The sequence below is a fragment of the Passer domesticus genome, chromosome 6, assembly GCF_036417665.1.
Source record: "Passer domesticus isolate bPasDom1 chromosome 6, bPasDom1.hap1, whole genome shotgun sequence".
In the NCBI taxonomy this organism is placed as follows: domain Eukaryota; kingdom Metazoa; phylum Chordata; class Aves; order Passeriformes; family Passeridae; genus Passer; species Passer domesticus.
The window spans coordinates 5958379-6100825 of NC_087479.1; the positions used below are offsets into that span (position 1 = coordinate 5958379).

A 142447-nucleotide genomic window follows, 5' to 3' on the forward strand; every position below is an offset into this window, starting at 1 on the left:
AAGTAACACAGCCTGGATGGAAAGCTGTGTGGGAAAGGAAAAGGTGAGCAGGAATAAGCCAGGAGGGGTTTGGGCTGCTGCCAAGGAAACATCACTAGATAGGCTAGCTAGAGGCACAATGGCCAGCCCAGCCAGCACTTCTCCTGGAAAAAGGGACAGAATCCAATCCCATGATACAAAACTGGCTGCTGCCTCAATGCAGGATCCTGGAAAAGCCCCAGTGGGCTTTTGGAAAAGTTCCCACCAAGGTGGGAACAGGCATCAGCAACAACAAAACAAGGAGAACTGAACAGGTTCACCAACTGGGAGGCATTTCAGAACCCACGTGTGGGTGACAATGAGGATGCTGCAATCTTGGAGGGTGGAAAAACCCAACTGCCTTAAACCCAGCAGGGTGGAAAAACCCCAGCCTCCTAAAACCCAGCACTCAGGGAAAGGGTGAAGGGGTTATCTACCACCTGACCCCAGAAATGCCTGCAAACACACCCAAAAACCAGCAACCCTCAGAGAGCCTCTTTTTCAACACCTGCCTCAATTCCTAATGATCCCATTTTTTCCCCTAAAAATAACTCACGCCTCTGCCGTGTACACTCACTGAAATCGTTTTGCTTTATTGCATATTGCCATCTTAGAAAATGTACAGTCTCATAACATTACACAGCATTTCCCACTAGCTAGAACTACTAACATCCTTGCACCTAACAGACTACCTTAGTCACTACGAAGCTAATAAGGTCCAAGACATAAACTTTCGTTTACAAATTATTATGGATTTTTTTTCGTTGTTTTGTTTTTGGCATTATTAAAAAAAAAAAATCATCTTTAAAATACACACCCAAGAGAAAAGAGTGGCTACTTACACCAGCACCAATCTAAAAGTAGTTTTCGACAATGGCACATGGAATTACCTGCACACAGCCTTTGTATTTATTTATAGAGATATAATATTTTTTTCTTTTTTCTATTTTTTGAAAGAAAACAAAGAAATGGCAAAGTCAGCCTGATAATCAGGCTGTTGTAAAACAATTAAAAAAAACAAACAACCCAAGAGGTTTGGAAGGGCAAGAGGAAATCTGTCAGGAAAGGTCCTGATGTGGCACTGGGGTTGCAGAGGCAGGAGCCGGGGTGGGTGCTGGCACCCAGGGACCCCGGGAGGAGATTGCCCTTTCTGACCCCACCACCTGCCCAATTAAACACGTGTGACCAACCATTCCTTAAACCATCAGAAGCCAAACTTTTTCTTTTTAACCTTTTTTTTTTCCTTCTTATTTTATATATTTTCAATTCCCCCCATAGTCCATTCCCTCAATTGTATCAGCCCCATTTTTTTCAGCCATAAATAAAAAATATAAATAGAGGCACTTTAGTTAAGGAATAGTATTATCATTACCTTTTGTCTTTATTTCCCCCTCCTTCTTAAAGCAAAGTGCTTAACTCCACCTTTGAACATAATCTGCAGGTTTTGCAGCTGCTTGGCTATGAGGTGCTGGACCTTATTTTTGCACTTACCTGCTTTATTTATTACTGCTTTAAATGCTACTCAGAAAGTATTTTTTTCTTTTTTTTCTTTTTTTTTTTTTAAATCTACAGTGCGTTAAACGTTGCAATGAAGAAGAGAACAAAATGGTAAAACCACAGCTCTTGACAACTCTGCTTCGAGAGAGATTTCACAGCTTTCACTCAGCACACAGACCCTGTGGCCTTCAGGTGCTTAGAACCATATTTTTTTATACAAATTAGTTTAAACAGCACTTTTGCTATACAGTACATATAGTTAACTGACATCCCATACCCACCAGTAATACCGATTATCTGACAAAAAAAAAAAAAAAAAAAAAGAACAACCAACCTTATTTCAAATAGTGTTAATATCTAGTGCAACAGGGACAAACTCATCTCTCCACAGGAAAAGGAACAAACAAACAAAAAAAAGATCACAAAAGTATTGGTGGTATAAAAAGGTTTTGTTTTGCTTTCTTATAAAACATACCACAAATAAATAAAAGTAAAAAGTAACAGTCCTCTATATACTCAGCATAATTTAAGAATAGAAATGTTAATATGTTAATGGTGGTTATTTTTTATTCTCCAATTCTTAATTTTCTAAACCCTTAAATTATTACTCCCTGAGAGCTCTGAATTACTTTTATTATTGGTTTTTTTTTGTCTTTTCTTTTTTTTTGGACTGACATTTGACAGGTAGTTCTGCTTACAAATTTGCAATGACAATGAACAGCAAACCAGTCAAAAAAGGACCTGGCTAAGAGACGGGTGTTTCTTGGCATTGCTGCTTCTGTGTGTCCGAGAAAGAAAAAGGAAAAGAAGGCAGGTGAAAGCTGCTGGGTTTTACCCCAACCCCTTTGTATTTCAGAGACCTTTGGTCCTGACCCACCTTGACAGAGGATACAGTTTGTCCCATTGAACAGAAAGCAAGAACAAAAGTTACAACGCAAAAGTTTATGCTCTTCGTCTCCTCCGAGAACCGAACCTTTCCCACCGTCTTGGGCCAGAAAACGCTGCAAAAGTATAAATACATCAGTGTGGCGTTACAGCGAGAAGCACTTTGGGGTAAAGTTTGTCCTTTAGCAAGGTGGCAGCAGGAGGAAAAAGAGCATTTCCCAAGGATGACGGGAAGAGCATCGCCGGGAGCACCCGCGGCGCCGAGCTCGGGAACCAGCGCGAACGCACAGATCTGCGAGTTTCTCAAAATAATCACAACAATGAGAGAAAACAAACAAACAAACAATGGATTAAAGTTCAGTCAACTTTGCTTTTTTTTTTTTCTTTTCTTCTTTAAACCGCTCGGCTTGTGTGCAAGGCGTCCCCTGCAAATGGCCCTGGGGAGGGTTCTGAGCAGGAGAGCAGCAGGAGGCAGCTTCCCCGTTGGCTTTGGGACCGTGGGGACAACCGGCGGCTTGGGGTTGGGTCCTCTCTTGCTCCACGGACGCGGCATTGTGCTTGTGCATGGGGAGAACTACTTTTTGGAGTGGGGAGGAGGCATTGCTGGCACTGAGCTGCCCACGCACCTCCCTTCACACCCCCCGACCCGACTATATACACAGTATCTACACACACACACTCGCCCGCAGGGACAGAGAGCGTGCCACTGTTCCGCTTGGAATCGCAAGGCAGTGTCATGGAAACAAAAAAAAAACCCAGAAAACCACAGCCACTTCAGAAAGACTGACCCACGTGTCTTTTGCTGGGCTTTGCTGTCAGTTTGTTTCTCAGAAGTTGAGCTTGGTGACGGGCCTCTCGCGGCCGCTCTCGGCCAGCTGGTTGGTGATGCGCTTGCGGTTGCGCTTCAGCTTGGTGAGGTCCTTGTCGAACACCTCGCCCGAGCGCAGGGCCGACACCAGGTCGTCGAACTCGCCGCTCTCCTCCCCGCTCTCCTTCGCCTTCCTCGCCTTGCGCTCCCGCTCCCGCTGCTCCTTCAGCTGCACGTCGCGGTGCCGGGGGAAAGAAGGCATCTCAGTCTCACACAGGTGGTTGTGCCCAACACATGCATGGTGATCCCCAAACTCATGGAACAGGGGTTGTTTCCCACCCCAGTGCTTAGCACATGAGAGCTGGTAAGGGTTACTGAAAGACCACATCTCTGGAAGTGCTCCAAGGCCAGGTTGGACAGGGCTTGGAGCAATCTTGTCTAGTGGAAGGTGTCCAAGCCCACAGTGAGGGGGTTGGAACTAGAACTAGGTCACTTCCAGTCCAACCATTCTATGATTCTGAGATTCTGTGATAAAACCCATTGGGTGAGGGTCACAGCCCCGTGGCTGCTGCTCATGGGTCACAGGAGCCAACAGACAGCACCAGCTCTGCTGCACATTTCAGCTGCAAGACCTCCCCAAACCAAGATCATTAACCAAGTAATCAAAAGTGAAAAGCCATTGGGTCTAAGACCACAGAAGTTCCCTTTCTAGTCTTCAGTGCTGCCCCTGCCACACTGACCACCACGGGGACATCATGACACAGCTGCCATTCCCAAATGCCCTGGAGGTGCTGCCAGACTTGCTGGTATCTGCTCACCTGTGCTTCCATGCGTGCCCGGCGCTCCTCCTCCTCCTTCCTCTTCCTCATGTTCTCGTTCTCCTGCTTGGCCTCGGTCACAGCTTGAAGGAATTGGTCAAAGATGCCAAAGAATTCGTCAGGCTGCATTTTGTCTGTGTCTTCTCCAAAGTGCTTCACAGCCTTGGAAAACTGGAAGAGAGAAGACAGGAGTGCATCAGTTTTGGATAAATCCACTGGACTGGTGAAACTTTCAACCTGATGGAGCAGAGTGAAACACTTCCAGCAGCCATAGCACACAGCAGGGCTTTGCCTCATCAAGCCTTGATCTAAAACTGAAATAAATCACCTGATATGTACCTGTTGCCCTGCAAGACCTGTATCACTATCAAGCCCACTCTCCCCATCTTGCCTCTGGCTCTGCTGAGCCTCCCCTTCCTCAGCTCCACTTTATTAACTAAGCAGCAATAAAAACAAGGAAGCAAAATATTGTGGGACTGAAGACATAAAACTAATAGTAAACACGGCAGGGGAAGGGAAACTTGCACTTTTAAGTTTTTCTTTGAAGTATTTTTGGGGTATTATTTATCACTGCCACATGCTCTGCTATTGAAACCAAATGTGTTGGTGAAACTTCTAAAAGAGATTTCTGCCCAGGCTCAGGCACAGCCCTGGGCAGGGAAACAGGGAGTTTTCCTGCCTCTTGTGCTGTTTGCACACCATGAATGTGAGGGAGTCGAATGAGGCCGTAGCAGAGGTCAGCACAGGACATCCACAATCTGCCAACATGTCCCAGTCCCCAAGCAGCCCCCGAGTTGTCCTTGGGACTGACACTCTTTGTTCTCACTTCCACTCTGAAGGAGACTCTTTGTGCAGAGCAAGTTTGTTAAAACTGTGAAGGCACATTCTGGAGATAAGCACGCTTAAAAGGAAAGAAAAACAAAATCAAAGCACCAACAGATTTATTAGTTGCTTTGATATTGCAGGGTAGACCAAGAGGAACATTTTTAAAGCCTGCCTGTATGATTTAGTTTTATTTGCAGGGGTGCCCCCGGCTCTTCAAAAGACATTTAATGCATTTTTATTTCTTTGTTTACTTAAGAGACTTAACACTTCAAGATGCAAGGAGGAATCTGAGAAGTGCCACTATATAAGTCAATATAATTGAGGTTAATCTTGCTGATTTTAATCAAGATATTACAATTCTCTGCCATGTTACGTGAGATTCTGGTGGGGGAGGGAAGGCTGAAAATGCTCTCCTCATGTGATATAAAGTTTATAAAACAGGGATGTTTCTGGTTTCCTAAGAGAAAACAGGAACACAACTTCAATCTGGACATGTGTTTAAAAAGCAAAGAGCTGGAGCACTCCACATAGCCCATCCCTTCCAACAACCATGGAAAATTGCTTCAGAGTGGACTTCCACAGATGCTGGGGACCACAACCAGACCTTCTCCTCCAGACCCAGCCAAGTCAGCAGAAGATGATACAGTTTGCAGAGCATTTGTCACCAGTCCTGACTCACTGCAGAGAATATCTCTGCCAGGTTACCATCAGCAGGCCACAGGGGTGGCCTGGCTAGCCATGGCCTCAGGGAGGTTCCATGATAATGCCCAAGCATGGGTCAGAAGGACAATGCCAGCTGGACAATGGGTACAGCCAGGGAGAAGGAGGTGAGGCTGAAAAGCTGCTCAGATCTCAGGGACATTGGTGGCCTTACCAGCTCTTTTGCTTCCATCAGGAGATCTTCGACATCCGAGAAGCTGAAGCTGGCCAGTGTGATGAACTGGCTGACCACAGACACAAACTTGTCACCTGCCTGCTGAACCTGAGACTTCTGGAAGTCCAACTCCTTTGGGGGGAAAAAAACAGAAATCTGGTCAGGCCCTGGCTGATGAGAGACACAAATACCACTGGCCTCTGGTAGTGTCTGAATCAGTGCCAGGGGTTCTGCTGGCACCACCACTGCTGCTCACCCTGGATTACACTGCCTGGAGTAAGTTTTTAAGCCAAATCCTGCAGGAAATATTATGGAAGCAGGATAATTCAGCAAGACAGTGAGTCCTTTGGGATACCTCCACCATTTCATCACCACTCCAGCTGTGCTGCAGAAGTGCTCCCCAACCCTCAGTGCTTTTACAGCCAAGGGGAGACTCCTCTGCACATCACAGGTCCTCCTTGGGCATCATCACTAGGCTTACTCAGCCTCCCTTGATGTGTTAGACATAAACCATGAGTGTGCCTAATCACACAGGGTAACTTCAGTGCCAAAACAGCCCTGAGAGGACAGGCACACGTGCAGGGCAGGAAGGAAAGGCAAACAGATCTCCAGGATGTGAGATAAAAGCAGCTTCACTGGGAGCTCCCCGGCCTGCCTCCCCAAGGAGGGATGCAGTGCTGCTCAGAGCCAGGCTGGACTATATTTGATTTAAATAATACTTACAGTCTCCACTGCTCTCAGGCCGCTTCTCAGAGTGTTTATTTCTTTCTCCAGCTCAGTCATGCTGTTGGAAATAGCAGGATGTTAATTTTCAGCTTTTCCCAGCAAAATCTACAGCTCTCTGACCAACTTGACCATGGTATTCCCACTGAAAAGACCCCAACCCTGCCCACATTGCCTCCTTTTTGGAGATCAGCGTGTCTCAAGCAGAAAATCAGGCTGACAGCCTCTTTGCTATGACTATCTCAAAGTGGCTGCAGCTGCTTGTTTCAAAGCAAAGTGCTTTTCTGTATTTTTCATCAAGGGGACTGTGCAGGTTTAGCAAGCTCAGCAGCCTCCAGCCCTCTCCAAGTGAAAGGATGGCTCAGGAGAGTGCCTTGCTGGGCATAGATTTCTCTCCAGGTCCAGGAGTAGATGGGATCATTGTCCCAGTGCACAGAGAAGAGTAATTCAGGGTACCACGGTTGGGTGAACACCAGGCAAAGCATCCTTCTGAGGAGCAGTGAGGCTTTCACAAAGGGAGACAGCCCAAATATAGAGAAATAAAAATAAATCACCACGTCTGGCGCTGCCTTTGTTTACACAAGGCTCAAGCCCCTGATGAGCTTCAAATTCAAGTGCTTATGGGTTTCTACCACTACTATGTCAGGGGAAGCTTTCTCACAAAGCCTCGGTGACCACAGGCTTGATGCCTTTCCAGGGGTGTCTGAGCGAGGGCTGGGGTCCCTGGAAATGCTGATGCTGGGTCATGGGGCAAGCATTCCTGGCAGGTTTAGTCTGGGAAAATGCAGTTTTGGGAGCCCTGTGCTCCAGCAGTTCATTACTAGTGGTGGGATTGACAGAGGCAGCAATTTCTGCTTCACAGCTGCAGGACTGGGGGGAATTCAGGGTGTTCCAGAGCTTTAGAAACTTTTTGGTTTCGCCCTAGATTGGACCAAACCCAAATGTTACATATGGTGTCCAGTTTAGAGCGAAATGATAAAAGTTTAGGGGGGTAAAGAAACCCTCTGTGCAGGCGTTTTCTTTCCCATACGTGTGTCTGTGCAACAGCTGCAGGTCAGGAGCATGGGAAAGCCAGAGTCTGCAGCAGCATGGAGCATGTCCTGCTCAGCCATGCCCTGATGCCTACAAACTGAGCACCACACACCCACAGAACCAGGGAATATCCTGAGTAGGAAGGGACTGACAAGGATCTGCAAGTCCAGCTCCTGGCCCTGCACAGGACAGCCCCAAGAATCCCACCTTGTGCCTGAGAGCATTGTGCAAATGCTTCTGCAGCTCTGTCAGGCTTGGGGCTGTCACCACTGCCCTGGGGGAGCCTGTTCCAGTGCCCAACCACCCTCTGGCAGAACACTCTTCCCTGCACCCCAAGATTTGTCCTGTCACTGTGCTCAACCCCAATGGCTGGTGATTATTTTACATTTTATACATGAGGATCCTTGCTTGGTCCAGTACACATCTTCCCTGGGAACCCACCACTGCTGCAAGAGAGCTTTGAAGCTTGGAAGACCCTTAAGCCACTGTAAACTCCATGTATATTTCATAGCATCATGGAATGGTTTGGGTTGGAAGGGACCTCAAAGCCCACCCAGTTCCAACCCTGCTGCCATGGGACACATTCCACTATCCCAGGTTGCTCCAAGCCCCATCCAAGCTGGCCTGGAACACTTCCAGGGAGGGGGCATCCACAGCTTCTCTGGGTAACCTGTTCTAACTGCATCCTCTCTAAAGGGGTGCAGTTTCAGCCTCTTTTCATGTCCACAGCTAACACAAATGGCTGCAGAAATTTGTGATCTTTGCTGCTCACATCCCTGAAGCATCAAAGCCCATAAGTCCAGCTGGAGTTTAAAACCAAAACAGAGCCTCACTGATTTCAGAGGTACTTCAGCACATACTTGAGGGCTTTGCAGGGCAACAGCAGATTCCTCCTGAACATAAAGGTTCAGGTTTGTTTAAGGGCATTGCTGAACTGGGGCAGCCTGCTCCCAACAGGTCACTGGGCAGGGTTAAAAAGCTGGCTGCAAACCCCAAAAACTCCACGTTGGTAGAACAAGAGGCAGGCAGGAGCTGGATGCAGGTGAGTCCCTCCCACAGCTGCCTGGCCCTGCCTGTGCTGCAGGCAGAGCCTCCCTGGCACATGAAGACAAACAGCTGCCCTTTATCTGCAGCCACACCGCAACCGCTTCCTCCCGGATTACTTAATGTTCCATTAGAAATTAATTAAATGCTTTTGCGGTGAGATAACAACAGGAAGCGGCTGCTCCAGGCAGCTCTCCTCCCCCAAGCTCAGAAGTTTAGAGCCTTCACTGCAAGGGCTGTGATTTAAAGCTGCCAGGTGATGTTTGCTTCTGAGTCCTAGGATGCTCTAAGCCAGCGTGGCCATGGCATGGGATACAGCCCAGCAGCCAGGATCTGGCCAGGAGGCTGAGCTGGGGTGAGTGACATGGACAAGCAGGCTGAAATGAGGGGAGAGGTGCTCCCAGGGCTGCCTAAGTGCCACCTCAACCTCTGCTTACTTGACTTTGGCTGCCTGTGGGATGTCTCGCAGCTCCTCGTGCAGGCTGAGGACTTTGGGATATTTCTTTTCCACGACAGTGATGAGATAGTGCAGCAGGGTGATGTTCCTAGGAGAGAGGAGCAGAGAGGTCAGTGTGGCAGCATCTTGGGGAGCTCATTGTTCAGTCAAAACCCCTGGTAAAGCCACAGTAATGACCTATTTGAGGATTTCTGCAAGGATGCTGCCTGATGCCTGTCTGGGGACATGGGGTCTATACCATGCACTGCTACAGGGCAGAGCAGCCTGGTCCCTGCAGGGAAGAGTTCTCCACAGGAGGAACCCAGGAGAGGTGACTTGAGCATCACTGCTCCTCTCCTCCACTGTCTTTACTGATGGATGAGACCAGGCAGGTTTGAGACCTGACCCAGCTCCTCTTGTTCTGTGAACAGAGCTCAGCAGGGCAGAGAAAACCAGGCAATGGCTGCATCAGCATGGGAAAGTGGCAGAGGGAGTTCCTGTGGAGAAAAGCCCCTGGAAATCCTTCCTGTGGCTCTTGGGATCTCCAAAAGGGTTAAAAAGCATTTGGAAGATGATCATCCTAATCAGCCTTGGCTGCAGTTTAGCCAGCCCAGGAAGGAAAGGCCCCATCAATCACTGTGCTGATCTGCAGCTTGGCTTCCCTTGAAAGCTGTCCTGCTCAAAAAAATGCACACTCACATCACTGGGTGTGCCAAAGTGGGCAGCAGGAGGAGGGAACTGCTCCCACCTACCCATGTCCCAGAGGTAATGCTAGTGCATTTTCCCAACACCCCTGGGGCCTGGGCATGCTACCAAGGGTAAGGGGCTGCTCACTTGTCAATGCTGGACTTGGTATCTGCAATCTTGTTGAGGCTGGAGATCTTAAACCCAAAGGCGTTGCCCCTCTGGCCCTTGTTCATGTAGTTCCCAAAGGCCAGGACCACCTCCAGGAGCTGCTGGAGACTGCTGCTCTGCAGCACTGCCTTGGAGCCAGCACGGATGGCTGAAAGCAGAGAGGGGTGGGACATTACCCCCTGCCACAACAGCCCACCAGCAACCTCTTCAGTACCCCCAAAGAGTGACCACCCTTCCCTTCCCTTCCCTTCCCTTCCCTTCCCTTCCCTTCCCTTCCCTTCCCTTCCCTTCCCTTCCCTTCCCTTCCCTTCCCTTCCCTTCCCTTCCCTTCCCTTCCCTTCCCTTCCCTTCCCTTCCCTTCCCTTCCCTTCCCTTCCCTTCCCTTCCCTTCCCTTCCCTTCCCTTCCCTTCCCTTCCCTTCCCACTCCAGGCTCATCCTGGCACAGAGGATGCTCTTCCTGGGAGTGATCCCTGTGCTGGCACAAAGTCCCTTAGCAGGTCACTTGCCTTCCACTTTGGGTTTGACCTCTGCAACTCTCTCTGCAAACTTCTTCTTGAAGTAGAGGGACTGCAGCCTTTGCTGATAATGGTTTATCCTGGAAAACAAAGAGGAGGAGCAGGCTGAGCTTTGCTTGCTCCAGGCAGAGCTCTGTTGCTCCACTGCTCACAGCTGTGCTCACAAAGCACGCTTGAGCCAGGGTGATTAAAAAATAATGACCCCTTTTCTCCCTGAAACTGTGCTGGGATGGGAAAAAATGACAACTGAAGCTACAGCTGTCCTGGGGTGGATCCCCGTGGGTTCTTAAGCACATGCTTAAGCCTATCCCCTTAACTCAGCAGGTTCAACAAGTGGATCTTTACACCCCATTAATATGAACAAACAGTTCTTTCACAACCACTCCTAAGCAAAGGTGCTGATGAGGTCTGGGCTCCCTATGGCTTTGTGATGAGCTGCAGCTGGAGAGAGGCTCACCTATGACCAGAACTAATGAAACTGAACCTTCTGATCATCAGATTGATGGACTGGGCTGGAAAGCCCCTTTCCTGGGCTCATGTCAGTTGTGTTTATGCTAACCAAGATCTCACTTGTATGCACATGGCAGTCTGATTTGAGTCACTAGGACCAAGGACCCACAGGAGACATGTTCACACACAGAGCCATGAGCTACACTGCTGTACTAATCAGAGGTGACAAAGACATCACACTCGGTTACAGACCACAAGGCAAAATTAAAAAGCCGTGCTGGAAATCAAGGAAAACATTTGCATCAGCACATTGTCCTTTCCAAAGGATGAAGGCATGGCAGCAACACTTGGGTGAGAGCCTGTGAAGAGGAAAGGTGACCTGTGACAGGAAAGCTAATTCTGAGCATCACTGAGCCCCGAGGGCTCAGGTCTGAGCTCCACAGCTCCATCCTGCCTGCCTCTGACACTCAGCGAGCACACAGCCCATCACCGTGGTGCTCATCAGTGCATTGCTCAGGGAGGACAGGAGCATTTCTATTTTTGATCTCCCAGTGAATCTCCAATCTCGCTGACCTTGCCAACAAGTGACTGGCTTGAAGTTCAGCTAAGAAATTCAAAGAGCTCAATGCTCAGTGCAATTCAAATAAGGAGCTTCAAGTAAGATTTTAACCCAGCACCTCAAGAGGATGTGCATACAATAGATAAGGTTATTAATCCCTGAAGACTCCTAAGTCTTAAATGATTGCTACCAGGAGCAGAAAGAAATGACATTTCCTTTCAATCTCACACAGTCTCAGGAGCCCTGGAGATGAGTCAGTCCTGAGGTGAGAAGTGGGACTCATCTACACAGCAGGGCAAAATGTACATACATCAGGCTTGAATATTCATTAGGATGAAAGGAAAAGGAGCATTGTGTTATCATTCTAACAGCACTTCCCACCTGGCCCATGAATGAATCCCACCCACCACAATGAATCATGGGATGGTTTGGAAGGGAATGAAAGATCATTTAGTTGCAACCCCTTTGTCCTGTAGGGACACCTTCCACCTGACCAGGTTAGATCACAGAATCTCAGAATCATCAAGGTCAGAAGAGATCTTCAGGATTATCTAGTCCAACCATCAACCCAGAACCACCACAAAATCCATCTCACCATCCCTCTCCCCTGCTGTGTCCAGCTGCTGCTTGTATGGGAGCACACCCTTATTTTAGGACCAGAGCATCACATATGATCCTCATCATTTGGAGCACCTTGCTTGCCCTCCTGTCTGCTTGGCCCACTCGTTTCTTGATGTGAAAAACAGTAAGAAGGGCTTATTTCCCAAGCAGGCTCCATGAAACAGCCACCTCTTGACCAGCCCATGCAGGCAGTGGCCAAAATGTGTCCCCTGAGGCACCAACCTGCTCATTTCGAAGAGGAAGCGGTCAGCCTTGGCCATGCGGTCCAGCTCGTGCTTATGCTCCTCCAGCAGGTCAATGTCTCCCTTTTCAGGAACAAACTTCAGGAGCTGAACAGGAAAAAGCACAGCAGTGGACATGAGATCCATGCACAGTTTTTCAGGAGCTAAAGAGTGATTTATTTCCTTGAGTCTAACATGTTTTCACCACGTACAGACAGTGACCCCGAGGCACCTGTGAAATAAGTGTTATTGCTGTCCCTGTGACCTTCCTCACATTACTCCATCACATCAGTGTCTCCTGCCTCTGCCCTGCCATCACTCAGCTTTTACAACAAATGAATTAAGTCTGCTCCAAGGAGGTTTCAACATCAGCTCTGCCAGAGGAGATGTCAGTCAGGGACTCCCATTTGCTGCAACTCTACTTATTAGCAGATGGAAATTTTGTGAAATGAATCCTCCCACATCTCTGCTCAAAGTGCAATTACCAGCTCAGCTTTAAGGACAGGTGAATAATATGCCTCCAAAAGGATTCAGAGGGGGTGAAAATGGGACTCCCCTTTTGAGGACTGCAAAACCACTGTCAAACCTTTCAAAAATAAACCACTGCTGAGCACAAACTTCAAGCTGCAGCCACAAAAAGGCAAAATGGCCCCACCTCAGGGTCCCAGGGCAGACCCAGGTACAGGAGTGGCACATGGGGGCCATGCTGCTCCCAGCACTGATGCCACAACCAAGCTGCTTTCCTGCTGCTCCAGCCCACCTGGGCTGGTAAATAATTTGGGGCCCAGCACACTCAAAGCTGCACTTTTGGTCCCAAGCACTTTGCACGGCGTTGTCTCAGCATGAGGCAGCCACAAAGGAGCATGACACACGTTGCCCACCTGTTCCAGCATGTCTTTTGGGAGGTCCTCCTGCTCGTCCATCGTCAAAATCGCTCGCTTGATCTCATCATTCGAGAGTTTCAGCCTGGGAGGTGGAGGGAAAGGAGAGTTATTCCCAACCCAGCACTCAGGGGAGGCTCAGGAGAGTTTCTTTACACACATGTGTAACATGAACAGCTGAACCCCCAGGCAGCAGCAGCATCACAAACAGCTCTATCCAGCATGTTATGAAGGAGGATGTGTGAGAAATGTGGTAGGGCTGTGCTCTGCCAAGGCTCAGCACAGCACAGAGCAGCCCTGGCCCTGCTGCAAACAGGGGGTCAAATCCCCCCAAACCAATTCCCTCTCCCCACACCGCAGCTGCCATTCCCTATTTCCCTGTTTAACAGTACTTCATGTAAGGATTGTAAGCAGTACATTAGATATCCAACTTGCAGATGTAACTCTTGCCCATAGCAATGCTGCTCCTGCAGTTCCAGCACCCCCAAAGGCCACAGGGCCAGTGAGGTTACATTCCCACTGGCAACAGAGCCCAGCCCAGGCTCAGGAGTGCAGCTCAGCACTGCTCCTGAACCCGCTGCCACAACCCTTAAGGAAGATCTGGCAAATTTCCACTGCTGTTCTTGGATTCAAACACTGTCTCTCCCACTTTTGCACATCACCTCAGGCTGGAGTCTTCCTCTAGGAAAAAATTAGAAAGAAATATAAAGTTTGGACAAGTGGATGTTCAGCATCCCAGGAAACCCATCAGTTTGGTTTTCTTTGGAGGGGTGGGGATTCAATGCTCTTGGAAGTGTAAGATGCTGGAAACCAGCCTCTCCTCCACCTTTTTCTTCCTCTACTTCACTTAACAGGAATTGAAGATGCAGCCTCAAATTGATGATTTCCAAAACCACAGACCACTGTGTCACAGTGAGCACCACCAGGCTGGGCTTTCCTGGCAGGGATCTTTCTGCCAGCAGCCCACACTGAGCTGAGGCAACAAGAGAGATGGAAAGACGCCCTTGGCTCCTCCTGGGCTACAGCAGCCATTAATTACACTTTAATTTGACTGCAAGGAACCGCTCCCTGCAAGGACTTTGATTGCAAAACCACACGTATTTTTCTTATTCTTTGCATTGTGGTCTATAAAATAATCTAAATTAAGTAAAGGGGAAGCCCAGAAACTCCTGAAACTCCATTCACATCCTCTCTCTCTCCTGGCGTGCAGTCATGGTTAAAGCCATTGCAACAGATCCAGCTTAAAAAATGTAATTCCCTGTACTTGCATGCAGGGAAAAACCACAGAGTTGAAAAGACCTGTTTGAGGAACCCCATGGCCCCAGCATCAATGATCAGTGCTGCCAAGTGATGCTGAAACACTGGATATGGCTCAAAGGAATGAGCTGAAACCAGAAACACACCCTACAGCAGGATGTGAGACCTTGGAAGTCAACCTGATCAGCAGATCAAAAAGAAGATTGGGAGCTGACTTGATCACCCTGAGTAATTAAACAAGGAGGGTGTTTTTCACCCCCACATCTCTTCAGGGAGCAGACTGAGACTGTGGAGTTGGTTTTTGGAAGCTAAAGCTGATACAGGAAGGGTTCTGGTCTCTAAGGCCAGGGTAGCCAGGGCTTAGTTTAGCTTGGAATATTTTGCTCAAGACTGGAAGTGAAGGATTAGCTTTATTGAGACAGGTGCATCTCACAGACATAGTAAGTAAATCTTCATTCCTTATGAGTCCATGTTTCTCATCCTGCACTCAGTCCTCTCTGACCTCCTCCTCAAGAGAGAACCCTAGAGAGAATCTGTTAATTACTGAGTGAATTAAAATCTACCTCAGCCAGGGGAGGAAGCTCAAAGATTGCACTGAGCAGCAGCCAAGACAATTGCTGAGGTCATCATGCAAGGAAAAAATCCAGAATCCTTAAAAAACATCCCCTCTGCTGCCTCCAGTAACAAGCAGTCACATCCTGGGGTCACCCTACCTGTCCCTTACAATGGCAGTGGCCAGGATGGGACAGGATCCGAGGTGGGATATGAGAACTCCTTTTACACCCAAGCAGGAACAGGAATGCTCAGACCACCAACACCAGTCTACATCCTGATGAAAAGCAGACATTGGCTAGATCTGGGTATTTGGGGATCCCTGGGAGGCAAAAATGTTCCTGGGAGAAGAGGGTGGGGCAGGCAGCTACTCCTCATCCACAGCAAACACCTAAAGCACAGAAAAGTACCACGATCATCTCCAGGAGGGTGGGGGAAGATGAGGGTGACTTTTGAAAGCCCTTACTCACTGAAAGCACAGTCAACAATAAAAATGCATTTAAAAAGAAAGAGGTTGAAAAAAAAAACCAACTTTTCTCAGGAATCATCACAAGCCAGCGCCAAGAACAAGAGCCTGCCCCTGCATCAGCAGAGAGCAAGCGCGGGGCGCCAGAAGAAAACAGCTTCTCAGACAATTTGATGGGAAAGGGGCCAGTGAAAGCTAGAAGCTTATCTATAACCACAATAATTATCATTGTTGGCAGCAGCTGTCGAACGCGAGCTGTCTGAGAGGAACGGGGTCACAGGACTTGCTGTCACAGGGATTTAGAGGCAGCAGCCCGGCGATGCGAGGTGACAGCTCGCCAGCCCGGGCTGCTCGGCGTGGCTTTTGTCACACCCCGTGGAGGATGGAATAAGTGTGAAGGGGAAAAACAAATTCCGCCGGGAAAGGGACGCGCCCTCCCTGAAAAGACACATTCATTTGAGGGGGAAAAAAAACCCCTCATGTCGCCTTGACTTGCTGGGAGAGAGGAATCAAACGAGGCATTCACTGCCAGCACAGCCGGAAAACGATGGAGAGAGGGGTGGATTTGCATCTGGCAGAAAGCAGGACTAAAAATATACACCCATACACAGGGAGCAAAAGCAAGGACGTGGTGGGTTCACAGAGGGAGACACGGTGAGGCGCTGACATCAGCAAAGCTTTCTCCAAAATACAGAAGGAAAAAGCAAGTGTTAAAAATATTCTTGTGCTGCATTACAAGCTGGAGGAAAATCCAGTGATCTCACTGCGCAGTAATTTCTCCCAAAGCAAGGGAAACAGGCAAAAAAATAAATCTACAGAGAGAGATAAAGTATCTCACTGGCTGTAATCTTTCCACGCTGTGAGCCAGACAATGCCTGGTGAGCTCACAAATGTCTGGGCTAATCCAGGGGCCAAGCCTGCAGGTCCTTTCACATGTGAAAGTCTGCTCAGCCCCGTGGTGGCCATGCAAGCCAGGTGGGACAGCAGATCAGCTGCCAGACCAGTCCCTTTGGAACACCTGGGACCAGGGACCCACTGCTCTGCCCAGCTTTGGGATGGGCAGCTGTAAAAGGGTTTGCCCAGTGACACACAGAGTCTGCTGGAGATGCAGGACCTGGACCTGAGAATACTAAAAGGATGCTTGGGCTTTATCCCTATACCACCTCTGATACACTTGACATCAAATCACCCAAAGGGATTTTGGGGAGAGAAGCTCAATTGTGGTCTGGGGAGTACCATGGGATGAACTCCAAAGCACTTCCAAAGCAGCACCTGGGACAAGTCACTGCAGCTTCAAAGCCACTCATCCCTGCATGAGGATGGGCCTGGGAAAAGCCATACAGAGGCCTGAGGACCACCTTGCAGGGCAAGTCTGATCCTGCTTCTCCCCTAGGAACTGGCCCACAGGGAAAGGCAGGCAGGCAGCAACCTCCATCCTGCCTTTTTTGTGGGATTAGTTCCTGGCAATTCATTTCCAGCCATTGCTTTCTTGGAAGAGAAAGGTTTGCTGGTGAGATGAAATTGAGACCTTCACTCAGTAGGATGTGCAAGATGCCTTTGAAGTTGAGTGCTTGGGTCTCTCCCCTTCCCACTGAAGGACCTATTTGTGTGCTTAACTTCCAAATATACACTTAAACCTCTGGCTGAATCACACCTAAACCCACTCCATGCTCAGCCTACGTATGCCAGGAGCAGCTCAGCCAGTGCCCCAAATCCCATCGTTTTACTTGCTAATAGCTGCCTGCCACAGACATACTCATTTGCCTGCTGCTTTAAACTCTGCTTTCATCATCATCCTTTTTTTATTTGGACTGCTAGGAAGCACAAAAAATCCCCAGAAGCAGCCCAGAGCAGAGTCAGCCAAAACCAGGGCAGTTTTACCCCCAAATGCTGTGGCACTCTCACTGCCCACAGGCTGCCAGCCACCTCTGAGAAAAGCACCAGGGGCTGAGTTACCCACCCAGATGGTTGTTTTTTTTTGCAGACATCAGCCTCTCCAAGCTTTCTAGGGAAGGAAATCAGCTGGGCTGCCCATCTCCACTTGGAAGAACCAGACAGAACCCACAGTCTGGGAAAATACTGAATTCTGCTGCAAACCCAACCTGCCAGCCATGCTGCTACATCCTGGCCAGTCCTGGGTGGCACAGAAGCTTCTGTGCCTCCAGACAGCAGAGTGAATATTTTTAAATTTTACTGATGGTGGATTTATTTTTTGCTGTGTGAGTCAGAAACAAGTGGCATTTTCTGCTGTTTTCTGGCTGGTTTTTTACAAGCAGCTACACTGACCGCTCATCCTTTCAGACCACCACAACCTGGTTTCCCTTTTCTCAGGAAATTCAGTCTTACTGGTGTAGTTTATCTTGCCAAAATAATTTTTGCAATTTTGGCAGCTGTTTGGAGATCAGATTAAATTGCTGGTAGCAGTGCTGAGCCTGCCTGGTGAGGAGTATGAGGGAGGCTGTCAGACCAGCAGGGCACTGTGAGAGGGCAACATCCCCTTCCCAAAATTCAGATGTGGGCAGCAAGGTCCTGGCCGAATTACTGCTGCTCCCTGAACCCTGCTGACACCCAGCACTTCCCCAGCCCAGACAGGCCCTCTTCAACCACCAGCAAAGAGCAAACAAAACCCAGGCTGAGAAAGATAAGAAGTGAAATCAACCCCCTTCCACCTCCTGTGAAAGCTCACTGGGTATCCCAACCCCGTGGGGACTTTCCAGGGACACCAAATTGCCATGTACCCACTCAATGGCACTGCCCCCCTCCAGGCCACCCCACCCTGAGGGTGTAAGGCTATAGCTGGGTTCAGGTGTCACTGCCACTCCTGCTGCACTGGCTCCTGTCATCAACCTCCTGCTCCAGGGGTGAGGAGCACACTCAGGGCAGGGTATTAAGCATCCCCCCACTCCCCAGAGGGCAACAAGGCATTAACCATACCTGGAGAGGAGGATGTTGCAATTCTGAGCTCTCCGGCCGTCTATGACAGAAAGCTCCTTGACTTTGTGCCGGGAACTCAACGTGTCATCGATGGCATCTTCCTTCTACGAGAAAATAACAAGAAGAAAAGCCTGGAGAAGAGCCATGGAGCAGCAAGGACATTCAGTACTCTCAGCACACAGCAGTGTGATACACAGTGGGCCCCCATTAATCAGGAGTGTCACCACAGGTTATGGGTGAAACCCCTCGCCTGTAACCGAAACACAGTAAGTCATTTCATAAACCAGAGCTGGCTTTGAAGCCTCTGGTTAGAAATGTAAATATTTTCTCAGACAGGGAAGATTTAAAAATCTGCAAACACACGGGCGCTGCTGAATAAATAAAGGCTGGCTTTCTCAGCATACATACTTGTGATACTTCATTAAACCCTCGCATGGAGGATTTCATTATGGGCTGCTGCACACACTCTGCATCGCTCTTGTTCCTCACCCCTGCTCCAAACATCTGTGATCACCCTTCATGCATCAGTCCTTCCCAGCCAGCTAACCAACACATGCTATCAGACTTGCAAAAGCAACCAGCAGTTTTTTCAGTGAAATCCTCCCAAAAGAAGGGATTTGAAAGCAGGAATTGGTGTGGAATAAGCACCTATATCTCCTAAGTGGCTTAAACATGTTACCTTCAGATGAGTAACAATACTGTGGTTGTGGGCAAATGGGCAGATCTATGTAACAGCAGCTTTGTAGGGCTGCCCGAGGAGTTCATGTTGCCCCAGGTTTTCATTTACCATATTGCATATTTTAGTAAGGTTAATCAATTAAAAGCTGGCTATTCAATCCTTCTGGAAGGAACACAATCTGGAGCTGCAAGGTCCTGAACGTTACAGATCCACACTAAACATCCACGAGGTAGGAGACCTGGCACATGGCCACTGCAAGGGCTGAGAGTGAGCACTGAAATTACCTTTTTTAACTAATTTTCTTGTTTCAACAAAGAAAACATGCAGATATGAGAAGTGGAAAAAGAGGCAGGTGATGGAAAATGAGCCCCAAGTCACCCAGCACCAGCTGCCCCTCTCATGTGCCTTGCCAGCTCTGACCAAGCAGAGAGCTTCAACCCATGGGTTTATTTCCATCTTTTGAAAACAAAAACTGCTCAGGGGTAGGAGCTTCTCTGTGTTCAGCTGGAGTTAAAAATCCAACTCCTGGACTCAGATATTGGCTTTCACCTCAGGCCAGACAGCAGAGAGGGTGGGTTCTGCCTTACCAGCCTCCCCAGCATCAACTTTCAAGCTGCTCCTCCTGGTGATCTTTGCACCTCTCTGATTCAACCCTGTTTGTCACACATTAACCCCCCTCAGAAGCAGCCCCGTGTCCTTGTCCCCAGCCCCACGCTCACCCTGCCCACATCACACTCCTGCAGGTGCTCACTTACCTGTCTGGAGCTACCATTCACAAAGAAGTCCTACAGCCATAGCAGAAGCATGGAAAAAGGCAGTAAAAACACATGCAGTTCAGTGATCTCAGCAAAACCAGGGGGAACTGAGGCACAGAGAAGGGAAACGTGCAATATGGGGGGGGGTTGGCAGCATGGGGAGGCACTTGGGGGTGCCAGTGCCAAAACAGGGGGGATGCAGGTGAAAATGTGGGTTATGGGATGTGCAGAAGGGGAGAGCTGATGGGAGAGGAGGCTCCATGAACAGGACATTGTGCACAGGGGTGAGGAGGGGACATGGGATGAGGTGGGAGGATGCTGGCCAAGCCCTGCTACTGGCCCAAAGGCACAGCACTGCTCAGCCTGCCGTGCCTGGAGGAAAATTGCTGGTTCTTGCACATCTGAGGGACTGAAATGCCAATGTGGCTGCCAGGAAAAACAGGGCTTGTAAGTGGAAATAACGAGAGGCGCATCCCACAGCAAATCTGGCCGCAGCAAAACTTCACCATTTGCCACAGCAACACTCTTCCCCTCGAGTTCTCATCCTCCTCCCTGCTTCTCCAGGGCTTGGCAGCCTGGCCAAGTGCCAGCCCCATGCCCACCAGCAGCATGCCCCTCCCCAGACCTGGCTGTCCTGCTGGGCTCTCCCCAGCAGAATGGAAGCAGGTGTAATAAAGCCAGCACCACACACATGTGCACACACACACAGGAGTTTTCCTTCCCCATCCCCCTGGCTGAGCTCTGCTGATCAAGAGTCTTGTGGCTAAAAGTCTCTGGTTCAGTTAAGGCTCAGGATCAGTGTTTCACTGATCAATCTCTACCCAGCAGTCTCCTTTGTGGGACAGGCACAATGCACACCCAAAACCTGCAATGGGTACCTTAATCTTCATTTAACTGGTCCCTAATTAGGAGCTTTTCCTTCCATTTCAACCCTCAGACCTGCCCCACAATGCTCAGACTTGCTCCAGGCTGCTGGAGAGGGAGGACATGGTGGCTTTCTTTGCAGTGCCCTGCTCCAGGAGAGGGAGGGCTCCTCATGCATTAAGGGGGAGAAAAGGTTCACTAAAAAAACCCTCCCTCTCTGCCTCAACCCGGTCTTGTCCCTGCCCCTCTCCCTCACAGGAACTGTGATCCAGCCTCTTCTGCAGGATGGTGTAAGGAGGAGCAGCTTTAAACATGCTGTCACCATCCCCACAAACAATTCCCAGCCCTGCTATCCCTGGCCCCTATGCAGGTCACTCTTCCTTGCATGGAGGAGCTGGAGGCTTTACTTCCTTCATCCTTTTTTGGGAGATGAATTCTTTCCCAGCTCACTGCTAAGCCCCTGGTTCAACAACACTGATTTTTTCCACTTGGCCCTGACTCTTTTACATCACTCACCGCTGCAGGACCTGCCAGAACTGGCCTGGCTGTGTCACTGCTACTTATCAACATCACTCCCAGCCTCTACCCCCATGAAGACTCTCAAGACATCCTGACAGAGGCACAAACCCTTGTGTAGTTTAAGCCCTGATGGTCCTGGACTTGCCTTTCTCCATCACTACAGGCACACCCTTACACAGCTGGTGCCAGTTCTCATGCCACAGCCAAAATCTCCTGTTGGCTTTTCTGTAAATGCTGGTATTCTGTACAGCTGCAGGGCTGAGACTTTCTCTGGGGACAGGGACATCTGCAGAGCCTCAGCTGGGAGGCTACAGGCTCTCCTAAGAACTTCATGCCTTGTGAGGCAGGGATGCTCCCAGGCTGAGCCCCAGGAAGCCCAGAGGGCTCCTGTCCTCCCCACATGGAAAGAGCCCTTCCCAAAAGCTGCAGAGCTTACTTAATAGCCTGCATTTACATCCCAGCCTGTGATGTGGGAAAAACATTTAAAGAGATGCTTAAAATTAAGTACATGGTTAAGCCTCGGGTCTGTGCAGCACTTAGGGATTCCCAGGCGCTCTGGCAACAAAACCAGACAAATCCCAGCAAAGGCAGCCCCACAGCAGCCACCCTGGGGGGGTCAGAGAGCTCTATGCACTGCACACACCTCTGCCTGCTGTCCTCAAGTCCTGCTGGGGCACTGGCCACAGGGATGCACCCCCTGACCGTGCATTTTCAGAGCCCTGCTTTGTTTGGGGGCACGGACAGACAGGCAGCCCCTGATGCCCCATGTCCTGTGGATAATGTGACTCAGGACAAGTGAGAGGCATGACCACTGAGCAAGTGGCCCAAGACAGGGAACAGGGAGGGAGAACCCTGCTCCTCCCTCGCTTCTTCGTGACAGAAACCAAGTTTTGCTGGAGCTTGAAAATGCTGTGAGTTATGAAACCATTATTAGTTCATTGTGCCTCAGGGACAGGCTGTTCACTCCCCCAACCCCCCACCATGTACACAGAGCCCCGTGGTTTGCATGTGTTACAGAACCACAGAAAGGCTTGGGCTGAAGGGACTTTAAAGATCCTCTAGTCCAACTCCCCTGCCATGGGCAGGGAACATTCCACTCAACCAGGCTGCTCAGAGCCCCATCCAGCCTGGAACACTTCCACTTCTCCTGGTCTCATGGAAACATCTAACCCCACACACTGGTGCCTGCACTGCTGCTGGCTGCAGAGCCATGCACCCCCTGTCCATCCTGGGACTAATGCTGGGAGCACCCTGGGGACTTCCAGCTAGACAACCACATCCCTCAGGCCCAGGGAGATGTGTCCCATGGCTCCACTCACACAAAATGAACCACAAGGAACTCGTGCATCACGTCCCCAAGGGCAGCTCCAGCCCCAGCAGCATCTCACAGGTGGGATTTTGCCTTGTCTTTCCCATCTGCCTTTCACAAGCTCTCACAGCATCTCCTGCCAGTCCCAGGCAGCCCCTGGCTCCTCCATTCAGCTCCCTTCTGGTCCTCATCCCATCTGGGGTATAAGATCACGTCACAGCTCTCCTTGCACCATCTCCCTGTTCCTCCTGGCCCCAAACCTAACCAGCCACTTCACCCAGCAGGACCTCAGCCAAGCCAAATTATTTTTAAATTCCTGCCTGGCAATAATCCGCATCACACCAGGTGACTCATGGGCTGGGGCAGGCAAGCCCGAGGGCAAACCGTCCTGCTGACACTCAGGTTTCTATTCTTGCTCCTCTTCCATTTCCATTCCCTGTCCTCAGACATGCCCTCCAGTAGGCATGAGTCAAGCTCAAAAAATGCCAGGAGAAAGAGACATTGCTGTGGTCACCTATTCCCAAAACACTGTGGCAGGCAGCACGTACTTCTGGTGGGTTACTCTTGATATTTGCCCTGCTCTAATCCACCCTGATCTTTCCCTCAATTAGCCTCTGGAACAGATTAAACTTTCACACTGCCTAATGAGCTTATGGGTCTGGTCCATTCCTTCCTGGCACCATCCTTCTGACTGAGCCTGGCACGAAGGAGACAAGCTGCTCTCTCCTTTCAGGAATACAGCCAGCTGTTCAGCAGGTGAACATCCTTTTTCAGCCTCTCTCCTTCTTTTTCTCCTGCCTTCTTGAAACACTCATTGCTTTTGCCCATTTTCACCCTGCCTGGGGTAAAAGAAGTGTCTAATTTTCTTCATGTGCTTTGATGCCTTCCAAACTGGGGCTACAGTGCTTGAGCATGAGATTAAAAAGTGCAGACTTTTGCCTGCAATGACATTATTTTGGTTTGGAATATTTGTTCAAAGCTCACATTTTGCTCTTGGCTCACTACAAAAATAAAAGAAGAGATCCACCCATGGTAGATGTGGGCAAAACTTAGTCCTTCTTGGCCAGAGAGGGATAGAAATTTTCCACCCAATACAGACACATGGAGAAGTTGCTGTTAAGAGCAATCCAAAAATATTACCCAACTGTGGCCACATCTGGGGGTTATTTTCATAACATTCCCTGTCTCTTTTTTTTTTTTTTTTTGTGTGTGTGTGTGTGTTTTTTTGGTGATCCATCTTCAGGGTGCACATGGTCAGGTGTGTGGGCAGAGCAGGTCAGGCACAGTGAGCCATGAATGGCTGCCTCATCACCAAGGCTCTAGCACATGGATGAGAGGACAAAGCAGATGAAGTTGATCTGGCAAAAATGGCTTTAGTATGAAATAATGACGGGAGATGTGTTTTGGGACCACAAGTGAAACCAGGTGATCCCACCATGGTGGCACCTTGCCCAGGTGTGCCCACCCTGGCCCAGCTGTTACCTGCTGTCTTTGGTAGGCTGAGAATGTCCTTTCCAGGTCTTCAAGGTCCAGGATTTTGAACACTTTTGTGTCATCTATGTTGGTCCACACAGTGCCTGCCAGCTTGTTCTGCAAGACAGTGGGAGCATTGCAGGCTGGGGTCCCCACCCACTGCCCTTACATCACCATCCAGCACCTCCAGTCTCACTGCCCAAATTATTGCCCAGCTCACCTCTGGAAGCTTGGACCAGTTGAAAGACTTGAGGGCGTTGGTCGGCTGAGGGATGCTCTTCTTCTTGAAGGCCATGCCCGGGGGTGGTCCAAGGGGAGGCATCAGCCCACCCAGGGGTGGGGGGCCAGGGGGAGGTGGGGGACCACCTGGAGGAGGTGGTGGGGGAGGCGGTGGGGGACATACCCCTGGGAGTGGTGGGGGTGGTGGAGGGGGAAGAAGAGAGCCGGGAGTTGGAGAAGGTGAAGGGCCACCAGGTGCTCCTGGTGGCATGGGAGGTCCTCCAGGACTGGCAGCACAGATCGCCCTCTGGGAGAGAAAGAGGAATGGGGACTGGTCATATGGAGCTGGGGGACACCACCTAAGAAATACCCCCATGCTGACTTTTAATTAATTTGGTTAAATTTTAGGAAACAAAGGAAGCATTCAAAGACTTCAGCACTCCTGACTGAGGCTCAATGCAGCTGAGAGGCAAAATCACCCCATCACTAGGGACAGACACTGTGCCTCTTCCAGCAAGCCTCTTTCTCAGTCCCCCCATGCAGCTCAGCCTCCTGAAATCACCCCACACCACGTGCAGGGGGTTAGGATCTGGGCCCACAGCAGGAGCAGGTTTGAGGCCTCACCCTGCTCATCTCGTGGAGCTGTGCTGTGAGATCTGCCACTTGCTGCTTGACCTGCTTGTGCTCGCTGGACTCCTTCTCCAGCTTCTCCTTCATCTTGTTCAGCGTCTGCATCATCTCCTCCTTCTCCTGGGCCTTGGCGTCACACTCCCGCTCCTTCTTCTCCAGCTTCTGCTGCAGCTCTGTGTGCTCTGAAACAGCCCCAGGAGACCACTTTTGGGTGACAAACACTCCTTTTTTGACAACAGCAGCCCAAAGGGGGCTAAACCCCACTCTGACCTGCAGAGAAGCTGCAGCTGACAAAAGGGAGCCTGTGCTGTGCCTCAATACCCCATTTGGAGCCTCTCCATGAAAAAATATTATTTGCTTTGCCCATTTCCCATGTCAGCCCCATAGCATGATACTATCTCAGCCCTTCAATAAAGCCTGCAGATACATGTATAAATAAACACATAAATAAATGTGTATGTAACTGTTTAGCCAAGGTTAGAGTTGACACTGTGTATTCCCCACCACTCACCTTTTCTCATTTTCTCTGCTTGCTCTTTCCACTGTTTCACTTCATTTTCGTTGACTAACCTAAAAAGAGAGGAGATGTAGCACATGAGACAATCCTACTACAGCAAGTAGGAGACCATCACCAGCAAGGAACATGACTGAGGAAGTGGGATTTAAGGGTACTAAACTGGTACACCTAATAGCTCTGCTGAGTCCCCTCAGCAGGGTTATGTAAAATTTATCAGGGAACACACAAAAACTCTTAAATCTCAAATATTACTTGCAAGTGCTGTCTAACAAAAAAGATGGGCTTCATTCTAAGGTGGGGTGAGTCCTGGGAAGCCAACAGCTCCAGGGATGCTGGCTCGTGTCCAGCTGAGGAGCAGGAACATCACTGTGTGACAGTGACCAGTAAGGAACAGCGACCCTTGAGCACTCACATTCGTACAACATTTTTAATGTTGAAGTTTTCCAGGGGAGTGGCGTCGGGGTCCTGCCCTTTGTCACTCTGGATGACAATCTGCTGCACGATCCTGTCGAGCAGCAGCCAGTACTGGACAGTGTTGCCGCTTCTTTTATCTGCAGGGAAGGAAGGGGAGAGACTGACGTGAGCACAGGGGAGGTTGTGGGGCTGCTGGGCAGCAGGGCTGGGCTGCCATGGGTTTCCTGGCCTCTGCTGGGACTCACAAGGCATCTGGAGACAGTGGTGCAGGATGGACATAAAGTGCGGGTACGCCTCGCTGTGCGTCAGCCTCTTCCTCGTCAGCTCGAACATCTGAGTTGCACTTTTGGTGTCAATGTGGACCTGTGGGCAGGAGCCAGGCAAAGTCAGGCCACTGCGCCCACAACAGCATCTCCTGTTCCCCGAGTCTCAGCTCCACATCCCATGAGCCACCCCCACCCCAAAACTGACAGACAAACTGGCCCCACTGTCCTGCGAGGGGCAAACAGGGCTGCTGGGCAGGCAAAGGACAAAAGGGCTAAAGCAAGCTCTAGGACAGATGTTGCAAAAGAGAAGGGCAACAGGAAAGATTTCCAAGCTCCACATTTTATCCAGAAGACCACTCTTTGTCCCTTTGGCTACTCTTTTAAAGCTAACTGTGACACTGAGTGCCAGTGTCTGTATCAGCAGCATTCATACTCACCAGCTCAAATCTTTTGGCAAACTCCAATTCATCTTCATTTCTAAGCATTTCAAAGAAATCTAAGTGCCTGAGGAAAGAAAAGAGAAAAAAAAATGAAACCAGAACAACCTGTTAAAAGCAGATACAAGTGTGACAATTAGTGAATTACAGGCAGCTGGTTTGTCAGTGAACCAGACACTGAGAGGGCTTGAAAGACCAACTGGACCTTCAGCTCTGACTTCCTAGTCACTACAGGATGTGCAAGGAGCCTTTTGGGATGAGAAGAGGTGGATGAGGGCTGACAGCATCCTCTGAACCCCTAATGGCACATCCTCCCCAACTCAACCCTACATTAGAATGCAGCAAAACCATGTTGGAATTTTTTTTCTCCCTCTCTGGAGACAGCAAGGAATTTCTGTAAGCGGTGTGACTCTAAAGCCATGTGATTTCCCCAAAGGCCAACACCCGAAGCAAGGGCAGCAGACAAAAATCACAAGTGTGGGGGTCACTGCTCACCGGTCGAGGGTTGAATTTTCATGTTGTCTTAGTTTATCAATGACGGGCTGGATGCCGAGCATGAGGAATTCATACCTCAGGTGGAGTCTGAAATCCAGGCTTTCCTGCAAGGGACAGTTGTGGGCTCAGCACAGCAAGGTGCACATCCTCAGACAGTTCAGTGAAACAAACACCCCAGGGCCTCCCTGTCCCAGAGCCCCCGTGCTCACCACGCCTGCCCCCTGACTCAGGACGGCGTTGATGAAGGACATGATGGCTGTCTTGAGGCTCACTTCATCTCGGTACCGGCCCGTGCTCTTGTCCAAGTCGTTGATCAGCGTCTGCCAAACACATGGTGTCACTTCAGTGCCCTGTGGCAGCCCCAGCGCTGCCCAAACAGCCAGGGAACACGGGCAGGAACAGCTCCTTGTGATGTTGTCACTGTCAGCTGCTGGCCACCCCAGCACCCATTTGGGCCAGCACCAGCCCATCCAGGTATGCTGCAGCCTTGCAGAGCTCTGATCCCAGTGACCCTGCACAAACAAGCCTTTTTTTTTTTTGTGGGTGTCACCTTAAATAACTGTTTCCTCCCTCCTTGTTCAGCTGCAGATCCCATCAGACACAGTTCTGGGGTAATTCTGGATTTTTCAACTTGCAAACAGCCATAACAAAATATTTGCAAGCTGCCACTTAGACATTCAGGAGGAGATAGGGATAGGAATGCTGAATTTCAAGGGCTGAGGAGTGAGTGGAGACCCACTGTTGTGGTTTGGAATGGAGGAAATCTAGGGAAGTGATGTAAAACTTTTTGTTCCCAAGGATGAAGATAATTTTAGAAATAAATAATGAAAATTTTTACCTTTAAACAACTCATCTTTAAAACAATATCCCATAAATCAACATAACCCATAAACAAACTGTAAGAAAGCTTGTAGAAGACAGGAGGGACTTCATGATAACAGCTTCTTATCAGTGAAGAAATTAGAAACTACAAAAGAATTGTTTTTTTCCCTCTTATAAAAAAATCTCCATAACATTAACAAAAAAAACCTTCTCTCCCTAAGTAAACTGAAAAAAACTTATTTTAGAAATAATAAACTAACTAGAAATTTTAGGTTTTGTCCCTTTACATTACCAATAAGAAGAAAAGGTTGTGGAGTGAAGAGAAGTGCTCTAAAGAGTTTATTTGAATTCCTACTACCTTTTTTCCTTTTAATTACCATTAATAAATTTTTCTTGATATCCTTTTAAACTTTTAAACCTGCTTTACCTTTCTCCTAGTCTTATCTCACAACAAGTAAATACACTAACAACCGACAGCAAACCCACCATACTCTTTAATACATTAACCAAAAAAAAAAATCTCAAAATGAGTAAAAATCTCACATTACCAAACCAAAACCACTACACCCACCTACCTGAAAACGAGTCCTTTCACTGGCATATTTCTGGTAGTGCAGCATGGCCTCCAGTACCTTCTTGTGGCCCCCGGGAACCAGGCACACAGCGCCCATGATTTCCAGCACTGCCACCTTTGTCTTAATATTCTCCGTGCTCAGACTCTGAGCAATTACATTAATGCTCTCCAGGTGGGCCAGGACGTGGGCCCGGCCCAGGGAGTTGTTCATTAGTGCTTTTATACATCCAATGAGCGAGGTATGTATTCGAGACTCTGCTGTCTCATAGTCCATGCTTTTGAGGAAGTTGAGGATACATGATAAGCCATCCAGGTCAATGAACCGGGTCACAAACCTGCCAGAAAAGGGGGTTTTCACTTTAAAACAAAATGCAGAGTCTGTTGATGTGCACCTAGAACCTTCCTGTATACTTCCTCATGGATACCAGAGAGCCTGAAGGACTCCTGTGGCCCAGACACAGGGATGGGGTTGTAAAAATCAGTTTAATTGGTGCCTGGTTACCTGTGCTACCTGCACAAGGTTCTTCAGAGTGAGGATATTTCAAAGAGAACCAGCTAACCCAACCATCAACACAAGTCTTGGGATGGAGGTTGGAAGTTTGCAATCACAATGCAAAAAGTACCAAACCGAGTCTTGAGACTGGTTTTGAACTGGAAGAAGATCCCAAGCCCTGGAGTCACCTCCTCATCAGCTGCAGACACCTCAATGTCAGCCTTTCTGCCTTCTGCTGCCTCTCCTGCCTCACCATCCAAACCCTTCTCCTCCCTCAGGCACAGCTCCCCAATTTCAAGGGATTTCTGATTTTTACAATGACTCACAATGCCAATGAACAGAAAGCAGACAGCAAACACAGGGCAGTGCCCCAGGCAGGCTCACTGCAGCAGGCAGACACAACACTGCACACTGCTGAGGCATTTTAGGGCCCCCATGCCCAGTGCCATCCAGGCTGGGTGTTCCTCTGCTTTGGCAAAAGGCACGGGCTGGAAAGCAAACGAGCCAAGAACATCCCAGCACTGGGATGATTTTAATTCCAAACAAGCCATGCTGATGGGCAGCAACAAAAGGGGTAATTGCAGCCTTGTGGAAAACTGCTTTCTCTGCTTCAAAGCCTGCTCTTCTTCCAGCCAAAGTCAATAGGAAAGTTGGTGTTCACCTCCCTGGGTGCAGAAGTAGGTTCAACAGGTAAAATTTTCAACAGAGCCTTCTGCATCCCTCAAAAAACACTCAAACACCACTTTTAAGGATTTTGTAAAGTTTCATGGCTGACCACCAGCCCTGCTCATTGCAGGGGCCAGCACCCACAAGGTCCAGGTGTCACAGAAATCAGCTGCTCACCCTGGACCCTGGGAATTTCTTACCACCAGCCACAGGTGGAAGAGGGAAAGGTATTTGCAAGCAATAGTAAATTTGTTTCTTCCATAACCAAAACAGGTCATGCATTTCCTAATGGAACATATTCCCATCAGAAGATGTCAACCTGAGGCACCTTAAGTGCTGCAAAAGTGTGAATGCAGACTCCAGAGAAAACAAAAGTAGGAAAAGCTACAGACATTCAGAAAGCATCCCAGCCTTCATTTATCCTCCCATCAAAAATTGCTTTCCACTTCATAAAGGCCTGAAGATTCATGTGACTTTATTCCCTTAGAAAGTGCAAGAGGAGTTGAAGTTGAAATAAAAGTCCTGGCTGACCAATAAAAATTGTTGTTTCTTGGAAAAAAAAAATCAATCTTCAAGGAATTTTTACATTCTGTTCAGTACAAAGGAAAATCTGGAAAAATAAAAAAGTTGCCTGATTTGCCTGAATAAACAGGGAGGTCCTGGTGGCTCTTGGTCACTAAAAGGACCAAGAAAAAGGAACAAAATGTAACACAAAAAAAGCAGCTGGTGAAACAAAAAAAAGGCAGTTAGTGCCTTAGAGTCCTTGCCTCCCTCACCCTGTACAGCTCCCATTTATATTCCTATTTAACCCCCTGCTCTGCCAGAGAACTCAAATCCAAAGCCACAACCACAGCAGTAAAGCCAGGAAAGGGAAGGGAATTGCCTCATTGGTTTTGTCCGCAGTGCAGTCTTCAAACTTTCAATTGTTTTATTTCTCTCCTCCTCATCTTCCTTTTCCAAGGCGATCAGTGATTTTCTCTGTGCAAGGAGGAAGGCAGAGGTCAGAAGGGGAATCTCCCTGTGTGCCCAAGGAGTGGCAGTGCCCACCACCCAGTGTGCCAAGCCACGGGGATCCTAAACCCATCCTGGAAATCTGGAATCCTTATGGCAATAATCCCAGAACTTGAGAAAAGGAGCAGTGAGGAAAACCATTCCATGGTCTGCAAGGAGACAACCTGGACTGGGGACAGAGGGATGAGGGCACTGTCTGCAAGCCCCCATACAACTCCTGCTCTGCTCTGCACTGGTGTGGCCTCACCTTGAGTCCTGGGGGCTGTTTTGGGCACCGCAATATACAAAAAAAAAAAAAATCCAAAAAAGACATTAGGCTATTGGAGACCATCCAGAGCAGGCCATGGGGATGGTGAACAGCCAACCCTGTCATTCCCAAGTCTCCCACTGCAACACTGGATTGTGCATCTCAGCTGGGGACAGTGGCTGTGTGTACAGCATGCATCTCCCACACTGGATTTTGCTCTCCAGCTGGGGCTGGGATTTGACTCCTGCACCAGGGCATGCATGAGGCACAGCCACAGCTAAAGCAGCTCCCTGAGTGATTCCTGCGCCACCCAACAGTGCTGGGCCCCCAGAGGTGTCAGGATGAGTCCTGCCAGCCCTGGCTGAGGCTAATCCAAAGCAGAAAGGGTCCCAGCAGATATGAGGAGCTGTGCTGACCCCTCCATTTAACCCAGTTCCTCTTCAGCAGCACGTCAGGGAGATCAAAGCCACCCTGCAGGCATCTGGCAGGCTTTGATCACAAGCTCTGCTTAGGCTCAGGGCTCTGCCTGGCTGGCAGCCCATGGCCAGCACTGGGTGTTCCTGCCTTCCCAGAGGGAAGCAGCACACTCCCTGCTGGCTCACAGCCCCTGCTCATCCCTCTGCCCCATCCCTGGGAGTGCTCAAGGCCAGGCTGGATGGGGCTTGGAGGAACCTGGTCTGGTGGAAGGGGGTTGGAACTGGATGTCCTTTAAGGTGCCTTCCCACCCCAACCCCATGCACGGTTCTGTGATTGCACGGACTACCCCAGTTGCTGCAGGAACATCTCCATTTTGCAGCTGTACCTGTTGGTCTAACAGGTGACACTGCCACCCTCTCAGGCACAATGCTGGCAGATTGTCCCCACCCTGCTGCTGCCCCACTCGGGGCTCAGAGGCACCAGGGCTCTGGGGGAATACTCACAGCAGCCATTGAATTCAGCTGATCGATGTAGAACTCTGGCCAGCTGGTGGCTCCTTTATTTTCTTCCTGGTCCTGGGTAGGAGATAAAAAAAGTGAAAGAAAGCCAGATTAGTAAAAAATAGTATTAACATCCCCTGCCCTCCATGACCAACCATTTCTGAAGCACTCCTGAGCTCTTGCTTTACTTTATATTAATATAAGTGTGACTTTCTATATTCTGAGCTTACCCCTGACTCCAGCTATGCAAACATTACCTGATTTATTGAACTGCTATAAATATAATTACACCACCTGCCTATGACCAAACACTGCCCCACTGATATTGCATCAGTCTTGTGATTATCAGCTTCAGGTCCAAAATTTTACATCCAAATCTCTCGTTTCAACTCTACAGTGCCCTTGAAGCTTTGGCTGCACAGCCTTGAATATGCTTGGGGGGAAGATGTTTACAAGCCATGAAGAGTGTTTAAATGTGACATGATCTAGGCTGCACTCCTGGAGCAGAACCATGACTTATCAACATATCAACATCCTAAGAGAGACTCCAGGCACAACAGTTCCTCTGGGGACTTCATAAGTCACTGGGAGGGAACATGCATCTGGCAATGTCCCCTCTTAAAAGGATGTCACCCCTGGGCCCATGATCTGTGACACTGAGTGATGCAGAGCCTCATCTGGCCATCCTGGTCCACGATGCCCTGCATGTCAGGGTCTGTGAGGGGTTTTCAGGGTCTACCTTGTTCTTGGAGGACACAATTGAAGGACCTCTGAGCCCTGCTCAGGTAACTAATGCTGCACATTCCCAGGGGCCGCATGGAGTAAGCTGGCAGAGTATTGAGAGAATTTGAGAGAGAATACTGAAAGAATACTTCATAATTAATCTTTTGCCCCCCTCTTCATTTTCCTGAAGACATATCTATCAAAAGAAGAGGATTTCACAGCAGAAATTCACACAGGACTAGGCCGGAGCCAACAAATACTACACAAATCCCAAACATCTTCCATCAGCAACCATCTTCTGATCACAGCCTGACTGGCTGCACGGCTCTGCCCCTTCCCTAGCTTTAAAGAGATGTTTGTAAACCTCATCCCACAGCACAAACACCTGCAATGGTGGGAGCTGGACAACCTCCTCTCTGCCCCCACGTCTGTGCTCGCAGACAACCGCGGCTGCTTTCAGCAGGCCCGAGCAGCAGAGTCCCAAATATTTACCGTGGCTCAAGAGGCTTATGTGGAAAACTTTTGTGCATCCAAACTTCCCAAGCTGCAGCGTGCCAAGATGAGGGCAAGCAGAGTCAAGGCCAGGTAATTTGGATGGGACTCAGTTTGCCCCTGGGCAGAACAGCCTGTGCCTCCAGACCTGACCCTTCCTTTCGCCGTGCCTGCCTCCAAGGTAGGGACAATACAAGTTTGAGAGCACCAAGAAGCCTGGAAACCTTTTCTTTAACACTTTTCCTGACCTCAGAGTCCCTCAGAGGTGCCAAGCAGCTGGGCTGAGGCTCAGGCCACCTGTCTGCTCGGTGTCAATTCTGTCTGACACGGCCACCGGGGCTTTCAGCTCCTCAGCTGAGCCCTGGGCACTCGTGCCAAGCTCCTCTCTGAGCTGCCTGTGCCCTGCCAGTGAAAGGCTCTGTACAAAGCTTGTGGGAATTCTGATTTTCCCAGCTTTCCTGCCCCACTTTAGCCTCCAGCATGCAAATGTACTCCAGGGGACAAGAGAGCTGGGACACTCACAGGTCCCCTGAGCATGGTCCTGTCACCTCCTGGAGGTGTCAGAGAAGGTTTTTCCCATTGCCCCTGTTATAAGGAGCATCTCTTTCCCACCAGAGGCACCAGCTGGGAAGGGTGGCAAGGTCCCCACCACGGCATAGCAGTAAGAGGTGTCCAGATGTGCCCAGCCAGGGAGTGAGATCCATGGTGAGGAATGGCAGGGAAAGCAGCAGGGCTGGCTCATCCCACATCCCAGGACCTTCCCACGTGCTGTGAACACCTGTGAGGCAGGCAGGGATGTGGACCTGCTGCTCATTTAGGGTTGAAAAGAAGCGGTGGAGCAAATAAAGGTCTCCAGGGGGTGGAGGGGAGGCTGAACAACAAAATTGGCTAAACTGCTCATTTATAATTAACGTGCTGCATTATAAATATTTCCCTTTGCTCGGCTCCCTCGGGCTCTTGCATTTCCTCCCTGAAACCCCCAATTTAGAGAGTGCTCTCAATTAAGTGCAGCAGAACCTCATTAATTCCGATGAGCAGCTGGGCAGGCTCCTCAGAAAGCAGCTTCCCAGGCAAAGGGGGACTGCACAATAAAGCAGGCAAAGATCAGGGCACGGGCTTCCCTCCCCTCAGCTCGCTGCAGGATGTGGCTCAGTGGTAATTACTGGGGCTAATGGTCTACAGCACATTGATAAGTGTCCTTTGGTGTACTCCTGGTGGTGAAGAAATCTCCTGACAAAGCGACAGCCCGGAGGGAAGTGAGTCACAAGGCTCTGCTCAGAGCCAGGAGGAGGGAGGAACCTCTCCAGCATCAGGGTTTGAAAGGTTGAGTGTGCAAAATGGTTTCCCAGCACGCAGGGTGGGTTTTGGGGATGTGGGTTTTGCAGCCTGCCCTTGGGGAGGGATGCCCAGACACAGAGCTGAGCACCTCCAACATGAGTGTCTCCAGGATGTTCCACTGCATCACTGAACATCTCCCAAATCCTTATTGTCTGGGCTGAGTCTGCTGTGTGTGCTCTCAAGCAGCAAAGAAGTGAGGGCTGATCTGAACCCTGCTGGAACCCAGACTGAGCTGCTCTGTTAGAGACACACTGATGGCTTTAATTGCACATCAGCATCCCTCACTGTTCTCCAGGCCCTGATGTGCCACCACATCTCCTGCAAAAATTAAGACATGCCAAAGTTGCACAGACAAGGGCAGCCCTCGCTCCATCCCTGCTTTGCTCCACCTGTGCCACTCACCAGTTTCTTCTTTCCAGGGACCTGGCATAAACACAAATCCTACCAGCTGCAGCCCTGGTGTCACCACGTTGCCCTCTCATGTCACAGCCTCTGCTGTCCCTTAGCCCTGAGTTCTGTGCATGGGGCTGATGGATGCTGTTCTGTTCCAGGGTGGCAGTGGCTGCTGTGATGTGAATCCCATAAATGAGCTCCATCCCCTCCTCAACACTGCAGGGAAAGCTCATTAGCAGGAGCTTTCCTAAGTCACCAATCTGCCAGCTCCAGCCATCCCTTTGCTCTTCCCAGGGAGATTTCACACTCCCCAGCCCTGTCATGTCCTGGTTATGAGCCTGACACTTCCACAGCCTTTGTGCCTCCCCCTCAGAGCATCAGCAGCTCCCACTGCCAGAATTCCTTCTCTTCCCAATGACCACTGGACAGGGAGGTGAGGGCTCAGCTACTGGTGGCTCAAAGCAATTTCAAGGCTGGTCTCAACCTATTTGCACCTGGAGGGAGCATCCCCACAAGCTCCTGCTGCTATGACCTGCAGGAATGCAGCTGCTGGGAGCAGTGCAACCTCCCAGCATGTCCCCATGGTGGTGGAGAAAGGCACTGTGATGCTCCTCAGTGCTCTGTCACACCTGCTTTGCTTCCTGAGCAAGCTTCTGGTAACATCTCACAGATCCTCAGTCTGCAGGTGATGTCACACCTGATCCAGCAGCCTGTTTCCCTACACTCAGAGCCCATGGTGGTGCTTTGGGATAACTGGATCTGGAGCTGCTTTGGGATGACTGATGGTGGCTGGCTGAGTTCCCCACCCACCTGATGTCCAACACACCAAGTTACATCCTCCAAGGCTGAAAGGAAAGGGCTGGCTCACAGCAGCCAGCTCCTAGCAAGCCCCAGAAAGCCCTTCAGTGACAACAGCCATGGCTTTTCTCCAAGGCAGCAAGTGATAGGACAAATGGAAATGGCCTCAGGTTGTGCCAGGGGAGGCTTGGATTGGATGTCTGTAATAATTTCTTCACTGAAAATGTGGTCAGGCACTGGAACAGGCTGCCCAGGGGGTGGTGGAATCATCATCCCTGAAGTGTTCAAAAAAGTGGGGATGTGGCTCTTGGGGCCATGGTTTAAGGGTGAACACAGCAGCACTGGGTTAATGGCTGGATTCAGTGATCTCAGAGGTCACTGTGGCATGGATGGGTTTTAAAGCCAATGGGGTCAGCAGCCTCTATGAGATGTTTAAATCCAGCCCCACCAACATGGCCCAGCCTTTGCCAGATGTGTGCTGGTGGAGGTTTGGGCTCACCACAGCCCCCCAAGGCTCCCTCATCCCTCCAGGTATTCCTGAAACAGCACCTAAATGATTCAACAAAGCTGCTTCCCCAGGGAGCCATGCTGCAAAGGGCTGGAATTTCATCAGACTCTCCCCAGGCTGGGATCTCAGGGTCTGAAGCAGCCCAGCCCAGCCTGCTCTGGTTTTCCATGTGCTAACACTTGCTATACCCTCTCCTCCACAAACACACACATGCCCTCATACACTTTTCCCAGGGTTTAAAAATTATGCTCCCCATAAGCAAATATAGCATGACCAGATGCCTTTCGTAGTCAGCTGGTTCATTGTTTAAAAAGCTTTGCTACAAAATCCAGAAAGATTGCTAACAGATGCATTTTTTGGCCGGTGAGCGAGAAAAACCTTGCTTAAACAAAAGTGTGTTGTGATTGGAACTAAAAGGGGAATTACCTTGAAAGATAAAAACTATAAACATTTCCCAGTGAAAAACATCCCCAGCCATGCAAACAGGCAGTTTCTGAGCAAATGACACCTGAGATGGTATTTCAACCTGCTGCTGCAATAACAGCAGGTATATCTGGGTGTTCAGAGGTCATGAAATCCTTCTCATCCATCCCAGGTGACCCTGGAGCATGGCAAAACGCCGAGCTATTTCATCCTCCCCTCCCCTGCATGCCATCTTTGTCAGCTTTTGCTCTTAGTTCTGCTACTGCAGCAAAAATATGGGGGATTGATGTTTTTTAAATGAAGGAAATGGAAGGCAAGCCCCATGAAGGAGCAGCAGGGCTGAGCAGGACAAGTGGAAGGAGCTGGAAAGCAAAGCTCTCTAGAGGGAGTGGGTGGAAGGAGCAGTTGGAGGGGAAAGAGGCTGTCTGCCTGGGAAATAGAGGATTATTGGAGACACATCACTAATTTCCCTATTTATTACATATTTCCCCTGAAAAATCATCACTGCTGCCTTTTCCTAGTGCAAAAGGATGCTGGTTTCTATCTAACCCCCGAGGAAACTTCAGATACAAGCTTTGCTCCACAGTGCTCAGAGTGATGCCCCCAGGGCTAGTGATGCCACTGGGTTTTCAACACAAGCTTACAGAGCTCAGCATCACTTGGCATCCCTGCAGGTCACTCTTCCTCCACTGCAGCTTTAGAAATGCTCAGCTGCACCCAAAGGGAGAGGGGCAGAGCCAGACCCTGCATTCACATCAGCTCTTTTTCACTACCCATCCCTCCCACCTGGTCATTGATTCTGAGCTTCTGCCCCAACACCCTGTACCCACCTGTATTTTGAGGCTCATAAAAGCCACCCTTTGAGCTGCTTTAACAGCCTGACATGACCTACATGGGCTGTCAGGAGCCAAATCTCCTGTGGTTAAACAGGTCCTGCAGACTAAGCACCAAGGGTTAATCATTAACTCCCTCTGGAGCGTGGCCTCTGGAAAAAGGCCATCCTGAGTCACACTCTTCGCTGAGGCAAACCCACAGCCAGAGAAACAGCAAATCTGGAAACCCTCCTGCTTCCTCCCTGCACTTCCGAGCAATATCCTCTCCTGGAGAGCGGGGCCAGCAGGGAGTGAAATATTTTGGGATGAGCTATGGAACGAGTCATGGTCCAGAAATACCACTTCTAAAAGCAGATTTTATCCCACTGTAGATGCATCTCTGCCTTTGCATTTCCCTGCTTTACCCCAGCCACAGAGGGGCTGACAACTTCACAGAATAATCTTTAAATATCTCTCCTGACCTCAGCACTGCACGGCTGCTGGATTTAGTGCAGGCTTCAGGTCCTCCTCAGGCTGCTGCTGACAGAACTGGATCATCACGGGATGCTTTTTGTCTCTCAGTCCCCTGAGTGACACAGTGTGATGCAGGAGGGGTGGGAGCACAAGGAGTTCATGCAGTGCAACCCCCAAGGATGGGATCAAGCCCACTGTCTCCACGGATGGAGAATCAGGGAGGACAAAGCCTCCACCCTGCCAAGCCAGTCCTGTGGGCTGGGATAAAACCAGCTGCTAGCAGGGCAGAGAAAGCAGGATATAGGGCTGCAGGCCAGGGGGAAATATTCCAGGGAAAGAAACATGCCTGGGAGACAGCTGGATTTCCCCTACTTCCTCTCAACAGGCACTGCCAAGGCCAGGTGCTGTCAGGTCTCTTTCCAGGACAACCCAGCAAAAATGTCTCATTTTTGGTTCCCTTTTATGAAATTTTGCTTGTCATGGGAATACAAAAAACAGCAACATCTGGGATGTGCTCTGGAGAGCTGAGTATGGTGGATGACACAGACAGCAAAGCAGAAGCACCAGCCAAAACTGGCAGCAGAGTAAAGAGCAAAAACTGCTCAGGGAACAATTCTGGATTGCTGGGAAGTCAGGCAACTGCCTGAGACTGATGTCCACCTTTGCCAGCCCCCTGGGACCCAGCAGGTGAAACTGGGTGTTACATGCATCTCGAGCAACAACTTGCTGTTAAACAAGGCTTTGGGCACACCCTGCACTTCCCAAACGACTGCCACTCCAGGGAGGTAGGAGTCCTATCCCCAGCTCTGCTGCCCTGCCCAAAAAGCAGACACTGCTCTCAGCTGGAGAAGTCCAGCCCCTCTCCTCAATGCCAGCCTACCATGTAGGTGATCTGGCCTCATAAATACACAGGAGCACAAGTAAGATTTACCCTGAGCTGCCAGGATATCCACCAGTGATTCTGCTGCTCACCAGTCATCACCACACAGGGCAGGACAGCCTAGAGCCTGCTGTGCACAGACATGGTCTCCAGCCCATGTAATTCCTGATTTCCTCCATGGCTGGAGCCTTCATTGATATGGTCTCACTCATTTTTAACTAAAAAGCAGGAGAAAAGCATTTGTCTCCACCAGCACATCTCCATCAGAGCAAGCAGTGGCACATGTGCTCTGCAGATCACTGTGATGGCATCACAAGTAGGGAAGTGGTGGCTGGGAACAGCCAGAGGAATGAGGACCAGAGGAGACCAGCAGCCAGGATCCAGATGGATGCCTGCTCCCAGAACCTCAGAGGATGCCACAGGCACCACTTCTCTGGCTCCTTCCCCCTGTGAGCAAGGAATTTCACAGCACAGCCTTTAAAAACCCATGAGAGCAAGGAGATCCTGGAAAGGGAAAGAGCCACCATCAGCTCCATCTAAACCCTTCCTCAGGAGATTAGATAGCACGTAATCTGCACTCACAATAATAATTACAAGGCTTTGCTTGATTTAACTCTCCCATTATCCAGACACACCAGGCCAGGCTCTGCTTATCCACCAGGGAGTGACAAGCAGCATCCCCTGCCCATTCTCCTGTTGATCCTGACCAGTGCCTGTAATTTGTTCACATCCCTTCTCCCCTCCCATTTAAATCTCGGGCATGGCAGGCCTCTGTCTAACAATAATACAGGGATTTCAGGGGTATTTATGAGAGGCTTAAAACTTAATCCTACATGAGCAAGGTAAGCCTGCTCTTGGCCTAAAATGTGGATGGAAAATCTGGTGCCATTGCTACAGCAGGAGAAAAGAGACATTTACAGCAGTGAGCACACTCTGAGTGGGGCAGTGACTGCCAGCACTGCCCAGCCACCCCCTGCAGCCAGGTGAGAGGCACAGTGGCAAATTAGGGAATGGAATCACAGAACCCTAGAATGGTTTGGGTTGGCAGGAAGCTTAAAGATTAGCTGGTTCCAATGCCACTGCTGCCAACAGGGACACCTGCCACTAGACCAGGTTGCTCCAAACCCCACCCAACCTGGCCTTAAAAAATTCCAGGGATGGAACATCCACAGCTTCTCTGGGCAACCTGTGCCAGTGTTTCAACACCCTCACTGTAAAAACCTTCTTCCCTCAATCTAACCTAAATAAACTTCCAGTTTGCAATCATTACCCCTTGTTCTACTGCAACAGCCCCTATTATAAGGTTTGTCCTCATCTGTTTTCTGAGCCCTCTTTAGGTACTGGGAGGGGCTCTAAGGACATGGTGAGCAGCCCCTCACCTGTGGCAAGGCCAGCCTCAGTGCCCACAGAGTTCCACACGGTCCTGATGTGCTGCTTGGGGGTGGGGACACCCATGTGGGTTGTGGGGACACTCTCTCCAGCCTGAATGGGCTGGGGACCAAAGACTTTATTTTCCCAAGGTCACTCCAGGCACACACCCATTTCTGTGACACCCCAAATGCCACCTGCCATCCCAAGAGCTGTGTCCTTCCCCCCAGCTCCTCCCCATCCTGCATGAGAGAGAAGGGGCTCAGCACCCAACAAGTCTCTTACTTTCTTCTTGCTGCAGTAGATCTGCCACTTCTTCTCTGCTGGCAGTGCAAACATGGCCTCTCTGTGCTTGTCTGTGAGGTCAAGCTCATCCTGGAAAGGGGAAAAGAAACACAAAACATGCACCATGAGTACACAAACAGGTGATGGCACAGACACAGCCCCCCAGACAAGCAGTGTAAATCAATGTGGGGTCACACCATGGCACAGCAGTGACACCACAGCATCACCCCATGACTCTTGATTTGTCAGGGCAATGATGCCAATTCTCATACTGCTCTTGCTGACCTCTCCTGACTCTGGGCTGCAAACTTCCCTGCCTTGTCCCTCCCAGACATCTCCTTCACTGCTTTTAAAGGCTGTAAGTGTTTTGGAAAGGACACCCATGAAGACACCACAGCTGCTCACAAGACTCACACTGACAGCTTCAGGTGAGCAATCTCATCTGAGACACACACAGCAAAGAAAAATTCAAACAGAGCCTTTCTTTTTTATCATCATTACTTCACTGGCACACCTCACCCCAAGTGGTCCAGCCCATTTCCATTGCTGACACCCTCATATCATCAAAAACTATAGTGTTTGGCTTTTGCTTTGTTTTCCTACAGCTAAAAATAGAAAGCTCTTTTCCTAATACCTACAGTTCATAAAGAGCTACATCCTCTCCATCAAAAGTGGATCACGTACTGCCTGGCAGAGATAAAGCTGTTTACTGACTGAAGCCTTTATTGGTTTATCTGATGTTTTAAAGTACACATCCATTTTCAGCTTGGAAGCTCGGTTAGCAGCGTGCCCTCCGCCAGGATGCCCGAGTTTTATCAAAGCCTCATCGCTTCCTGGTGCTAGATGTAGGTCAAAGCTTTTGTGAGGGAACTAAATAAAACATTCAGGCAGGGCTGGGAGGCTCGTTGCTAAAGCCAACATCGATCTTAGAACCATGGGTGCCTCTCAAAATCACCACCAGTGGTGATAATCCTCGTGCTGGAGGGGTTTGGGGGCAGCAGTGAGAAGCTGCAGAAGGTCACAGGAAAGCCCTGCCATGGCTTCAAGCCAACTCATCCCACCCAGACCGTGGATTTAACTAAGAGGATCCCCGTTAAAAATTACACATTTAATTCCAGCAACCAAAACACCCCATATGGAGAACTGTTAAAGCTTCCCTGCCTGAACAATAACACTTACCAACTACAACTGGCAGCTTCTGTACCCCAATCAAAGCCCCATTTGGGGAAGGCTGAGCAAGATGCCTCTGGCAAAAGATGGGTCCCTGCATCAGCAAGCCCACAGGCCACCAAGAAATTCAGCTGATATAATTCAAGCTCATACTGCACCCAGTAGCCAAGGAAGGGAGCTTTCAGCTATCTTGTAACCTAAACCTAGGGGCCCTCCAGCACCATAACCAGTGACAGAAGGCTGCTAGCAGTCCCAGGCACCTCAGAAAGGCTTATCAATACACTGCAGGTATTGATTGCTCTTCTTGTTGAAATTAGTCCTCAAAAGGAAAGGTGTTGCAGTTTTTTCTATTACGCTTTCATTGAGGAGGCTTTGCCTCTTCCCTGACCTTTTTATCCCAAATCTTCAAACCACCATGCTGCACAGAGCTGGTGCTGGTGGAGCTCTGGAAGCAGACTTGGACACCTTTACAACAGAAAAACCCATGCTGCCACAACAGAGACTGGGGAAAAAGAGAGGACTGAGAAAACCTGAGCCCTGTGCAAGCCACATCCCATCCTCCTGCACCCAGGGAGGAGAACCTGGGCTAGGGACTACTCCAACATGTGCCATGCTCAAACATTCCCATGTCCTTACAGTTTGGGAGGTCAGAGATTCCTATCAAGCAACCAACCTCCACCCCAGCCTTGGGCAAGTCTTGTCACCCTTCCATGCCTCTAAATCAAAACTGCACTTCCCCGTTGTCTCCTCAGGCTATGAGGCAGTCAAACATCCAAGCTCTGCTTCAGCCTCAGTCCATAGAAATCACAGAATGGTTTGGGTTGGGACAGACCTTAAATATTCCAACATTCTCCACCCCCTAAGCCAGGCTGCTCAGGGTCCCATAAAACCTGGCCTTGAACACTTTGAAAGTCTAAAGGTGATCAATAGGATGACAGCCACACAGGGACCCAGCTGAAATTCAGCTCACTGGAAAAGTAAATCTGGGAGTGTGGGGCAGGAGAAGGGTCTCTTGATGAATATTTACCTCTGTGGTGAGCGTTTGAGAGAGCACAGGAAACTGCTTCCACTGTGACCCCACTTTCTGGCCATGTGAATCTGATAATCAGGCCTGAAAGCACCAGCCACGCACATCTGCACTTAGGTCCTTAGAAAAATATTTACTGAAACTTTCAAAATGCCCATACCCTAAAAAGACAACTTGTGCAAATGTGAAGATTTATTAACAAGAAAAAAAAACCTAAACCAAGCTGAAACCTAAGCAGGAGCAAGAAAGGACAAAACAGAAGAACATATTAGGTAGGTGCTGGCACATGACAATGTGCAAACACATCCAAAAAAGGTGCAGAAATGCTTGTAAGTCTCACACAGCACATTTCATCGTGCCTCAGCTCTAACACGTTCAGTCATCACAGCCCTGCATCACTCAACAACACCTACCTAATGATATCTTGCAGGATGCTGGGGAGAGGTGTTTGAATAAATACTCTGTGGCACCCAGTGAATATGAAAATCCTCATAATCAAAGAGTGACTAACGACTCTTATTCGGAGCCGTAACAGTGACTCAGCTGTGAAGAGTCAGCTCTTTGCTGGTTTTCACGTGCATGGGGATTCCTGCAGCCACCTCCAGCCCTTTGCTTAGGCTCATCTGATGTGCATCTCAGTGCAGCCTGCTCAGAAACTACCCTTTCCATCTCCAAAAGATCAAGAAAAGACAGGAAAAACACCTGTTTGCTGGGGGCTCATAGCCCACTGTAGAAATGCAGCTCCCACAAAGCCTTTAACAATCTACTGGAGTCGCAGAGCAGCAGAGAAGCCATGCAGAAACTCACACCCATATGGGCCTTCAATTAACAATCACGAGCTTGATAATTAGGTGATTCTAACTGGAAATTCATTTATGGGCCATTTGCAATCCACACACTCCCACTACAGAGCGTGATGCTGGCAGCTGTTGAAGAGTGAGAAGACAACCAGTGGGTCGGTGTCCATCACCCTCACAGCCCTCACCCCTCACCTTTCACAGCTCTGCCCCTTCCACCTGGCTGCCTCCTGTGTCAGGATCTGCCAGCTTCACTATTTTTAATACATTTTTGGAATCAGGTCAGTGGCATAAAAAATAACAGCCTCGTTTTACCACCAAAGGAAGTCTCTGCCCAGAGTGTTTTTACTGGAAAGAGATATGCTGCTCTTAAATATTTATCCTGTACAGCTAAACTATTCACCTTTACATCAGGAAATAGGTTTCCACATTAAATCTTCATTTGAATATGGTTTTAAAAAAACCTCATAGGGAAGCTTTGATTCGCAGTGTGTATTTTGCTATTTCCAGGAGGTACAACACTTCCATGCTGTGTGCTCTGCTGACAGCTCTCCTTTCCAGCCAAGCAAACCTCACTCAGGCCCTCTCTCTGAGCACAGCACGAGCTCCACTGAAGGTGAGATCTCACAGCATTCCTCTAAAGTTACCTAGGAAATGTGTGGCTCAACTCAGCACATGGTGAGCACAACCCTGTGAGCCAAACAAGAGGTCCATGCTCTCCCTTGGAGGACACATAGCAGCACTCAGGGACAGACATTCCCATGGCCTGCACCTCCCCAAGCTCGCAACTCCATGGTGTGAGGAGCCCTGTGGTCAATCAACCCCCTGGGCCATTGTCCTGGGCAATGTACAGATGGCTTTTTGAGTATCTCCAAGGAGGGAGATGCCACCACCTCTCTGGTTGGGAGCCAGTGCCATCTCCTACCACCTCCTGAAGGCAAAGCCACATCAAGCAAAAAAAACACTGGAAGAAATGTTTGACCCTCCCAGCAGGAAAAGCATCAAGTCCAGCCTCAGACTCACAGCACAGTCCTTGGAGACAAACTCCTGTCCCTGCCACTTCACTCATGCCATGTTTTAACGAGCACCTTCCACAGACTGAGAGCCACAGACAATAGTGGGGGCAACAGGAGGGAGACAAAAGGATGCTGAAAATCTCCTGACTTCAGGAATGACCTCCAGGATGGGTTCCTGGAGCTGGGTGAGCCCAAATGCTGCCCACCCATGTCCACAAGATCACAGTGTGATCAGCATGGGTTCCTCCCCTACATCCCACAGGTCCTTCATGTCATCAAACATTCTGCATGAAACATCTGGGGAGTAAAGATTAAATAAGGAACAACTTCTTATAGAGGGGTCTGCAACTCCAAAATATCCTTAGAGGACGTAAGAAAAGAAGACGAAAAACCTTTAAATCTAATGTACCTTTCTGGTTGATAACTTGTGTAAGTTTAGGACATGGAGGAGACTGGTGGTCACACCCTGGCCACAACTGAAATAATGATTCTTTTAAATTTGCTGGTTTGTGCTGGGTTTGTATAAACATACATATATATGTTTAGAGAGTGACAGAAAAGCTTGTTTTGGACAGGATCATAAAAATCAGCTTGTTTCAATGCGTTCCCTGTGAGCAGGGATGCCACCCACTAGACCAAGCTGCTCCAAGTCACACCCAACCTGGCTTTAAAATTTTCAGGGAAGAGGCATCCACAACTTCTCTCTCTGAATTTACATATACATACAGGTGAGAATAAATAAATAAATAAATAAATAAATACACACACATATACAGAAAGATGTCACTGGATCACTAAATGACCAACATAATAAACAGCAAGTGAATTTACTCCTGGTGGATGGATGCACAGAGTTTAGAAACTTCTGTAAGCGAGGCTATAGCATGTAAAGATGAGATCTCTTGGATCATCAAATGAAGCATGAGAGAGATCCAAGAATGTTCAAACAAACTGGAAAAAAAAAAAAAGGAAAAAACAAAGTGTGAACTTTTTGGCAATGTTTGGCATTAAGGGGTCCAGCATGGGAATTAAAAAGTCAATAAATAATGGCCTGTTGAAGCCTGCACCGCCTTCCTTTCTCAGGGGTCATATTGCTTTTTCACTCTCTTCCAGGCATTCTTCTCCAAGTTCATCAATTTGATTTATCCCAGAGCGCTGTGGTGTCAGGGGAAATGGCAATCAGCATTTTTCCCCCCATTCCTCATCTCTTGTTTTTCCGCTGCCCGTGCGGCCGGAGCAGCAGCTGCTGCTTCCAGTGCTGGCCCTGCTGCCTTCAGCAAACCCCTGCCCCAGAACACACCCTACTCAGCTCCTTATTCTCCTTTTAAGCTGTTTTCTTGGAAAGAAAAAAAGACATATTAATCCTTATTAACCAGTGGCTGTTACAAACAACCCCCTGTCTCCACAGCCACCCTGTGCCGCAGGAGGAGCTCCTCCAGCTGCAGCTTTATTTAGGCAACTACAATTTTCAGTGTATGCAGATTTATCTCAGGGTTTTTTTTAAAAGTCTGTTGGTTTTATTATCACTAATAAAAATGCCTCATCCTCAGCACAGTTCTTTTCAGCTACAGTACCCTGATAGCTTAAAAACAGCTCCTCAGACAAGCCAACCCCTGCTAATATTATCACTGTGTATTTTTAATTTCTCCATGACAACTAGCAGCTGCAATTACAGAACATGAACAAAAATCAACTATTCATATTTTTAATGAATAAGCATAACTGATAAAAGATTGTTATTCATTTTGCCTTTATGAATTTCCTGAATAAAGGAAATTGCTTACAGCCAAGCAAATGAGTAGCAGCAACAAGGAATAACAGAAGCACTCGGAAGTGCTCATGCCTAGTTAACCTCTTCCCACAATGAATTTTTCTTCCTAGTCTCAGAAAGACCCCCATCCACAGTTATTGACCTGAACACACTGGACAGACACAAATGAAATATATATTCCTTCCTCCTCCTGCAGGAAAGATTATGGCCATCAATAGCTGATTTAGCCCTTCAATAAACTCCAGCTGCAGCTGATTCATGTTCCCATCAGTTCAGACACCTAACTGAGGCAGACAGCATGTAATGCTTTAATATTTTAATTCAATAATTATTTTAATAGGCCAAAGGTTTCAAAGCTGCTCATATTTCAATATTAGTGTATTTTAAAAGAGCTGTTCACTAAATTTCTCCTTTTTTGTTATCATATATATATATATATATATACACACTTCTTTTTAATGTTATTTATTGAGCTCAGCCTCCTGTGACCTTTTCACTGACCTCATCTGGAAAACCTTTCTCCCATTTTAATTAACCCAGGGTACTTTTCCAGCCTGAGTTATTGATCTGCACAGTTTCACCCTGCAGAGCACTCTCAGATCTAGAAGCCCTGCAGGTGCATCACCAGTGTGCTTTTTTCCATACAATTGTACACACAGCCTGAAAAAACAACAAAAATATGTCTCAGCCTATTATCTACTACTGTGGCAGCTCAAATGGATTCAATCCAATCAAGCAGAGCTGGGGATGGCTGTTCTTTGGTGGGAGCACCTCCTACCATAAAGCATAGAGCTGGCAAATAAGTAAGGCTTCAGATGTGGACCTCTCACCTCTTTACAGAACCCAAGCAGCAGCCCCCTTTCCAGCCAGATTTTACACTTCTCTGCTGCTGGCATCCCAGGGAGCTGCTCAAGCTGGAAATCAAGCCAACAGGTCAAGAGTGGCTCCAGATGTCCCCTGCCTGACAGGGATGCTCAGGTAGGAACACTGTGGATAGTTGGTCTGGGGCTGGACCATGCCAAGGTTTCCCCAGATAATGCTCTGGGAAGGGTTTCAAAAGGGGCTGGATGCAATCTGAGGCTACAGAGCCCCACACCAGCTTAATCCTGAAAGTATCCCAAGAGATATCACTCTGGTTGTGGGAACTAAAGAAAGCAGCCACAGGAAGTAGAAGCCAGCTGTAGCCTGATGCAGATGGAGCAACAGAGGATGGAAAAGGATGGGATAAGTCCTCATCCTCCACAGGCCTGGCTTTAGTCACACCTGGAATCCCAACAGCATTTTCAAGAACTTACTCAGTGCAAAGCAGAGTCACCCTAAGAGAAGGATACTTCTGACCAAGGCTGGAAGAGACTTGGAACAACCTGGTCTGGTGGAAGGTGTCCCTGTCCATGGCAGGGGGCTGGAATGAGATGATCTTTAAGGTCCCTTCCAACCCAAACCATTCTGTGACTTCTATGATTTCAGGGTTGCACACCCAGCAGATGTCACCTGTAAGCAGGCACAGACTGGCTTATAGAAGTTGGGTGTGGTGGGGAAAGGAAAGCTGATCCCTGTAAATAATGGTATTGATTTGGACACTGGAGTTCATGGGAATTGGGATCGCTGGGCACTCAGGCAGGATCCTCCCTGCAGGGCTGCAAAAGCCTCAGCTGCCAAAAGCTGACCTTGGTGACGTTCCCACGCTGAGGAACACCCAGACTCTGCCAACAGCAGATACTACAGCAGCACAGACAGCTTCCACTTGTATCTGCAAATGGATACACAGCAGGCACAGGCTATTCCCAGCAGGAATGCTTCCAGCTGAGCATGGTGATAGAGCACAACTCATCTGATGTCCAGTCCTGCTCATAACTCCAGCAACACCACCCAACCACTGAGCAGTGAGGAAGAAGACTGCTGCTGGAGCAGATTCCCTGTCCAAAGAGGATGGTACCTTCCATGGTGACCTGTGCCAGAAATACTCGCAGCAAGTGCAAGCCAAAAACCTAAATGCCTCAATTAAGGTCACTGATGCATTACCAAATGAGCTGCCAGGCATCTCCCAGGGATGTGGCCTCCTCTTTTACGAAGTGCAAAGTGGAAAGCATTTAGCAGGTAGACTATATTATTTTTCCACATCACTTGGACTTCTGGAAACAAAGGGGTTCCTTATGTGCTCTCTGCCTTCAGCTGAAATTCACATTGTGCTGTAACATAGCTCCTTTGTAGAATCTGGGGTTGGGAACAGCACGTTTTTTGGGCAAGCCCCCACGCTGGTTTGTAGCAGTAACAGATACTGCAATTACCGGGCTATTTCTGCTGAAATACAGAGTTCCTTGGTGGATTGGTTCATTCAGGTCCAGGGAACACACTGTAGGCAGAAAACCCTTATTTTCTAACCAAGTAGGTGTGTGACTTCTCTATCAGATGCTTGCCTATCAAAAGGTACATTTAGAGATTAGCTGGGAGGGTGTTAACAACACAAGGTGATGAAAACAAGCGCCGTGAGCGCTGGTCTGGGATGGGAGCCTGGCAGGTCCAGACTGCTCACATCAGTAAAACAAAAACTGGGCAGCCTGGTAAAGTGTCCATATGGCACACGGATCCCTGCAGAGTGAATTTAAAAGCAGATGTTACCTATCACTTGGTTTGCCTTCTTAAAAGTGATTCATAAGCCAAGGGAGCTTGGTTTTGGGAGACAGCAGTGGCATGGGGTCAGGAGCTCCATGTTCAGCATCTGCCTCTGGATGGACTCTGCAGCAAGGGGTGACTTGCCTAGGACACAAGGACTGTCATTTTTTCCAGACACCAACCATATGCTTTTCTTTGCAGATATAGGGGAAATGGCTTTGGTCACCATTCAGTGGTTCTCAAAATCCTGAAGCCCTTAATGCTGACAGGACCAGGCAGCAAAATACGACAGCTGACCTGCAAGCATGAAATGCAAAGCTTGGCTTTGCAGCTGATCCCTCAGCTGCTACTTAAAAGCCGTGTTGTTTTGCAAAGCCCAAAACCTCATACTTTTTCCTTATTGGATTAGAAACTGGGGGGAAAAGCACATTGCTGAAGTTCCTGAGTACAACGGAGATTGCTAGCAATGAGTTCCCAACGCTGAGCTGTTAGTGACACACAGCAGTGCTCACACTGACCACACCACCATTCCTCCTCACGTTTATATGCTCCCTGCCCAAGCAGCATATAAAAGAGCCATCATCCCAGCATGCCAAGAGGAAGGGGAGGCACAGCTCCAAGGGACAGTTATGCAGGGAGAATCCTGTCCCAGCACTGCACTCCATGAGCCACAGACCTATCGACCACCACGAAACATTTCAAAGGCAACAGATTTAATGTCTGTGACAGGGGATGCTATCTCCTCACTATCTCCTGATAGCATCCAGAGAGCAGCTCGGATGAAATGCATTAGTTGCCCCAAGTACAGCAGAAACAAATGCTGTGATAAATCTTATAAGCTGCCAGAGACCTTTTTATTGTTCCTCAGGCTCACAAGTTTCCACTACTTCATAAAGCAGCAGGGAGGGGATACAGCCGCCTTCCATGTGAGGGGAAGGCATAAAACCTAGGCAGCATCAGTGGGAAAAGGTCTGCACCCATCCTGAGTTTGGGGGGCTGGGGACACTGCACAGCCACAAGCCTCTGGTGTCACCTTCCCAAATTCCAAAAAACTTGTCAACTGCTGGAGTCTGGGCAGAGGCAGGAAGGTTACCTGCTCTGGTTTCACAGGCTAAAAACAGGCTGCTGCACATCACAGGCGGGATGCAGGGCAGGATGAAGGTTGCTCTAATTTCTTCTGCATCACTAACTCAGAAGTGAAAAGGCTGTGAAGCCCCATTGGGAGCAGTAAATGGAATTTCCTCAAAGCCTGGGCAAGACAAGCGTTGAGGAATGTCTGGGGCAGCATCTCTGAACTCATCCCTCCACCAGCAGGGATGGAGGCAGGGAGCAGGGTGTGGGATCAGGGAGAGGCAGAATCTTGTGCTTCAGGGGCAAGCAAACCCACACCAGACTCAGCTCCTCTAAATATCTAACCTATGTCAGTAGCCACCAGAGCATCACTCTCATCCTGCAGGGATGGAGATGCCACTGTGACCCACCCCACTGTGAAGAGAGACAGAGAGGGGTCCTGGGTCATTCTGGGGCTCCTCCCATCCCCTCTAAACCAAGCCATCCCAGCCCCCTGCCCAGTGCACACCACCACACACAGGGCGTTTCGTTACGAGCCTCGGAGTGACAAGGAGTGTTAAGCAGATATAAAGGACATCAGTCATTCACCCATCTGGTGGAAAGTCTAGTTGCTGGGTGGAAAATAGAGAGGATTGTTATGGCAAGATCTACCATATGGCACCATTATGCGGAGCTTTGCAAGTGCTTTCTCTGAGTGTGCAAGCAAGATTTCAGCCTTTGAAGAAATGCTGTATTGTTAGCCTGGATACGCAGGAGCCTCTTGAAAGAAGATGTGGCAGATGGCACAGCTTTGTTCTCTTGGTTCACAGGCAGTTCGTGCAACCCCAGATTTCCTCCTCTCTGGGGCACAGTGATCAGTGATCCTCCTGATGTGTCCTATGGGAGGCTCCTGAAACTCCCTAAATCCAATGGATGCTGCCTGGCAGGTGCCACACCTCTGCAGGATCCTCAGGAAGCAAACAGTACCTACCCGAGCTAGCAGGATACAGTGGTGCTGATGCACGGAAAGCTGCACAAAATCATACAGCATTGTCCCAGCCAGAGGAGCTGCAAATCAGTAAATCTTGCTGAAATCCTCTGCTTTTGTTTGTGCCTCTCTGCCAGCACCTGCTCCTCCCTGGGTGGCTGAGCCTGGCCGGAGCCCCGGCAGGACAGGGGACAAAGAAAAGCCTTTCAGACAGGGCCGGTGCCTGCCTGAGCGACATCCCAACAATGCTCCAACAAAACCCATTCACACCACGCCGGGGAGAGGCAGAGAAAGGGAAAAGGTTCCTCTGGGAGGAAGCAGTGATCAGTCATTGACCACAACAACAACATCTGCATCTGCCCTGAGCCAGGGAAAAGCCCCTGCCTGCTGCATGCGGAAGGGACAGGGAGCATCGTCCCTGCAGTCTGGGATGATGAGCAGGCATTACTTATTGCTGAAATTTGTGCCCAGGTAAAAAAAAAAAATCCCATTTCCCTGTAGTTCCTAATGCAACTAAGTGAAAAACACTTGCGCACACACAGAATAAACCCCTAACTATTTATCTGTTCTATTTACCTATCCCAATTAAAATCCAAAGTGTCCATCTATCACAAAACAGGCCAAAAAAACAAACACTGGGAGAGCAGCCCAAGCCTTTAGCTGACCTTGGAGTCACAGCTGCTCCACATCCCTCTGCAGCTCAGGCCCCCATCCTCTGCTGCTGGCATGGGACAATCAACATCTCACACTGTGGATGTTTCCAGCCTCAGATCAACAAGGCACACTTAAAAACACACAAGGCTCAGGGAATATTTTGCAGGATGGCTCTAAAAAGAAAGGGACTTTGCCCTTCGATGTAGGCAGTAGGCTGGGATCTGTGGAGCAGGGATCCCACTCTGTTGTTTGTGTCTGTGGGAGGATTGTCCATGCCCACTGCTGCAATGTCCCCAAAGATACCCCCCATCCCAGGCCTGAAATCCTCCATCCCTCCCACTCTGATCCCTGATGCAAACAAGTGAAGTAGAAAAGTCAGGATAAAGCTGCAAGGGAAGAGTTGGCAAAGGACCAACTCCAGCTGGCAAAGCCTCCAGCTCCCCTCCAACCCCTTTAACTTCCCTCAACCCAATGGGCTGAGACAGCCAAGGACTTTGGAGGGAGCCCCAGTCCCACAGAGCAGGCACAAGCCATCCCACCCAGGAGGGCCAAGCACGATGGCATGGGGCTCCTGCAGGAGTAAAGATCAGCCCAGCACCTCTGAGTGCTTTCTCTGTCTCCCTTCCAAATGTTACACAGTGGGTTTGTACAGGAACAGTGGGACACTTTCCAAACCATTTAACTAATGCTGAAATTTAACACCCGACACCAACAGGTTACAGAGAGCAAGAAGGAGTCTTTGTAAGGACCGGGGGAAGATTTGCAACTGCACTCCCCTGAATGGGGATCTGCCTTCTTGTGCCCACAGGGCAGAGCCTGCTTCCCTCTCCCTCCCACCCAGTGCTGGATGTGCCTGATAGGTTTTTTGGGGAGCCAGGGGTTTGCAGCTGCTTGTGCAGGAGCACGGTGGGCACCCACTGCCCCCCTCCCTGCATGACTTCAGTGCCCAGGGAGCTCCTGCTGCCAGCATGCCCTGGAGCAGCAGCTGCCTCCGGGCCTTTTTCTCACCCTTGGCTGGGGAAAAATAACTAAAAATCTCCACAGCATGGAGAAGGGCTGGGGAGCAGAAGGGCCACACCAGGGTGTGTCCCAGGCTGGATTGGCTCCTGCCTTGCTGCACACACAGAGGTTCCCTGTGGCACTGCCACTGCACAAAGCACCTGGAGGAGTTTGGAAGAGATGTTTTGAAAATCCTGGGCTGAGATGAGGTGCACAGGCTTGGTGGGGCTCCAGCAAATGAGCCTCCAGAGATGCCTCCTTCAGCCCAACAAGGCTTTGGCTGGGGCATGGGAAAAGTGATCCATGGGAAAGAATTTCCTCAGGAAAACTTGATTTGGCCAAGTTATCAGCGGAGAATAAACTGGAACAGAGACAGCCACTTCTCCTGAACAAACCCAACCTGAGCAGAAGAGTTCTGCTGCAGGGATACTTCATCCCCACTGTGCTGTGTTGGTGTCCTGGTCTGCCACACCCTTGGAGAAGGATGTCTTGGCAAAACCAGCTTTTATAATACAATCTGGAGCTTTCCTCTACCAAGAGGCCTGGCTCAACAGGTCCATGCTGCCTGGCATCTAATGGGATGTGCTGTACCTTGAGGTGTGACCAGTGTCACAATTCCCAGCTCCCTCTACACATCCAAGCACTGTAGGAAAACCTCATTGCACTGCTGCATGAACTCAAAGTAGAACACCATCCAAAATACCACACCAAAATGTTTTTGCTTAGAGGAAATTAAAGCTTTTTTTGGCTGTCAATTTTTTTCTTAATCCATGTTTTTCTAAGTTTTGGAATCAAGGGTTCCAAGAAACAATATCCTGACTTTCCAAACCTCAGTGCAGCCCACACCTGACAATTTCTGCGAAGCTCAGTGCCCAGCAAGTAAAGTCACTTTGCACCTATGGGGAACATGCTGTTTTACCAGCTTGGACCCAACCCCCTGCTATAAGAAATTAAGAGTTTCTAATGAGAGAGACCACCCCAAAACAGCAGGATTTCAGGGAGTAGCAGAGCTCAGGGTTCAGTAACAGCAGCCTCCCTTCACACCAAAGTTTGACTAGAAACTAAAACCCAAGGCTGGGGAGACTACAAAGAGGAGGATGAGGGGAAAGAGGGAGAAACCCCAAAACTAACACTGAAATTAAGAAGTATCCTACTTACCACCAGCTCGGTGAACATGGCATCCAGCTCCTCCACGGGCGGCATGGGCAGCGAGGGCTCCATGGTCTGCAGGGCGAAGCTGCTGTCATTGCGCAGCCGGTACGTGATCTCGGGGTGGTCGCTGCTGCGGAAGCAGCAGAAGATGAAGGAGATCCCCCGGCCGCTCCTCTTCCTCGGGGCCATGGCCACAATCCTGTGTGTCCCTCCCTCCCGGGCACTAGATCCTGCGGGGAAGAGAAGAGAGGAGGCTGGAGCAGGCGCCCCGCAGCGCTGCGCTCCCGTCCCGCGGTGGGAGGAGGAACCGAGCCACCCACGCGCTCGGCACGGAGGGGAAGAGCAGAAGAGACGGTTTCCATGCCAAATATTTCTGCTCAGATTTGACGTTTACAGTCCTGGCAACCTTGACGACCACGCAAATTAAAAAAGATGCATTTGCTTTGCCTCGTGCCAGAGCTGGCAGCCGCAGGGGTCACGCCACTGTCCCCGTGGGATGAGGAGTCCTGGGCCCCACCGCTGTTGCCAATCCCAGTAAAGCTGCACCAATCTCCCCGTGCCATGGCAGCCAGGCCAGCCCCCTCGTACCCACACCTCACATCCCTTCATGCCAGGAGTACGGAAAATTCAGGGAACTGCTGTCAGAACAGCTGGATGTGCTTGGGGCCACCAGGCCCCCACCATGGGTGATTCAATCCTTGAAGGCCTCATGTGGCTCAGCATGCTCCGAGCTACAGCCAGCAGCAGAGCTGAAAAAATATCCTACATGCTTCCCCCAACTCTTAAATGTGTCCCTAAACATCCACCAGCAATCCCCTGAACGGCGGCTCTTTTTCATGGAAAGTTTTGCTTGGCTTTAATTAGATAAACCTTACTTACAGCTCCAGTAAATATTTACAAGAGGCGATTTCAGCTGATAAAAATCACACAGTGCCAGTAGCTCAGATTTTCCTAAGCAGTGCTGATGTCGGGCATCGCTCACACCGGTGGCTCCTTGGGTTTTGCTGATTTCTGAAACTCTGGTTGGGAGCAAAGCTCAGGGCAGGAACCATGTGCCCTGCCTGCCTAATGACAGCAAGGATCAGGCAAAAGCTACCCCAAAACTGGGACTCTTAAGTCAGCAACACAAGAGGAGAGTCACCTATGAGGAATGAGGAGTGTGGAGAAACACTCTAATGAGAAAAATCAACCAGCAAAGTAGGGAATTTTTGAAAGCCTAAACATTTGTCTTACAAAGTTACACACCCACATATTTTATCTCTGCGAAACAAGACACTGAGATGTTAAGAGACTGGACAAACAGCCAAGGTTGAAATATGGATGACTCAGATTTATTAACAAAGCTATGAAGAGACTCGGGGGAAAAAAGGTCAGCATTTGGAAAGGAGTGTCTGATCTCCCTGGAGCCTGCCATTCCCTCCAACTATGGATTTATACAGCAGAATAAACAGCTGCTGTGCCCTGTGGAGAGCGAGGGCTTGGGTCAGACCCAAGGTCAGACCCTGCACCACCACAGCATGGCAAACACTGCCCTCTAAAAGCAGGGAGATTGCAGAAAATTCAAGCTCTACCCACAGTTCTTTAACAGAGGACTTGACCCTTGACATGATCTCGATGGCACGTTTCTAGCACATGGTGTAATCATCTGCTGAACCACAAATGATGGGAAACAGCTATTGGATCTTCACGCAGGATAACCCCAGGCTGTGCAATTGCTCTGTGCCCAGCCTGGAGAGACCCCCCCTTCCTGAAGGGCCCCAAATCTCATTTCACATTTTTACATCTTGGATGTAGAAATATGCAGCCGCTGGAGGAATTTCAGCTGCCATGAAAGCTCTCTCATCACGGCTCCCCGGCAGCCAGCACCGCAGCAAATCCATTAGCTGCCTGCTGGCATCCCCTCGGTGTCAGCAGGGTTTGGGGACCTGCTGCACAGCTTGTCTCCTAAAGAAGGGAGGGAAACAAAAAGCCAGAGGCACGTGGATTTCTGTCCACACTGCAGGTTTGGGTTTTAAAGAGCCATGAGGAGCAGGGTGCAAAGGAGCTGGTGGCTGCTCAGCGCTTTGTGCCCAGCACAGGAGCTCTGTCCCAACCTACACTGGGTTTTCATTGTGCAAAGTTTGGTCACTTGGTCATTCCAAGTCCACGGGTACAGCCACACCAGTCCCAAAGCAGCATCTGATCCTGATCCTACCCCAGGAGCTGGTGTGGAGCAAACAGACCCAACTCTTCCACAGGGCATTTTCCACCCCCTTTTCAACACCATGTCAACCTCATCCTTGAAACCTGCTGCTACATACAAGCTCTGACTTGGGCTTACAAAAATGTGTGGAAAGCTTTTATCAGAACAACACCTGCTCTTCAGAGATACACACTCCTGACAATGTTTTATGAGGAGTCTGAATGACAGACCAAAAGGCAAGGTTTTATTTTGGGGTTTGAAGCAGACAGCCATACAGCAACCAAGACAAGGTACTTTTGAGCTGCTTCCAGCTCTGGAGCTGCTGAGGTTCCTCATTTTCATCTATAAACAATTTAAAAAACCAAACCACCCTATAATGTAGACTGAGTGGGCTGTAGGTTATTAGCAACCAAGGCTAAAAAAAGGTTAGGGAGAGAATATGTTAGCTACCAGGCAAATAGCATTAAACCTTCAGAAGGCTGATGAATATTCATTGACATGATGGATCAAAATCAAAACACAGCTCCCTGGCAGGTCGTTGGGAGCTGCAGACAGCGCAGCTTGCACCCTCAGAACAAAGTCCAGCTACACAGCCTCCTCCTCCCCTGCAAATCCTGCAGAAATTGGTTATTCAAGAAGAAAAAGCAGCAGCCCCTGGCAATCTGGAGGCTTGTGTTAAGGAGAACAGAAGGGACAAGTTCTACGCCGCATCATATGTTAAGTGTCCTGCTCCCACCTCCTGCTTGTACCTTTGACTGCTAATTAGATCAATAAATTTAAGTCAGATCGTGATCTGATGGTGCCTTCTGGCCTCTACTATTGAGCGGGCCAGAATAAATTAAGCTTAATTGCCCCTGTATGAACACAGCCAGGGATGATAGGTTGGGACGGGTCACTGAGGGAACTTGTAGCCAAGCCCAAATCTCAAGGCAGGACTGATGGGGCTGAATCATTCCCAAACAACTCTGTTTTCACAGAAACAAGAGTGAAAATGTGTGTGTGATGGCCTCAAACTGGAAACCCAGACTGAAGAGAAGGAGGCGAAAGAACTTAGCTCGTGTGTGTGACCAGGACAGACCAGGACAGATGGAGGCCACCCCGCTCAGTGATACCCAGAGACAGCAGTCTAGTTCTCCCCAGCCCTAAAAAAGAAAAGCATCAAGCCTGCATCGCCCTGAGCAGTGTTTAAACGAAATCAGTCATTAGGAGAAAATTGGACCCTGGTGTCGCTTCCGCCTTTGCTTTAAGGAAAGGAGAGCAGCAATTACCACTTGCATATTCAACAGCCTCCTCAGCAAGCTAAATTAAACTGCGTGGAGCAACGAGCTGCCAAAGCCTGTCTGTGACCGATGCCCCAACCAGCTGGTTGGGAGCCAGCACCGGTATTGCAGCATTGCGGTCTGCAGCCTAAAAATACCCAACAAGGGCACAAACACATGCAAAGGAGAGCGCGCACTCCCCTTCACACCCGCCTCCTCCAAACCCACCCAGGAGCCAGGAGCTAAATCCTCAAACATGAATATTAGCTTGTTGTTTTCCTGGCTCCCCTCCCAAAATGAGGATGCAAGATGCTGAGTGAGCTCTTGTCTCTGAGCGTGGAGCTTTATTCCAGCCTGCTGCACAAGGAGGGAGTGGTTTTGGTGTAACAGCGCTCACTGACCATCTCTGCCGTGTCCTCACCAATTTCAGCATCTTGGGCCATGCCAAGCTTTGCCTACCTTTACTCTGCAGGAGCTTCAGCATAGCCTGGGATGCTCCCAAACAATGGAAATATTCCAGCTCTCATCCATCACTGCAGAGTCCTTGGCTGGTGATGGTTGGGAGGCACTTGGCTCCAGCAAGGACTTTAGGAAGACACCATCACTGTCACCAAGTGTTAGAGCCAGGTGTCCTGAACCCCTTTTCTCAGCTCTTAGAAAGCAGGAATGTGGCATTCCACACAGTGCACCCTACAGTTGTCCCACCCCACCACTGAGCAATGCTCACCCTCTCTCGGGGCTTCTCCGCACAAATTCAACATCTGGAGCAGGGCACAGTGCAAGATACCTTGCACCATTTCTCTAAAGAAACAATTCCAGATCATTTTTCCTCCCGTGTAAGTGACATCCAGACCTCTACAGCAATAAAAACTGGATGCTCCCACAGCATTTTTCAGATTAGCTGTACATTTCCAGCATTCCCTGAGAAGCACCAAAGCCCTTCCCAGGCACGTTTTGATTTTTCACCTTACGCACCCAAGATAGTCAGCACCTTCCTTGGCTCCAGCCAGTAGCCCAACCTCTTCTTGGGTTTGGTTCTGATTGTGAGCCCACCAAAGTGTGTTCACAGTACTCTGCCCATCCAAAAGGCAGCAGCACATGCCTCTCAAGAGAGAGAAGTGCTCCTCCATTTCAAATTTGCACCAACCGTGCAAATGAAGATGTGCAATGGTGCATGAAAACACTTTTTACTGAGGGGGGAGGTCTAAGTATTATTCAATTTTAAAAATATAAGGTTTGACATTGAGCTCTTGCATGGATGAAATGCTCAGAAATAGGATTGCCTTCCCCTGAGCAGGAATCACCTCCCCTCCAAGACAGAAGCTTAAAGGATCTGAGCCCATTACCAGCACCTCCACCTTGCTGAGCATGGCGCTGGTATCCCCAGCACAGCTGCTCCTGTTTGAAGCAACCAGAATGATTTTTTTGGCCACAAACTCTCATGCTGGTTTCCAAAACCCCCTTTCTCCAGTGTAAAGCTGTTTTCAGGCATAGGCTGTACAGGGGAGCAATGTTTTTGTTTGGTGGAAATCAGTGCATGTCATCAGGAAGGGGCAAAAAGCCCAACACATTCAGCTAAAAGGCTTTAAACTATTGATTGCCTTTTCTCCACCCATCTACTCAGAACAGCAGCCCAAAAGGGATGGGAACAGGACCCTTTCCATGATGCAGCTGCCAGGAGGAACCTGACTCATCACTAGTGCATCACAAGAGCTGTGATTCTCAGCACATGCAAAATCTCAAAGGCTCGGGTTTCATGGATTTATAAATACACCTGCCAAATCTTGAATTACCCCCAATCCTCTTTCCTCATCCTAGAAATCCTATTATACTCTATGAACCCAACAAAATGAGTGGTTTTTGTCTCCATACCTTGCCTGGGCTACCTGGTACCTGAAGGCCATCAGCACACTGCCCCTGATGCCATGAGGAGGTGGCTGCAGCACAGGCTCTCTGCTCACTCCAGCAAAGCCCCATCTGCCAGCATCATCAAAAATCCAGTGCTTGCCTAAAATGTGTCACCTCCTCTCTCTATTTTTTCCTTTAATTGTGCCATTTGTCACATCCTGAAGCATACATCTGGGCCTGCTGTCTCACAAGAAAACATTTCACTCAGCTCAAGGGCAGATGATTTTCGGGGGTTTGATGGCCACATTCAGGGTGCAGCAAGAAGAATTGGACCAATTTTATTACAAAGCCAGTGAGGGAAAGACATAGCTTCACAAATTTGTAACACTCCAGAAAAGCCCTCCTTTTTCCACTTTAAACTTACACTTATCAAAAGTGCTGGGAGAGACTTTTTTTGTTTGTGTCTGCGTGGGGCTCCCACCTGGAGGTGTTGATGCTATTCAGGGAAAAGAGCAACAACCTCCATGGCCTGGCTTGCCTGCCACCTCTCCAGCACACAAGCGAGGTCCCTGCCAAGGGAAGCACACGCTGCTGACTCTGTAATCCACTTTCCAGGGGGAAGAGCGTGGAGCACAGCAGGGTGAGACGGGATCTGCCTTAACGCTCTCCAGCTGAAATCAATCCTCGGAGCAGCGCCGCTCGCTTGGGCAAGCCAGCCAAAATCTGGAGCAGGGGATGGCTGATGGTGAGCTGCAGGATGTTCATGCCAGGCCATGGAGACAAGCTTGGATCCAAGGAGAAGCTGAGGGCTTGCAGCATCCATCAGGAGCTGGTCGAGGGAACCCCACACAGCCCTTGATCCCCTGTGGTGCATGGCTCAGTGCACATATTAATCCAACCAGGAAAGATGCTGCTGCAGCAAAACTTTGTTTAGTTTCTGAGGATTAAAAACCAAACCTTGCTGGAAGTTTCCCAGCCATCTAGATGGTGAGCAGCACAGTAACACTGGAGTTCTCCACTAAAAGGGTAAATTTCCTCAGTGACAAGCTGAGATCCTCCAACCCACTACAAACCACTTCTTACAGGAGCTCCAGCAGATCAGCTCAGGCAAATACCATTTATTTCAGGAACAAGGACAACAACATGGAGCCACAGACAAGACCCACTTTGCAAACCTATATAAATATATATATTTTTTTGATATTCACTAGGGTGAATGAATGACCCAATTTTACAGACACACACATCCCATTTTCCCAGAAACCAGGTGGATTCGTGATCCTCTTTTCACAGAATCAAACCAAAAAAGTGGGGTGGGCTGGCAGTGGTGGGAGGAAGAAACACTTTTCAAGTCCCATAGCTCCCTTAAATGTACTCCATGATTTGCATCCTCAAACCCAGGCACAGCACTTATCCAAGCCCAAGAGACTTTCCAGGAAGGCAGAGGGAGGCAGAGCTGGCTCTCCAGGAAGGATGCTGGGGCATCCCCTGACCTCCCTGTGTCCCAGCCCAGTTCTAAAAGGCAACACAGAGGGGAAAAAAAAAAAAAAAAACCCCAAAAAAACCAAAAAACAACAACCAAAAAACCCCCAAACCAGCAGAAAGGAAAGGCAGCGCGAGGGGCTGCGGTCCCGGTGCTCCCCTCACCCCGCTCTTGTTTTGGGGCAGCAGCTGTCAGTGCTGCATTGTGCTGAGGCTCAAAAGGGCACACACAGCCCTTTCAGAGCTGAGGTTATGTGCAGGGAGGGATTAACACCCACCCGAGGCTCTCCTGAAAGCCTGAAGCCTTGCAGAGAAGAGCCTCCCAGAATTTCTCCTGCGCCATTTGAACCTGGTCTCTCAGGCAGCCTCTTGGGAGTGTTCGGGCTGGGTGATGCCCAGCCTTGTCCAGGCAGCCCTCAAGGACAAAACCAGGTAAGAGAGAGGGATGCAAGACCCCCTGGGCAGCTCAGGGGGCTCCTACAGCCTCACTGAGCATCCCGGGGGGAGCACCCTCTTCCATCCTGGCTCCATCCCTATCACCCGGCACAAGCACCAATCCAGCCTCACTCCCTTTCCACCGCTGGTTTTGGCCCCAGCTGGGAGAAAATTGCTCATTCAAAGCACACCACACCTCCAGAAGGTGCTAATACCAGCTCCAAAGCCCAGCCCAGATATCACAAGTTCTGACTACTCCCTTTGACGATGCAAATGCTGTTAATACAAACTCAGCAGCCTGGCAAGAGAGAGAGGAGCTGCATTTCCCACTGGAGGAGGATATTTGTTTGCCAATTAGTCTTTTCCTGGAGAACAACAGTTCAATCAACAATCTTCCTTTATTTTAATTCTTCCCTGCTCCTCCAATGAATATTTGAGCTGTGACTGGGATTTACTGTATGCAAACCCTCACTGCTGAGCTTTCCATTTCGCTGCTCCCCATTTCAGCAGTAATCCCTGGGGTGAGACTGGCTGAAGGCAGGCAGGTTTTTTTCCTCTTTTAAAGCCTCTTAATTTGGCTGCACAAAGTGGAGTTTCCAAGTTTCTCAGCAGCAGATGCTTCCACTCCATCAGCACAGCAACATCTGCCACGGGGCCACCACCAGGACAAGGCAACAAGGAGCTACTGGCTAAGTCCCAGAGGGCTTTTTTTGGGTGTGTTTGGAGTTTTTTAGCAATATCCATGCTTAAGGTGAGGCTACTGGAACCACAGGTGTTCAGGCATTTTGTGGTGTGGAGCAAGCTGGTTTCTTTCTCTCTCAAAATGGAAACTGGATGAAGGCTGCTGTAAATAGGAGTCCTTCCCAGCAGGGACCCTGATGGCTAAATATCATTAAACTTCAAGATACCATTAAACCCACAGTCCTGAAGGTGCCCAGAGCAAACAAAACACACTTGTCAGATCTCTCAGCTGGCCTACCCATCTGCAATGCTGATTTTCTTTTAAAGGTTTTTAAATTCTGATGTTAATACAGAGTGATTTTCCCCCCTGAAGTACAAACCTGGTGTTGAGAATTCCTTGATAAATATGTCTAATGGCAGAAAAGGCCCGCTGGCCACTTTTCCTTCCAGTGTGACACTAATACCTCCCCCTGCTCCAGGAGATGAACACCAAAAAACAATGCACATGAGCTCACATCAGGCACAACGTGATCCCAACAGCTCCCACCCAGCCTGGGAAAAAAACAGCAACTTTTATCACATTTCACTGAAATACTGTTTGCATTTAAACAAAAGGAAAACAAATATCAGGCGAGCACAGCAAGTGAAATTAATTGGAAGGTTTGGTCATACTTATTTTATGTGGCTACAACACAATGTAGCTTATGGCAAAAGCCCTGCTTTGACCAGGATGGATCTGCACCATCCCGAGCCACAGGGCAGCAGGACTCGATTTTCCAGGACAGCTGCTCAAATCCACCACCTGCAATTCAGAGGACCTGTCTTAATGGGGGCACGTGGTTTTAATTGCCTAATTATCCAGCTTCTGACAGAGGGGAGGGAGCTTTCCACACATGGCTGCTGGGGATGGACCAAAGGAAGGCTCCTCTTCTCCTGCTGGAGCATCCAGAGGGGAATGTCAGTCCAGTGGAGGTCCCAAGGGGATGCATTTAAAAATCAATAGAGGCTATTTTAATGCTTAATCCAGGAAAGTATCAGCATCAGCAGTGTCAATACAAACCCAATTTAAACACACTGAGTACATGCACAGGATTGTTAACTTTTCCTCTGTGCGTTGATTTAACCAAATCTGGTTTTCCCCAGAGTCTGGAGTTCAAACAAGGCATCCACAGCATCTCTAGTGCTTCAGGCAGCCTGCCTGCCTTCATCTCTATATACTGCTCCAAAAATGAGCCTTTCCACCCCACCTGAGCAAACATTTCAGTGAGGAAACCCCCTGGGGGAGCAATATCACAGCAACAATGGTCACAGCCCTGCCAGGGCTAAATATGGGAGTGGATTTCTCTTCTTTGCAGGTTTTCACACTGCACCCAGCACAAATTGCAACACAAGCTTCCCATCCCTGTAGATATTTATACAATTATCTCCCTTTCCATTAAAAAAAGCCTAGCAATTGCAAACAACCACTTTGAAAAAGTGACCCAAGGGGCTCCTGAGAGGCTCAGACACCCTGAGAGAACATAACTATGTTTGATTTTTTAAAATTTAGCCGCATCTGCAGCAGGAGGGCAGACTGGGTGTCGATATATCTGGGACTCACCACACTTCAGACATGCCCACGAGCACAGATGCACCTTCCCCAAGGCCGCTGCAGCCACAGTGGGGGCACAGAGAGCCACAGTGAGGGCACAGAGAGCCACAGTGGGGGCACAGAGAGCCACAGTGTCACCCACTCCTGCTGGGGAGCAGCACCAAACTCTGACACCCAGCCACTGCTCTCTGCAGAGATGCTCCCACACCTCCCCTTCACCCCTCTCGCCTTCCCCAAACTGGTTGCTGCCCCTTCCCAAGCTGGTTGTGGCTGGAATGCTTCGTTTTCTTTGGGTTTGTGCTGGAAACGGTGTTGCTAATCCAGAGATGTTTGAGTTACTGCTCTGCAGGGCTGGCACAGAGTCAAGGTCTGCTCTGCTCCTCACCCCACAGCCCCAGAGAGGAGGCTCCCCAAGGAGCTGGGAGGGGACACAGCCAGGACAGCTGACCCCAATTGACCAAAGGGTATTCCAGAGTCATGCTCAGCATATAAATCTTGGAGTGATGGCATTCTTACGTCTCCCCATCAACACCAGTCTGGTTCACCCACAACGCAAACCCATGGAGAGCCTCACACTTCAAAGAGGTGGGTCCTGGGCATGGTGGGTCTTGCAGAGCTCTTCACACCTGGGGAAGGCTTCAGGTGCCCTGGTGATCACTGAGTTGTGGCATTCCTTCAAAGCTCCCCTCCTTTCACAGCTTCAGGGCAATGCATCTGACTGACACCAGGTCTGCCATTGGAGAATACATCCCAAACACCCTGAAACACTCTCCCATTCCTTCAGCAGCTCTTGAAACACCTCTATCAGCAAAAGTGGCAGTGGAGTTGGCTGTAGAGGCCACTCAGGGGGGCAGCTTTGCCTTCACCAGAATGTCAGGTCTTCCAGCACAGCCCAGACAACACCATGGATAACAAAGTGGGGCCCAGAAAGTCTAACCAGGACTGAAACCCATGGCTCCATCTCAAATCCTCTCCTGGAACAGACAGCCTGCAGGCTCACTGCCCAGACACTGCCCTAAACAGTGAAAAACATTTTCCCCCTTTGTCTGACCTCAGCATCCCATTGCCCCAAACTAACACTGCAGTCTGGATGGCCTAAAGACATGGTAATGACATAATGCAAAGAGAGACTGACCCTCAGATCATCCACAATCTTCTGACTGTCCACAGGGGAAGGAAATTAAATGGCTTTTGGATAACAAATCTTTGCAGCATTTTCCAGCACAAGACCTGTAACATTGAAGTGAAAGCTTGAAGAAGCTGCAAATTGGATTTAGACACCTGAAAATTCCAGTTTCACTCCACTACTGCCAGAGTTGTCACAGAAGGAGAGAAAGCACCCTGTAATAATTGCCTCTCCAGGCAAAAACTTTCCAAATGCCCTTAATGCAGATTTGTAGAGCTGGTAAGAGCTACCCATCCATCCCCATGGACTGCAACATGAGCCATGAGAGCAGGCAGAGAGGAGAAAAAGCATCTTCCAGGCAATCACAGGCATTTTTTTCCCAGCTGAGTGCCTGGTGAGAAGAGCAACCCATGCATCAACAGGAAGGAGCACTTGACACATGCCAGGGCTTTCTAAATTCACTTTCAAGAGATTTACCAACACGTCCTATGGAAAAGGAGAAAAGGAATGTGTGCTATGCAAATCCAGCCTCAGACTGCTCCCTGCCTAATCTAGCTTTAGATTCAAATGCTTATTACCATGGCATCTAATCGGGTCATGTGGAATAGACAGGTTTCCTTTGGGCTCCCAGGACTTCAGCTGTGCTCTTACTAAGGCACTGAATGGAGAAAGAAAAAAGGAAACAAAGAGGGGGAAAAAAATCACCCCCAACACTGCAAAGAATTCTGGTTTTAGTGGAAACCAGGCCTGGAAAGAAGCATTGACACCTACCAGTAAAAGCCAGGCTGATATGCAAACATTTGGCAGCTCACCAAGAACATACTGAATGTCAAATCCTGTTTGCACCCCATCATATCCCTGCAGGGAAGTGGAGGTAGCTGGTCTTTTCTTCCAGGGTCTCTCCCTTCCCCCTGAGACAAGGTGATGAAATGATCTCACACCCACACAGGACCCACATAGCAGCAGCACCAAGGCCAGCTGGTCACACCACAGCCCCCAGATGCTCTGAGCACCCACACCAGCACCTCCAGAGCCTGGGTAACTTGTGCCAGCCAGGAGCTGAGTTTAGGGAGGAAGGGGTTACATCACTGCATTAGGGCCTGCAGCAGGACACAGGGACCATGGGAATGTCATTCCCAGAGGCAACCACCTCCCTGTCTGCTGGCACACGGCTCTGGCCACAATAACCTCTGGCCTGAGCAGCACCAGGCAAAATGCTTCATTTAACTTCTGAGTTTGTGAAATTTGTTCTGCTCAAACCAGTCCTGGCACCTCCAGGACAGAATCCACAACCATGCAGCTGCAGCTCAGCCACTGGGCACCAGAAACACCCCAGAGGCAGGGACACAGGATCCCCCAACTCAGGCTTCTCCTCTCCCTCTGCTGCTCACCTGCCAGACTGTGCTTTCCTGCGACACAGCACAGTGAGGTTTCCAACAGCATGGTCCAGATCCCACCTTCAGGATGCTGAATCCCAGCAGCACGGCCTCTCCTGCCTCCACAGTGCCAAACTGCACGTGGACTGGAACCAGCTCCAGCAAAAGTCAAGACATCCAAATGCTGCTACCAATTTCTGAAGACCCTACAAGACAGTGCTGACCCTGTTACGCTAGCAAAACTGCATTTGGTGGGGTGAGCAGCACTAGGAATACCAACATGAAGGGAAAGATTTCCTCCTGTGAATCTCAGCAACATAAGCCACTTTTAGAGTGAGGCTGCAGGATGAACTTACATTTATTAGACATCAGAGAATTCACTGAGGTGAACATCCCCCCTGGCAACACCTACATGTCTGCACAGAGAGCTGCAGCGTGGGCTCTCTGCTGTCTCATAACATGGCAAATCCAACTAAAGCACTCTTTATGCCTTGGATGTTCATAACATTTATGTGTATTCCCTGGTGTCTAGTACAGGCTGAGGTTTCACTGCATCCCTTAATAAAAAACCTCTGTAACACCCTTCTCAACTTGATGGCTGTTTTGACCAAAACTGCAGCAGCTCCACAAATTTGAGATGAAAAACCAACCTGAAAGAAAGGACAAAACCAGGCAATGGACTTAATGAATTGGAAGGAGGAGCAGCTGGACAGACCGACTTTAAAGCTTCCCTTCATTAGGAAATTTAACTAAAATCATGGGTTAGCTTTCAACAATGCATATTATTACTGAGCAGAGTGAGGCCGCTGATGTTCTGCCACTCAGGCACATGTTTCTCTGTGCTTCATCATTTACTGAATTAATAATCAAATGCTTTGAAAAGAGAAGGAAAAAAAAAACCCCAGAGGAACCAGAGGCTGCAGCTCTCAGTGTTCTCAGCCTGCTCAAAGACCAAGCCACATTTACCAGGGCCTGCATTGCTGCCTGGCTGTGCTGGTGTCTGGCCAGGCTCTCCCTCCAGCACCTCCTAAGCTCACAGCTGCACCTGGAACTGGTCTGGGGGACTTTTTTCCTTGCTCCTGTAGCCAAAACATCCAGCAGGGATGGTTAAACCAGGTGGAAAGACCCCTGTTTCCATGCAGCCCAGCCTGGGGCACAGAAGGAAGAAACTTTGTGAGACTCCGTGCCCAAGGACACAGATGGAGGATTTTATGGAGAAGCCCTTCCCAGCACCAAAGGAGCCATGCAAACAGTATTTACCAGGTCACAGGTACTAAATACCCCAGCAAAGTCACGCTCACTTGTGAAGCAAGAAAGAAAAATTCTCATTCCTGTATTTACAGCCACTGCCACTTCTACAGCAGTGTCCAGGACAGGGTCATTCCCAGTGATGACTGTGAGGAAGTCCTAGTGAAGAAATCCATGGCACAGAGACCCATGGATAGCTCACACACAAGTGGAAAAAATATTCCCAAGCCTCAGAAGCCGCATTGCTGGAGCTGTGGATAACACTCAGGCAGAGAGCATGGTTTGCTTGTGATAAGCCAGGATGACAACCCAGTGGAAATGTAAAAATAATTTAATGAATAAGTATATTTAGATTTATAATCCCACAGCAGCTTTATTTATAGAGATGCCAATCACTTTTACACAGATATAAAATTGGCTGGCAGAATGCCTTAGACTATATCCAGAAACCCATCTGTAACAAATCTAAGCTGTGATATCCCTGCATACACTTGGCCAAACAATAACGCTGATGCCAGTCATCTTCACTTTAAATGTGCAGATGGGCCAAGGGGGGCTCGCCAAGCCTTCCCCACAGCCAGAAATGGATGAATTTCCCTATCACCTACAGTAAACTGGTTGGGGAAAGGACCAGATGAAGGAAAACCAGTCACCATCTGGGCTGTGTGGATCGCAACACCAGCCAAACACTGGCTGGAGAACAAGCCTGCATGCAGCTGGCTACAGGTGAACCTCTTTCAGAACCTTGCATCACTGAAGTGGGCAGCTGTAAGCAAGGTGAAAAACCCCAAGGAGCTCTGCATCACCTTTAAAAGGTGGGGGCATTAAAGAAGGGCTCTTGGGTATGTTTTTTTTTTTTTTTGATTCGTCGTTCAAGACACAAAGCTGGGGCAGAGGAAGATGCAGGAGAAATTAACTGGAAGTCATCACTTGGCTCAATCTCAAAGCAGATGAGGATTCCTAGTGATCCTTGCCCAGGATCTCACAACTTTATCTAAGCCTGCAGATGTCAAGGGGAGAGGCTGCTGTGGATTTCCACAGGGCTGGTGACCACCTGGAAAGCCTAAAAGTCACAACTAATTCACAAGAAACAAAGAAAAACCTGCTCTTGATCCCAGTGGGACTTCTGGGGACTGGCTGTCTCAGAAATGGGGCAAAACAGGGATGGCTCCATGTCAAATACAGACTGTGGGTAACAGCAAATCGTCCATAAGGGTTTCAGTATATTGGCAAATCCAAGGTGGAAAAGGTTACTGTGGAATATTACTTTGAATAGCTCTGGGAACAAGCCCAGCATTAATTTTCAACAATTACTCAGCAAATGATTTGAATAAACTGAAGAAGGCTCGTGCACACATACTGACAGCATTATTTGGTAGATTTTTGCCTCTGCTCCTAAGATAATTTATGACAAAACAACTTCCAGCAAAGATGATCACTTTCCAGACCAATGAGCATATTCAACTACCCTTGGGGACAAGGTAACCTCTCAAGATCCCTTCCAGCGCAATTTTAGTACCATTTTACACCACAAACTATTTTAACACTGGTATTTGCTCTGATTTATCCCTGGAAATAAGTTTGTCCAAAAGAAAAACTGATGGAAAACAAAAAAAAAACAAAAACCAGAAACCCAACAGCACTTTTCTCTCTCAAGGACAAAGCAAAATAAAACAACCAAGCACAGAGCAAAGGCATCCTCGATCCAAATGTTTTCCAAAACATTTCCAAATGTTTCTCAAAGCTTCCAGATGAAGCTTTCATAACTAGGCTGCAACCCCTCCAAAGCCTGGGGCATTAAGCATGGCATCATGGTGTGCTGCAGCAGAGACACCAAGGAAATGGCTGGTGGTGACTTTGCCAATGGGACATGTGCCAAAACACACCCGAGAGCCCTGCAGAGAAAACACAGTGTTTCAAGAAAAAACTGCCTCTGCTTCCTCCACAGGGCATATTCCAATGTGACAGAGGAGCTTGATTGCTGCGTGGGCTTCCAGGATCAGTCAGTCCCTCTCCACTGGTGAGGCCACTGGTGAGGCCACACCTCAAGTGTTGTGTCCAGCTCTGGGCCCCTCACAACAAGGAGGACATTAAGGTGTCCAGAGAAGGGAAGGGAGCTGGAGAGGGTCTGGAGAACAAGTCTGATGAGGATCAGCTGTGGGGGCTCAGCCTGGAGAAAAGGAGGCTCAGGGGGGACCTTCTCACCCTGCAATTCCCTGACAGGAGGGGGCAGCCAGGTGGGGCTCAGGCTCTGCTCCCAGGGAACAGGGACAGGACAAAAGGACACGGCCTCAAACTACATCAGGAGAGGCTCAGGTTGGACATCAGGAAGAATTTCTTCACTGAAAGGGTTGTTAAGCATTAGGTGGTGGAGTGATAGTGGTGGTGGTGGAGTCACTATCCCTAGAGGTGTTCAAGCAACAACTGCATGTGGCACTCAGTGCTATGGTTTGGTTGACAAGGTGGTGTTTGATCAAAGACTGGACTCATTGATCTTGGAGGACTTTTCCAACTGTAATGATTCTATAAATACATGTGGCCAGATGTCCTCACCTTCTCGGCAGGCTTTTGAGTTTATTCCAAGCAAATTAAGATCCTTCCCTGCCTCTCTTTTTGAATTACAAACAAAGAATTCAATAAAATAGTTTTCAAAAAAGTTTAAAACCTACTTATGGAATGGTATGGAGAGAAAACTGTACATTTTCTACACTCAAGCTAAAAATTCTGAAGTCCTGTCCACACACCATCAAACGTGGATGTTTATGGTTACTACACAGAGAAAACTGAGACAGTTGTGGGAGATTCTGGTCTGAGCAGCTGACCACAAGCACAGCAGCCAAAGGATGAGCACTGAGGTGTCAGTGGGGCTCAGCTGCAGGAACTGACCACTCTGGGGAGGGGGGACTGGCACACAGCTGGTCCCCATCCTCAGCCTCCTCATCCCACTGCTGACACAACTTCCATCAGAAGCAGCAGCGCCTGTAAAGCAGGGTCTGGGTCCTTCAAAGCCCAAAGCTCATCTCCACCTCTTTCAACATGCTCCTGGACACAATCAAAGCCCCTCCTACCAACTGTACATGGGCTTTGGATTAGACCTTTTGTAGAGTAGGAAAAAAAAAAAAAGAGCCTTTCTTGAGGATGATAAAGTCTAGACACTACAATATATTTTCCAGCTGATGCAGCAAACCTAAAAAGCCCTCCCTTGATCTCAGACTGTCACGATCAAAGCCATTATCCCATTCGGAGCCCTTCTGAAACTCTAGCTTCCAAATGTGCAAGTTATTTTTAAAATCTAAACCAGGCCAAGCCTCTTGTTTGGAGTTTTATGAGGAAAACGGGGTGTGTTCCTCCCAAACCTTCCCCCACCACGTCTGGAAGTGGCTGGTGGGCACATGGTGGAGGACCAGAGCAGGGAGGGAGCCCTATGTCTGGGGACACCTCAGTGGCCACGATCTCCTTGCATGGGGGGACACAGCTGAAGCCCCAAGGTGGCTCTGGTGTGGGGAATAGTCCCCATCCTTGACTGAGACAGTTTTTTGGAGACCACACATTGTTTGCATCCCCATCCTCAGGATTTGTGCCTGCCTTTGGCACCCTCCATCACTCAGTGTGTTACTCTGGAGACAAAGAAAAGGAAACAGCTTGAGATACTTTCCTTTTCTACAGAAATTAAATAAAAATAAGCACTATGAATTTCCTTTACCAAATAGCAGAATGATCAAGTGCACAAATAACATCCAGCTCTGCACCAAGGCAGAACCAGGGAAATAAGGTACCCAAAATCATTCTCCAGTCTCTTGGTGCCGTTTTTCAGCTGGCTGAAAGGAAAGAAAAGATACACAGTCCTGCAAAAGAACAGGAAAGCCAAAGAGGCATCAACCTCTGCCTTAAGTGGGATGCTCAAGGACAGATGGTGGAAGACCAGCCAGGTCATCCCAGACCAGCTGGTGCTGCGTGGTGAGCACCAGAGCTCCTGGCATGCTGTGGCCTCTGCAGGAGAGGGAACCTGTGGTCAGCTCCAATCACCAAAGCTCACAGTGTCCAGACTGGAAAAAAACAAAGGATGGATGGCCTGGAATGATGAGGAGTTTGGAGAGAACTTTGAAAGGCTTTTTGAAAGCAGGCGACCACCAAGCTTCCTGTACCACATCCTCAGGTAGACTTTTGGGGAAATCCTTCAAAGAGAGATGGGGACAGGAGGTGGCTCACACTGCAGAAAGAAGAGAGCAACACAGAGCATTCACATGCTCCAAAGCTATTTAAAAGCCAAATGAGGCTCCCCAGTGAGCACTTAATTTAGCTAAGCAACTTCTAAAGCACCAGGCAAATGAGCCACATCATCTCCTCTTCCTCCCAGCATCCATCTGGTCTCCACCACTCTGTCACCTCCCTTCCCCTCCGTGTTTTCACTCTCCTCCACTCCCAGCAGCTCTGCTCCTCCTCCCCACCTCTCCCTGTGCCCAAAACAAGCAGATCTGTGAAAGGCCCAGTGAAGCAGGCAGGCACACACCAGTAGGATGGGGATTAGAGACCTGCCACCCCTCCAGCACCCCTCACTGTGGCTGGAGGGACCATGCCAGGCAGGAGCACTGGCTGTGCTGCACATCACACATTCCCAGGGCTTCAGGAGGTGCTGTCTGAACCGCCACCAGCTTTCCAGCTGGGCAAACATCAAGGAAAAAATCAGCTTGACAGGCTTTCTTAAGAGTATTTCCATCAAGTAGGACTTTCCCACCTCCACACACACCGGAGCAGAAAAAGCAAAGGCCACCGGCAACACGCTGCTGGTTGTGACAGCCACATCAGCCCCAGAGGGATTTGCCAGGGGATTTGTCTCTCCAAATTGTTACTCTGGAGCTGGGACAGGATGTGGGATCATGCCCAGCTTCAGCTCTGCCACAGCAGAGTCCAACACATGCTCCACCACTCGTCTTTACTCTTCCCAGCAAACGCAGAGGGAAGATGGACTTCAACCTCAACCTTCACACAAGCAATTTTCCCTGAAGTCACCAAAACCCTGCAGATCTCTTTGGCCCCACCTTGTCCCCTCCAGACCCCTTCCCTTTCATGAGCTTCTCCCAGGGAAGGAGAACAAAGCCCAGCTGCACACCCATATCTCCAAGAAGGGCTACCACAAAGCTACCAACCTCAAAAAGTTATGCTCCCTCTCACACAGGAAAGCAGAGAAACTGATGGCAATGACTGCCTCTGGATTTAAAAGCATCTAAACCCATCAGGAAAGCAGCATGCGCCCTGAACCCTCGCTCCCAGGATTTGCACATTGGACATGATAAATGAGGCAGCTGATAAGCCAGCACCTCACAACCCAACCCCTACCACACCAGCTCAGGAAGAAAGGGAAGCCAAAGGGAAGAAAGCAAATTGTCCAGCCCCACACTGCCATCAGAACAGGGCCACTCATCTGCTCTCGGTGAGAAACACTGAAGGGAAAACATCACAATTCACTCAGGTTCCAGGCATGAACCAGGGCTGGTTCAGCACCTCACTGCTCTCCCTGCCAGGCTTCCCAGCCATCCCACCCTCCTCTGCAGTGACCTCCTGAGTCTTTCTCATCTCCTGTGCTAGAGATGGGAAATGTGTGCATTAACAGTCCCCCTTCCCAAACCAAACATAGCAAACACAGGCTGAAAAACAGCAAATTCCCAATCCTGCCAAACTTACAGTGGTAACTTATTTCCAGACAGAGCTGTGATTTTTATAAGGGATACCACTGGGTTAAGGAGTCAAAGCCATGACTGTATGAGTGAAAGCAAAAGCCTTTCATTCCTGTAAGGTCCTTTTCCCTCCCCTGCTCCTGAAATGACAGGGAGCAACGCAGCTCTTGCCAGTACAGCAGGGTGAAGGCTTGGCTGAGAGCAGCCTCATTAAACTGGCTGGGTGTTCAGCACCAATCCAAACACTCAGACCTCTGATCCCCACATGACAGGCTGGGAACCACAGGCAACTCACAATTAAACCCGTGACAATCAGGGAAAATCCGTACAACCCCCCCCAAGCTGAACCCCCCAACACCACCCCCACCCTCCCTGCTTTCATTTATTTATTTATTTGTTTACTTACATAAGCCTCATGGCAGATAACTTGGAGGAAATCGGATGCTTTAATGATTAAGCCACACTTAGGCAGCCCTCTGGAAGATAAATACACCCTTTGGTAACCCTGCAACAGAAACAGAAGGTACAAACAGACAGTAACTAATTATTCTGATTAAATCTTGGAAGACCTGAAATACCCGACTGCAGCAGAACAAAGCCAGCATGCAGCAGGGGCTGCTGCTCGTAAAAAAAAAATAAATAAATAAGTCACACCCTTTTTTTGAAAGAATTCACCCAAATAAACCTTAAGTGCTTCTGTGCCGTGTTTGTTTGTGTGTTTTGTTTCTGAAGGTCTAGGCAGCTGATAGGAAATCTCTGCCATGCCCTGGAGGGATCCCGTCGCCTTCAGCTAAAATTAGACTTCAAGGGAAGGGGGAAGGCGGCGTCTCCAGCCCAACACGCACTCGAGGAGCGGCGCGTGGGGGTTTTTCCTCCTTTCCCATCGAAACCAAACACACAGGGGATAGAGGATGAAAAGAAGGTAGGGAAAATAAACAAATAAGGCGCACTCCAAAGGGGGAAAGGCGGGGACAGCAGGTCTACCCCGCTGCTAGGCTGGGAGGGACGTGAGCCAGGGATGGGATGCGGGCAGGTGGGGAGGCAGGATGCAGTGGGATGCTCAATGCAGCAGTGAGAGGAGCTTGCAAAGCCCACCAGCGTGGATATGGAGTAAGGCACCTGCTTTATTGGTGTCCAAGAAACATGCCAGGAGCCTGTTAGAGCCAATGCTGCAGACCAAGACAAGGGGATGTGCTCAGCAGACATTCCTGTGCTCTCCTTGCCTTGGAGGAAAACCAGATTTCCCCTCCACCCCTTCCCTCTGCCCTCCCCCCACCACACTAAATGCCAGTGGAGCTCAGGGGAATATTTAATCTCAAACCTCAGTAATCAATCAGTTCACCCTCATGCATGAGAAAGAGGCACAGCGGTAAGCACCAAATCCCATTTCCATCCAGCAATCCGAGGGTTTAATTACCTACATAACACTTCCCTTTTAACATAAATCCTGAAGAGATCCAGGCAGCCCCCAGGCTATGGGTGGGGAAGGACATGGTGATGGGGAAGAACATGGGGAAGGGGTGGAAGAAAGGGAGGAGAAGCCATTATGGCAGTTATTTAAAATGACAGCTTTCTATGGCTGCTCCACTTGGCTGTTGGCACAGCCATTGCTTGACCTTGTGTTGGCTGTCCCAGAGGATGTGCAACAAGCCCAACATCCAGCCCTGCCACCAGAAGCTGCATCTGCTTCTTTCCAACACACCAGCGAGCATGTGGGAAAGAGGGCATGGAAAATGCAAGGTGGGCACACGTGGAATGGACTGCCCAGGCTGTGACACAAATAACAGCAACGGAGCCTCTCCACTGGTGCTGCCAGACTTACTCCAAAGCCTGCTCACTTCAAAAGGAGCCTTCCTAGCAGGGTCTGAGCAGGTTTGGGATCACACCTGTTATTCCAAGTGCAAGAATGGCTGGACCAGCAGGACCATCACACAGCTGCCAGTGCAACAGGTAGGCAGCTGTCAAATACATCCCCCCTTTGTCCAACCAGACCAGTCCCGAGGGGCACAGCTCACAAACAGCCATGCTGAAATATATACATATTGTTTTTAAATATAAACACATGCACAGACTTTTCTAATATATAGGAACAAAAGAGGGGACACCCCGCTGAAACCCCATGAGAAGCTCCAGTGCTCTCACAGCGATGGAGGAAATGAGAAGCAGAGACCAGGCACACACCCGCTTGGCTCTGGGAACGTTTCTGGATTCTCCAGCTTGAGCTCTGACCTCCAAGAGGTATAAAATGGTTTCAGAGCCACTCTGGAGGAGAGGTGGAGGGGTCCCTGGGGGCTCAGCCAGGCAGGTGGAGCAGGATGAGAGGCGGGATCCAGGTGCTCACAGGGACAGCTGAGCCAGTCCATGCCCCACCAGTTCAGAGGCCTTCAGAACACCAGGAAGAGGCCAGGAACAGCCCCAAACCCCCAGTGCACAGCAGAAAGCAAGGTCCCCTCATCCATCCATGAGCACAGTTCCAGCCTCACCACATCACCGTTCTCAGACAAAGCCAGGGAAACAAGCTCAGGACTGGGGCGGTTGGGGTTGCCTTTGACTTCTCTATGTGTAGCAGAGCTGTGTTTCTGAACCCTCTTTTTCCAGGCAGATCCAGTGGCAGGCTTTGTAAACACATGTGCACTGCTTCCAAGGGGCTCATAAAAGCAGGGGAGGTGGTGCAGAGCAACAGGAATTTTCCAACTCCTCTTGAGAGGAAGCATCACTCAGAGATGTGGAAGGAAAACCTACCTGTAAACCCAGATTTCTGCACTGTGGTCTTTTCAAAGGCCAATAATCCCACCCCTCCCTTTTTTTACTGGCTTCAATTTCCCAAGATCTGTAAGATCAGGAAATGCTTGGCACAGTGGACTAAGCCCTCAAACTCCACACAGAAGGAAACTATTGCTCTTACACCCTGCCTGAACTCTTCATTCCACACCAGAAGGTGCACAATTATCAGGGATCAGGCACCATCAGATGCTGGCAGCATGTTCCCAGAGGATCCAGCTGCATCCTCATGCTCTCCCAAAGAGCAGAACTTTGCAGTGCAATTCAGGACAGAGATACTCTGTGCAGTATCTAGAGCAAATTAAACCTCCCAGGCACAGCAGCAAGCATGGATTTATTGATTCATGGAAAATGTCCTTATAAATTACTTCATTCAGATCAACGGGACAAGACAAAACGAGGACTCTCCTCGGCAGTGAGAGGTTGCACTGCAGTAGTTTCAGTCACACGTTCCAGCAGAAATCACTTTTTCAGAGCAGACATTTCTTACAGGGCTTTGGGAGGTAGCAGAGGGCAACAGAGTGGCAGTGCAGATCTGTGTCACATCTCACCTGGTCCCCACCTCTCTGCCCCACAGCAGGCAGAGCCAACGCGTGATTTTTGCAAGCAAATAGGGAAAAACCACTGCTTGGCATCATTTTCACAGCTGCAGAAATGCCATCCACACCTGCTTGCTGGCTTACACAGGTCTAGAGCCACCAGGTGGGATGGGACACCCACCTGGTGTCCCCAGCCACCCCTCTGGGGTCTGCTCACTGTGGAACAGGGAGGGAGGACTGTCACCCTGGACAGATGTGGCACAGATCCATTAGGATCTCTTCTGTACTGTCCTCCTCCAACCCTGTGAAGCTACATTTAGGAGTGTTTGCCCTGAAAGTGATTTCTCCTAGAGTATGGGGCTCCCAAACACTGCAGCTTGTTGATCTTATCAGCTTCTCTTGCTACTGATGGCTTAACCTGCTTTCATCAAGCTCAAACTCCCTTCAGGGCTACCTGTGGTCTGCATTCAGGATGCTGAGCTGAGGCTCAGGCCACTTTCTGCAAGTGTTTGTTCCAGTGGCCAAATGCAGCTCAAATATAAATAAATATCCAGATGTCCCCGTGCCTTGTTCAGGATTGCATGCACCTGGCTTTGGCTTCCAGGCATTGGCTGGAGAGCTGCTGGATGCCATTTTATAGCTTCTTGATGAAAAGGCAAGAGAAGCATTCCCATTCCCCAGCACAAAACATTTCCCCAGCTTTTGTGCACGTGCAGCACTTCCCTGCACACTCATCAGCCAAACCAGGGTCAGGCACTGCCCTTCCACCACGGGTTCTGCTCACAGACTGCCTCTTTTGCTAATCACAGCTCAAAAAGCAGCACTGACAGAACCAGAGGACACAGTCTCAAGCTGCACCAAGGGAAATACAGGTTGGATATTAGGAAAAAAAAAAATTTACAGAAAGAATGATGAAGTTCTGGAATTGTCTGCCCAGGGAGGTGGTGCAGTCACCATCCCTGGGTGTGTTTAACAAAGCCTGGATGTGGCACTGGGGGCCAGGGTTTAGCTGAGGTGTTGGGGCTGGGCTGGACTCAATGATCTTGAAGGTCTCTTCCAACCCAGTGATTCTGTGAAAATATTATTCCACAGCTCCAAATCACTGCCTGTGCTCCCTGTCCTCTTTATATTACCCCCCAGCTTTGAGAATCAGCACCAACCCAGGCCCCCTTCAGAGCACCACCAGCCCAGACGCCGAGTCACGCTGCTGGATGCCTCCAGGATGGCACCCACCGAGGGCTTCCAGGAATGCTCTGCCTCCTGTCAACTCCCCCGCTGCAAAACATTAAAACTACAATTATCTCAGCAGATTAACAACGAGCACAGCATCTCCGGCAGCAGTCTGAGGCAGGGACTCCCGGCAGCAGCGAGTTCAAGTTACCAGGGCACTGAGGCACACACAGCTGTGTTTGTGGTCCCTGCTGATCTCAGGCACCTCCGCCCTGCCATGCTGCCTCACCCCTTCCCCCAAACACACCCCGTTTCCCTCGGCGCTGATCAGCATTTGGATAAATAAACGTGTCTCATCACATCTATTCACTTAACCCACCGCTGAGGGGCTGCCATTCCCACGTGGAGTGGCTTTGGGAGAGCCATTAGCATTTTATTCTGCAATCTCCGGTGTGATGTGGTCCCTTGGCTCCTCCCAGCCCCAGGGCACAGCTCCTGGCTCCCCAGCATCCTCCTGGCTTACGGACCTTGCAAAGGCAGGGAGGTGAGATCTCACCTTTCTGAGCTGAAAACTGGCCCCACCACGGAGTGCTGCTCTGCTCCAGAGACACCAGCAAAGGAAGGACAAACTGCCTTGTCCCTGGGGAGCAATCCTCTGCTTCCCTGAACCAACAGACTCAGGCACCGCCACGGAAGACAAGGAGCTGATCTGTCAAGGGTGAAGCTGATTTACCCTAATTTTATCTAAAATTTGGGGCAGGAACCAATATCTTCTCTGTGGGTGCCTGTGATAGAACCTGAGGGAACGGGATGAAGTTGTGTCAGGGGAGGTTGAGGCTGAATATTAAGGAAAGGTTCTTCCCCCAGAGGGTAGTTGGGCACTGGAACAGGCTCCCCAGGGTGGTGATTACAGCATCAAATCACCAGAGTGATTTGACAGAGTTCAAGGAACATTTGGACAACACTCTGAGGCACATGGTGTGATTCTTGGGATGTCCTGTGCAGGGCCAGAGTTTGAACTCAGTGATCCTTAAGGGTCCCTTCCAGCTCAGGACATTCTATGCTTCCATGATAATTTACCTCCCCTCTCCATCTGTAAGCCAAATCAGAGATAAAGCAGGTCAGTGGCTCATTATTTTAGGAACCATGATGAGACATATATATATTTTTTTTTTTTTTTAATTAAAGGGAAACTCATTTACTTAAACACTTCAATTGGCTTAATTATCCCAATCCAGGAGTTTGCTGGTGCAGTCTTTGTTTTGTTTCTTTTTAAATAACAGAAGTAATCATCCCAGGGAGGGCAAACATCCATTTCCCATGGAAGTCATCCAGGCTTTTCCTGGCATCCTGGAAGGGAGCAGCAGCAGAGTGTGAAGGGCTGGCACAGAGGTGGATAAGAGGGTTAAATCCAGCTGCTCAGAGATAAGCTGGTTACACACCAAAGCAGCAAATGGGGGAATATAGGTTTGCCAGCCTCCAGCAAATACCTGCACAAGGCACTCACTTGCATGGCTGACACTGGGTATTTAACTCAGAAGTTGCCAATATTAGAGACCCTGAAGCCACATTTCACTAAAGCTCTCCTGCTGATGAACTGCTTTCCTGGCTCCTCTCAAGCCAGCAACAGTGAGGGCTGAAAAAATTAAGTGACTCCTGGTTTTGAGGCCAGCATGGCAGAGAAGATGCAGCAGGACATTTTACCTGTTTTTGCGGCTTTCTGGTCTTTCAAGGACCCTTGTGAGGCCAGACTCAGAAGAGTCTGAGATGCTGCCACACAGAAGAGTTTGAGATGCTGTCACACAGGACAAACCTCAGGAGATAAAGCAACAAAGACCCAGCCAGCAGCTCTGGCAGAGCACCCACACAGACAGAACAGGGTGCAAACAGGCATCCCCCACCACACAGCTTGTGTGTTGTGTGCCTAGCCCCAGGCACACATTCCCAAGTGGCACCTTTGGACTGACACATTAAATTTCACCACTGGCCTTTAATTTCCCTTTTCCCTTCCAAGACTAAAATTTCTCTCAGTTGCTGCTCAAGCTGACCAACAGCTTTTTATTTTCCTTTGCATCTAGAAACACAGAACTGCTGCTTCTGGGAATTATGTGAAGATGGAGAGGGACCTTTTCTCTGTCCTGAAGCCACCAGCCATGCCCAGGTAGGTGCAGCTCAGCCACTAAACTTCGAAACCTGCCAGACAATGGAAAGTTTATGGCTATGCTGGAATTCCTTGTGCTTCCAAAACCTGCATCACATGAAACTCTGGAGCTGGAACCCTCCACAGAGATGCCCATCAAGCATCCCACACTTTGGCCCTGGTCCAGACACAGGTAAGCAGGAAAGAGTTTCAGCCATGGGATGCCCAATCCTGCTCTTCTCCTGGCTCCATCCAGAGGCAGCCAGCTGCATCCCGTGTTAGTGTGATTTCCATAATCAAAAAGGGAGTTAGCCTCCATAACCACAACCCAAAGGGTGTATTTAGTTCAACTGGAAGACAAAGGAGATCATGTCCACCGCAGATTAAATCAGCTGAGCCTGCTTACGCCAGGAGCGCCCATCTACCATCCATGGCAGCTCCCACAGATTTATTCCCAGCTCCACACTTTAGTGGTCCCCCATGGAGGAACAGACCTGCTCCACAAAAGCTCTGAAAAGCAAAGAGGTGGAAGAATGGGTCCAACAGGTTTCCAAAGCCTTGGGCAGGACACAGTCTCTTGGAAGGGTTTGTGTCATCTGTCTAGACCCTGGAGCCATGGCATGGGATGAGGTGCAGGAACACACATGAGGCTGCAACTCCTTCAGCCCAGAGCGAGGAAGAGGATGACAGGGAACAATGGGGGGCCTGCTGAAACCACCCCAAAGCCCAGCTCCAGTGTGTCCCCTGCAGCCCAGCACAAGAGGACGAGGACCTTTCCTTCAGATCTGCCTCCCAGGAAAAGGTTCACTTCTCCTGCCTCATTTCCATGGATATAACTTCATCCCCCACCTCCTTTGCTGCACTCTCACGCAACTCAAAGACGCAGCCAAAGACGTGGTTATTTTTACATTTTCCTCCCAGGAGATGGTATCTCCACGGGGCACGGCTGCCATGCCTCATCAGATCACTGCACCAAACTGCCTCAGCCCCACGACAGCAGGATGAAGTCGGGGGGACACCCTGCCACAGGTATTTTTCTGGCTCACAGTCATCAAAACTCAGCAGCTTTTCAGTCAAGAGCATCCAAAAAAAGCAAAACTGCACCAGTCCTGGAGGTTGTTCCAGCTCCTCTCTCCCTAACTCCCACCCAAGCACTGAAACCATCTTCCAGCCATCCCAGTTTCAGATTTTTCTGAGGTTTTTGCAGTTGTCATGGAACCCCGGAAGGCACTTCCTTCATCCACATCCAGATCTTTGTGGATTCAGGATTCCTAAATTTCCCCAGTACAGAAAGTGACTGGGTTTGGCCATGATGTCAAGGTCCACGACATGACCTCCATGATGTGGCACATGGGCTTCAGCACAGCATTCCATGTCTTTAGACTTATTTGGCACTTTGACACTGGGAGAAGAAAAAAAAAGCAGCACTTCCATGAATAAACCAAGAGCTTTTGGAATTTGGGGAGTGGGGAGATGGACAGCAAAATTCTAGGCATGCAGGGAAAAGCTGGTTTGTGCTTTTTGTGCTCTCCTGTCCCTAGGAGAGTTCCAAGCGGGGCAGAAGGGGTCTGCTGCATGTTGCAGCACATCTGCAGCAGCTACACCCTGCAAGCTCACCCAGTGTTTTCCTTTTCCCCTTTCCCTGAGATCACTCTTGCCATCATTTGTCCCTGGCAGCCAGGCCAGGCTTGCAGGGAAGAAGGCATCACCTGTGCATGGCTTCTCTGTAGGTACTTTACAAATAAAAGTGATCATAATGAACGTTCGCACCTAGAAGAAATCCCAGTGCCCTTCCCCCTCCTACACCTCCCAAAGCAGAGCTTGGATCCAGCTGCTCTGCAACCTTATCTTGATGCAGAAACAGTCTGGGACAGAGATACAAGGGCTCCCTGAAGGCACAGCTTATTAAAGGCATCTTTCCTTAATCAGTTCTCTTCAAAAACACCGCACTGAAGCGCCGTTCCCGGACTGGTTTCCATCACAGCAGCAGCAAACACCCCCAGCCTGGCGAGGTTGTGTGTCCCCCTGGAAAGCCAAAGGGTTTTTCCAGGCTAAAAAGCAACCTAAAACCAAACAGATATGTCCAAGACAAGGCACTCTGGGGGACCTGCAGCTAAGAGTCACAAGAAGCTTCCAAACACATCCCTGCTCTTAACCCAGGGATGTCACAGGAATGGGGGCCAGCACAGTAATGAAGTCCACGGGATGCTCCCTCTGCATCCAGCAGCTTTTCCCACCAGCCCCACTCCTGCTACAGCAGGGGATTGCACACTTGCAGTCAAACACTGCTAATCCCAGGTTTCAAGAACCAGAGCTACAAAACAACCACACAAAGAGGCAGCAGCAGCTCGCACGCATCCCGGGAACCTCCCTGCAGCCAACGCCTCTCTGTTTATCCAACACGCCATCTCCACTCGTTCAGCTATTTCCATCCCACCCTGCTATTAATGGATGCAGAAGGCGGTTGGGTGAGGCCTTCGACAAAAATCTCATTTAGAGATCAAGACAAGCTTAATTGGTTTCTAGCCAGACCTGCACAAAGATGGGTTACTCCACAAATACAGTTGCTAATCTGCCCATTATACTCCCTAAGCTCCCACCCACAAAGAAAAGGAAAATAAAGCAAAGATGCACAAAGGAATGCAGGATTTTGAGTGTGTTACTTCCAGCTAAGAACAAGCCCTTTGCTTTTCTTTGAAGGAAAAGGATAACCAAGCAGTAAACAAAATAACAACCAAAAGACCTAACATAGATTAAATCTGCATTTTCCACAGGCAATCCCCAGCTATTCTTGAAGAGCATTTCCAGCAGCTATTGTTTCTGTGGGCAGGCAGAAGCAGGGGAAAAGCTTACACGGCCAAGGAGACGTCATGTCACAAGTGACAGAGTAGAAAGGATGGGGAACCTCGTGATCAAAAAGCACAGGACTGAAACCCTGGAGAGCTGAATTCACTTCCGAACTTGGCTGTAAAAAAAATAAAATTAAATTCGCGAATTTCCTGTGTGATCACATCCTAGATGATTTATTCAAAACCTGGTGTTGAAAAGCCAAGGGAGGGGGAAGGAAGCAGGAGGAGGAAGGGGAAGACACGGCCCTGTGGGCTTTTAATAAGCTTGGGGTTAGAGCAGCACGGGCAAGCTGTGAACATCCATCTGTATTGGGCACTGCATGACCTGGAGCTGGTGCTGGGAAAGCAATGAATATCCCACAAGCTCAGGTGAGAGCCTGCCCTGCTGCTGTGCCCAGGTGTGTGCCGTGGGCTCACATCCCACAGGCTTCTGTAACGCTGGACTCCCAACAGAAACACAGCCACGTGCACAATGGAAAGGTTAGGGATGGTTTCCCCTCCTGGAGCTACACGAGAATTTAGAACCAAGAACACAAATCTGTCCCCTGAGTGCAGCCTGTTATAAATCAGACACAGCCCAGCTCCAGCACTGCAGAGCAGCTGCAGCAGCACAGGTAGAGGCAGGTGATGAAAGGGTCCTTTGGTTACACCCTTCTGCCCTCCTGCAGCAGCCCAGGACTCCCAGCTCCAGCAGAGAAGGGCTGTTTATTTTCCTGAAAGCCAGCCAGCTCTGCTAGGCGGGAAGAACTGCACCCACGGGAGAGCTGAGCTGCGGATCCTCTGGCAGCACAGAGCCAAAAACAAGGCCAGCACCACAAAGGACAGGGGTCCTCTGCTTGGAACCTTTACAGCAACATCCCCTGAGCTCCAGAGCACCTCTGCAGGGCCTCTTGGAGCAGGTGAGTTCAGAATACTGCAGAGAGACAGAGAGGGGTTTTTCTATTTTCAGCCACGATGGGCGAGCGTAAACCCAAGGATTGATGCAAACAGCAGCCCAGTCTCTGGCATTGGACAAGAGCTTCCAGGCATGGAGATGAGGGGTTGGTGCTGTCCCAAAATGCTGCTGTGGGAAACTCAGGGTGAACAGATTCAAACTTTTCCTTTCAGCAGCGAGACAAGCTGTAATTAGCAGCACTGAGTCCGACCCAGGGGCTGGATAAGGACATTCCCGTGACATATCTGACAGGGCGACTGTTGGATATGTTTTCCTTGGCTTTTTTCCTCCCTGGAAAAATGAGCACCCATTTTTCACAGGTCTTTTTTTCCCCGCTCCTTGTTGCCCGGAGTCAGTTTCCCAGAGGAAGGGCATACATATCAGAGCACACTGTAACAGCCCATTACCACAGCTGGAGCTCGGGTCTTGCCATCCCCAAGGGATGGGTCCCTCCTTAATTATCCCACACCTCAGTGGCACACTGGGGATGCCAGACCCCAAAGACACAGTCTCAGTTTGACTTTCACCAAAATGAAAAACACAGTCCAAACCACAAGGCAAAAGTAAAATAAAAACATGAACATGAGGCAACTGAGCTACAGCTGCAAGACATATCATCACCACTGTCTCACACGTCTCTCACCTAGTTCAGCCTCATCCCCAGAGCAAAACCAACAAAGCTTCCTGTCATGCAACTACAAGCAATCCTTTGGAAATCAGTTCAGAGAATTTTGAGGTTAAAGTCCCTCTTTACTGTCTTTTTCTCATGATGAAAGCTGTCACGCTATAGAATGGCTTGAAAAGCTTGGATGTAAGGTAAGTCCTAGTGTGAAGCTAAGGGAATGGCACAATTTCATGACTAGGTAACCCAAATCACAGCCTGTCACACATCACTGCAGTTTGAACACAGCTATGACCATCACTGCATCAATTTAGAACAGACAAATTTTGCTGAACCTGCTAAGTGGAAGAGCAGCACTTAATACATAAGTAAATGGGGGAAAAAATGAGCATAAAGGCTCAATTCCAGCCCCAGCCCCAAAAGCAGAACTGACTGCAGGGATTACAATATTTAGCACGCTCCAAAAATTTTCCTCGACAGCTTTTTGCTCCATGTGATGTACAGGAATTTCTCATGCCTCCAGAGCCACCAGCTACTTCACATGCAATTTACCAGCAGCACTCTCCATGAAAAATAGATGGAGCTCATAAATGGATCCGAGTAGTCCCCAAAAAGGTTCCAGTCTCTTTGCAGGGTGTTTTCAAAATGCTGGGATGAGGAGATGGCACGCTGAGGTCTGAAAACCAATCTCCCAGACCCAGAGAGCTTTGGTAAGCAAATGGCTTGCGCAAAGTTTCTGTCAGAACACCCATTTGAAGCGCTGGCATTGCAAACAAGGTTGCTCCAGAGGCACCTGGGATTAGCACTGTTCAAACAGTCCTTGGCAGAGCCCAGGAACAGATTTGCAAGTTCAGCTTTTCTCCTGCCTGACGCTCTCCCGGCACCTCGGAACAACACCAGAGCTCCGACACCCTTAACTCTGCTGTCTCCCACACGGAGTTTGAGACACAGGGATGGGCATGGCAGGAGCTCTGTGCTTAATCACAGGACTTAGTGGAAGAAGAAAACCCAAGGAGGCAGCACCGTGGGGCTGCTTTTTTCCTGTGTTGCAGGATAAGATCCAACACCAGGCTGTCCAGGAGCAAGCCGGGCACACAAGTGTCCCTCTGCAGAAGCACGGCAGCTGAAAGCAATGCACGGGATATGCAAGGAGAATGGTGCCAAGCCAGACAGGGCAGCTGAAAAACACCAGGCACCCTAAAGGCTTACCCTGATATGAAGGCACAGAGCAGCCTCTCCCCCCTGCACTGGGCACACAAGCCAAGACACTCCTCGTGCCTCGGGGGCACAGGGAAGGAAACCTCAGCCAGTGAAGCGTCCTTTGCATGCAATTCCTGTGGAAGCCAGGCACGACAAGGGCACCCACCTTCCCTGACATATCTCCCCCACCCTCAGCTCTGGCAAGAAGTTGCTGTGGTTTCCAGGAGCAGCAGCAGCATGAAACAACAGGAACATGAAGGGTGACTGGAGTCACGGCAGGGAAAGCTTTGCACAAACACATTTACAGTCGCTTCCATCCACACAAGCATCCTTGAAGGAAACAGCTGCACCGGACCACAGCTGACACAGACTCTCCAGGATGGGACATGAGTTCACAGCTCCTCTAAGCACCATTCATTAAGTTGATGCTGAGGCCAAGAAAAGAACAAGCACTCAAAAAAAAAAAAAAGCAATACATCGTGTCTAGGTAAAAGTCAGATGGATGTGCAGCTCCAGAAAGCCACCTCAGAAAGGTTTGGAAAAAAGAAGAACACTCAGGAGCAGCAGCAAGGCAGACCCACCACGGACTGAACTCCACGTCACATAACACATCACAGACAGAAAACATGCCCCTGAGCTGCCTCCATGGTCATGCCACAGCAAACAATGAATCTTGCTTGTTTGGGGTGGGGGAAATGGTCTCTGGACTGTTCCTCCAGCCTCCTCCTCCCTGCTGGAGCTGGGAGGAAAGCCTGCCAACAGTTTGCCTGTAACAGGCACCAAGCTGCTAGAAAATCACCTGAGCAACATAAAACATCTTTCCACACCCCCCTGTAACACTCTGCGCTCTCCTTCTCACACCTCAGACCTGAGTGGCTGCAAATCCCACCCCTGAACGATGCCATTCTGCATCCCTCATTTTCATACTCCAGTTTGTTTGTTTTTTTTATTTTAATGGCAAGTACTGTGCTCTCCTCCCAGCCCAAGTGGTGCAAAGCTGGCTCCCAGGTGCAGAGCACAGCCCCAGCTCCCCTGCCCTGCAGCCTCACCACACGGACAGTTGTGTTTCTGCCCAAAAACAGTGTGAGGACTCTCCTGCTTGGTGACAGTCTGCCCTCAGATGCTCGACCTTACAACCTCTGAGGATGCTCTGCCCACTAGAAGGGGAGACAAGCTGATCCTCACTCCTGCAAAGCATTGGAGGAACCCACACCCTGCAGAGCCTTCCCCAAAAGCTGCCAAGCTCCGTAGCTCAGTTTTGCATATTGGTACAGAGCCCAGCTGCTGGTGTTTCACACACCACCCCCCAGAGCCCGCCTCTGAATGGCACAATTTTCAATTGCTTCCTCCTGCCATACTGCCCCAAGGCAGGATCTGCCAGCAGCCCTGCCCATCACCACGGGAAACAGGATGGAAGCCCCATGAGAAAGAGGAGCAGCAGGGAGCAAGAACACCAGGAGATCCCACTGTGCTCTCCTAGGGATGGGCACAGGGCAAGGGGATTAACTGGGTCCTTCCCCTCTCTTTATCTCACCAATCTCGGGCTGTTGCCAAGTTGTTTTGAGCTTTGGCATGGCTGCTTTCCACCCAGGACCTGCACAAAAGGCGATGAGGAGCCTCAGTGCAGAATTCCTGGCAACAGTCCAAACCCAGAGGTCGGTAATTGGGTCACTGGGTTCAGCTTCCGAAAACCATTCCTTCAGGAGGTGTGGTGAACGCAGGCACAGTCAGCAGACAGAGCTGGACACTCCTGCAGCTCCTCCACCACACCCTCCACACCTTATTTCGTTACCCTCTCATAAAGCACTCGGTGACACAGGGACACAGCAGCCTGGACAGGGAGAGCCCCGACTTCCACGGCAGCTGCGTGCACGGGGGAGACATGATTCAGGTAAGCAGCACGTAGCTGAAAGCACATCGCTATGCAGTGCTCAGCCCCAGGAATGCAGAAGGGAAACATGAAGCCACTTGTCTGGCACGGCAAATAACCCTTCAATCATCCGCCAGGCCCTGCCGGGAGCTCTGGCTTGGGAAAGAGAGGATGTCTCCAGCCAGAAACCTTCAGCTCCTACCAACCGCGCCACGAGGCGCTGCTGCGCTTCCTCCCCGCGTCTGCAAGCGAGCTCCAAACACACAAAATTAAAATCCACACAAGTGGCATGTACTGCAGGAAGAGAAGAGGTCTGAAGAGTGACCAACATCAGTGCCCATCAGCATGGTGAGCAGCTGGCTGGTGGGAAAGAACACGCCTGTCCAACACCGCCCTTCCAGTGGGTCGCGGCAATGTTTTGAAAACAGTTTCTCAAGGCAACTCAGGATGAGAAGAACATGGAGAAACCTTCTGAGTCACGGTCACATTGACTCACCAGTGAGTGTCTCTAGGCTGGGCCACCCCATCCAGTTTGGCTGACTCAGGAAGGGACCATAAGCAACCTCGTCTCCCAGGTGCTCCAGGCAGCACCAACCTCCTCCCTTTAACATATTTACCATGAACTCCCCCCAAAAGCCTGGCAGGGAACATAGGAGGGAGCACAAACAGGGCAGGGTAATCAGAGACTCATGTGGGGGCACAGAGGTTGCTCCAGACCTGGGAACAGCATGGGACAGATGCCCTTGGGAATGACCCCACCCAACCCCACCATGAGAAAAACACAGGCCAGATGTTCAGACAACTTCAGGCATTAATTTGGTTAATTTGCTATAATTCAGGTGGCTGGTGTTCAGGCCACACCAATCACGAAACAAACTGCTGTCAGCTGAGATCCTGAAACTCTTCAGTCAACTAACCACGTCCTTACAGTTTGCCAGGGCCGTTTCTCTCATTTCCATCTCCTTTGGTTTTCTTCTCAGTGGCCACAAAGATCTGAAAGCTTTATGAGTCACTGAGCTGAGATTTTCTGTGCTACCCCAGAACTCCTGGTTCCTCAGTGAATTCCAGAATGTTATGACATGCCACAAGGACAGAAGATATCAAGTGCAAATGGTCTCCTGAGAGGGCAGGAGGGTTAAGTAGGCACCAGCACAGCTTTTCTCCCAATTAAGGAAGAAAGAAAAGAAGAATCAAAGGCAAACAGCAAATTACAACATGTGTCTGACAAGGGGCTGTGGAGCCTCTAATTTTTGCATTAAATAGAAAGTTGGAAATCATAGAATCACAGAATGGTTTGGGTTGGAATGGACCCTAAAGACCATCTGGTTCCAAACCCCTTCCCCTAGTTTAGGTTGCTCAAAGAATATGTCATGAAGGGTGAGGGAACTAAGGCAATACTCAGAAGAGCTTCTGCTGGAATATTTAATGACTTTCCAACCCTTAACTAGCTGTTTCTCTCATCTCCTACTATGGTAAATACATAGAGTGAGTAAATCTATGTGACTTAGAATCTAAATTAACCAACATACAAGCCAGGATCAGGCACTCAGTATTTCTGCCCCAATTTACAGCCCTTTGCTCAGATCAGCTCCTTTTTTTTTCCAGCATGGCACTGACATCTGTTGTGTTGCATGAGTGAAAAGTACATATATGATTAAGAGAGGGGGGGAAAAAAAATCAATGTGGACATGACTTGAATTTTACGGCATTTGGCTGCCACGACTTGCAAATAAACAGCTGTCCCAGCAGGTCCATGCAAGCTTAACAGCACAGCAGTAAAACAAAAGGTTTTTCTTCCCCTTTAAAAGGGTTTTACTTATAGAAAAAAAGCATATTTTTATAAGAAAATAAATTGCAGGTTGAAGAATCATAGTTAGGTCACACTCAATTCCAGCAGAACAAGCACATCCTGCTTCACATGGCCTCACCAGTCACTCCACAGCAGTGGCAGCTTTCTGAAGCCAAGTTAAGATATTTAATTACCAGCATCAAGTCAGAAACCAAAGCGTCGAACAAAATCCTCATTTGTGAGCGAAGCCTGCAGAAATGTCGTTGAGCAGGCTTTGGCAATCTCCAAAGCTGACAGCTGGATGCCCTGGCTTATCGACTGCTAGAGCACACGCGGAAAAAAGCTCTGAATAGTTGCAGTGCCGAGCAAGCCTTCAAGGCAGCCCCGCCAGCCTCTTAAACAGGCTCACAGAAACAGGCAGACTTCATTTATTAATACTCCAGAGATAAAAGTGGCCGTGTGGGAGAAGCTCAGTGGGTGTCTGTGCAGGAGGAGGATGGGCAGACCACCAACTCTGGGTGGTGCATCTGTCAGGATCCCCATGCAACCCGTTCATAAATGGACCAACGTGCAACCTGGGCACACGGTGGGCTGCTCCAAGTGCATCAGCTTTTAGGGACTGGCCCAGCAGGGATGGTCAGTGCATGGAAACTTCAAAGCAGGAAGATGGGAGTGAGAGGAGCCATGCTGCTGGCTGGCTGACAAACAGAATTTGTGGGAAGCCCAGCTGCCCAACAGCTCCATGTCCCCACTGCCTTGGGTTCCTCAGCTGTGACATGACAGCGCGGGAAAAAGTGGAGGAAGGAACCAAAACAAAGCAGAGAAGCAGAGGGAGATGAACACGATCCAGTTAGACCAGCTGTCCCCAGGTCTTGCCTGTCCTTACCGGAGGAGCCGGCCCGCCGTGGCTGTCCTTTCCTGCTCCCTCCTGCACCCCTGCCACAAACAAAGGGTCAGATAAGGAGCCAGCTCAGGTCAAGACCGGTTTGACTCCGTTTCAAGCCCAGGGGAGCGGATTCAGCGCTGATTTTACACCTCACCCATCCTGTTTGCCTCCCCGGGGCAGAGGCCAGTACACGGAGCAGGGTGCACGCCTGGCTGGCTGGACCCAAAAATCCCAGGGCCGTGTCAGGGCAGCACCGGCAGAGGCACACACCAGCTGAGTGCTGGCCAGAGCCAGGAAGTGTCACTGCTTCCTCCTGTCCCGGTGTCGCACAACACTGGGCGGTCAGAGATCATGGACTTTGGCTTTTGCTTCCTGCTCCTGACAGAGCAGAGGCAGGTCCCGGCATATGGCCATGGGCAGAGCGGGGTGAGTCACTCATTAATCGAGTAACAGCAAGGTGGATGTCAGACCCGCGGGGTTCGGGGCAAATGCACGCCAAAACAAACTCCAGTGCTCGTGGAAAAAGGTCCAGGTGCTGCAGGACACCTCTGCTCCTAAGGGGACTCAATGAGAGGCAGGCAGGGAAAGCTGACAGCTTTGGAATACATCGTTTTTGGCAAGGGAGGATAACGAGGTTGCACCATGGTTGACCACTGAGGCATTAATACACACCAACAATTGATTTTGTACACAGTATCAGAATCAACGTCTAGAGAGGGAAAAAAAGGAAACCACTGGCTTCTCCCTCTCCGTGCTGCCGGGAGAAGCTGCCTGGCTGTACAATGCCGGGCATCTGCAGTGCTCAGGCCTGGTCAAAACCATCAGGACAGCCTGTGCCATGGGCTGCCCTCTCCCCAGCACCTGGAAAAGGGGATGTGGCTGCATCCTGTGATCCTCCACCCGCCTCAGATTTCCACAGGGAGCCCCTCGCCCCCAGGTTGGCAGCACAGCCCTGTCGGTTCAAGTGGCTTTTGTCAGGAGGCACATTATCGTCACATTATCATCTGTCTTTGCCTTAAATTAACCTTGACCACTTAAAGGTGCAGACTGTTTCACACCAGCACCGATGCAAGAGGCAGCGTGGTGTGAAAGCAATGAGCACTGCAGACCCCAGGGACCAAACCCCCCTGTTCACACTGAAGACTTTGTGCCAAGGAAAAGACCAGGATCCGACCACAGCCACAGCACACCAATGGCAGAGGGTGACAACCCTCAAGGCTCCACACAGCAGACCCCTGAGGGAATCCTCCCTCCCAGAATTTTGGTGCGGGTGCAGCCAGTGACAGACCCGACCTCCCCACCTGGTGCCTGAGCCACACACCTGCTTGCAGCCACGCCATAGCCCAACACCGGCACATGCCAAAATCCTACTCCCACATCAAAGCACCGGCTGGACAAGAGCACGCCTGCAGCAAAATGTGCGACACCAGCACCAGAGGCTTGGCACATACAGACGACGGAGCAGCCCCAAACTGCCGTGCCTATGGGGAGGCACCGAGATCCCCCGAGGCCCGCGGGAGCCCCATCAGGGGGGTCACATCGGTGGTGTGGGAGTCGCCGCAGGGGTGGGAGCCGCCGTGCCAGCCGGCGCCGGGGCTGCAGCAGCCTCCGGAGGCGTTGCCATGGAGAAGGCAGCGCAGCAGCAGCATCCCGCATCCCACGCCCCCGCCTGGGCGCCCCCTGCCCGGCGCCCACGGGGCTGGGCACCGCCCGGGACACGCCGGGGCCGGGGGACACGCGGGGGACACGCCGCGCTCCGGGGCGCCGGCAGCGGGGCGGGCCCCGGGCGCTGCCCCCGGGGCTGCAGCTCCACGCAGCGCCCGGGGCGGGTGGGACGCGGGCTCGCCTCCCTCCGCACGGCGGGGAAAAGGCAGAAAAGCGCCGCTCCCCGCCCCGCTGCCGGCTCCCCCGAACCCCTCCCCAGCACGGCCGCGAGAAGCGCAACACGCTCGGCCGAAAAGCCCCGCAAACCCGAAGGGGAGGAGCGCCGAGGGGCTCGGAGGACTCACCGCAGCGCGGCCGCCGTTGCCGCCGGGGCGGAGGGCTCGCTGCCCGCGGTCCGCCCGCCGTTCCCGCCGGGGCGGAGGGCTCGCTGCCCGCGGTCCGCCCGCCGTACCTGCCGGCGCGGCGCTGCGCTGCGCGGCGCGGAGCCCGCCCGGCCCCTGCCCACAATGGGCCGCGCCCGCCCCGCCCGGCGCGCTGGCGTCACCGCCCGCCCGCCGCCGGCACTCGCCGTGACGCGCGGGGCGGGGGCTCCGCCAGCCGGGGTGCCCTGCTGGAGACCGCGGGCGCTGCCCGAGCTTCTGCCGGGGGTGCCGTGCCAGGGATGCTGCCAAGGCTGCACGGCGCCGGGGGCACCGCACCAAGGGCACCGCACCAAGGGCACCGCGCCGGACGCCGCGGGCTCCGCGCTGCCCGTGCTGCGCGGGAGGCGGAGGGCAGGCGGGAGGGTCCCGCTGTCGCGGCGAAGATAAAGTTTCAGCCGGCTGGCGGCGTGAACGACACGGACACGCGGGTTCTGTGTCGCAGCTGCCTGGAAGAGGCCTCCCAAGATGCGGCAGTCCGCGCTTGGATTTAAGAAATCAATTTTCCAGGGGTTCCCATTTCGAGTGAATCAGAGCAGCGATTGGATACACGGTTGGATTCCCACATGTATGGGGATAAGCTCGCTGCATGAGATGGCAGAAGGAACAGTTAGTGTTCTTGGTGCAAATCAAAACTCAGATCAAATTAATAGTGTGGAACATTTTACCTTAAGTAAACTTTTTTTTTTTTTTTTTTTTTTTTGGAAGAGGTCAAGCTATTTACATCTTGAGTAATTTTTCTTTTTTCTTTCTTGGCAACAACTATATAGGAAGGTCGAAAGGCAGGAAGGGATTTACTGTGATTGTGTTTCATATGGAGTCTGCACTAAAAATTGATAGAGGGACAGAGGAAAAGCCAGTGTTGGGAAAGTAAAGAAAGAGCACCCATAGATACCAAAATGTGGAGTAAAATTTACAGAATCACAAAAAGGCTTGGGTTGGAAGGAACCTTCAAGATCATTTTGTTCCAGCCCTCCTGTCATGGGCAGAGACACCTTCCACTGGACCAGGTTCTCATTGGCCTTTTCCATCTGTGCCTTAGCTTTCCTCACCCCATCCCTAAACATCAAAATCGTAGCCCTGTACTCTGCCTAGGTCACCTGTCCCTGCTTCCATTGGCTGAGCATTTGCTTCTCACTCCTCAGTTTGAGGAGCAGGTGTCTGCTCAGCCATGCTGATCTCCAGCCTGCCTTGCTTGATTTCTTGCATGAATTCTTGGGTGTTGAAGCAAATGGGAGGCAACAATCACAGAGGCAGTTTTGGGATAAAATGTGTCAAGGGAAGGTTTTCTGGAGCAGCAAACCCAATGATGGTGTTGTGAAACCGGTGGGACAAGAGGATAAACATCTGTACCCAGGCACAGGTTTTGGCAAGAGAAATTACAACTCACAAAATCTACCACAGTCCTTGATGGAGCCTAATATGTGGTAGGAAAAACAGAGATCTAATGGATATAAGAGATATTGATTTCCTAAAGGCTCTGACAAAATCCTTCATCAGAACATACTGAGGGGAGTAAGGAGCCATGAAAAGAACCTCAGTGGTTTATAGGTAGAAACCACAAAGGCCAGACTGGAGTGGTCAGTCTGCACTGGAGCTATGAGATGGGGAGTTTCACAGAGATCTGAGCAGGGGTCTGTGCTCAGCATCTTCATCAGTGATGTAGCACTGGGGGTGGGTGGGGACATGGTGGTGGCTTCTGGTGACACTGAGCTGCTTGGAAAGGCCATGGCACCAAACTGCAGCGGGGCCTGGGGATGCTCAGTGACAAAATGACAGACGAAGTTCTCTGGAGACAAATGTAAGTGATGAGCCTCACAGGAAGCACTCCTAACATCATGGACAGGGCAACGGGCTCTGAACTGACTGCAGCCCCTCAGGAAAAGGATCCCAGGTTGTAACAAGGAATTTGATGAAAGCATCAACTCATTGCTGAGCAACAATGAGTCAATAAAGCAAATAGATGGATAGGAGTTAATGAGGTAAGAGGAAAAAGTGCTGTACAAATTCCTGGTTTGCTCTCCTCTTGAATACTGTGAGCAGCTCTGGCCTCTGTTCTCACCAAAGAACTAGTGATCAAAGATAGGGAGCATTTTTCACTGAGGGAAAGGGTTAGGCCAGGACTATTCAACCCAGTATTTCTATACAAGCCTCAGGCTCAGGAAGTCCTGGAGCTGCGTGCAGGCTGCTGCGGGCTTGGAGAGTTTATGGGAAAATATCTCTGAACACTTCTCATACTCCTGGCTTATCATACACCATTGGCTATGAGAGGATGCTGGGCAGAATGGTCCCTGCTTCGATCCCAGCACAGCTTTTCTTTTGCTCTTCCATTCATCTTTTTTTTTCTCTCCATAAAATGCCTTCCCAGGACCCCCCTTCCCATTCTTCTCCCCCTCAAGGACTTCCATTAACTATGTAGTGATGGTTTGATCTGGAAGCTCCCAGCCTGGGTAAGTATCAGCTTAATGGTTGGCATCTGGAATTGCATCTTCCTCATTGAAACTGCTCAGCCATTTTCTTGTAACTGCCTCCTCAGAGCTTGTTTGGACGCTGCTTATCAAGCCCCATTGTGTTGCTTTCCTGCTTGTTTTTCCAACAGCCGCCTATTAAATTAAGCTCCTGTATTCAGACAGGAAAACCCAATAAGCAGCTGCCCAGAGCCTTTCTGGATAAGTAGGACACATGCAATAGTCATCGTGTAAGACTGATGAGCATCCGGCCCGGAGAAGGGGAGAGCATGGGTACCAAGCCTGCTTGGAAAATAATCCCTGTAATGCCTTGTAACAGGAGGGGGTTGGCAGGGTTTGCTCATTGGATGAAAAACTAAACCAGGACTTTCTCAGAGCTGAGTGAAAGAAAATGGGTTTCTTGTTCTAAATCTGTAAGAACAGACTTGGTAGTGTTCATCTTTAGATGCTCACTAGACCCTAATAAATGTTCTCTGAGACCAATCCATGTCAGATCAATACTGTCTTATCCCTGGGGAAGAGTTTTTATGTGTTCCAGTGAAACCTAAAAGGACACTCTTGATTCAGCTGACAGTAATGGAATATGGAACCCATCCCCTTACAAAAATTAAGTAAAATTGATTTTGGAGGAAGAAAAGCCCTCTCGAGGTTATAGTCTTTCACGTTGCACAGATGATATGCTCAGCAGAAAAACAGGCCACAGCTTTTATTTAATTGTTGTTCTGCTCTAAACCAAAGACTTGCACCAAAAGAACAAAACCACCATCTGAGCCCCTACCACCATCCCAGACCATTGGAGCTTGTGGGAATATTTCCATCACAGCAGTCAGGGCTGGGTTTGGCTCAAAGGTGGGAAACAGCATTATGCTTTTTGTTCTTTGAGATGAGCTTTTTAAAGTACATAGAGGACCTTCAGTAGTTCTGTATCTGGGCTGGGATGCTCTGTGTGAAAACAAACCACACCCTAAACCAATGTTATCTCCAACAGCACCGAGCCCAATCTCACCCCAGGGTTCACATCAGATCCCTGCAGCTGGCAGGGGGAGGCAAAGCTTCAGCGTAACATTTCATAGCCCCAGAAGGGAAAATAAACACATTCCCAAGGCAGGACTCAGCGGGCTGGGAGCATTAGCAAAGACTCAGTGGATTTAGGCCCTGATTCTGCAAAGTCCTTAAGCTTGTAAGGAATTTGTAATTTGCTTGTAAGCAAATTCCCATCCGCTTCAGTGGCATTTAATCACATGCACATAAGTGCTTTATGGCGTACCAGGGACTTGTACCTTGGTGGAGGTGGGGATATCGGGAGCCCAAGCAACCAAATTCTTCTCCAGTGTGTTCAGAGAAAGGTAAAATAATGGAATCATATTACAGAATCATAGAATGGTTTGGGTAGGAAGGGATCTTAACAATAATCTAGTTCCAACCCCCCTGTCATGGGCAAGGACACTTTCCACTACACCAGGGTGCGCAGGGACCTACTCAGCTGCTCTTCCTAAGAAATAAAAAATGTAAGAAATAATTGGAGAGCAGATTGTGAGACTTATTGTAAACAGTTATAACAAGGTCTTGCTCCAGCCCTGCCCTGTCTAAACCCACTCTGCTGGGAGATGCTGGGAGAGCACAGCCTCTCCTGGCTGCTTCACCTGAAAGAACACCATGCCCTTGTGGGAAACAGATGACTCAGATGAGTGGCAAAGAGATATAAAGCACTTGTAAGTGTGCTGGGGTGTAGGAAGCTTTAAATTATCTCAGTGGCTTGGTCAGGGCTATGCTCCTGTCATTGTTTTCCTCCCTTCTCCACTGGTCCCTGCAGCTGCCAGAATCCCCTCGTGCTTCCCTTGCCATCCGTCCTCCTGCTTGTCTCCTGTGAGATGCTGCATGTGTGGCCATGCCCTGGTTTGGATCATCTTGCTGCTACCTGGCATGTTTTTGGCAGACTCCTGACACTCAGCTCCTGATTGTTCATAAAGCCAAGGGTCAGTCTTCCTCCCTGGATTGTCCTGCCAGTACCAGGCTTCACCCACAGCCTTGTGCCAGCCTCAGATGCTGGGTCTGGGGGAACATGTGTTGTTCAGGGTGGCTGGAGGGCTCTGTCTCTTCCCCCTGGACTCCCCAGCACAGCTAGAAAACAAGCCATTCCTGTTTAGGGATCTGTAACTTTGCCCAGGTCTTTTTTCTCCTCTGTTCCTAGAGACGACTTGCACTGAATTGCTGTAAAAGGTACCAAACAAACAACAATAACAAAAAACACCAGAGCAAATTCTCAATGGATGAAAGTTCAGTGCCCTGTTTTCTTCCTCACATTCTTGGTTATTTATCTCCTGAGAGCAGGAAAGGAGGTGAGATGAGGGGGCGCATCCAGGGAAGAGGTGAGACAGGAGGAAGAGGAGTGAAGGGGTAGGAGAGGGGTGTAAAGCAGTGCCTCTCTCTCAAGGCCAGAGACTGCTGCAGATTTCCACCAGCTGTTGCTGGGCTGTCAGAGAAGGGTTTAACAGGGATGTGTGCACACACAGCATACAGGGAGAGCTGCTTTTATTTGTTCACATCTAGCAGGGGTTGAATTTATTGCCTTTGCAGAGGGGCCAACAAAAAGCCAGAGCATCACTTAAATCCCATTTAAAACCTCAGATTAAGGCTTTGCAGGAAGAGAAAACAGGGAGGTGGAAATAGCCTGGCCAGATCTGGCTCCATTGCTTGGGGGAGTGGGATACAAATCCACATGGCTACAACAGCCAGGGGGACAAGTGAGGCTGTTGTTTTATCAGTGGAGCATCATTTGCTCCAGATCTGTAGCAGCAACAGAGTGAGGAAGTGCCAAGTCACCTTACACTCATGATGAGCCTCCAGCCTCTTATTGGAGCATAAAACAGTTAACAGTTAAACCCAGGTCACCAGGTGGGTCCCAATTCTCCCATCCATTAAGGAAATAAGCTTATCCAAAAGAATTAGTAGCCCTCATCAAGGGCCTACCTGCATTTGGAATATCTTAATCCTCATGATTTTTGGCATGATTCTGTACCTATCTCACTTTTGCAAGATGCCTAAGCCAATTCTTGGCAGAATTTGTCCAAAGTGACTCAGCCAAGGTCACTCTTAGAGTCTGGTTGACCTGGGAATGGCTCACAGATACCCCAAGTCCTGGCTGAGCACAATAAATCACAAACCCCTCTCCATCTTGCTCACTATTTTGGTCCCCCTGATTTGTCCTGCATCATTAAATTTTTACAGTGCCTGACTCCAGATGACTTAAAGCTTGTGCCTCTTGTCTCCAGCAACTGCAGAGCTAAAAGGTTTTGTTCCTCCCAGCACAAGGGCTGGAATGTGAAGACTCAGCGACCAGCACAGGCAGGAATATTTCTCCCATCCCTGACAGCTGTGTAACTGGACATACATGCTCCTGGTATCTTTCAGAGCATCAGTGTGGCTTTTACACGTCCTGGTGCTGCATTTTTTTCTAATCAGCAGAATTCAGGACAGATCTGTTACAGGACTTGAACAATGATGTTGCAGTCAGCAGAGCAGCAGGGTCCTGTTGCACCCCTGCCAAGAGGTCACATCCTGCATGGATGGAGTGAGCACAGGACTGCTCCAGCCTCTCTGCTCCATCCCTGGGCACTCCTGGGGTGACATCAGCACCATGAGATCATCTCTCTTGACTGGCTGGATTTTCTTACAGGTTTTCCCTGGAGGGCTTCTGGTTACTCTCCGGTTGCAGTTTCTCTGCTGCAGGGACTTCTGCAGGCTCATGTTCCCTTTTCCATCGTGCCCAGATGTTGCTCCACCCCAGGGTCTCCATGCAGCTGTGGCTCCATCAGCTGTCAGAGCCACTGTGCTGGGAATGTTTGTGATGGGGAGGTACTGCAGCCACCTCTGGCTGATCCAGGCTGTACCCACAGCAGTAGCCCTACTGGAAAGTTTTTCTGGCTTGGCATGGGGTTGGGCTCTGCAGGAAAGGTTTTCTCTTTACTCTGCTCAGCCTTTTCTCTGCCCAAGCACACAAGCCTCTCCTTCTTCATCTGCCTTGCAGGAATTTTAGGTCCCTGCAGAAGACTCGGGCTGATATCCTGGCAGGAAGTCCTCAGTATCTAAAAGCTGCCCATGGCTGGTGATGTTCAGAGGTCTCAGACTCAGGTTGGAGGCTTGGGAGAGCAGCACCTCCCTGGCACAGGAGGAGCCCCTGGAAGTGCAGGGATGAGCACCTGGGGGCATTAGGAGGTGTGGCAGTAACAGCAGCCTCCCTGTATCACTGTGGTGGATGGAACCCTGAGAATGCCCTCACTGCCTTGGATTACTGGTGACAGAAGGGTGTTACTAAACTGGCAGACAGGGAAATCACAGTCACACGAACAGCAACAGGGACCTCCCCAGTAGAAATGTCCTTAGTCACAGCTGGATTACCAACCCCATCCTTATATTTTCCATGGGGGCGGCATGAGTAAGAGATGACTCCTAGGGATGTCTGTTGCCTCCAGAAACCCTTAAGGAGAGAAATGCTGATGGGACTGTCAGGCTTGGCTTTTCATCCCCTTATGTGGGATGTTGAGTGGTTGTGCAAGGACTGGGATGGTACAAACATCAGGTACAGGACAGGGCCAGCCCGGGGGGCCAGGATGTTGAGGACTGCCCCAAGCAACCCCCAAGGCAGTGTCACTGGGAAAGGATGGGGATGCACAGTTCAGCATTTTCCACAGTATCTGCAAAACCTCAGTCCCTCCAGAGATTATATTTGGGACACAGACCTGCCTTGGAGAAGATCCCCCAGCCCCTCCAGCAAACCTGCTCTGTCCATGGCTCTCCCTGTTTTGACCAATGTTGGGAGTGAGATCAGATCTTGGGAGTGTGTCAGTATCTCCCAGATGCTGGTTTATGTATAAGGGACAGAGCAAATGATGAGCACAGGGCTCAAACACATGCCAAGTCTCACAGGGCTCCTGCAGCTCCCAGCCATGGGTATCCCGGGAGCCTCAAGACCCTGACTCAGCCTCCCCACAGCCAGCTGGGCTGTTGGGGTGCAGGAGAGGGAGATGGCAGCCACCAGCTCCCTCCAGGACCAGGGGCTGCACCCAGACCCCAGCGTGATCCCCCTCTCTGTGGAGATCTGGGAAAGGAAGGAATGGGAAAGGACTTTCCCACTTGGGCAAAGCTGATGGGAATAAAACCTTGCTCCCTCAGCCCTGAGTGCTGAGGCGGTGGGAATCTGAGCTCAGCCCCTAGGCGACTTAATGGGCTTTAAAAAAACCCCTTTGTATTGGATCCATTCTTCTTCCCAAAGCTTGCTGGCCCCGTTCCAAGGGGAAACCTTTGATTCTACAAATACACCACAATTATCATCCCGAGGAGTCTCAGCTATCAGGCTCCCCGCCTCCCAGAGATCAGCAGGATGCCAGAGAGGTGCTTAAATCATTTAGTCCTAAGAAAGCCTTGGACTGTAACAGCTTCCCCGTTGCTTGGAAAACGCCACCCCTCTCCCAAAAGCTTGGCTCCATTTTTCTCCCAGTCATGCCGTCGCTAGTGGAGGCAGGGCAGGCAGTGCTGCAGAAACCAGGCCACTGGGCTTCCCGGTGATTTCATCAGTCCTGGGACCCAGCTCGTGGAGATTTATGAGCTCACAAGAATCTCGCCTCGGAGTTATCTCCCCCTCCCCGCTTTTTATGGCTCTGCAGAAAGGGATTCGTGGATAGAGCCCTGCTGGGTACCGTAACAGGCTTGCTCTGTTTGACAGTTGCAAATATTTTTCTTCAACATTGCACAGGTCCATGTGCTCAGGCTGCTCGCCAGCGTTGCCACCACCCAGCACCGGGAAGCTCAACTTGGTGTGGGGGAGACACAAACCAAAAGCTTGCCAAGCACTGCATCCACTCCCTGACTCCTATCCCTTGCTCACGACTCCCCTAAGCTCTCCTCCAGGTAGGTTTTTATTATTTTTAAATTGTTGTGTGTGTGGTGGTTTTTTGTTGGTTTTTTTTTTGTTTTTTGTTTGTTTTTTTGTTTGTTTTTTTTTTGTTTCCCAGAAGTATCTTTATTTTCTTCAGGTAATACAAATCCTGCCCTTCTGCAATGCTCTCCAGTGTCATGCTGGGGTTTTTGAAGGGGCTATGTGCTCCACTTCCAGCAGGAGTCCAGCACTTCTCTCCTTGCAGAAATCCCCCTTTAAAGCACGTCATCAGTACTCTTCTGCAGCTGTTTTCTTAGTAGTCTAAATAAAGCTTTCAAGTTACAACTCCTTGATGTGAAGCCAGATTCAGAGGCTGTCAGTTCCTTTGTGTATCCTCAACTTGTCTGGGGGTGTTTTATTTTGGGATGGCTGCTTGCTGCAAAGCTGTCCATTTAGCAGCCTGTTCCTGCCACATTCTGCTCCTTGCAAATGACAATGTAAGCTCCAAAGCACCAGAGTCCAACCCCTGCAAACCCTTTGCACTGTGCCTGCCTTTCTGTGAGGATAAAGGATTTTAAAAGCAGGAATTTGCTCAGGCCGTGGGCTCACCATTACAGCAGCCCCAGGGAAAGATGTTTCACTGTGGCTGAACAGCCAAGGCCAGTGTCCTTCCCAAGCTGCAGCTGCAGCCCCCACAGCTGTGGGATACAGATGGAGTCCCTTCCTCATGGGAATCAGTTATATGGGGAAGGCTGATCCCCTCTGGTGACACACAGCCACCCTGTGGGTCTAGCAGAGTCTGTGTGACATGGCATTTTCTTTGGGGATGGCATCCCCATCCTGCTCCAGGGCCGTGTGTCACTGCCTTGGTTACACTGCTGTGGCCAAGCCAGCCAGTTCCCTGGGCCACTCTGGGATGAAGGGGATGGGAGGCTGAGCCAGCTCTGCCACCATGAGGAATGTGGACCCATAGCCAGCTTAGGGACCCACACAGATAACTCCAGGAATCTATAGGCAAGCAACAGGGTGAGGCCGAAAATCTGTTCCTATCCTTTACCAAAACCACTGCCACTTACTTAGGATGCTCCAGGCATGATTCAGCACTCATTATCTTCATTGAGCTGGAGATCAGGCTGCAATATTCCCAGATAATAGCTTTATTAGCTCTGTATTATTCTTTCAACATTATTTATTTACACTGAGTCAAGAACACTCAAAGCTTTCACTGAAACAGTAACACCAGTTCGTCAGAAAACATTTTACACTGTGCTTTTTACAGGAGCAAAGATCCTGTGTAGCAGGAACTGGCCCAGGACAAAAGTACCCTTGCCATTGAGGTCTTTTTGGCTGAAAGAAGCTGTAGGTATTATGGGTGCCTCACCAGATGCTAATAGTGTGGAAAGGTAATTTTCTAGAATTTCAGCACAGGCAATGGACTGTTGTGTCCTGTTACCTGCTGTGCTGGCTCCGCCAGGGCTGCTCCTGGCCCAGGGATAGCTGACACTCATGGCACAACTCACCAGGGCCTTTTTCTTGAGCTCCCATGACCTGTCTGCCTCCAGCCATCCATCCTGCACAGGCTGGCACCAACCCTCTTTTGGCTGGGGCAAGATTGCATTCTCCCTCCTTGTCCCCTGAAAAAGGAATTAGACGGATTTAATGATAAATGCTTGGGATCTTGGCTTCAGCTTTGCATGTATGGGCCACTGCAAAGCTGTGGTAGCCCAGAGAACCAGTCCTGGCTACAAGGAGTTGGCCCCAGAAAGAGCTGCCTGGGAGGTCCTGCACTATGTGCTGGCGATGTAACCAAGTCCAGATTTTCCTCTGACTTGGTGTTACTGCAGAGGATGTCTGTGGGGGATGACAGCAGCTGAGTATCCATTCACCTTTGCCCTATCCTTAATGACCTTGTCATGAAAAACAGGAGCTGACAACCTGACCTTCCAGACAACCAGCTCCTCCCTGGGATGCAAAGAACCTTTTCTGGCACAGGGTATTCCACTTTCTCCATTTCTTTCCAAGTGACTCTCTTTGCAATCAGAGCTGCTAATCATCCTATTACACTGCCCAGTCTGGATTAAAGGGACCCACAGGATGCTGGGGGTTTTTTTGGCCCACATTCTCCCTATGAGCTCTTGGTACCCATTGCTTCCAGATCTGAGCACAGCCCCACATGACACCTGACACACTAGCTGGGGAGCATGCTCCAGGAATGTCATATCACCCACCTGAGTCCAGAAGAGGTGAACATGCACATTCTTGATAGCCCCAAAGGGCCCTGCTCTCCCCACTTTGTTCCTGGAAGAAGGATTCCCACTTGGGGAGTGACTGCTTGTGATGTACCCACCACACCGATGGTGTGGCTCCCCAACAAACCTGGCAGATGCTTTGATGTGTATTTCTTTGCTATTTGAAACAGTCTCTCCTGGACGGGCTTGAACTGGAGGCTGTGCATAAAAGCTGCCCTTGTTTTTATTGGGCTACCATCCATGTGTTTATAACAGAGATGCCCTGGGTGATTCTGCTGGTGGGAAGTGGAGGTGAAGGGGCTCCTTTGGATGTGCTCAGAAATCATCTCCACCTCCAGCACTCCTTTTAGAGATGTTTAACATCATCCATCTTTCAAGCCTCTCACAGCACAGCCACATCTCTGGGGTTTGGTATAAACACTCAAGTTCAGAGTCAGTGAGACAGAGCGGGGCAGGAGGTGCAGTTACGAGACGTCCTGCGTCAGACATGGTGCAATTTGTAGCTGCTTGGAAACGCCCTGGCAGAGAAACAGGGGATCTGGGAGACGCACCTCTTCATTCCCAGCCCAGCCCAGGGGCAGCCTGCCAGCCCCAGAGCACAGGCACGAAGCCCTAATGGAGCTACAACACAAACTGCTCGTTTGCTTGCTGTTTGTACTCTACATCAACCAGAGCTGTCTGGAAGAAGCTCTGGATAATATTTGTTTGTGTGTTCCTCTTCAAAATCCCAGCTCCAGCTTTCTGGAGCTGCTAGGAATGTACTGCACTGGCACTGCCTCTAACTGAAGCTCTTGTCAGCCAAGAAGGAATTAATTTGTCCCTTCTTTTGAAGTGGGGTCTCCATCCCTCTCCCCACCTGTGGTACACCCACCTACATCCCACCTCAGGGTCTTCTACTGAACAGCCACTGCCACCACCAGCCCAGCTCCATCTGCTCCACTTCTCTCCCATACCCATTCCTTTCCTTTGGGACATACCTTCCCTGGGTGCAGATGTCCAGCACCAAGTCCTGGTGTCCTCTATGGCTCCAGCAGCTCCTGGGAGCTGGACTGCAAGTAGATATCTTGCCCAAGTCCAAGGAGTGGATCAGTGTCAGAGGAGGGATGTGGACCTCCCTCCCTGTGCTGTGCCTCCCTGCCAGCCCCGCTGTGTGTGAAAAGCGCACAAACCGGACATTCAACTCACCAAGTCTTTGCACAAGGCCGGCCACGGCCGGGGCTGCCAGGGAGTTATCAGATGCTCTTGTGGCTCTGCAGAGAAGCCAGGATTCTAAGGGAAGGGTTACTGATTGCATTTTGGCCCTGGGGAGCTGTGTTGGACAAACTGCTGTATAATCACTGCACAGTCCAGCCTGCAGAACAGCACTGTAATATTTTTCTCTTATCATCGTGCAGCTTTGGAAGCTCTTATTTGATCTCCTTTATCCATGTGAATGTGTTCAAGAATGCAGCAGCCTCTGCCTGCAGAATAGTTCCTATTGTTCCCTTTGTTCATGTGTCTGGGCTGCTCCTCAGCCTCCTCTCTCCCTTCCTGCAAAGAGACACACTCTGCATGGTCAAAAAGTATCTTTACAACTTGATGTTAGATATTAAGTCAGCCATGAGAAAGGCAGAGGGCATATTTTCCTGAATATTACACCTTTTTGTGATGCAGAGGGGAGCGTGGTGAAAGGTACCCTGAGCTCACATAGTGAATTAGATGCTTTTAACTTCATCCAGGATCTACTCACCCATGCCCAACCTGCAAGCTGCTCTGAATTAATGCTGAAAATGGATGGCATTGGATTGAGCATATTTGGTTTATCTGTCTGTTCTTCTTCAAGTGCTGACCCTCTTAGCTTGAATAAATCCACAGTAACACAGTAAATCAGCCTGGAAAAGAAACAAAGAATCTGAAGGCCATGAGAAATACAGATCCACATTTCAATTTTTTATCCTGCTTTTTTTTCTGATACAAAAGCTTATACATGCCTTCATGCTGAAAACAGGCTGGAATTGACTTAGATATTAAAAGTGTTTAACTTGGAGAGTTCTTTTTGTGAGTGTGGAACTGAATTCAGTGCTTTTCAAAAGCAGGCCTCCAGCTTTGCAAAAATGTCTCTCCAATTTCTAGATCAGCCCTTTCTACTTCTCCTTTCAGAGAGGTCTGCAGCAGGTTATCCTAACATGATCTGCACAATCTTTAAACCCCATCTAGTGCTCAGCTTCAAAATAAACCTCAAACAAACCTCAGGTCCATCTGAAAACCCATCTCCTCTCCATCCTCCTTGTAGAGAACCTGTAGGAAAATGTCAAATTAAACAAATGAGAACTTTGGCACAGCTGAGTAAGATCAGGCCAAGTTAGTCATCAAAGTTACAGCTGGAGGTTGTTAATCTGTTGGTGATTTCCAAGCAAATTGTTTTTTGTATTCTGTTTACAAAATAAGGGAATTGGGATTTTAGGTTGAGCCTGGAGGCTGATGCATCACCAGCCATGGTAAAGCACAGATGACACGGAGCTTGCTCGCACACTGAGGAAGATGTGCTCCTTAATGAAGCCTGAGTCATCACTTCCATTAGGAGCAGGATGGAAGGATGGCACCAGAGCCACTGGTTGCCAACGGGGCAGGGGCCAGAACCTGCTGAGAGCCTGATCCTGCACTGCCTGTGGCACACATGAGTGGTGAGACAAATTGGAAATCACTGGCTCAAGGCTGGATGTCTGCTTGAGCTTTCCTACCTGCCTCACTGGGAATTCCTTTAGAAATCCTTGCTGGGAATTCCACCTTAGACTGAACTTACATAAGCAGGAGGCCAAATAGTTATTTCATAATTTTTTAGGTCTTGTTACTTTTTCAGGTACTGAATGAAGCCAGGGAAATCACTTACTGCTGCTCAAGTCTCATGGATGTGCAGTGCTGTTAATCTCAGACTTCATAAATTGTAAATTAAGGTTCCCAAAATCATGATATTTGTATTTGTTTATTCTTAAGTAGGAGAAGTTTTCTCTTTTTATTGAGGTTTTCTGCTTCCAGGAGATGACATGAGTTTTTTTCCCCCCACATGCAGCAGCAGAAACAACTCCAAAAATTAAAACCTCTATCACAATTTCCTGACTCCAGAAACAGGAATTTAGAAAACTTTCTGGCACTCTGGGTGCAGAGAGATGCCCCTTCATAAAGACCCAACTGAGACCTTTGGACATGGTCAGCATAGGTAGGGGCAGACATTTTGGTTCACAGGCCCCAAATTCTTTCTACGCTGATCTCTGAGCAGTGGACTCTGAACCTGCCATTGCTGAGCACTCATTATTTGATCTGCAGACTGAGGAGGAAAAAACACCCAAAAAGCAGCTGATTTGCAATGTGGCTCTCTCCTCTGCCTTGTGGCAAAACCCCTTCCCAGAGTGTGGAAAACAGTAAAACCCTCCTGCCCAGCACTTCTATTTTCAAGCACTGTCAAGGTGAAAAGCCCCCCAAGTGAACCCTAAGTGTCTCTTTCTTCTGCTGCACTCACAAAACAGGAGCAAAGAACAAACCTCCTTTCCTGTCCCTCCTACCTCCCTGAATCCCTTCTCATTAAGGAAAGAAAAGGTCAATATTGGTGGTGTTGAAATGAAGCACAAGGACTGAACTGCCTCCTGTTCCTGGTGCAGGGCGCTGAAAGAGCCAAGCGCGAAACAACATTTTCCAGAGCCTCCATCAGCTCAGGGGGCTGTTTTGGCCTGCCAGTGTGCAAGGAAGCAGCCTGATTTCAGGAAGCAATTTGCAACCAGACCCTTAGGAGACTAAGGGGGGAAAAAAGCACCTGTGAATAGGTCATAGCTTGGCCTCTCCTGACAGAAGTTTGAAAAGTTCCTGGCAATTTGGGAAATTCAAGAAGTGGTGGACAAGTCCCACCAGGAGGGTGCTGAGGCAACCTGCGGCTTGCCACAGCAGAGAGCTCTTGGTGAGGCTTCCCATCTTGGCCCAAGCCACTGTCACCCCTCCTCTTAACATCTGTTTGCCAACTCACCCATGCAGCAAAGCCCACACCTGAGCCTGTGTTGTCCTCATCATGAGCACAAATTCTCAAAAGTGGCATGGAGAGATGGTGTTTCCCATCCCACCAATTAACCCACCTATCTTATCTCTCTGCAGCTGTCTTCTGCCTCTCCACAGCTTCCTCTCCATGGCCTGGTAGATGCTGTCCTGGCCAAGCATGGATTTGGTCAGTCATAACCATCTTGGTCCACTTTCAATCCCAACACCTTCATGTTTCCTCCTGTGCTGCCTTTTACTCCTCCCATTCATACCTCATCACTCTCTTTGAGTCCTGCCTGGTGCAGAGACCAAAGCTGGGACTGGCAGCCAAGGCTTTGAGGCTGTACCCTCATGGGGAGTAGACTCCTGTATCCTTGTGTTTTCCTGCCTGTTCATCTCCATCTACTATTACTTCTGCTCTTAAATCTTCTGGCACTCCGGGTGCAGAGAGATTCCCCTTTGGTCTGTATTTATCTATTACTTAGGATGCTGTTGTGAGTGCATGATGAGAGATATTGCCCAAGCCTGGGTGAAAAACAGGGGCCAAAGCCCCTTGGCACCAGCATCACAGTGATCTGTATGCTGCAAACTGAGCAGGGATGGAAGGCTTAAGTGACCCAGAACTTTGCAACAAGTACTGTCCTGTGAAAAATAAGAATGTTCTCCCTTTTTATTACCCTGATTTGGTATCAAACTAAGTGTTTAAAAAGCCTGACTTTTTTCCAGGGATGAACCATTAGATTTTCAACTTACCTAACACTTGCAATCTTAAATCTGTTTTAGAAGGAACCTTTTTTTAACCTCTTTTTTTTTTTCCTTTTTCTGTGCAAACAGACATAATTTCTACACCACCCAATTACTTCTTTCTTGTGTACCAACAACACAAGGCATTTACCTTGGCAGACCAGGTAAAACAGTGCCCTGAGGGAAGCTGAATAGGCCCTGGTGATGAGTTACAGTGTCTAATACTTCACAAGAACAATCACAATGATTTATGACTGCTGACATGACAGAGATTTTGTCTGGTAGTGAGGAGTGATGGCTGATGTCCCTCTAAATGCTTATCATTTCTGGCAGCTTAATTGAATCCCGTTAACAGATGCAACAAAACTGAGAAACATTTCTCCTCCTAGAAGTCCTCGTCAGAGCAAAGCAAAGATGGTGCTGGCATTACTTCCCTGTTTTCAGGAATCCTTCTTTGAAGTCAGACGGTGCAGAAATGATCTTCCTAAAAAGAAAATGCCACCAAAGTAGTATTTTATCTTCATATTTGATTTTAGGACACCTTGGCAGGGGAACAACCTCCCGTGATGGGTGGTAAGAAGGGACCCTTGGAGAATTGCTGCAGTTTTCCCCTGTGGAGCAAGGCATCCCTCATTCAGCATGCAGAGGACTTGGGCTTGCGTCCAACTTGGAGCCTTGCCCTCCTCTTGGGGGTTTTGAAGCCTTTCAGACCAGTTGAGCAAAACCTCAGATAACTGTGACAGCCAGGGCATCGAGCCCTGGCCTGCGAGGTGTTCTGGGAACAGCTCTGCAACACAAGAGCTCTGGCAGATGCAAGGGAGGAATCCAAGCATTCCGACAGGCCTGCAGGCAGCTGGGAGTGCTGCAGGAGATCCCACTTTGCCTGGGTGGCTGCAGTGCTGCAAAGGGGCAGCGTTTGCTCAGTACCCAAGAGAGCAGCAATCCCAAGGCCACTGGAGGCAGATGGAGGGAGAAAGCTCCATACTTCAAAGCTGCTGTGTGCAGGAGAAGGCTAAAATGTGGGAGATGGTTTTCAATAAGGTTCATCCATAGCAGCAATGGACACCTGTGGCCTGGAAGGACTTTTAGGAAAGATAAATTGTACATACAGCATGTCCTCTTATAGCAGCTGTGCCGTGCTAGTCTCTCATCCGATTTCATGCACCAGGGTGTTATCTTTTTCTTGGGAAAGCCATGGAACTGGGTAGAATTTAAATTATACCCCAGAGAAGCTAGCTCACTTCTCTGACAGAGGTCATAATGAGGGAGTTGGATTCCAGTTATAGCTCAGCACAGCAGATGTAGCTGGTTTTGCAGATGATAAAAATACAGCCTTGTCTCAGGAATGCTGCAGAAGTAAGGCATGCGGGTGGCTGGCTTGTTTTTTTCAGAGCTGTTGTTTAACTCTGGCTGTACTGTGCAACAGTTGTTCCCATTGGGAAATCAATATTTACAGAGTAAGCAGCAATGAGACATGGGCTGGGTGCCATCCAAGCACACAGCAGGACCTGCTCTGGTAAATGCCCACACTTCAAACTGTAAAAAATGTTACTCCTCTCCCTTTTGGGGTAGGAGTACTTTTCATTACCAGTGGTGAATACTGCTTTATTTTTACTTTGCTCTGTATGCTTTCCAAGGCCAGCTTGCAAAAAAGAAGGCAGTCATTGGAACATGGAAAGCTACATTATATACTCTCCTATATCAAACACAGCTCACTTATTCCAATCAGAATTTAGTGCTCAGTGCACAAAATTAGCCACCCACCCCAAAGGAAAGCAATTTATCTGAGAAAACAATCACAACTAACATTTCAAATACTGAACTTCCAATTAGAGCTGCTGCTTGCTCTCATCTGTATGTCATAGAATCATAGAATTGTTTGGGTTGGAAGGGACCTTCAAGACCATTTTTTTGAAACCCCCCTGCCATGAGCAGGGACACCTTCCATTAGACCAGGAGGCTCAGAGCCCCATCCAGCCTGGTCTGGGACGCTGCTAGAGATAAAAGTGTTACAGGGGACTCCTCAGGGATCCTGCAACTCCAGTGCCTACAGAGACCTTTCCCTGGAGGACAAACACCAGTGACCTGCCTTCAAGGACAGGTCATGGAGGCTCAGCTGGGACTAACACAAACCTGGCAATGTGAACTTGGTGCATTGCTGTTCCCCAAGGCACTGCCAGTGGAGGAATGCACTACAGGCAGAGCTGCACTACCACTCTCACTTTACCTGGATACTACAATGAGTCCATGTCCTCTTGGATTTGCAACAACACACTTGAAGCTGGCTCCGTAATACTGCCTGGCCCTGTATTCCCTCCTGTTTGCAGAAGCACAGCTGTAAGGAAAATTTTCTGTCTCTAATCTCTATTTACACAGAATGGTGATAAAGAAATTCCTCCACAATCATTTAATCTCTCTTTGGGCTGACACCACCATCTTTGCTCAGCCCAGCTCCAGAGCAGCACCCCATGCAAACAGGACACAGTGATTTGTGGGCTAGGGAAGGACAGTCATGTGCAAACAATCTCTGTACCAAAGTACCCCTCAATTTTGAACCTCTCACTGCAAGAAAGATATAAAGGGGCTGGAGAGTGTCCAGGGAAGGGCAATGGAGCTGGGGAAGGGTCTGGAGAACAAGTCTGATGAGGAGCAGCTGAGGGAGCTGGAGGGATTCAGCCTGAAGAAAAGGAGCTCAAGGGGGACCTTCTCACTCTACACAACTCCCTGACAGGAGGGTTGAGGCAGGTGGGGTGAGTATCTTCTCCCAGATAACAAGTAACAAAGGAAATGGCCTCAAGTTGTATAGCAGGAGGTTTAGATTGGATATTAGGTGAAATTTCTTCACTGAAAGGATAGTCAGGCATTGAAACATGCTGTCCTGGGCATGATTGAGTCACCATCCCTGGAGGTGTTCATAAGGTGTTTGGGTGTGGCATTTTGGGACATGCTTTAGTGGTGGGCTTAGCAGTGCTGGGGTAACAGTTGGACTCAATGATCTTAGACATATTTTCCAACCTAAACAATAATGTGATTCTAAGTTTTTTGCTGAGCACTATGAGTGAAAAATGAGATGAGTATCCCACCAGGCAGGATGATACTGAGAGGAAGGACAGCCCCATCTTCTGGAAGCTGAGGTGATTGAAGCTCTTGACCAATTTTAGCAAGAGATTCATAGCAAGAAGCCTGTTTTGGGGTGGGTTTCTGCTGTAAATTCAGCTGGCTGTCTGCAGCAGTGAGGGGCCACTGGCATACGTGCTGTCCCCACCGTGAGCTGGCCTGCTCATGTCAGTAAACTCTGAGCAAGCTCTGCATGAATTCACTGCCTGGCCCTAAAGGATTGGCAAAACAGGAAACTCTTTCAAAGGTGTCTAAGGACTTGATGTTGATGTTTGAATTTCCCTTTCATATTGCTGCAGCATTTTTGTCCAGGCGCTTTATCCCTGCAGTGCAAAGCTGTCATTTATTTGTAGTCAGAGATTTTGTGGTTTTGAAATGAAAGCAAAGGCAGACAGAAAATAAAAGTATTCCAAGCCACTTTAGTGCATTAGACAGCTGTTAATTAGGGGAAGCTGAGTATTTCCAGCCCTTGGGGCGAAGCATATTTTGCGTACAAATAATTCAGAAAAAGGCAAAGCTGTTCTGCTTAGTGAGATTTTTGGTTCTATATGGTTTGAGAAAAACACAGAATGTACTCATCAGTGGAAACAGAGTTATAACACAGTGAGAATAACTTGAAAGGAGCAGATGCGGTCCAAGGCCAATGCAGAATGTGTGGCCACAGCTGGGAAATCAGCATCCTTGCTCAGCCAGGCACACAAGCAAGAAAATGGGCTGAGAAAACATGGCTGGGATATTGAGGGAGCTGCTCTGGTCACAGTCCTACCTGTGGAATGGGTTCTGTCTGCTCACAGTAGCTGTGATCACAGTAGCAAGTAGAGTGTATCTTACGATCTTCCTGTGAGCTTCTGGAAACCAGCTCCCAAAGCAGCAACTGGCAGTGATGGTTATTAAAAAAAACCAAAACACTCTTGAAGCTGCACCTAAAGCTGACCACATTGTCCTGTCAATTTCTGGCCAATTGTTCACGTGGAAGAACAATAGAAAAAAATCCACCAAGAATCTGAATAACCTCTTAGGTGAAACTCTGTCCCACTTGTTATCCAGCTCAGCAAATGTTAATGCCCTGCCCCTGAATTCAAATTCCCATCAAAGCCATTTTCCCCAAACAATGGCATTCTTTGCCCTGGTAAACACAGAAAGTGGGCATTTTCTCAGAGGAAATTAATTTGTCTGTTTAGAAAACCCCTCCACACACACACACACAAAAAAAAAAAAAAAAAAAGGGAAATAAAACCTTTTCAATAATCTAGGAAAGCATTATCACACAAAACCTTTTCTGTTAAAGGGAAACACTTTCCCCAATACATTGAGATGCTAAGGGACAACACATTACTTTAATATTATCTTAAATGAAGAAAATTAGATGTCCTTGCATTTAATTTTACCAGTACACATATGTTCCGTTGAAGTTCTGACTTTATTTCAGAACAGTGATTGATTAATTTAGCTTTTGGTTAATTTTAAACTTATTTTAGGAATCATAATAAATCTCACTTTGAAAGTGCAGAATTATTAATTTCTCCACTACATTTTTGCTTTGAAGTATCTGTTGGCTGTTAATAAAATAAGTCCTTTTACATTTTCTTCAAAGTTCAAAACACAAATACACGTGGATGCTTTGGGCCAAAGGAGGGGGCTGAAAACCTGTTTGGCAGTGGGAATTCAGCTGAAAGGGGGAAGGGAGCTGCTGTCTTACCACTCTGGGGAAAAGTTTTGCATTTCTTCAGCCAAAACCTCTGCCTGTGGAGGCAATGGGAAAGTTGGGACTGTGTCTGCAGAGATCCTGGTTTAAAGGGTGGAGTCTTGGGCAATGAACATTACATTTTGTTAGAAAACCACTAGTGCTTTCACAGCCCAGATTTCATAAACCTAATGTCTGTCTGACTGAAAGTTAAGTGCCTTACAGCGCTGCACTCAGTGTTTGTTTCGTGATGAATGCTGTAGTAGGCTCTGTGTCCAACTCCGAGCTGCTTTTGGAGTGTGTCTGTAAACACTCATGCCTGTGAGACAGGGAGAAACATGTAGGGTCAGAGGAGCAAATTTCCAGCTGGCAGAGCTGGGCAGTCACCCTCGGAAGCCACAGAGTCAGGCTGGCTGAGGATGAGTCTCAAGGGCTCAGGAGTGAGAGTTTTACAAAGACCACAGTCACAGCAGAATGCTAAACTCAGGTGCTGATGCTCTGGACCACTGCAGTAGTGCAAAGGTCCTTCTACCCTCAGAGAAGGATTTCACCAGGTGATACAAAGCAATTTCCATCCCAAGCCAACAGCTGTGTTGCCATCCGGGGGGAGAAGGGAGAAAAAAATTGAAGCAAGTTGGAATTGAGCAAGGGATATGTCACAAAAGGAGTCCTCTCTGGAAGACATAGTTCTCAAAACCAAAAATCTTTCTTTTGATAAATTATTTCATATTTCTATTAGGGAGAGTCCCATTTAGCTCTTGCACTTCAGTCACTTAGCTCTAAACCAGAAAACACCACTGAACATTACATATTTCCTTTTTTAAGGAGCTTAAGATCATTTGAAAGTATTTCCTCAAGTGACCTCCCACAGCCATCTCACAAAGTCCAACTCCCTTCCTAGGGGCAAGACGCTTTGGAAGACTACATGTCCTGAAGTGTCCCACTGCAAAACTTGGGTGGGAACAAAATTTGGCCATGTGGGAACTGCCTGGTATTAGCAGTGTTGAGGGAAAGGTTTGGGCTGTGAGAGCAGCTCCTAGCAGAGAAGGGTGATGCTTTTTCACTGTACTTCCCATGATCCAGGGGGACAAAATGGGTTGTCAGTAGGCAGAAGAGTTCCAGGTTGCCTGGAAGGATTTCCATGTGAGGAGAACCTTTTTGCCACATACATCAGCCAAGGAAATACATCCTCTTCCAAGCAGAAGGAAAAGTCAGAATTTTCCCTGTAGAAATTGGAAGGTTTGGAGTAAAAGTCATTGCTGGAATGACCCCAGATGTCCATGTGAATTTTACTGACCTGCAAGGCCAGAGTGTGAAGAAGGGATCTCAGCAATTGAGAAATGCCCTCTTACTCTGGGGCCTTCCATGGAACAGAAAGCACAAGTGGGAGCCCTTCCCTGGCCTTTGCCTTCAGCAAGGCCCCACTTTGGGGAAATCCTGAATTCCTTGTGAAAGCAACTCAGATTTACACTGCCCAGCATGAAGGGTGCCAGAGGACAGACAAGCTGAATAAGTCTCAAGTGCAATCCAGCTTAGGCTACAGCTTTCTGCCCTTGTGTCTCTGGAGCCTTGGAGGGGAAGGCTGCGCGGCTGGCGGTGCCTTTCAGCAGCTCTCCTGCTAACAGCCCTGGCCACCCCAAGGCTCTTTGGACTCAGCACAGGAAAGTGCAGGAAGAAATGATCACCTGGCTTTGGAGACCCCGGAGATGAGCAAGGACAAGGAGTGTGCAGAGAAGAGACCATCACCACTGCACAGCTGCTTCTCTCAGCCATCAATCACAGAAAATTCAAACGTCACTGTTTGGGTTTGGGGCCTTGGTTGTGTTTTGTTTGGAGCTTTTTCCCCCACAGCAAAACCTGTGGCTTTTGCCATATTGCACACCTGGATTGGAGTGGTCCACTCTCAGTGCTGCCTAGATGGAACTCAGAATTGTGCCTTTGCCCCTCTCTTTCCCCCCGTTACGACGTGTCAGTTGAAGGCATTGCTGGGTAGCAGCGTTTCTCTTTTCTCACCTTGTGCTCAGGAGCTGGGAGAGCCACCCACCGCCTTCCCCTGCCACAGCTTGACTCTGCAAGGGTTCTGCAGTAGGGTAAGATGGCATGTTGCCAGTGGCTCAGCTGCCGGCACTGGTGCTAGCCAAGGTGGGAGACTCATCTGTGTGGCTGAGTCACCTCACAGCTGCCAGCATGTGAGCTGTGTCCTGCCTCACATTCTTCCTGCCATCAGTCAGAGGCTGCAGCAGGATGTCAGGAGGGGAAGCTAAAGGGACTTCAGCAAATGAAGTCTTCTTCATGCATGGGCTGTTTCTGTTGCCATCTGCTCCCATTGGCAGCTGGGCAAAGCCTTGCCTGAATGTAATAAAGCCTTGAAAAATATTGCAGTAGTTTTAAATATGTATAATTCACATTATAATAATAATGTAATAACTCCATTGTATGATCAATGACACTGAAACAACATAGGGTCATAACAGTGGCACACCACCTTCTTCCATTCACTGTTCCATGAAACATGCCTGATTCTAGAAGCATACTGTTTGGAAATGAGCGACTTTCCCACCATTGCCTACATGTTTTGTGTTCGTGTCATTTTCATCTGCTTGGCAAACACAGCCTGGGATTGATGTGACTAAGACTTTATCTATTGCTCGGTTCAGCTGGGTTTCATATCAGTGCTTCTTGTGATCTGCCTTCAGCTTGACCAATATCTCTTGCAGCCTGTAACTCACCTCAGAATGGTCAGAGAATGTGAATAGGGACTAGAGACATCACAGACTTTTCTGGAGGCAGCTCCAACCTTGGCAGAAGTAAAACAACCTACAACCTCCTGGAACGAGGCTTTCCCACTACCACTGATCCCACCAAAGCAAATTCTCCTGTCCCAAGGCTGAAGGTGAAGATGAGGAGAGCACAGGGAAAAGCAGCTGCATAAAGTTGAGCACTAGACTGAAGTTGCTATTAAGGACTTTATGAAATTAGATTACAAAATACTCTAGATTAAAACCAGCTCCCCATCACAATAGTATGGAATTGTTTAAAATGAAAAATATCTCTAAGAGCGTCCAACCACAAACCTGACACTGACAAGTCCACCTTGAAACCATGTCCTCAGGTGCCACATTCACACATTCCTGAAGTGCCTCAGGCAATGATAATTCCACCAATTCTATGGGCAACCTTGACAACCCTTAGTAACTCCTTCAGAGGAAAAATTTTTCCCTAATACCCAATCTGAGCCTCGCCTGGCAGAACTTGAGGCCTTTTGCTCTTGTCCTCTCCTTTGTTCCTTGGAAGCATAGCCTGGCCCCCACCTGGCTACTCCACCCTTCTGTCAGAGAGTTGTAGACAGCAAGAAAGTCCACCCTAAGCCTCCTCTTCTCCAACCTCAGCCCCTCCAGCTCCTTCAGCTGCTCCTCATCAGACTTGATCTCCAGACCTTTTCCCAGCTCTCTTCCCTTCCCTGTGCTCAGGCCTTTGGGACCTGTTGCAGCATTCCACACTCCACACAGACAAGTTTTTATCTAACCCTTGCTTGCTGAGTGGGAGATTAACCCCTTTTCTTTGCAGTGACCTAACTTGCAGTCTGATTGCTGGCTCTGCTTGTTTTCTTGCATTTTGCATCACCCCCACAAAAGCAAAAATCACCATACGAAAGAAACCGAAAGAAACCACTGCTAGAGGGGAGTAGAGAAAACCAGCAAGTACTTTGTGGACAATTCCCATCCTTTATGCATCGGTGGGAGCCAAACAATTGGAAATGGCTGTTTCCCTCTTCCCCTGCTCCGAGTGCTTTAACAAGACTAGGAACCAACTAGAAAAAAGGGAAGATTGACCTTCTGGAGAGGGCAAGAATGTCTGCAGCCATTCATTTGTTATGCTTGCACAGGACCAGAGTGGAATACATAAACCTCTGGCTCCAGCTAGAGGCCACTCACGGCTGGGTTTCTAAGCTGAACAGAGCTCTCCTTAGCAAGTATCACTCTGCTCTGTTAACATGTGTAGTTTGATAGGCCCAATAATCTCAGAGGAAATGAGAAGACCAGAGAACAGAGAAATTGATTGCTTCCCGGGAAGTGGCTGAACATCGCTCATCTATGAGAAGCAGAGACTAAATGTTTTTATTCCTTTACTTTTGCGTGCACAAACTCTCTGTTTTTTCACTTTAGACAACATCTTTATCTCAACTGAGTACTTGTTTTCCATCCGATTTTCTCTCATATGTCCCACTCGGAAGGGAAGTGATTGAGTGGCTCAGTAAGCACCTGGCATTCAGCCAAGGTGAACCCACTACAGCCATCTTAAAAAAGGGTAGAAAGGCACACTCTGGAAATGACTGACACATCAGCCTCACCTCTGTTCCTGGGAAGATCACAGAGCAAATCCTCCTTGAAGCTATGCTAAGGCACATGGAGAACTGGGAGGTGATTCGGGACAGCTAAGCATGAGCCCAGTAGCCTTCTGTGACAGAGTGAGTACTTGAAGAGACAAGGGAGGGGCTACAGGTGTCATTTATCTGAACTTCTGTAAAGCCTTTGACATGATCCCCACAACATCTTCACTGTATTAGAGAGAGATGGACCTGATGCCTGGACTGCAGGATGGATAAGAAATTGCATGCACGGTGCTTCCAGAGGTCAACAGCTCACAGTCAGGACAGACATGGGTGACCAGTGGTGTCCCTCGTGTCTATTCTGGGAGCACTGATTCTTTATCTCTTCAATAATGCTGTAGAAAAAGGGAGCAAGGGCATCCTCAGCAGATTTGCTGATGTCACCAAGCAGAATGGATCAGTTGTCACACCTCAAAGACAGATTACCAACCAGAGAGATGTGGACATGCTCAAGGAGTGGAACCATGGAAATCTCATATGGTTTCAAAAGACCAAGTACAAGGTGCTACACCCGGTTAAGGGTAGGCCCCAGGATATATCAAGGCAGACTCTGACCCATGGGAAGAAAGAGGATGGGAAGAGACACTGCCTGTCCACGTGGGGCCTGCCTGTTGGGTTGCCCCAGGGCAGTCAGGCTCTGACTGCAGCCGTGTGTGCCCCGCTCTCACTGTGGCCGGCACTGGCGGCCCTGCTGCCCAGCTCCCGGAGCCCTGTCCCCGGGCAGAGCCGTTCCCGAGCCAGGCACGGCCCCATGGGCTGCTCCCTGCTGCGGCCTGGGCTGGCCCCAGAGCAGGGTCCCCCTGCGGGTGGCCGTGGGCCGGCCGCGTGTCCCCAGCCGGCTGTGCCCGGGCAGCTGCCTCAGCCGTGAGGGCCGCAGAGCTGCGGGAGCCCACGGCTCTCTGCCGGCCGCCCTGCAGAGCTCCCAGCTCCAGCTGGCAGGGCCTCAGCGCCCGCCCCACGCCCTGCCGCAGGCACGGACAGGCCAGGCCCCGCTTGCTGCCCTCATGGCGGCACTCCTGGCCCCAGCGCTCTCCAGGGCTTTCTCCAGGGGCACCTTCCTGCGGCCATTGAGTCCCTGCCCGGGAGCCACCAGAGACCTGCAGAGGGGGTGTTGCCAAGGGCCTGCAGGCACAGCGCCGGGGCCAGCGGCTTCCCCCTGACACAGGAAGGGCGGCCTTAGGCTGGAGATGGGCAAGGAATTCTGGCCGCGGAGGCTGCTTGGGCCTGGCCCACGCTGCCCACAGAAGCTGTGGCTGCCCCATCCCTGGCAGTGTTCCAGGCCAGCTTGGATGAGCCTTGGGGCAACGTGGCCTGGCGGAAGGTGTCCCTGCCCTTGGCAGCAGGGCTGGAACAAGAGCATTTCGAAGGGCCCTTCCAAGCCAAGCCATTCTGGGATTCTGTGATCAGAGGGGCTGGGGGCAGCTGGGCTCAATTTCTGTATAGAGCCATAGCAGCACTCTCCGTTTGATTTCAAGGAGTCTGTTCATGAGCCCAGGGTGTGTGGCATCTACCTCTACTATAGGCCTGGCTGAGGTCAATAAAGTCTTGCACCCTCCAAATTTTGCAGAATTGCATTTTATTGAAACAAGAGGAAAGCAGTTTCCAGCTTGCTGCTCATAAATGCCCTAACTCTAGAGCATTAATATGGCTCACAACAGATAGCGAGACTAAATATGTCTTTACATGTGTATAAAAGTTATATCATATATATAATATATTATAGGCATGCAACATATAATATATATTGTACAGATATATTCAAATAACATTTATAAAGCATGTATATATCCTAGGTATATAATATTTGTTTTAAACATCTCTATTTTATGGAAAACCTTCCAGACATAAACGTGCTAAGAGCAACAATATGTGTCACAACAGATACTGACACTATATACGTACTCTACTCTTACTATTCACATAATTACATATTCAATTATTTAAAATTACTTTTTATCGTGATGTCTTAAAAACATATTTTGCATATTTCATATTATTCATTTTAGTATAACATTTTGTATTATGGTCATTAACTTCTATATATAATTTATAAATATTATATCCTACAATAGGAATACAAAATATATCTGCCTATGAAATAAAAATCTAGATTCCTCTATATACAAAATTTCAGGTCAGCTCCAACACAGGTGGTCCAATGCTGCTGTAAAGGTGTCCCTTCCAGGAAGAAGGAGAGGATCCATCCATTGACTGATCCTGGGCCAGCAGTGCTGATTTTTCTTCTTGGTCTTTCTTTCCCGTTTCTTTTTCCTTTTCCCTGTCCCACGTGCCCACTTCTTTCATGCTCCACATTCTGGTCCTTCTCAACGGCCAGGAAAAACTGCAAGTCGCAGGTAGGGTTTGTAGACTTTGGCCCGGCACGTGTTCTCTTCATGTGCTTTTTCATCACTGAGACAGTTCCTAGGCGAGCAGGGCTCAATGCAGTCTGGGGGCTGTGTTAGAAAATGAAAAGATGCAAGCAGGTAGAACAAACCCGCCCGTGGCCCTGCACATGCTGAGGCGGCAGAGAGGCAGTGGGACCTTCGCCACAGATTCTGCAGGCGTCCACTTCTCCTTAAAGCACCAAATGAGGACTGCAAATTGGCTCTCTCCTGCCAGCTGCAAGCAGCACAAGCACAGCTCTGTGCTCATAGCCATGACTCCTCCCCTTCATTGGGTCAATCCTCACCAAGAAGGATTCTTTTGAACCACTTTTCTAGAATGTCGTACTCATAGAGCGCATGGCTGTGGGCATCCGGCTGCTGCTCCAGGCGATGGAGGACATTGTATGGCTCAGCCCTTTGAACATCAGCGGGTAACTTGATGTCCTGAGGAAACCTCTGGTTGCCCACAATGAAGTGGTTGAGGCATTTTGCTCGCACACATACGTACAGGCTGTTGATGATATCCAGCATTCGTTCCAGGAGGTTCCTCCTGCGCCACGCTGAGACGGTTTTGATATTGAGCAGGTGCATGACAATGGTCTTCATGGTGTAGGTGGAAAAGCCAAAGCCCAGCGGAAGACGGGTGAAGAACTGCAGGCATTTGAGGTGCAGGCTGTCAGGGGGGGCCTGCCTGGCAATGTGCTGGAAGAACTCAACCTCTGCCACAGCGTACGACTCGGGCCAGGTTGTGTTTGCTGTGTAGGCCTCTCTGGGCTGGCTGCACACAAAGACGGCTGAGTCACCTCTCCGCACCCCGAAGAGCATCTCAATCCTGAAGATTTCCTTGCCGTAGGTCACCTTGAGCTGGCAGGAGCGTGTGGAGGGCAGCAGTGTTAAAAGCCAGTTGTGAGACTGAGGCAAAGCTGGCCAGACTGCTCTCACCAACTGGTGGAACCAGAGGGCAGTTTTCTGCACATCGAGGTAGGAGCCGGTGCACAGGGTGTCTAGGAGGCTGGGTTCCTGATTGCTCCTCAGCTCCTCCTCGGGGTGGTGCAGGAAACACAGCATGTCCTCAGCCTGCTGCTCCCTGCTGCAGGTGCATTCCAGCTGCACGCGGACACGGAAGTTCCTCACGTGCCTCTGCTCTTCACTCTCCAGCTCCAGGTGGAAGCTGTGGCCTCGGGGAGGAGTCATGGGGATGAGCACGCTGTAGACGACATCCTGCTCACGGGGACTCCAGCCTTCAAAGGCACTGCCCACCCCGATGGCTCGTTGCAGGACTGGGTAGAAGCTGTTGGACAAGACATGCCCAAAGAAAATTGTATAATTATCCATGAGCTGAGTTGTCCACTCACAGCCTCTCTGCAGGTCTTGTACAGGCCACTGGATGCGCTCCATTATAACTTGTCCAACCTGATTGTCCAAATCATAATTTTCGTCTTGGACTTCATTTGCAACATCATCGTTGTTTTCTGCAATTGCAGCCGCATTGATATGTTCATGTCCAACATTGTCTTCTTCATTTGCCCCAACGTTGCGCACTTCCTCTTCATTGGCACCATGGTTTTCTTCTTCATCCTCCTCTCTCCTCTGGCTGCTTTTCCACCCAATGAACCAGAGGAGCAAGACAAGGGCCAGGAGCACAGCAACAGCTAAGAGCTGCAAGAGCTGCACCTGCTTCCCCTGCTCCTGGGTGAGCTGTTCCACCTCCTGCTCCAACTGAAGCCTCTCCCATTCCAGGAGCTTGGCACGCGCTTCCATGCGCAGACGTGTTTCCTCATCCAAACCGTCAGCCACGGGCTGTGGGTACTGGATGAGGCTTTTCAACACCAAGAAAAGGAATACCATGGGATCCATGGTCTGCAGGAGGAGGGAGAGAATGCCATGAGTGGGGTGGGGAGGCAGAGAGCTACTGGCTGCTGGGGGGAGGAGAGGATCCTCAGGGAGCTGGGCGCAGGAAGGACAGGGCCCCACACAGACAGCATGCAGGCAGCAAGGCCTGTCGCACTGCCCCAGCAGCTCCAGCTCCAGCCCTGTGGCCTGCCCAAGCTTCTCCTAGGAGGGGCTGTCCCTGCATGCAGAGGGAGAAGCCAGCCCCAGGTGCAGCTTTTCTGCCTCAGCCCTTGTTCCCAGCCCAGCCTCCCCGCCACGTGTGCACTCACCGCTTGCCAAGGCAACGCAGGCCCAGCGTCACCTGCTGAGGCCTATTTTCAGCTGCCCCCATTGTGACACGTCCCCCATGATGTCACACGTGTCACAGCACGTCACAATCCAGCCAATCCCACCCTTTTTCCCCTGAGCCATCTCCTGGCTCAGGCACTCAGAGTGGCCCAGGTGTTCTGCTTAGGGCTGCCCTTGACTGAAGCTTTTCCAAAGAACTGCCATTGCTGTCTCTTTTGCCATTATTTTCATCTGCCCTTCCTTGGCAAGCTCACTGATATCCCTGTTGGAAGGCAACGTGGAGAGTCGTTGAGTCTAACCTGTGACTCCTCACTGGTTGAGTTACACTTAAATATGGAACTGAGTGTGGTTGAAAAAGTCGCTCACGATCACGCAGTGCAACTGCAAACTTAACACTGCCTACCGCTCCAATCGGCCAGGTCCCCAAATGCCACATGCACACCACTTATAAACCTTTCTGAGGGTGGTGACCCAGCCATTTCCCCAGGCAGCCTGTTGCCAAGCTTGACATCCTTTTTGTTGAAGGAATATTTCCTAGAGATACAAGCTAAAGCTCCTGTGACAAAACTTGAAGCCATTTTCTCTGCTCATATTGTTTGTTGCCTGGGCTGATAGAATGGCCCACACTTAGCTACAACCTGCCTTCATCTGAATCGTGTCAGGCTGTTGGGCTGTGAAATCAGCTCCTGGCAGAGGAGAGAAGGGTGGTGCATTTGCACTGCACTTCCCACCACCCAGTGGGACAAAATGGGTTCTGGATGGGCAGAAGCGCTTCACGTTGTCCAGAAGGGTTTCCATGTGAGGAGAACCTTTGTGCCAAATACATCAGCCAAGGGAATTCATCCTCTTCCAAGCAGAAGGGAAAACCAGATTTTTCCTTGTAGAAAATTGGAAGGTTTGGAGGGAAAGTCAGTGCTGGAATGAGCCCGGATGTCCATGTGGATTTTGCTATCCTGCAAGGCCACCCTGTGAAGAGGGGATGGATCTCGGCAGCCATCCAGCTTTGGCCACAGCTTTCTGCCCTTGTGTCTCTGGAGCCTTGGCGGGGAAGGCTGCACAGCTGGCGGTGCCTTTCAGCAGCTCTCCTGCTAACAGCCCTGGCTGCCCCAAGGCTCTTTGGACTCAGCACAGGCTGGAAGAAATGATAACCTGGCTTTGGAGACCCCTGAGACCAGTATGGATGATGAGTGTGCAGAGAAGACACAATCAGGACAATACAGCTGCTTCTCTCAGCCATCAATCACAGAAAATTCAAACGTCGCCGTTTGGGGCCTTGGTTGTGTTTTGTTTGGAGCTTTGTCCCCCACAGCAAAACCTGTGGCTTTTGCCATATTGCACATCTGGATTGGAGTGGTCCACTCTCAGTGCTGCCTAGATGGAACTCAGAATTGTGCCTTTGCCCCTCTCTTTCCCCCCGTTACGATGTGTCAGTTGAAGACATTGCTGGGTAGCAGAGTTTCTCTTTTCTCACCTTGTGCTCAGGAGCTGGGAGAGCCACCCACCGCCTTCCCCTGCCACAGCTTGACTCTGCAAGGGTTCTGCAGTAGGGTAAGATGGCATGTTGCCAGTGGCTCAGCTGCCAGCACTGGTGCTAGCCAAGGTGGAAGACTCATCTGTGTGGCTGAGTCACCTCACAGCTGCCAGCATCTGGGCTGTGTCCCGCCCCACATTGTGTCTGCCATCAAGTCAGAGGGCACGATACTGACACTGACAAGTCCACCTGTAAGCTATGTGCCCAGGTGCCACCTTCAGACATTCCTGAAGTGCCTCAAGCAATGACAATTCCACCAATTCCATGGGCAGCCAGTGCCAGTGCTTGACAACACTTTCAGAGAAGAAATTTTTCCCCAATACCCAATCTAAGCCGACCCCTGGCAGAACTTGAGGCTGTTTCCTCTTGTTCTCTCCCTTGTTTCCTGGGAGCAGAGGCTGACCTGCACCAGGCTCACCCTCCAGTCTGGGAGCTGCAGAGAGTGAGAAGGTTCCTGTCTGATGCTGCCTGTGACTGCAGCCGTGTGTGCCCCGCTCTCACTGTGGCTGGCACTGGCGGCCCTGCTGCCCTGCTCCCGGAGCCCTGTCCCGGGTAGAGCCGTTCCCGGGCCGGGCACGGCCCCATGGGCTGCTCCCTGCTGCGGCCTGGGCTGGCCCCAGAGCAGGGTCCCCATGCAGGTGGCCCCGGGCCGGCCGCGTGTCCCCAGCCGGCTGTGCCTGGGCAGCTGCCTCAGCCATGAGGGCCGCAGAGCTGCGGGAGCCCACGGCTCTCTGCCGGCCGCCCTGCAGAGCTCCCAGCTCCAGCTGGCAGGGCCTCAGCGCCCGCCCCACGCCCTGCCGCAGGCATGGACGGGCCAGGCCCCGCTTGCTGCCCTCATGGCGGCACTCCTGGCCCCAGCGCTCTCCAGGGCCTTCTCCAGGGGCACCTTCCTGCGGCCTTTGAGTCCCTGCCCGGGAGCCAGAAGGGACCTGCAGAGGGGCTGTTGCCAAGGGCCTGCAGGCACAGCGCCGGGGCCAGCGGCTTCCCCCTGACACAGGAAGGGCAGCCTTAGGCTGGAGATGGGCAAGGAATTCTGGCCGCGGAGGCTGCTTGGGCCTGGCCCACGCTGCCCACAGAAGCTGTGGCTGCCCCATCCCTGGCAGTGTTCCAGGCCAGCTTGGATGGGCCTTGGGGCAACGTGGCCAGGCGGAAGGTGTCCCTGCCCTTGGCAGCAGGGCTGGAACAAGAGCATTTCGAAGGGCCCTTCCAAGCCAAGCCATTCTGGGATTCTGTGATCAGAGGGGCTGGGGGCAGCTGGGCTCAATTTCTGTATAGAGCCATAGCAGCACTCTCCGTTTGATTTCAAGGAGTCTGTTCATGAGCCCAGGTTAACTGTGTGTGGCATCTACCACTAATATTGGCCTGCTTGAGGGTAATAAAATCTTGAACACTCCAGATTTTGCAGAATTGCATTTTATTGAAACAAGAGGAAAGCAGTTTCAAGCTTGCCACTCATAAATGCCCTAACTCTAGAGCATTAATATGGGTCGCAACAGATAGCGAGACTAAATATGGCTTTTCATGTGTATAAAAGTTATATCATATATATAATATATTATATGCACTGGGTATATAGTACATATTAAACAAATATATAAATATATAATGTATACAGAATGTATATATTCTATGCATGTTATATATGTTATAAATATATCTTTTTAATGAAAAACATTCCAGATATAAATGTACAAAGAAATCGAATGTGTCGCAACAGGTACTGACACTAAATCGATGTTCTACTGTTACTATTTAAATGTAATTACACTTTCAACTCTTCAAATTTACATTTTATCCTGCCATAAATAACTAAATATTTCATACCTTTGACATTATCCATATTTCTATATTATTTTATGAAAATTTACAAGAACATGTAATTTATAAAACTTATAGTATATAATAATTATACACTAGAAATATATGAAATAAGCATCTAGATTCTTATATGTCTGGCAAATTTCCGGAGTGCTCCATCACCATTTTTCCAATGCAGATGCAAAGGCGTTCCGTCCACGAACAAGGAGAAGCTTCATGCATTGACTCATCCCGGGCCAGCAGTGTTGATTTGTCCTCTTGGTCGATTTTGTCCTGTTTGTTTGTTCTTCTTTCGCTCCCACATTCCCACTTCTTCCATGCTCTAAATTTTGCCCTTTTTCAAGGGCCAGGAACAGCTCCATTTTGCAGGGCAGGTTTTGTGACTTTGGCCCTGCATGTACGGCACGTCTTCTATTAATGTGCTTTTTCAGCACTGGCAGAGTTCACACGTAAACAGGGGGTTAATGACATCCTCCTCTTGGAAAATGAAACTATAAAAGGAGGTAGAAAAACCCCTCCTGTAGCCCTTCACTTGCAGACATGGCAGGACATGCTGTGGGACCTTCGCCAGAGACTTTGCATGCATCCTCTTCTCCTTAAAGCACCAAATGAGCACTGCAAGGTGGCTCTCTCCTGCCAGTAGCGCGGCTGATGCCAGCAGCACAAGCACAGCTCTGTGCTCATAGCCATGACTTCTCCCCTTCATTGGGTCAATCCTCACCAAGAAGGATTCTTTTGAACCACTTTTCTAGAATGTCGTACTCATAGAGCGCATGGCTGTGGGCATCCGGCTGCTGCTCCAGGCGATGGAAGAGATTGTATGGCTCAGCCCTTTGAACATCAGCAGGTAACTTGATGTCCTGAGGAAACCTCTGGTTGCCCACAATGAAGTGCTGGAGGCGTTTTTCTCTCAGACATAAGTGCAGGTTATTGATGATATCCTGCAGTCGTTCCAGGAGGTTCCTCCTGCGCCACGCTGAGACGGGTGCCACACTGAGCAGGTGCATGACAATGGTCTTCATGGTGTAGGTGGAAAAGCCAAAGCCCAGCGGAAGACGGGTGAAGAACTGCAGGCATTTGAGGTGCAGGCTGTCAGGGGGGGCCTGCCTGGCAATGTGCTGGAAGAACTCAACCTCTGCCACAGCGTACGACTCGGGCCAGGTTGTGTTTGCTGTGTAGGCCTCTCTGGGCTGGCTGCACACAAAGACGGCTGAGTCACCTCTCCGCACCCCGAAGAGCATCTCAATCCTGAAGATTTCCTTGCCGTAGGTCACCTTGAGCTGGCAGGAGCGTGTGGAGGGCAGCAGTGTTAAATGCCAGTTGTGTGATTGAGGCAAAGCTGGCCAGACTGCTCTCACCAGCTGGTGGAACCAGCGGGCAGTTTTCTGCACATCAAGGTAGGAACCGGTGCACAGGGTGTCTAGGAGGCTGGGATCCTGATTGCTCCTCAGCTCCTCCTCGGGGTGGTGCAGGAAGCACAGCATGTCCTCAGCCTGCTGCTCCCTGCTGCAGGTGCATTCCAGCTGCACGCGGACACGGAAGTTCCTCACGTGCCTCTGCTCTTCACTCTCCAGCTCCAGGTGGAAGCTGTGGCCTCGGGGAGGAGTCATGGGGATGACCACGCTGTAGATGACATCCTGTTCACGGGGACTCCAGCCTTCAAAGGCACTGCCCACCCCGATGGCTCGTTGCAGGACTGGGTAGAAGCTGTTGGACAAGACATGCCCAAAGTAAATTGTATAATTGTCCATGAGCTGAGTTGTCCATTCACAGCCTCTCTGCAGGTCCTGTACAGGCCACTGGATGCGCTCCATTATAACTTGTCCAACGTGATCATCAAAATCATATGCTAGGGCTTCATTTGCAACATCATCGTTGTTTTCTGCAATTACAGCCGCATTGACATCTACATTTCCGACATTGTCTTCTTCATTTGCTCCAACGTTGCCCACTTCCTCTTCATTGGCACCACGGTTTCCTTCTTCATCCTCCTCTCTCCTCTGGCTGCTTTTCCACGCAATGAACCACAGGAGCAAGACAAGAGCCAGGAGCACAGCAACAGCTAAGAGCTGCAAGAGCTGCACCTGCTTCCCCTGCTCCTGGGTGAGCTGTTCCACCTCCTGCTCCAACTGAAGCCTCTCCCATTCCAGGAGCTTGGCACGCGCTTCCATGCGCAGACGTGTTTCCTCATCCAAACCGTCAGCCACGGGCTGTGGGTACTGGATGAGGCTTTTCAACACCAAGAAAAGGAATACCATGGGATCCATGGTCTGCAGGAGGAGAGAGAGAGAGAAGACTGTGAGTGGGATGGAAATGCAGAGAGCTACTGGCTGCTGGGGGGAGGAGAGGATCCTCAGGGAGCTGGGCGCAGGAAGGACAGGGCCCCACACAGACAGCATGCAGGCAGCAAGGCCTGTCGCACTGCCCCAGCAGCTCCAGCTCCAGCCCTGTGGCCTGCCCAAGCTTCTCCTAGGAGGGGCTGTCCCTCCATGCAGGGGGAGAAGCCAGCCCCAGGTGCAGCGTTTCTGCCCCAGCCCTTGTTCCCAGCCCAGCCTCCCCGCCACGTGTGCACTCACCGCTTGCCAAGGCAACGCAGGCCCAGCGTCACCTGCTGGGGCCTATTTTCAGCTACCCCATTGTGACACGTCCCCCGTGATGTCACACGTGTCACAGCATGTCACAATCCAGACAACCCCACCCTTTTTTCGCTGAGTCAACTCCTGGCTCAGGCACTCAGAGTGGCCCAGGTGTTCTGCTTAGGGCTGCCCTTGACTGAAGCTTTTCCAAACAACTGCCATTCTTAACTTTGGCATCTTTTGGTCCTTTGCACTGCACATCTTATAATCCTGGTCTGGTTCCTAGTAGTCACTAAATTTTCAATTTTTTTTTTTTTTCTTTCAGCAGCCATGCCGTGGCTCTCATATCTTCCCGTGCAAGTCGTGTCTTCCTCCTTGACTTTTTGCCCTGCCTTTACAGCATGTGTCAGCTTGTTTTGCTAGCTTTAGCTCCCTCGCACTGCACCACCTTTCCTCCCAGATCATTTTATTGTAGTCACTCAATGTCCCAGTTTTCTGGGTTTTGGGATTTTTCCAAACGCATTTCATTTGATCGTATCTCCTTTCCAGAGCGTTTGGAAGCCTTTCTTTTCAGGGTGGCGAGATTTCGTTTCCCTTCCCGAAAGGAAATGAAATTTCGTTTCGTGAATGGAAACGAAATCTTGCAATTCCAATGGGAATCATTGGGGCAATCTATGGACCAAATCCCAGCACTTGACAGCATCCCATGCCTTTGGATGGCTTTAAGCTTGGCGAAGATTGTTTTTTCTTTTTCTTCAACAACCATGCCATGGCTCTCATATCTTCCCCTGCAAGTCGTGTCCTGGTCCTTGAATTTTTGCCCTTCTTTTGAAGCATCTGTGAGCTTAGTTTTGGCATCTTTTACTCCATTGCACTGCACATCTTATACTCCGGGACTGATTCCTCCACGTCATTAAATTTTCAATTTTTATTTTTATTTTTCTTTCAGCAAACATGCCATGGCTCAAATATCTTCCCCTGCAAGTTGTGTCTTCCTCCTCAAAATTTTGCCGGGACTTTGCAGCATCTGGGTGCTTAGTTTTGGCATCTTTTGCTCCTTTGCACTGCACATCATATAATCCTAGCCCATTTTCTAGTAGTCACTAAATTTTAAAATTTTTTTTTTTTTTTTCCAGCAACCATGCCATGGCTCTCATATCTTCCCCTGCAAGTTGTGTCTTCCTCCTCAACATTTTGCCGGGACTTTGCAGCATCTGGGTGCTTAGTTTTGCTAACTTTTGCTCCTTGCACTGCACAACATTTCCTCCCACACCATTTTCTGGTAGTCACTAAATAGCCCGATTTTCTGGCTCTTGGGATTTTTGTCAGCCGCCCTTCATTTCATCATATCTCCTTTCCAGGGCATTTGTAAGCCTTTCTTTTCAGGGTCGCGAGATTTCGTTTCTTTTCAGGGTCGCGAGATTTCGTTTCCCTTCCCGAAAGGAAATGAAATTTCCTTTCGGGAAGGCAAACGAAATCTCGCGGTTTCAATGGGAATCAATGGGGCAATCTTTGGACCATGTCCCACCACTTGACAGCATCTCATGCCTTTTGGTGGGTTTCAACGTGGCGAAGATTTTTTTTTTTTTTTTCCCCAGTATCCATGCCATGGCTCTCATATCTTCCCCTGCAAGTCGTGTCTTCCCCCTCGACTTTCTGCCCTGCCTTTGCAGCATCTGTGAGCTTAGTTTTGGCATCTTTTGCTCCTTTGCACTGCACATCATATAATCCTAGCCCATTTTCTAGTAGTCACTAAATTTGAAAAATTTTTTTTTTTTTTTTCTTCAGCAACCATGCCATGGCTCTCATATCTTCCCCTGCAAGTTGTGTCTTCCTCCTCAACATTTTGCCGGGACTTTGCAGCATCTGGGTGCTTAGTTTTGCTAACTTTTGCTCCTTGCACCGCACCACATTTCCTCCCACACCATTTTCTGGTAGTCACTAAATAGCCCGATTTTCTGGCTCTTGGGATTTTTGTCAGCCGCCCTTCATTTCATCATATCTCCTTTCCAGGGCATTTGTAAGCCTTTCTTTTCAGGGTCGCGAGATTTCGTTTCCCTTCCCGAAAGGAAATGAAATTTCCTTTCGGGAAGGGAAACGAAATCTCGCGGTTTCAATGGGAATCAATGGGGCAATCTTTGGACCATGTCCCACCACTTGACAGCATCTCATGCCTTTTGGTGGGTTTCAACGTGGCGAAGATTTTTTTTTTTTTTCCCCAGTATCCATGCCATGGCTCTCATATCTTCCCCTGCAAGTCGTGTCTTCCCCCTCGACTTTCTGCCCTGCCTTTGCAGCATCTGTGAGCTTAGTTTTGGCATCTTTTGCTCCTTTGCACTGCACATCATATAATCCTAGCCCATTTTCTAGTAGTCACTAAATTTGAAAAATTTTTTTTTTTTTTTCTTCAGCAACCATGCCATGGCTCTCATATCTTCCCCTGCAAGTTGTGTCTTCCTCCTCAACATTTTGCCGGGACTTTGCAGCATCTGGGTGCTTAGTTTTGCTAACTTTTGCTCCTTGCACTGCACCACATTTCCTCCCACACCATTTTCTGGTAGTCACTAAATAGCCCGATTTTCTGGCTCTTGGGATTTTTGTCAGCCGCCCTTCATTTCATCATATCTCCTTTCCAGGGCATTTGTAAGCCTTTCTTTTCAGGGTTGCGAGATTTCGTTTCCCTTCCCGAAAGGAAATGAAATTTCCTTTCGGGAAGGGAAACGAAATCTCGCGGTTTCAATGGGAATCAATGGGGCAATCTTTGGACCATGTCCCACCACTTGACAGCATCTCATGCCTTTTGGTGGGTTTCAACGTGGCGAAGATTTTTTTTTTTTTTTTTCCCAGTATCCATGCCATGGCTCTCATATCTTCCCCTGCAAGTCGTGTCTTCCCCCTCGACTTTCTGCCCTGCCTTTGCAGCATCTGTGAGCTTAGTTTTGGCATCTTTTGCTCCTTTGCACTGCACATCATATAATCCTAGCCCATTTTCTAGTAGTCACTAAATTTGAAAAATTTTTTTTTTTTTTTCTTCAGCAACCATGCCATGGCTCTCATATCTTCCCCTGCAAGTTGTGTCTTCCTCCTCAACATTTTGCCGCGACTTTGCAGCATCTGGGTGCTTAGTTTTGCTAACTTTTGCTCCTTGCACTGCACAACATTTCCTCCCACACCATTTTCTGGTAGTACACTAAATAGCCCGATTTTCTGGCTCTTGGGATTTTTGTCATCCGCCCTTCATTTCATCATATCTCCTTTCCAGGGCATTTGTAAGCCTTTCTTTTCAGGGTCGCGAGATTTCGTTTCCCTTCCCGAAAGGAAATGAAATTTCCTTTCGGGAAGGGAAACGAAATCTCGCGGTTTCAATGGGAATCAATGGGGCAATCTTTGGACCATGTCCCACCACTTGACAGCATCTCATGCCTTTTGGTGGGTTTCAACTTGGCGAAGATTTTTTTTTTTTTTTTCCCAGTATCCATGCCATGGCTCTCATATCTTCCCCTGCAAGTCGTGTCTTCCCCCTCGACTTTCTGCCCTGCCTTTGCAGCATCTGTGAGCTTAGTTTTGGCATCTTTTGCTCCTTTGCACTGCACATCATATAATCCTAGCCCATTTTCTAGTAGTCACTAAATTTGAAAAATTTTTTTTTTTTTTTCTTCAGCAACCATGCCATGGCTCTCATATCTTCCCCTGCAAGTTGTGTCTTCCTCCTCAACATTTTGCCGGGACTTTGCAGCATCTGGGTGCTTAGTTTTGCTAACTTTTGCTCCTTGCACTGCACCACATTTCCTCCCACACCATTTTCTGGTAGTCACTAAATAGCCCGATTTTCTGGCTCTTGGGATTTTTGTCAGCCGCCCTTCATTTCATCATATCTCCTTTCCAGGGCATTTGTAAGCCTTTCTTTTCAGGGTCGCGAGATTTCGTTTCCCTTCCCGAAAGGAAATGAAATTTCCTTTCGGGAAGGGAAACGAAATCTCGCGGTTTCAATGGGAATCAATGGGGCAATCTTTGGACCATGTCCCACCACTTGACAGCATCTCATGCCTTTTGGTGGGTTTCAACGTGGCGAAGATTTTTTTTTTTTTTTTTCCCAGTATCCATGCCATGGCTCTCATATCTTCCCCTGCAAGTCGTGTCTTCCCCCTCGACTTTCTGCCCTGCCTTTGCAGCATCTGTGAGCTTAGTTTTGGCATCTTTTGCTCCTTTGCACTGCACATCATATAATCCTAGCCCATTTTCTAGTAGTCACTAAATTTGAAAAATTTTTTTTTTTTTTTCTTCAGCAACCATGCCATGGCTCTCATATCTTCCCCTGCAAGTTGTGTCTTCCTCCTCAACATTTTGCCGCGACTTTGCAGCATCTGGGTGCTTAGTTTTGCTAACTTTTGCTCCTTGCACTGCACAACATTTCCTCCCACACCATTTTCTGGTAGTACACTAAATAGCCCGATTTTCTGGCTCTTGGGATTTTTGTCATCCGCCCTTCATTTCATCATATCTCCTTTCCAGGGCATTTGTAAGCCTTTCTTTTCAGGGTTGCGAGATTTCGTTTCCCTTCCCGAAAGGAAATGAAATTTCCTTTCGGGAAGGGAAACGAAATCTCGCGGTTTCAATGGGAATCAATGGGGCAATCTTTGGACCATGTCCCACCACTTGACAGCATCTCATGCCTTTTGGTGGGTTTCAACTTGGCGAAGATTTTTTTTTTTTTTTTCCCAGTATCCATGCCATGGCTCTCATATCTTCCCCTGCAAGTCGTGTCTTCCCCCTCGACTTTCTGCCCTGCCTTTGCAGCATCTGTGAGCTTAGTTTTGGCATCTTTTGCTCCTTTGCACTGCACATCATATAATCCTAGCCCATTTTCTAGTAGTCACTAAATTTGAAAAATTTTTTTTTTTTTTTCTTCAGCAACCATGCCATGGCTCTCATATCTTCCCCTGCAAGTTGTGTCTTCCTCCTCAACATTTTGCCGGGACTTTGCAGCATCTGGGTGCTTAGTTTTGCTAACTTTTGCTCCTTGCACTGCACCACATTTCCTCCCACACCATTTTCTGGTAGTCACTAAATAGCCCGATTTTCTGGCTCTTGGGATTTTTGTCAGCCGCCCTTCATTTCATCATATCTCCTTTCCAGGGCATTTGTAAGCCTTTCTTTTCAGGGTCGCGAGATTTCGTTTCCCTTCCCGAAAGGAAATGAAATTTCCTTTCGGGAAGGGAAACGAAATCTCGCGGTTTCAATGGGAATCAATGGGGCAATCTTTGGACCATGTCCCACCACTTGACAGCATCTCATGCCTTTTGGTGGGTTTCAACTTGGCGAAGATTTTTTTTTTTTTTTCCCAGTATCCATGCCATGGCTCTCATATCTTCCCCTGCAAGTCGTGTCTTCCCCCTCGACTTTCTGCCCTGCCTTTGCAGCATCTGTGAGCTTAGTTTTGGCATCTTTTGCTCCTTTGCACTGCACATCATATAATCCTAGCCCATTTTCTAGTAGTCACTAAATTTGAAAAAAATTTTTTTTTTCTTCAGCAACCATGCCATGGCTCTCATATCTTCCCCTGCAAGTTGTGTCTTCCTCCTCAACATTTTGCCGGGACTTTGCAGCATCTGGGTGCTTAGTTTTGCTAACTTTTGCTCCTTGCACCGCACCACATTTCCTCCCACACCATTTTCTGGTAGTCACTAAATAGCCCGATTTTCTGGCTCTTGGGATTTTTTTCAGCCGCCCTTCATTTCATCATATCTCCTTTCCAGGGCATTTGTAAGCCTTTCTTTTCAGGGTCGCGAGATTTCGTTTCCCTTCCCGAAAGGAAATGAAATTTCCTTTCGGGAAGGGAAACGAAATCTCGCGGTTTCAATGGGAATCAATGGGGCAATCTTTGGACCATGTCCCACCACTTGACAGCATCTCATGCCTTTTGGTGGGTTTCAACTTGGCGAAGATTTTTTTTTTTTTTCCCAGTATCCATGCCATGGCTCTCATATCTTCCCCTGCAAGTCGTGTCTTCCCCCTCGACTTTCTGCCCTGCCTTTGCAGCATCTGTGAGCTTAGTTTTGGCATCTTTTGCTCCTTTGCACTGCACATCATATAATCCTAGCCCATTTTCTAGTAGTCACTAAATTTGAAAAATTTTTTTTTTTTTTTTCTTCAGCAACCATGCCATGGCTCTCATATCTTCCCCTGCAAGTTGTGTCTTCCTCCTCAACATTTTGCCGCGACTTTGCAGCATCTGGGTGCTTAGGTTTGCTAACTTTTGCTCCTTGCACTGCACCACATTTCCTCCCACACCATTTTCTGGTAGTCACTAAATAGCCCGATTTTCTGGCTCTTGGGATTTTTTTCAGCCGCCCTTCATTTCATCATATCTCCTTTCCAGGGCATTTGTAAGCCTTTCTTTTCAGGGTCGCGAGATTTCGTTTCCCTTCCCGAAAGGAAATGAAATTTCCTTTCGGGAAGGGAAACGAAATCTCGCGGTTTCAATGGGAATCAATGGGGCAATCTTTGGACCATGTCCCACCACTTGACAGCATCTCATGCCTTTTGGTGGGTTTCAACTTGGCGAAGATTTTTTTTTTTTTTTCCCAGTATCCATGCCATGGCTCTCATATCTTCCCCTGCAAGTCGTGTCTTCCCCCTCGACTTTCTGCCCTGCCTTTGCAGCATCTGTGAGCTTAGTTTTGGCATCTTTTGCTCCTTTGCACTGCACATCATATAATCCTAGCCCATTTTCTAGTAGTCACTAAATTTGAAAAAAAATTTTTTTTTTCTTCAGCAACCATGCCATGGCTCTCATATCTTCCCCTGCAAGTTGTGTCTTCCTCCTCAACATTTTGCCGGGACTTTGCAGCATCTGGGTGCTTAGTTTTGCTAACTTTTGCTCCTTGCACCGCACCACATTTCCTCCCACACCATTTTCTGGTAGTCACTAAATAGCCCGATTTTCTGGCTCTTGGGATTTTTTTCAGCCGCCCTTCATTTCATCATATCTCCTTTCCAGGGCATTTGTAAGCCTTTCTTTTCAGGGTCGCGAGATTTCGTTTCCCTTCCCGAAAGGAAATGAAATTTCCTTTCGGGAAGGGAAACGAAATCTCGCGGTTTCAATGGGAATCAATGGGGCAATCTTTGGACCATGTCCCACCACTTGACAGCATCTCATGCCTTTTGGTGGGTTTCAACGTGGCGAAGATTTTTTTTTTTTTTTTTCCCAGTATCCATGCCATGGCTCTCATATCTTCCCCTGCAAGTCGTGTCTTCCCCCTCGACTTTCTGCCCTGCCTTTGCAGCATCTGTGAGCTTAGTTTTGGCATCTTTTGCTCCTTTGCACTGCACATCATATAATCCTAGCCCATTTTCTAGTAGTCACTAAATTTGAAAAAAATTTTTTTTTTTTCTTCAGCAACCATGCCATGGCTCTCATATCTTCCCCTGCAAGTTGTGTCTTCCTCCTCAACATTTTGCCGGGACTTTGCAGCATCTGGGTGCTTAGTTTTGCTAACTTTTGCTCCTTGCACTGCACCACATTTCCTCCCACACCATTTTCTGGTAGTCACTAAATAGCCCGATTTTCTGGCTCTTGGGATTTTTTTCAGCCGCCCTTCATTTCATCATATCTCCTTTCCAGGGCATTTGTAAGCCTTTCTTTTCAGGGTCGCGAGATTTCGTTTCCCTTCCCGAAAGGAAATGAAATTTCCTTTCGGGAAGGGAAACGAAATCTCGCGGTTTCAATGGGAATCAATGGGGCAATCTTTGGACCATGTCCCACCACTTGACAGCATCTCATGCCTTTTGGTGGGTTTCAACTTGGCGAAGATTTTTTTTTTTTTTTCCCAGTATCCATGCCATGGCTCTCATATCTTCCCCTGCAAGTCGTGTCTTCCCCCTCGACTTTCTGCCCTGCCTTTGCAGCATCTGTGAGCTTAGTTTTGGCATCTTTTGCTCCTTTGCACTGCACATCATATAATCCTAGCCCATTTTCTAGTAGTCACTAAATTTGAAAAATTTTTTTTTTTTTTTCTTCAGCAACCATGCCATGGCTCTCATATCTTCCCCTGCAAGTTGTGTCTTCCTCCTCAACATTTTGCCGCGACTTTGCAGCATCTGGGTGCTTAGTTTTGCTAACTTTTGCTCCTTGCACTGCACCACATTTCCTCCCACACCATTTTCTGGTAGTACACTAAATAGCCCGATATTCTGGCTCTTGGGATTTTTGTCAGCCGCCCTTCATTTCATCATATCTCCTTTCCAGGGCATTTGTAAGCCTTTCTTTTCAGGGTCGCGAGATTTCGTTTCCCTTCCCGAAAGGAAATGAAATTTCCTTTCGGGAAGGGAAACGAAATCTCGCGGTTTCAATGGGAATCAATGGGGCAATCTTTGGACCATGTCCCACCACTTGACAGCATCTCATGCCTTTTGGTGGGTTTCAACTTGGCGAAGATTTTTTTTTTTTTTTCCCAGTATCCATGCCATGGCTCTCATATCTTCCCCTGCAAGTCGTGTCTTCCCCCTCGACTTTCTGCCCTGCCTTTGCAGCATCTGTGAGCTTAGTTTTGGCATCTTTTGCTCCTTTGCACTGCACATCATATAATCCTAGCCCATTTTCTAGTAGTCACTAAATTTGAAAAAAATTTTTTTTTTTCTTCAGCAACCATGCCATGGCTCTCATATCTTCCCCTGCAAGTTGTGTCTTCCTCCTCAACATTTTGCCGGGACTTTGCAGCATCTGGGTGCTTAGTTTTGCTAACTTTTGCTCCTTGCACCGCACCACATTTCCTCCCACACCATTTTCTGGTAGTCACTAAATAGCCCGATTTTCTGGCTCTTGGGATTTTTTTCAGCCGCCCTTCATTTCATCATATCTCCTTTCCAGGGCATTTGTAAGCCTTTCTTTTCAGGGTCGCGAGATTTCGTTTCCCTTCCCGAAAGGTAATGAAATTTCCTTTCGGGAAGGGAAACGAAATCTCGCGGTTTCAATGGGAATCAATGGGGCAATCTTTGGACCATGTCCCACCACTTGACAGCATCTCATGCCTTTTGGTGGGTTTCAACTTGGCGAAGATTTTTTTTTTTTTTCCCAGTATCCATGCCATGGCTCTCATATCTTCCCCTGCAAGTCGTGTCTTCCCCCTCGACTTTCTGCCCTGCCTTTGCAGCATCTGTGAGCTTAGTTTTGGCATCTTTTGCTCCTTTGCACTGCACATCATATAATCCTAGCCCATTTTCTAGTAGTCACTAAATTTGAAAAATTTTTTTTTTTTTTTTCTTCAGCAACCATGCCATGGCTCTCATATCTTCCCCTGCAAGTTGTGTCTTCCTCCTCAACATTTTGCCGGGACTTTGCAGCATCTGGGTGCTTAGGTTTGCTAACTTTTGCTCCTTGCACTGCACCACATTTCCTCCCACACCATTTTCTGGTAGTCACTAAATAGCCCGATTTTCTGGCTCTTGGGATTTTTTTCAGCCGCCCTTCATTTCATCATATCTCCTTTCCAGGGCATTTGTAAGCCTTTCTTTTCAGGGTCGCGAGATTTCGTTTCCCTTCCCGAAAGGAAATGAAATTTCCTTTCGGGAAGGGAAACGAAATCTCGCGGTTTCAATGGGAATCAATGGGGCAATCTTTGGACCATGTCCCACCACTTGACAGCATCTCATGCCTTTTGGTGGGTTTCAACTTGGCGAAGATTTTTTTTTTTTTTTCCCAGTATCCATGCCATGGCTCTCATATCTTCCCCTGCAAGTCGTGTCTTCCCCCTCGACTTTCTGCCCTGCCTTTGCAGCATCTGTGAGCTTAGTTTTGGCATCTTTTGCTCCTTTGCACTGCACATCATATAATCCTAGCCCATTTTCTAGTAGTCACTAAATTTGAAAAAAATTTTTTTTTTTTCTTCAGCAACCATGCCATGGCTCTCATATCTTCCCCTGCAAGTTGTGTCTTCCTCCTCAACATTTTGCCGCGACTTTGCAGCATCTGGGTGCTTAGTTTTGCTAACTTTTGCTCCTTGCACTGCACCACATTTCCTCCCACACCATTTTCTGGTAGTCACTAAATAGCCCGATTTTCTGGCTCTTGGGATTTTTTTCAGCCGCCCTTCATTTCATCATATCTCCTTTCCAGGGCATTTGTAAGCCTTTCTTTTCAGGGTCGCGAGATTTCGTTTCCCTTCCCGAAAGGAAATGAAATTTCCTTTCGGGAAGGGAAACGAAATCTCGCGGTTTCAATGGGAATCAATGGGGCAATCTTTGGACCATGTCCCACCACTTGACAGCATCTCATGCCTTTTGGTGGGTTTCAACTTGGCGAAGATTTTTTTTTTTTTTTCCCAGTATCCATGCCATGGCTCTCATATCTTCCCCTGCAAGTCGTGTCTTCCCCCTCGACTTTCTGCCCTGCCTTTGCAGCATCTGTGAGCTTAGTTTTGGCATCTTTTGCTCCTTTGCACTGCACATCATATAATCCTAGCCCATTTTCTAGTAGTCACTAAATTTGAAAAATTTTTTTTTTTTTTTCTTCAGCAACCATGCCATGGCTCTCATATCTTCCCCTGCAAGTTGTGTCTTCCTCCTCAACATTTTGCCGCGACTTTGCAGCATCTGGGTGCTTAGTTTTGCTAACTTTTGCTCCTTGCACTGCACCACATTTCCTCCCACACCATTTTCTGGTAGTACACTAAATAGCCCGATATTCTGGCTCTTGGGATTTTTGTCAGCCGCCCTTCATTTCATCATATCTCCTTTCCAGGGCATTTGTAAGCCTTTCTTTTCAGGGTCGCGAGATTTCGTTTCCCTTCCCGAAAGGAAATGAAATTTCCTTTCGGGAAGGGAAACGAAATCTCGCGGTTTCAATGGGAATCAATGGGGCAATCTTTGGACCATGTCCCACCACTTGACAGCATCTCATGCCTTTTGGTGGGTTTCAACTTGGCGAAGATTTTTTTTTTTTTTTCCCAGTATCCATGCCATGGCTCTCATATCTTCCCCTGCAAGTCGTGTCTTCCCCCTCGACTTTCTGCCCTGCCTTTGCAGCATCTGTGAGCTTAGTTTTGGCATCTTTTGCTCCTTTGCACTGCACATCATATAATCCTAGCCCATTTTCTAGCAGTCACTAAATTTGAAAAATTTTTTTTTTTTTTTTCTTCAGCAACCATGCCATGGCTCTCATATCTTCCCCTGCAAGTTGTGTCTTCCTCCTCAACATTTTGCCGGGACTTTGCAGCATCTGGGTGCTTAGGTTTGCTAACTTTTGCTCCTTGCACTGCACCACATTTCCTCCCACACCATTTTCTGGTAGTCACTAAATAGCCCGATTTTCTGGCTCTTGGGATTTTTGTCAGCCGCCCTTCATTTCATCATATCTCCTTTCCAGGGCATTTGTAAGCCTTTCTTTTCAGGGTCGCGAGATTTCGTTTCCCTTCCCGAAAGGAAATGAAATTTCCTTTCGGGAAGGGAAACGAAATCTCGCGGTTTCAATGGGAATCAATGGGGCAATCTTTGGACCATGTCCCACCACTTGACAGCATCTCATGCCTTTTGGTGGGTTTCAACTTGGCGAAGATTTTTTTTTTTTTTTTCCCAGTATCCATGCCATGGCTCTCATATCTTCCCCTGCAAGTCGTGTCTTCCCCCTCGACTTTCTGCCCTGCCTTTGCAGCATCTGTGAGCTTAGTTTTGGCATCTTTTGCTCCTTTGCACTGCACATCATATAATCCTAGCCCATTTTCTAGTAGTCACTAAATTTGAAAATTTTTTTTTTTTTTTCTTCAGCAACCATGCCATGGCTCTCATATCTTCCCCTGCAAGTTGTGTCTTCCTCCTCAACATTTTGCCGGGACTTTGCAGCATCTGGGTGCTTAGGTTTGCTAACTTTTGCTCCTTGCACTGCACCACATTTCCTCCCACACCATTTTCTGGTAGTCACTAAATAGCCCGATTTTCTGGCTCTTGGGATTTTTGTCAGCCGCCCTTCATTTCATCATATCTCCTTTCCAGGGCATTTGTAAGCCTTTCTTTTCAGGGTCGCGAGATTTCGTTTCCCTTCCCGAAAGGAAATGAAATTTCCTTTCGGGAAGGGAAACGAAATCTCGCGGTTTCAATGGGAATCAATGGGGCAATCTTTGGACCATGTCCCACCACTTGACAGCATCTCATGCCTTTTGGTGGGTTTCAACTTGGCGAAGATTTTTTTTTTTTTTTTCCCAGTATCCATGCCATGGCTCTCATATCTTCCCCTGCAAGTCGTGTCTTCCCCCTCGACTTTCTGCCCTGCCTTTGCAGCATCTGTGAGCTTAGTTTTGGCATCTTTTGCTCCTTTGCACTGCACATCATATAATCCTAGCCCATTTTCTAGTAGTCACTAAATTTGAAAAATTTTTTTTTTTTTTTCTTCAGCAACCATGCCATGGCTCTCATATCTTCCCCTGCAAGTTTTGTCTTCCTCCTCAACATTTTGCCGGGACTTTGCAGCATCTGGGTGCTTAGTTTTGCTAACTTTTGCTCCTTGCACTGCACCACATTTCCTCCCACACCATTTTCTGGTAGTCACTAAATAGCCCGATTTTCTGGCTCTTGGGATTTTTGTCAGCCGCCCTTCATTTCATCATATCTCCTTTCCAGGGCATTTGTAAGCCTTTCTTTTCAGGGTCGCGAGATTTCGTTTCCCTTCCCGAAAGGAAATGAAATTTCCTTTCGGGAAGGGAAACGAAATCTCGCGGTTTCAATGGGAATCAATGGGGCAATCTTTGGACCATGTCCCACCACTTAACAGCATCTCATGCCTTTTGGTGGGTTTCAACTTGGCGAAGAGTTTTTTTTTTTTTTCCCAGTATCCATGCCATGGCTCTCATATCTTCCCCTGCAAGTCGTGTCTTCCCCCTCGACTTTCTGCCCTGCCTTTGCAGCATCTGTGAGCTTAGTTTTGGCATCTTTTGCTCCTTTGCACTGCACATCATATAATCCTAGCCCATTTTCTAGTAGTCACTAAATTTGAAAATTTTTTTTTTTTTTTCTTCAGCAACCATGCCATGGCTCTCATATCTTCCCCTGCAAGTTGTGTCTTCCTCCTCAACATTTTGCCGGGACTTTGCAGCATCTGGGTGCTTAGTTTTGCTAACTTTTGCTCCTTGCACTGCACCACATTTCCTCCCACACCATTTTCTGGTAGTCACTAAATAGCCCGATTTTCTGGCTCTTGGGATTTTTGTCAGCCGCCCTTCATTTCATCATATCTCCTTTCCAGGGCATTTGTAAGCCTTTCTTTTCAGGGTCGCGAGATTTCGTTTCCCTTCCCGAAAGGAAATGAAATTTCCTTTCGGGAAGGGAAACGAAATCTCGCGGTTTCAATGGGAATCAATGGGGCAATCTTTGGACCATGTCCCACCACTTGACAGCATCTCATGCCTTTTGGTGGGTTTCAACTTGGCGAAGATTTTTTTTTTTTTTTCCCAGTATCCATGCCATGGCTCTCATATCTTCCCCTGCAAGTCGTGTCTTCCCCCTCGACTTTCTGCCCTGCCTTTGCAGCATCTGTGAGCTTAGTTTTGGCATCTTTTGCTCCTTTGCACTGCACATCATATAATCCTAGCCCATTTTCTAGTAGTCACTAAATTTGAAAAATTTTTTTTTTTTTTTCTTCAGCAACCATGCCATGGCTCTCATATCTTCCCCTGCAAGTTTTGTCTTCCTCCTCAACATTTTGCCGGGACTTTGCAGCATCTGGGTGCTTAGTTTTGCTAACTTTTGCTCCTTGCACTGCACCACATTTCCTCCCACACCATTTTCTGGTAGTCACTAAATAGCCCGATTTTCTGGCTCTTGGGATTTTTGTCAGCCGCCCTTCATTTCATCATATCTCCTTTCCAGGGCATTTGTAAGCCTTTCTTTTCAGGGTCGCGAGATTTCGTTTCCCTTCCCGAAAGGAAATGAAATTTCCTTTCGGGAAGGGAAACGAAATCTCGCGGTTTCAATGGGAATCAATGGGGCAATCTTTGGACCATGTCCCACCACTTGACAGCATCTCATGCCTTTTGGTGGGTTTCAACTTGGCGAAGAGTTGTTTTTTTTTTTCCCAGTATCCATGCCATGGCTCTCATATCTTCCCCTGCAAGTCGTGTCTTCCCCCTCGACTTTCTGCCCTGCCTTTGCAGCATCTGTGAGCTTAGTTTTGGCATCTTTTGCTCCTTTGCACTGCACATCATATAATCCTAGCCCATTTTCTAGTAGTCACTAAATTTGAAAATTTTTTTTTTTTTTTCTTCAGCAACCATGCCATGGCTCTCATATCTTCCCCTGCAAGTTGTGTCTTCCTCCTCAACATTTTGCCGGGACTTTGCAGCATCTGGGTGCTTAGTTTTGCTAACTTTTGCTCCTTGCACTGCACCACATTTCCTCCCACACCATTTTCTGGTAGTCACTAAATAGCCCGATTTTCTGGCTCTTGGGATTTTTGTCAGCCGCCCTTCATTTCATCATATCTCCTTTCCAGGGCATTTGTAAGCCTTTCTTTTCAGGGTCGCGAGATTTCGTTTCCCTTCCCGAAAGGAAATGAAATTTCCTTTCGGGAAGGGAAACGAAATCTCGCGGTTTCAATGGGAATCAATGGGGCAATCTTTGGACCATGTCCCACCACTTGACAGCATCTCATGCCTTTTGGTGGGTTTCAACTTGGCGAAGAGTTGTTTTTTTTTTTCCCAGTATCCATGCCATGGCTCTCATATCTTCCCCTGCAAGTCGTGTCTTCCCCCTCGACTTTCTGCCCTGCCTTTGCAGCATCTGTGAGCTTAGTTTTGGCATCTTTTGCTCCTTTGCACTGCACATCATATAATCCTAGCCCATTTTCTAGTAGTCACTAAATTTGAAAAATTTTTTTTTTTTTTTCTTCAGCAACCATGCCATGGCTCTCATATCTTCCCCTGCAAGTTTTGTCTTCCTCCTCAACATTTTGCCGGGACTTTGCAGCATCTGGGTGCTTAGTTTTGCTAACTTTTGCTCCTTGCACTGCACCACATTTCCTCCCACACCATTTTCTGGTAGTCACTAAATAGCCCGATTTTCTGGCTCTTGGGATTTTTGTCAGCCGCCCTTCATTTCATCATATCTCCTTTCCAGGGCATTTGTAAGCCTTTCTTTTCAGGGTCGCGAGATTTCGTTTCCCTTCCCGAAAGGAAATGAAATTTCCTTTCGGGAAGGGAAACGAAATCTCGCGGTTTCAATGGGAATCAATGGGGCAATCTTTGGACCATGTCCCACCACTTAACAGCATCTCATGCCTTTTGGTGGGTTTCAACTTGGCGAAGAGTTTTTTTTTTTTTTCCCAGTATCCATGCCATGGCTCTCATATCTTCCCCTGCAAGTCGTGTCTTCCCCCTCGACTTTCTGCCCTGCCTTTGCAGCATCTGTGAGCTTAGTTTTGGCATCTTTTGCTCCTTTGCACTGCACATCATATAATCCTAGCCCATTTTCTAGTAGTCACTAAATTTGAAAATTTTTTTTTTTTTTTCTTCAGCAACCATGCCATGGCTCTCATATCTTCCCCTGCAAGTTGTGTCTTCCTCCTCAACATTTTGCCGGGACTTTGCAGCATCTGGGTGCTTAGTTTTGCTAACTTTTGCTCCTTGCACTGCACCACATTTCCTCCCACACCATTTTCTGGTAGTCACTAAATAGCCCGATTTTCTGGCTCTTGGGATTTTTGTCAGCCGCCCTTCATTTCATCATATCTCCTTTCCAGGGCATTTGTAAGCCTTTCTTTTCAGGGTCGCGAGATTTCGTTTCCCTTCCCGAAAGGAAATGAAATTTCCTTTCGGGAAGGGAAACGAAATCTCGCGGTTTCAATGGGAATCAATGGGGCAATCTTTGGACCATGTCCCAGCACTTGACAGCATCTCATGCCTTTTGGTGGGTTTCAACTTGGCGAAGATTTTTTTTTTTTTTTTCCCAGTATCCATGCCATGGCTCTCATATCTTCCCCTGCAAGTCGTGTCTTCCCCCTCGACTTTCTGCCCTGCCTTTGCAGCATCTGTGAGCTTAGTTTTGGCATCTTTTGCTCCTTTGCACTGCACATCATATAATCCTAGCCCATTTTCTAGTAGTCACTAAATTTGAAAATTTTTTTTTTTTTTTCTTCAGCAACCATGCCATGGCTCTCATATCTTCCCCTGCAAGTTGTGTCTTCCTCCTCAACATTTTGCCGCGACTTTGCAGCATCTGGGTGCTTAGTTTTGCTAACTTTTGCTCCTTGCACTGCACCACATTTCCTCCCACACCATTTTCTGGTAGTCACTAAATAGCCCGATTTTCTGGCTCTTGGGATTTTTGTCAGCCGCCCTTCATTTCATCATATCTCCTTTCCAGGGCATTT

The 142447-nt window shown here is 49.1% G+C and overlaps 3 protein-coding genes across 8 annotated transcripts; all 3 read right to left on the reverse strand.

The window, feature by feature from the left end:
* Positions 1 to 586: 586 nt before the first annotated feature.
* DAAM1 (dishevelled associated activator of morphogenesis 1) lies at positions 587 to 103958 on the reverse strand. Of its 6 annotated transcripts, XM_064422984.1 has the most exons (29): positions 103897 to 103958; positions 103399 to 103540; positions 102647 to 103199; positions 72620 to 72718; positions 53317 to 53540; positions 40074 to 40163; positions 31583 to 31654; positions 30288 to 30382; positions 28247 to 28580; positions 27059 to 27169; positions 26850 to 26953; positions 26355 to 26421; positions 25897 to 26014; positions 25650 to 25788; positions 25232 to 25290; positions 24715 to 24902; positions 24092 to 24397; positions 23881 to 23988; positions 19707 to 19736; positions 18273 to 18376; positions 13064 to 13148; positions 12184 to 12290; positions 10323 to 10411; positions 9795 to 9963; positions 8962 to 9069; positions 6449 to 6509; positions 5726 to 5857; positions 4027 to 4197; positions 587 to 3437 (listed from the first exon to the last, which is right to left on the reverse strand). In XM_064422984.1, exons 5-29 carry the CDS (start codon positions 53497 to 53499, stop codon positions 3228 to 3230), a joined length of 3240 nt encoding a protein of 1079 aa, XP_064279054.1. In that variant the 5' UTR covers positions 53500 to 53540; positions 72620 to 72718; positions 102647 to 103199; positions 103399 to 103540; positions 103897 to 103958; the 3' UTR covers positions 587 to 3227. The 6 variants fall into 6 exon arrangements, with proteins under 6 accessions (XP_064279054.1, XP_064279053.1, XP_064279055.1 ...); XM_064422983.1 differs by lacking the exons at positions 102647 to 103199; positions 103399 to 103540; positions 103897 to 103958 and adding an exon at positions 91003 to 91164; XM_064422985.1 differs by lacking the exons at positions 102647 to 103199; positions 103399 to 103540; positions 103897 to 103958 and adding an exon at positions 88994 to 89012.
* A 13207-nt stretch (positions 103959 to 117165) lies between these two features.
* On the reverse strand, positions 117166 to 120189 carry LOC135302034 (inositol 1,4,5-trisphosphate receptor-interacting protein-like 1). The gene is made up of 2 exons (XM_064422598.1): positions 120153 to 120189; positions 117166 to 119850 (listed from the first exon to the last, which is right to left on the reverse strand). The coding sequence occupies exon 2, from the start codon at positions 119845 to 119847 to the stop codon at positions 118285 to 118287; it is 1563 nt and encodes a 520-aa protein (XP_064278668.1). The 5' UTR covers positions 119848 to 119850; positions 120153 to 120189; the 3' UTR covers positions 117166 to 118284.
* A 2910-nt stretch (positions 120190 to 123099) lies between these two features.
* On the reverse strand, positions 123100 to 126112 carry LOC135302035 (inositol 1,4,5-trisphosphate receptor-interacting protein-like 1). Its single transcript, XM_064422599.1, has 2 exons — positions 126097 to 126112; positions 123100 to 125790 (listed from the first exon to the last, which is right to left on the reverse strand). Exon 2 carries the CDS (start codon positions 125785 to 125787, stop codon positions 124231 to 124233), a length of 1557 nt encoding a protein of 518 aa, XP_064278669.1. The 5' UTR covers positions 125788 to 125790; positions 126097 to 126112; the 3' UTR covers positions 123100 to 124230.
* Between the last annotated feature and the right edge of the window lie 16335 nt (positions 126113 to 142447).

Excerpts from the sequence above, each read along its gene's own strand:
- DAAM1 (XM_064422984.1), bottom strand. The coding sequence starts at position 53,499 with ATGGCCCCGAGGAAGAGGAGCGGCCGGGGGATCTCCTTCATCTTCTGC. Across the intron at positions 40,164-53,316 it reads CCATGTTCACCGAGCTGGTG|GATGAGCTTGACCTCACAGA; the intron begins GTAAGTAGGATA and ends TCCCCTTTCCAG. Across the intron at positions 12,291-13,063 it reads CAAAAGACATGCTGGAACAG|CTCCTGAAGTTTGTTCCTGA; the intron begins GTGGGCAACGTG and ends TTTCCTGTTCAG.
- LOC135302034 (XM_064422598.1), bottom strand. The coding sequence starts at position 119,847 with ATGGATCCCATGGTATTCCTTTTCTTGGTGTTGAAAAGCCTCATCCAG.
- LOC135302035 (XM_064422599.1), bottom strand. The coding sequence starts at position 125,787 with ATGGATCCCATGGTATTCCTTTTCTTGGTGTTGAAAAGCCTCATCCAG.